Here is a 144179-nt window from a genome sequence, read left to right as displayed (position 1 = left end):
GGTATTCTTATAGTGATAGCAAGAAGTATAAGCTTTGCTGAAACTTGAGTTATTTCTATAGGAAAAATGATGGGCAGCCTTTATTTCCATACCAGATAAATACAAAAAATAGGAAGTGCAAATAAATAATTAAAAAGTAAGCTACGGCCACAGTATTTACTTGTCTTAGAAAGAACAGCGTGTCCATACTGATGAGTGAATGAGTTTGATTTTACGCCGCTTTAAGCAATATTCGAGCAATATTTTGGCGGGAACACCAACAATGGGCTTCACACATTGTACCCATGTCGGGTCCTCGGCATGACGAGCGAACGCTTTAACCACTAGGCTACCCGACTGCCCCTCCATACTAATGACGTCACATGTCCATCAGAGGCCATCTTCCCAAGTCAAGGGAGTAAACTGACTATTTAAGTCCAGTTTCCACCCTTGCCGAACTAGGTTGGAATTCCTGGGCTCGACAGTAGCATCTCCAGTGGTGATTTCTAGTTATGTCCATTGTAAGCCTCTCCTTTTGACCAATCAGATTCCACCTCTCGTATCACTTGTTTCAAACAAAATGGCGGCGCACAGTCAAGACGATCTGATCGATAATCAAGATCTCTTCAATCTCATTAAAATCAGATCTTAGTTTTAGCTACCGCTAAACAAACATCTGAGGACATCCCATTACGGGTCACGTCAGAACGACCTTTCGCGAATTTTGACCGACCAATAAAATGACTGACAAGAAATCGACATTAGCCAATCAGAAGGCAGCTTTCTCGAGCTTTACGACACTAGTTGGCAACTGGCAACTACGCTTCGAAACATATTTTGACGTTCTCGATTAAGAATTTTAAAACTGATAAGAACATTCTGGAATGTTTTATAGGTGGCCTGAATTGTATGGATATAATCATAAAACCCGTAACTGTCGTTCGGAATACCCCGTGTTAAATATTTCGTGGGTGCATGTTAGAAAACACATTCCGATTGTCACTTTCATGATCTGGTAAGCGACGCTCTGATTGGTTCGATGAGAGGTCGTTCTGACGTGACCCGTAATGGGATGTCTTCAGATCTTTGTTTAGTGATAGCGAGAACTAAGATCTGATTTGAATGAGATTGAGATCTCTTTTGTGATAAAACGGGTCTTACATCGCGAATAGCATTAAATCATATGAGCACCTTGATTCGAAACATGAAAAGACTTGGAAAATATCTTTTGACAACGAGTTGGCAGTACACTTGCTTTGCCAATCATGCAGCATTTTGGTAACCGGATTTCGATTTCGTTGCGCGATTTTGATTGGACTATGCATAGACTCGTTAGTCCAGCCAAAATATAACTCCATAATACCAGCCTAGTTCGGTGAGGGTGGAAACTGGACTTTTATTGTCAGTTAACTCTCTTGCCTTGGGAAGATGATAAAAGGCGATGACAGCATAATAATATAGCTTCACATGCCACGACAGACAAGAACAAAGACAATACTAAAAGCATATTAATAAATCTCAACATACTCAAACAGTGGACCTAACCCCCTTTTAAAAAAAAAAATAATCCTGAATCCGCCCCACATGACCTGGTTTATCAGCACAGAACTGGACCACCAAGGAACAAACTGTCCTCAACAAAGGTGACAAAGAGACTTCATGAAATACACACCACGCCCAGAACGTAAGTGCATCAGGTGACTTCGTCCTCGCAGAACAAAGGCTGCCGCAGCACGTGCAGATGAACGGAATGCACGAAATGCCGGAGCTGCTTTTACATGTCAATCGAACCTTGGACCACATGTCTCTGATCTGCTGTGAGAAGGTCAACAAAATAGTACCCTAACCTTCGATATGTCGCACTCCCACAATACACACCAGTTTTTCAAGTATGAACTTTGAAAGGGATTCATCAGCTGCTTTTCACAAAGAAGACTTGTTTCTCGGCAAAGGTGAGACTGATTGACACTAAGTTAAGAAACGTTTGAAAATGTTTTCTTTTCGAAGATTATGTTTCCAGGCGCGTTAAGCTGTTTAACGACAAGGTGATGATATGTGGGTGTGGTAAACAAAATACCAAAATAGAAAAATACTTCTTGGTAAATACGGCCGTAAGTGTGGAGAATCGGAGCCTCTTGCGTATGATGGCCTGTTGAAAGAGAATCTGGAGGCCTCGCTATGCATGTAAACTTGGTTTGTTATTGTATTGTTTTTATTAATTGTTTCATTTTTTGCAGGCCTCCGTGACAGATCCGACACATTTTGCTGACTGGCGTTAAACAACCTTCAATATGGGTACTGTAAATCTTAAAATTAACGCGAGTGTGAATTAAATGCGAAAAATGCAAGTGGTCTTTGAAATTTGAAATTCGCATTAAAGTCTCCAAAATGATTCGAAGGCCTCACTGCGCACATGATAACTATCACTGGATTGTCTGGTCCAGACTCCATTATTTACAGACCGCCGTCATATAGCTGGAATATTGCCGAGTGCGGCATTAAACAACAAACAAACAAACACAAAAATGGGACTGATCTCCCGCAGTCAACTACACACATTTGACATAGAATAGATGTCTTTGAATACAAGACGCTGCACGTATTCACATCTTATGGCTCCTCTCCACCAAATTGTTCGGTAAAGGGAAACACAATCTCATTAAAATCAGATCTTAGTTCTCGCTACCGCTAAACAAAGATCTGAGGACATCCCATTACGGGTCACGTCAGACCGACCTTGCGCGAACTTTGACCGACAAAAGGAATGACCAATCAGAAGGCAGCATACAGGACGAATTTCAAATTGGCGACTACGCTTCGAAACATATTTTGACAAATTCTCGATCACAAATTTGAACCTTGAACAAAATAACATTCTGGATTGGCTAATATATGGTCAAGATTGTAAGGATTCAGTCGTTAAACACGTTACTATCGTTCGGATTACCCCGTGTTAAAGTTTTAGAGATTGCATGATTAGAAATCACATACCGTCTGTCACTTTCATAATCTGGTAAGCGACGCACTGATTGGTCGGATGAAAGGTCGTTCTGACTTGACTCCTAATGGGATGTCCTCAGATCTTTGTTTAGCGGTAGCGAGAACTAAGGTCTCATTTTCATGAGATTGAGGGAAACATGACGTCGAGAAACTGGGAAAGTGTTTTCCCAGGTTTTCAGTTCATTGTACCATGTTTCTCCTCGTTCCATCTTTTCCAAACATCAAGCTTTAGGTGTATTGACATTGGTTTGTAATAGCTTTTAGGTAATTTGTCTTGTAGCTTCAAGCAAAAGTGTGGGGTTAGCAGAAAGAACTGAATCGAGTGAGCGGGGAAACCTTAGTATAGAACAAATAGCCAGGGAAAAAATAGAATGTGAAAAAATATCCACAAAGATGAATTTCTCCAGGAATATTTGACTAGGTGGAAAAAACATCATGGTACACTTGGACGTGGCTATATGTATATAGACTCAAATAACCTTGAACGCGACCTTGAACATCGTTTCACCTCGCCGACTGTCTTAGATTCACTGTGCAGAGTTGCGTCCATTGGGCACGCTAGAAATCTATGATTGTGGGTTCGAGTCCGGGTTCGCCCCGATTATGTTTCGAGGTTTGTCAGCACCAAATACGTGCTCGTGGTTTTCACCGAAGTGGTAAACGTCTGAGACCTGCATGGCTTCGGGTTTTCCTCCCACATTAAGCAGACACGCCGTGATATAACTGGAATACTGTTAAAAGTGGTGAATATACTACATGTTATGTAATATATTGTTACCTATGTTAAAGAACCGTGTTCATCATGAACATAGTTGTCGCCGAAGCCAAGCTGGTCTCAGACGTTAACCACTTCGGTGAAAACCACGAGCACGTATATGGGGACACCAGAAATGGGCTTCACACATTGAACACACGGGAATCGAACCCGGGTCTTCGGCGTGACGGGCGAACGCTTTAACCACTAGGCTACCCGACCGCCCCTGTGATCAGTTAAGAAACGGACCTTGCTTTCGGCGATAAACAACAAACAAAACAAAACAGTTTAGAAACGAACCTGGGTCATAATATCCTGAAACAGATGCATGGGATATTGTTCCTTTATGTGGATATCTGCGGATACATTCCTCGAACAAGGTAACGTCCTGATGTTGTACGTATACCTTTTGTCAGTTGTCATTAGGATACATGCATTTTGTTCTCATTCACTTGCTGTACCACAAACGTGGGGGGCCTCAACGGTGACTGGTCAAATTGTTCCAAAAGACAAACATATCCGGCGATAGCAATCAGATGTCCCAAAATGCTATGCTTATGCTTATGCAAAAGCTGCAACTAAAATGTTGGATGTTGGAATATGTTATGTGATAAAATAACAGGTTCAGATACTATTCATCAGATTATTGCATCAATTAATTTGTTCCAGGAAAGGGCCGGTGTGGTAGCATGTGGTTATAGTGTTCGCTCGTCATGCGAAAGACCCTGGTTCGATTCCCCACATGGGTAAAATGTGTGAAACCCATTTCTGGTATCCCCCGCCGTGATATTGGTAGAATATTGCTAAAAGCGGCGTACTCGCTCACACTGCCGTTAATGTATTTTTTGTTGTTTATCAAGGTTACGGCAACTATTGTTCTGCTGCCTTCCATCTTTGGAACCATCACCAACAATGATCTTGAGGGATTTAACAACCGAGAACTACCCCACGACCATCCGAACATAGAAGTTATCCCATATTAATTTTGGAGCAGCTCCACCCAAGCGCTAGAGAGTCTGGAAACCGTTAGGAGAGACTGAAAGATCAGCTACGCCAGGGATGCAGCATGCTAATAAAGATTTTTTTATATATTTATATCATGTTATGTCTGTGTGCATATACTTCTCAAGATTACTTTTCTTGGAATACTTCGTTCATGTGTGACAAATGGGAGTGTACCTAGCACGGCAAAATGTAACTTCGCATGCACAACTTTTACCCACGCATCAGTATGGTGGGAAAGTATGTACGGTAATGCGACTAACGGGATCGGGTGGTCAGGATTGCCGACTTGGGATACGATGACATGCATCAACGTCAATTCGATGCGCTTGATGTCAATCACTGTATTGTCTGGTCCAGATTCTATTATTTACAGACCGCCGTCATATAGCTGCAATATTGCGTTTGACGAAAAATATCGGATATAATTGGGTTCGCATGACATTCATAGCTGGAAATAATGCTGAGGTTGGCATTCCGGACGTGTGACGAAAGCCCGCAAAAGCAATTTCCAGCTAGCAATCACCATTCCGCAGTTGTTTTGTAATTCGGATTTCTTTTCACTTTGAAGTACTGGTATTTGGATGCATTTTCTTTCCAACGAAACTAATGAAATGAAACTTGTTCTTTTCGTGTGTCCTTCCCAAAATAACCCCCAAAAGTCACTGATTGCTAGCTGAAAATTGCTTTTGCGGGCTTTCGTCACACGTCTGGAATGCCAACCTCAGCCATATTCCAGCTATGACGGCGATCTGGATCAGACATGAGCATTGGGATACGATGACATGCATCAACCGAGCCTCTTGCCAGCATGGGCTGCTGAAGACCTCTTTCGACAAGTATCCCAGAGTATGGTAGTGTAATGGATAACAATAAGACTGGCGGTTGGTACACATTTATTTCTGCTCAAATACACAATTGGGATATTCTGCTCAATGTCTGTGTTGACCAAGTCAGGATGTTAGCGAGGTGCGTTTAAGGCTGCTTTGAATAGTATTCCAGTTCTGGCTTGCTCAAAGGACGCCCCTTGCCGCCATCAGCTGAAATTGAGAAACCAAGCAGAAGCTTATATGTCACGGTTACTAGCAATAATCCAGCAATACCCATGCAAACGTAATCTTAATGTGGTCTTCGACATTTACCACTTTGGTGAAACTCCCGAGCACGGGTATGATGCTGACAGACCACAAACCTAATCGGGACGAACCGGAATTCGAACTCGCGTTCAAAGGTTTCTGGCGTGTTCACTGTTCAAGGGACGCAACAATGTACAGGGAATTGTGGCGTCTTTGAGGACTGGGTCACCTGTGCCTCCACACACAATATACTGAACAAAAAATATATAAACTGAAAATGATTACATTTTGCCATAGCACACAATTTGAGTGCATTACATGAATATAAAGAATAAAATATAATAACTCACAGTGTGACACCGAGCCCATTGACGTCAGATACGCAATGGCTGGTTGGTTGTTTTACGCCGCACTCAGCAATATTCCAGGTCTATGACGGCGATCTATAAAAAAATCGAGTCTGGACCGGACAATCCAGTGATTGATATCATTGGCATCGATCCACGCAATTGGAATCGATAACATGCATCAACCAAGTCAGCGAGCCTGACCACCCGATCCCGTTAGTCGCCTTTTACGACAAGCACAGTCACCTTTTACGGCAAGCATGGGTTGCTGGAGACCTATTCTACCCCGGATCTTCACGGGTCTATTGAAAGTCCGTACAAATATAATGTCAGTACAAATCATAATTATTTGCACGATAAGACCTAAAATCAGCCATGATAAACTGGCATATGTAAAGCATTTAAGCAAACCTAGTTAGGGACCGACCGTTTGATGGCTTGGGTATTATTCGGGGGACAAGACGGGGGGGGGGGGGGGGGGGGGGGGGTGGTTCAAATATCAAAGACTGTTGAAAAAGATATTGTCGGCCACAAGGAATACATTGCAATGTTGCATCAACTTGCACTCAAGCTTGACTCAAATGACGAGTCACACGGTGCCCTTTTAGGAGCTGGGGCAAGGCAAGGGAAACAAGGAGCAAGCATGCGCAATGGTGACTGCTATTTAAACAGTGCAGCACGTGAGTAAGTTGAGTGCTTGAACTGAACTAAGACTCAGGAATTGAAATAGAAGCTGAATCTAAATACACTTGATAATATATATACGAAATGACACTACTGCATTTGTATTCATTGAGCAATGCTACCAAGGCTTTCGGGTGTAAATCATTCACGTGCCCTATCAAACTGGTTTTGTTGAACATACACATTCCTATTACTCGATCATCACCAACACAGATTCCCTGAACCAACGCACCTGGACCCACTTGCACGAAGCGATGTTAGCGCTAAGACTATCGTAAGCCTATGTTAAAGAATGGGAGTTACGATCATCTTAGCGGTAAGATAGCTTTGTGCAAGTGGGCCCTGGCAACAAAACCTGTACTGGTTTGAAAATACTCACTCCGTTCATCACAGAGGTTCCGCCAGACATTTTCTGAAATCTTGCTGGAACAGTGGCAACCCTGTCAACCGACTATTGGCAAGACTTCCGCCCATATCCCCCCCCCTCAAAAATACATAAGGCTATAGAACAATCACTCCTATGACAGATTCGTGCTACCACACTGGTATTTCTCCCATCGTGCACACCTCTACTGTAACTAGCCGCACCCATTTGACAAGCTAACGTACGTACCCCACTTTATGACCAAATTTCTTTTTCATATAAACATTTAATACGCAATAGAGCAGAATTATCTGCACGACCTGGGATTCATTCTCGTAGACATGACTCGTCGCCTGCAAGACACTGTCATATGAGGGCAGTTTTGCTTTTTGACAAATCAATAACTTGTATATGATCTTTAACGATGTGCAGAATCATCAAATGAGCAAAAGTATGGAAATCAGATGCTGCGTTTGTTGACGTACAGCAGTTCTGTCAGTTTCTTGTATCAAACATTTCTTGAAAGTTTCAAAGTCAGACTTTGGTTCACGGGGACAGACCAAAACACCCAACGCAATGATCTGGCGGAAAAACAGGCTTTAATTTCGTAATTTATGCAGAAAATTACATTTGCTTTGCGTAATTAACTGGCACTTTAAAACCTCCTCCCGAAAGTCCAAGCTGTTTGGGGTTCCCTGAGCCACTCGAATTCTCTCATGCTGGCCCGACTGTGTGACACACTCAACAAAAACATAAATTCAATACAAAGTCAATTTTCACTCACACAGTAGATTTTCATTTGTTGTATCTTCAAATTTTCTTCTCCGCTGCCACCAAATGTAAGTCTCAACAAGGAAGGCTGCTCGAAAACACAGCACTGAATGCACTCGCTGCACGGACGACCCATTCACCACAGTCGGTCCTGATTGGCTTGTCATGTCACGTGCCGTGGTCACAGGATATCGCCATTTTCAAAGTTATTCTGTCATAATGTCCACATCTCACAATAGATTGATACATAAATACAAGGTGAAATAATGGTTTGTGCAGCCTTCTGTCACGTCGTTATAGCAGTTTTATCATGACGTGTGGGGAAAGCCCGAAGTGATGTCGTTATCGATGAGCTGTACAGTTCACAGTAAACAGACCAAATCAGCGCCATATTCAATGACATGGAAATATACTGATGGAAATAAATAAGGGATCGCATTAGTGTGTTTGGTCAATGAGTCCGAATGCTGTTATTTTTTTGTGGCCGTTTTTCGGAAGTACATGGTCAACATCTCCAAAACGCAGGCTATCACCTATAGAAAGACATGCAGTGCACGTGTTTCAGTAGTTTTTCATGGCACAATGGGGTATAAAGTCTTCTACTTTTAAACCGATGTCATTGACATCAACTGCGTGAAACATTCCAAGTAAAGAACATGTGTTTGAAGGAGAAATGGTAGGCTATCGGGATGGTGAGGTCAGGCCAGTCACTGCGAGAAGTTGAAAGACACTTTCAGAAGTCCATCAGTGTCCTCTCACGACTGTGGAACCGCTACAGGCAGACCGGCGATGAGACGTGGGTGTGGGCGACCAAAGAAAACTACAGCTCGTCAAGATCGTCAGAGGGGCGGTCGGGTAGCCTAGTGGTTAAAGCGTTCGCTCGTCACGCCGAAGACCCGGGTTCGATTCCCGACATGGGTACAATGTGTGAAGCCCATTTCTGGTGTCCCCCGCCGTGATATTGCTGGAATATCGCTAAAAGCGGCGTAAAACCAAACTCACTCACACTCAAGATCGTCAGATTCGGCTGATTTGTTTGAGGGATCGCTTTAAACCTGCCCCAAAAGTGAATGCCGAGCTCAGAGCTGTCACACATCTACGGTTAAGTGATCGCACAGTACGTAACAGGCTGCGTTCAGCGGGTCTACAAAGTCGCCGTCCCGTGGTAGGAATCAGGATGACTCAAGAACACAAACGGCGAAGGTTACAGAGGGCAAGGCAGCATGGAGCCTGACAGCTGCGTCGTTGGCGATACACCATGTTCAGCGATGAGTCTCGTTTCAATATGGACAATGCAGATGGTCGGATACGTGTTTGGAGACGACGTAATGAACGATACCAAGCATGCACTGTCAAACAGCATGACAGATACGGAGGTGGATCAGTGATGGTCTGGGGGTGGAATCACCTACGACAACGGAACAGATTTGATTCGTGTGGATGGTCGTCTAACTGGTGTTCGTTGCCGTTACGTTGGGCGGTTGTTCGAGTTTCAGCAGGACAATGCAAGGTCACATACTGCTCGTGTTTCAGCCGATTTTTTTTTTAGGCAGAACCAGGTCGCTGTGCTTCCATGGCCGGCTAAAAGTCCAGACGTTAACCCGATAGAACATTAATTGGACGTTCTTGGTCGTCGGGTGCGAGATCGCATTAATCAACCTCGTAATCTGGACGAGATGTTTGACTGTTTAAGACAAGATCCGGGCATTAATTTGGAGTATGCCAAGACGTTGTCAGGCTGTTGTGAGAGCTCGTGGTGAGAGCTCGTGGCTTTCATTTGAAAGGGGGGTCAGCCCAACCATTTGTACAATTTTGAATCCCCCACCACCTGGGGATGTTTCTAGTCAAACTTTGTTAATTTCCAATCGGTGGTTCAGAAGATGACGTTTGAAAACAATTGTTGACGGACTGACACCATGGTGTTGCATAAGCTCACCTTGGTCCTTCGGACCCAGCGAGCTAAAAAAACAGCAAAAAAATACTTGTACAAATTCTAATGCATTCATTAAGCAGCTTTACAGCTGAATCTTTACAGAAAAGACAACTGAACTTGCACCAGTAGTTTGTAGGATAGATTGCATTGTGCAAGCAGATGTACCCATAATAAACAGTGTAATTCTTAGTAGAAAGCCTTAAATGAATTTTCAAACTGTGGAAACACAAATGTGTCGAGTTATGGCTCGGAACACAATTGGGAAACAAGCCAAAAGCAATGTCTACCCTCCCTTTGTAAACAAAGCCTAGACTAAGTCGAAATTGTATCCATGGAAACATTAGAAAATAAAATATATTTTATTCAGCGGTTTCATATAAAACTAGAAAGTGTTTTTACTTCACCTTAAACCCCATCTCTTCATTCCCACCCTCCATTACTAAATAACAGAGACAAAAATAGAACTCCTAGAAATTTCAAACAACTAATGGGCACCACTTCAGTGCTGGGTTAATGTGTATACAAAGTTTCGCGAAAAAATATTAAATGGTTTCTGAGTTATGGTCAGGAAACAAAGCTTACCCCAATTCAGAGCCTATGTTCAACTTATCTCCATGGAAACGAGAAAAAATAAAAATGTCAAAAATCTCTAAATAGCAAAAGGCACCACTTCAGTGCTGGGTTAATGTGTATACAAAGTTTCGCGAAAAAATATTAAACGGTTTCCGAGTTATGGTCCGGAAACAAAGCTTACCCCATTCAGAGTCTATGTTCAACTTATCTCCATGGAAACGAGAAAAAATAAAAATGTCAAAAATCTCTAAATAGCAAAAGGCACCACTTCAGTGCTGGGTTAATGTGTATACAAAGTTTCGCGAAAAAATATTAAACGGTTTCTGAGTTATGGTCCGGAAACGGTGGGAACGCCGACGCCGATGGGAACCGTGCCAAAAACAATATGTCTCCCTCCATTCTGGGGGAGACATAATTCCACAATGGGTATGTCAGCTATGCTACATATAGGATTATGCAAACTGGACTAAGTGAGTGAGTGAGTGAGTGAGTATGGTTTTAAACCGCTTTTAGCAATATTCCAGCAATATCATGGCGGGGGACACAAGAAATGGGCTTCACACATTGTACCCATGTCGGGAATCAAACCCGGGTCTTCGGCGTCACGAGCTAACGCTTTAACCATTGGGCTACCCGAATGCCCCCAAACTGGACTAACATCTTGGACAATAAATCATTGACATGACTCCATGTTAAGATCTGTTTAAAAGTCATTCCATTAAAGTCTTATCTCTAACATTTATTTCAATAAGGTCTCATCATGCCTATTTCAACATCTGGAGTTTAAAGATAAAAAATTAAGATATACCACAGTTATTATATTGGGTTAATGTGTACCCATAGTTGATTTGATTTATCAAACTATAAATAAACCGCTTTAAAATTATCACATGCTTGCAGTGAGAGGCGACTCTGAGTGTCATAAAAGGCAACTAAAGGTTTCGAGTGATCAGGCTCGCTGACTTGGTTAATACATGTCATTGTATTCCAGTGGTGTGGATCGATGCTCATGATGTCAATCACTGGACTGTCTGGTCCAGACTCTTACAGACTATTTACAGACCGCCATTATATAGCTGGAATATTGCAGCATGCACAGTTAAACAACAAACAAACACAACCTCAATCCTTCTCTGCACATTATCCCGAAAGAAATGATACACCCAGGTTTAAATATGGCTAAAAATAAAACAGAAAATGGTGATTTGATGGTGATGTATTTGATAACCTTTTAGAATTACAAAGTATTTACTTTATTTTGCCCAGCAGGTTTACATCTTGTCTCACAACTGACCCTCGGGACCTGTTCTTCCCTGGAATACCAATGAGAGTGAGTTGGGTTTTACGACGCTTTTAACAGTATTACAGTTATATCACGGCGTGTCAGCTTAATGTGGGAGGAAAGCCCCAAGTGATGTAGGTCTCGGACGTATACCACTTCGGTGAAACTCACGAGCACTGGTATGGTGCTGACAAACATAATCGGGGCGAACCGGGATTCGAACCCACAATCATAGGTTTCTGGCGTGCCCAAGGGACGCAACTCTGCACAGCGAATCACAGCGCCTTAGACGACCGGGCCACCTGTGCCCCCCTCATAAATAAAGAATGTGAAGAAAATAAACGCTGTTCTTCAGCTTCTTTTCAGTTGTATTTTGGTAGAAATGTTTCCTCACACTTGTTCTATCATTCAACAAGCAGTCTTTGGGTACAGCTGAGGCGCCCATCTGCCCACAATGAATCCACAAAAGAACAGTGAACCCTCACATATAATGTTTATTTCAATAACAAGCATTCTGACATGAAGACTTGATTGTCATGTCCAACCTCTTATTCTGTCTTGAGAGTTGTAAGGTTTAACAAGAAAACGCAGACATGAAGGCTGTCAGTCATTCAGCTCATAGTTTCGTCTGACATCAATGATTCTGAGTTTCACATACAACAGAATACAATACCAGATGGGCCATTCTAGGCTTAAAACAATATTTCAGTCTGGCAGATCGCTTACAAATCCATAAACAGCACAATATTGTTATAAAAAAAAAAAATCACATCCTTGCCCATTCAAAAACAATAGCCATCAACTCTGAAGACTTGTCTTTTATCTCGACTGTTTCCATGGCAACGAATGGTAGAGATCAGACTCCAAACCACATCCAGGGGCAGCTGGATGTTGACTGACTGAAGAGTTACAGCGGGGGAGATAACTCTACATTCAACCATCTGCTGACACCTCCTTGTACTGGAACAGACCTTTCTTCATGTGACACAGTGAAATCTGCTGGGGGTCAGAGGGCATGCTGTACACGCCATGGTCACCAAGGTACACGTGACTGAGAAAAGTCAAGGACATATTTGTGTATAATAAATCTTGGACAATTGGAACCCAGTTGTGTTGCTCACCATAAACGATTTGAACAGTGACTGTCCCACAGTCTTTTCCTAATAGATCGTGAGTGAGTGAGTGAGTGAGTGAGTATGGTTTTACGCCGCTTCTAGCAATATTCCAGCAATATCACGGCAGAGGACACCAGAAATGGGCTTCACACATTGTACCCATGTTGGGAATTGAACCCAGGTCTTCGGCGTGACGAGCGAACGCACCTAATAGATCCAGAATCTGCATCACACATTATTATGGCAAGGCTATTATAAGATTTCCGATAAGGAACATACAGTAAAGTGAGTAAACTATGTTTATAACGAACACGCTTATAACGAATTTACCGATATAGAAATTTTAGTTATTTTTTAGCCATTTGTTGTATATATGATGTATATATGCTTATAACAAACTACGGTTATTACGAACTAAAGTCAGTGGTCCCTTTGATTCGTTATAACTGTAGTTTACTGTATCATCATTATCAGGAAAACACTATGGAACAGCCCATAGCTAGGAACAGCAGCAAGTCTATAAGAAGCAGGACCCTAATAAGGGAAAGTCTGAGATACCGGTATATCAAATTGCCAACATGTGTCCTCTTAATTGACCAGTTTGTTTTCCCAATTATACAGTTGAGTCTACCCTAAATATTGTCCTGTGAGCCTGTAATACAATACAATACAATACAATACAATACAATACAATACAATACAATACAAACCTGTGTTTTATACAATTACTGAAAACGTCTGTAAAATCAAAATGAAGCCCACTTCTATGATACGTTGACCTGTACCACTGGCAAAGGTACTGTCCAACTTAAGTTGGTCTTGTTTATCAAAACGTCTTCTTTCATGAAGAAAACAAAATTATACATTTTCATAATAATTTTCTGAATATAGCTAATTAACATCCAGATAATTATGATCGCATTTGTCCTCTCATGTTTGGCATACTGATGCTACCCAAGAAATACAATTGATCTTGTTTATATTTAGAAAATAACAACATGATACACAAAACCTATACAAAGGATACGGCAAGCGTAGCACCCAGATCTGTCCAGGGGGTAAAGTCGTGGACTCATCATTGCCGGGGTAGAACAGGGGACTTGACCCTGGCGCTGGCTGGATTTGAGGCTTCAGCTGCACCCTGATTGGTCCGTCTGGCGTCACCACAAATATCCGCATCAGTTGGGCCATGTATCCCTTGGCACTCCTGGAGATCAAGGTACAAGATGTTGGTCTGCCAGTAAATTCTTCTATGGTCAGTGGTTAGTAGGGCTGTTACGATTCACTCGCGTTTCGTTGAATCGAACCGTAACCATTCATGAATTGATTTCGTTATTCATGGCGACTAGAATCGAATATTTATGAATATGCTATCAGGTATATTTACATACCCTGTACCTAAAAATATCCATAACAACATATTATATGCATAGATTTCTTTCAATGACAACACTCTGAAAATATTTAATTTGATAGTATTGTTTTCACTGGTCATTGTCGCATTTGAGCAGATACTAGTACCTGGATAAGTGCAGTATATAAATGTATAATTTATTAATAACTAACAAACCATGTCAAATAAATTATGATGTTATTGTTTCACTGAAAATAATAAATACTACATAAACTGCTGACTTGTTATTGTAATTGTGAATTAATATTCGTATTCATTACCCTATATTCGTGATATGAATCGTATTCGCCTCATAGTGTATTCGTTGCAGCCCTAGTGTTTAGATCATGCTGTGGAGGTTATTCTATACATTACCCACAATAAATGTTGATTTAACAACCAGCCCATGAATATCTGGATCAGAGTATGTCTTCAGCAACCCATGCTTGCCATAGAGTGACTAACGGGATCACGTGGTCGATGAATGTCATCGTATTCCAATGCTCATGATGTCAAACACTGAATTTTCTGGTCCAGACTTGATTATTTACAGACGGCCATTAAATTACAAATGTGTTCAGTAAAATACCATGCTTTGTGGCATGTATGACTGCCTACAGCAAGACAAAGGTTGACTCACCTGCAGTGACAGGGGCAGTACAGAGGCATGTCCATGGTCAGTAGCTTGTTGGCATTGTCCTGAAATGGTCAACATTATTCAGGGATGAGGATCGATATTTTCGCCATCAATTTCCACTAAAATTCTCACCCCTGATAATTATATCCTTTTCAAGATACAAGAATACATACACTGGCTTACAAGGAATCAGATATTTCATAACACTGATACGTTTTCTATTTACAACTGTACAAACATGGCACAAAAACATTTCCGTCGTAAACTTTGGTGTCCATATTCACCTTCACAGTGCTGGTGCTTGAAACTTTTATTATCTTCTCAGGACCGCTGCAGAAGAAACGGTGACCTCGAGGACACTCGTACTCATTACCCAGGAACACCCTCAGAGTGACCTCCCCTACCTCTGTAAGAAAACAGAATAACATCAACCAATTCCACTGCCACATGTTTTTGCAGGTTAAGTTTAATAACCGTGAAGGACTGCAGTCTGTTAAATATTCCACAAACAATCTGATAAATATAACTTGAAATTGACATATATTTATATACTTTCATTTCGCATGATGTTAATGTTTACATCCTGTTGATGTCCACATGATTTCTTGATAGTTTTGACCATAAAAAGACATTAGACTGAACCTAAAACATATGAAGGGCATCATAGTAGTCCAGCGGAATTGTGAAAAAGCATGTTTTTGCGTCATTATGAAGTTTTTTGGTTGATTCATCATCTCTGAGCTATCCTGAACCTGAATCAGCCAGGTGCCAGACTGGCACCATTGAGGAATTTTTTAGATGCGAAAAACAAGATGGCCACCACCGATTTTCGATTATCTTCACTTCTAATGCACTTACAAACACAATTTTGGTGTCTAATACTATGTTTCCATGGCCAAGGAAACCGATAATGATATAGTTTAAAGTGTACAAATAACACAGGTGTCATATTTTCAATATATGTGGTCGAAATCGTATTTCATCGTAACACTGGTGATTGTAGGCACAGGCTATTGGGGTGATGGTAGCCATTAAGATGGCTTGGATGTGTTGAGGTGCTTTCTTATTTTAAGCTGGAAACATGTACGATAGGATAAGAAATAAAAATTCTGTAGAGAAATGTTCATCTCCCTACCCTTGATAGGAAGCCGCCTCTGTCGAGCCTTCTTCCCTGCTGTCTCGCCGACTGTCGGCCATTTTTCCTTCTCGGTGCGGACCGTGATGTCCCAGGGCAGCAGGAAGTTGCTCCCTTGCAGGAAGCCCGGTAGATCCAGACCTAAGGGAAGCGCAGCAGACTTCTTAAAATGTTCAACAGCTTGGCAGTTTACACTATATTCAGCTGCCAAAGTAAATCTGACAGATAGCGCCTTGTCATGTCATCAACACTTGATACAACAGACTTATCTTGTTGGTTATTATTTATCACTGTACTCAGGCATATACCAGCATTATGTGTGTAACTGAGTTCGGACCAGACAAACTAGTGATATATATGATAATATTACCAATCCAGGCCGTTGGGGTAGGATGACAAAGTCCCGAACCTGACCACCTGATCCTCCACGTCGCCTTGTACATGAAGCATTGGCAGCTCAGACTAATTCCAATGCAAGGAGACTCTAAGTTCTACACTTGACCTGAACCAATATTGTCCCCCCCCCTCTCACACAATTCACAAGGATCTAGTTTGGTTGCTTCATGGTTTGTCTTCTTTATGTCGCAGTATGTCCTCGTATCCCAATTGCATGGATTGATGCTAATGATGTCAATCACTGGAGTTAGAATAGGTCTTCAGCAACCCATGCTTGCCATAACAGGCAACTATCAGCGACCCTGACCACCAGATCCTGATTTGATTGATGTATGTCATTGTATCCCAATTACACGGATCGATGCTAATGATATCAATCTGGTCGAGACTCGATTATTTACAGACCACCGTCACATAGCTGGAATATTGCAGAGTGCAGCGTTAAATAACAAAAACAGACGTACATACAAACTTGTTTACATTTGTTGTGACACCTATACCGTAAACAAGGACATATGATACTTGTATTTATCATATAATGGGTAGGTTTCTCGGCAGGATAAAGCCAACGGATAAAAACGATATCCGTTGGGGTCATATGCGGATAGAGATGCAAATATCAAAGGTCAAGTAGGGACTACTTTCAGTGTTTATAAACAAACATTGCTACGCCCTTGTCATTCGGCAATCAAGTCAGAATTAACCATCGGGAATCTGGATAAACTACAGAGATGATGGCTATCATTATCAAAAGAACAGTCTAATATACTGAAAATCAGTGTCTAACTGTGACGTCACTAAGGCATTTTGTAACTTTTAGAAACTTTGGAGATATAAATTTCGAAACAATTTTGCGAGGGCACGAGGCCTAGCCAAGCAGGATCAGTAGCCATATCTGTGCTTGTAGACCTCTGCTCCTTGAAACCTTTTCCACAAATTAAAATAGTTGGATTTGGCCAAAATATGTTTGAATTGATACCTTGTTTCGTTTTGTCGCTGTGTGTACATCTGATTGCACTTCTTAACGTTTTGACAGGACTATGTATTTAGGTCACCAAGGCTCGCTAAATACAATGTTTATTCCTAATACAGGATATTTACCATCCCCAAACACACTCGCATGATAACCTCTATATATCTGTCGCGACAGACGCTTGAATGGGGCCTCCTTGATCAGTTTGCCAGCTGCTGAAGTGAGTTTCCAACTTGCATGAGAGGATGTTGTGTCTTGACTCAGACCACAATATTCCTGACAGATCATCGTGACCTGTAATTAACTGAATCTGGACCAGGCAAACCAGACAGTCATCCAGGTCACACCCTTTCACTACAAGCTTGGGGGAAAGGGGATCCTGATATCCCAACAAGCTGGTTGCTTACTGAGACCAGCTGACCTTTGAAAGGTGAGTGAGTGAGTTGAGTTTAATGCCGCTTTTACCGGTAACAATATTCCAGTTATATCGCGCGTGTCAGCTTAATGTGGGAGGAAAGCCTGAAGTGATGCAGGTCTCAGACGTTTACCACTTCTGTGAAACCCAAGAGCACGGGTATGGTGCTGACAAACCTAGAAACATAATCGGGGCGAACCGGGATTCGAACCCACAATCATAGGTTTCTGGCGTGCCCAAGGGACGCAACTCTGCATGGTGAATCGCGGCGCCTTAGTGCCCCACCTGTGAAAGGAATATGTGCAAGTTACCTTGTGTGTGCATGTACATGCTGGATGGCCCGAGACTACACAGAGACCACGAACAGAACTTGGGCAGGAGTCCGGATGGGGAGTCGGAGTGAATCATCCCCGGCAGATACTCGGTCGTAGAGTGCTGTCTCGTGGCACTGTTACTGATTTTCAGCTCTGTGGCAGCTGCAAGATGTCAAAAATGTTTCAGTACAAAGTCATCACTTGGGAAAAGTATACAGCACTACAGACCTGGTGTAAAGTATACAGCACTACAGACCTGGTGTAAAGTATACAGCACTACAGACCAAGGTGTAAAGTATAAAGCACTACAGACCTAGGTGTAAAGTATACAGCGTTACAGACCAAGGTGTAAAGTATACAGCACTACAGACCAAGGTGTAAAGTATACAGCACTAGAGATCTTGTGTAAAGTATACAGCACTACAGACCAAGGTGTAAAGTATACAGCACTACAGACCAAGGTGTAAAGTATACAGTACAACAGACCAAGGTGTAAAGTATACAGCACAACAGACGAAGGTGTAAAGTATACAGCACTTCAGACCTTGTGTAAAGTACACTGCAATACAGACCAAGGTGTAAAGTATACAGCACTACAGACCAAGGTGTAAAGTATACAGCACTACAGACCTTCCTGTAAAGTATACAGCACTACAGACCTGGTGTAAAGTATACAGAACTACAGACCTTCCTGTAAAGTATACAGCACTACAGACCAAGATGTAAAGTATACAGCACTACAGACCAAGGTGTAAAGTATACAGCACTACAGACCAAGGTGTAAAGTATACAGTACAACAGACCAAGGTGTAAAGTATACAGCACTACAGACCAAGGTGTAAAGTATACAGCACTACAGACCAAGGTGTAAAGTATACAGCACTACAGACCTGGTGTAAAGTATACAGCACTTCAGACCTAGGTGTAAAGTATACAGCACTACAGACCTAGGTGTACAGTATACAGCACTACAGACCAAGGTGTAAAGTATACAGTACAACAGACCAAAGTGTAAAGTATACAGCACTTCAGACCTTGTGTAAAGTATACAGCACTACAGACCTTCCTGTAAAGTATAAAGCACTACAGACCAAGGTGTAAAGTATACAGTACAACAGACCAAGGTGTAAAGTATACAGCACTACAGACCTGGTGTAAAGTATACAGTACAACAGACCAAGGTGTAAAGTATACAGTACAACAGACCAAGGTGTAAAGTATACAGCACTACAGACAAAGGTGTAAAGTATACAGCACTACAGACCTGGTGTAAAGTATACAGCACTACAGACCAAGGTGTAAAGTATACAGCACTACAGACAAAGGTGTAAAGTATACAGCACTACAGACCAAGGTGTAAAGTATACAGCACTGCAGACCTGGTGTAAAGTATACAGCACTAGAGATCTTGTGTAAAGTATACAGCATTACAGACCTGGTGTAAAGTATACAGCACTACAGACCTGGTGTAAAGTATACAGCACTACAGACCTGGTGTAAAGTATACAGCACTACAGACCAAGGTGTAAAGTATACAGAACTAAAGACCAAGGTGTAAAGTATACAGCACTACAGACCAAGGTGTAAAGTATACAACACTACAGACCAAGGTGTAAAGTATACAACACTACAGACCAAGGTGTAAAGTATACAGCACTACAGACCTAAGTGTAAAGTATACAGCACTAGAGATCTTGTGTAAAGAAAACAGCACTAAAGACCTGGTGTAAAGTATACAACACTACAGACCAAGGTGTAAAGTATACAACACTACAGACCTGGTGTAAAGTATATAGCACTACAGACCTGGTGTAAAGTATACAGCACTAGAGATCTTGTGTAAAGAAAACAGCACTAAAGACCTGGTGTAAAGTTATCTCGCTACAAAACTATAGCTCACCTGGATGCACCTGTTCTGGTTCCGCAGTTTCAGTGTCATGGCCTAGGTGTAAAATATATCTTGCTACAGACCTAGGTGTAAAGTACATATCGCTACAGACCTAGGTGTAAATTTATATCTTGCTACAGACCTTGGTGTAAAGTATATATTCCTATGGACCTAGGTGTAAAATATATATTGCTTCAGATGTAAGAGTAAATTATATATCGCTACAGACCTAGGTGTAAAATATATATCGCTTCAGATGTAAGTGTAAATTATATATCGCTACAGACCTATGTGTATAATATATATCGCATCAAGTGTAAGTGTAAAGTATATATTGTCACAGACCTAGGTGTAAAGTTTATCTTGCTACAGAAGTATATTAGACCTGGATCCTGCACCTGCTCTGGTAGTCTGTGTGTGATGGCTTAGGTGTAAAATATATCTCGCTACAAACCTAGGTGTAAATATATCTCACTACAGATCTAGGCATCAAGTATATCTCGCTGCAGTATAGCTCACCTGGATGCTGCTGCACCTGCTCTGGCTCGGACGTCTCCGTTTGGTGGCCAGGGTCAGCCTGCTGACTGTTTTCTGGGTTCAGACTCGACTCACTCCGATGACCGTATGTGAGGTCACTTCCCCCAGACTGACCTGCACAGGACACAACTCATTGTTTACGTGTTTCTTTTAATTACTTTGTTTACAGATCTGCAAACGAAAAACTCATAAATTGTGGACAAAAATACATTATCTTTCAGTCAACTAATAAAAGTAATTTAACAAACATCAAAGTAGGTCAATAGAAGGGGAGTAATCCTATGATCTGTTTAAAAACAAATTATTTCATTCTGGCTCCTTTATCATTGTTTCTTGCAGCCAATAAACAATACTTGTGTAAGACTTTAGAATTATTTATTTCTTAAATTAGGCTTAAAAAAATACAAGAATTGGTTCTCAGGCAATGGTTTTTAAAAATATAGTGCGGGTGGGCGGTGTCTTTTTGGGGGGTTGGGGGTAGTAACTAATAAACAGTTGTGTAATCAATAAAACAGTTGTGTACAATCAACCTGGGAGAGGGCCTCCCTACATAAAAGAATCCCTTGATCAGTAAAATACTAGAATACAAGGTGGACTTTTTTATATATTTAAAATAAAAATTGAAATATAAACAAAATTGGCGAACTTTATGATGATGCGGGCGGTGCCTGAGAACCAAGACTTATTTTCTTTAGCCTTATATTCTTATTCTCCACTCCCTTTGTTGTCCAGTGTGGACTGTCTCATCACTGTGCTGTGGGGAAATGTAGACGCCATCTCGGTAAAGGTTGGTGCACTAGAGGCTCAATGGTCAACAGAACTACAAATACTGTGGTACCAAACATGACAAGTTAATACCAGATTGAAGCAGGCTAACAAGAATTCACAGACGTGGAAAGTGTTCTCAAGAAAACGGGTGTCACTTTTCAAAACATCTTGATGATGAAGACATTGAAACTAAAATAACAACTTCTCTCTTGTTTGTAACGGCATTTCAGGGCAACTTCTTGCCACTTCATCGCCTGATGAAGGAGCAACAAGTAGCCCTTTAACATTGCAAGAAACAAAAAGGAGGTTGATATCCAGATAAAAGATTCAAGTTCCATGTTCTTCCAACTCCTAAATGGCTACTAAAACTCCTTGATGATGATTACTTTTCGTCACTAATATTTCCCTAGTGGATCATATTGGATTTGTCTTCCATATGCCTCTTTTACTTGGTAAAATAACTTGTTTTGACGTTTTGGCTTGGCACTAATGTTACCTCGCCTGTGGGGTGAATTCTGAGTCAAAAGCCTCAATTAATGTTTGGAGGTAAGCTAAATTGACATAGGTCTAAGAATTTTTACCATCTTGGTGAAACCAACAAGCACAGGCATTATGATGATGGATCAAGGATTATTATCAGGGCAAATATGGAGTGAAAACATCAGGGTAACATGGTACAAAGCGATCTTAGCGCTAAGGTGATCATAACTCCCATACCTTAAACATAGACTTATGACAGTCGTAGGGGGCATGGGTGGCCCAGTCGTCTAAGGCGCTACGATTCGTTGTGCAGAGTTGCGTCCCTTAGGCACGCCAGAAACCTATGATTGAGGGTTCGAATCCCGGTTCACCCTGATTATGTGTCTAGGTATGTCAGCACCATACCCGTGCTTGTGGGTTTCACCGAAGTGGTAAATGCCTGAGACCTGCATCACTTCAGGCTTTTCTCCCACGATATAACTGGAATACTGTTAAAAGCGGCATTTAACCCAACTCACTGACAGTCATAGTGCTAAGGTTATTTTGCACAATGGCACCCTGGTCATATCAAGGCGCCCATATTTGAAATCACCTACCTAAACTGAGAGCGAGACTGAGGTTAGTGAGACCGGATCCTGTCCCCTCCGACTTGAGACTGTCCCTCAGCCCTGTCTTCAGGTGAGGTGCCTTGGCCACCACAGGGGTCACCTGACCTGCTCGGACCTCGCTCGTGCTGGGTTTGAACACTGGAAAGTCCATGTGCTCCAGTTTGCTGCAACATGTTTCCTCCAAGGCTTTGTAAAACTCATAGTTGGCGTACTGGAAACACAGAAATCAAAGCAGGGTGAGTGGTTGGTCGGTTGGTTTGTTGTTTAACGCCGCACTCAGCAATATTCAAGCTATATGACAGCGGTCTGTAAATAATCGAGTCTGGACCAGACAATCCAGTGATTAATATCATGAACATCGATCCATGCAATTGGGATCAATGACATGTCTCAACCAAGTCAGCGAGCCTGACCACCCGATCCCGTTAGTCGCCTTTTACGACAAGCATAGTCGCCTTTTTCGGCAAGTATTAGTTGCTGAAGACGTATTCTACCCCGGAATCTTCATGGGTCGCAGGGTGAGTGAGTGATATGTAGAGGTTTTCATGCGTTTTTCATGTGATTTTGGAGAATGCATCAGGAACAAACATTGTATTTTGCAAGCTTTAGCTTCCAAACACAGGATATCTTCCATGCCTAAACACTAAAGCATGATAGCCTCTCTATATTTTTAAACTTTCGTCAAAAAGCTTTTCTCACAAAACAGTGACATGGCAAGTTTTCCTGGAATCTGCACATCTCTATATTACTTTACATGGTCAGTGATGAGCTTGTTGGACAGTGACGCCAGTCAATATAGTTCCAACTGAAATCTGCTCTTAGACAGTCGCGTAAGTACATATAGACAAAACGACAATTGTTGACACAAATAAATTCTACTTTCTCGAACAGTGATTGACTTTCGTCACAATCCATCGGTCAGCTAGATTGTGGAATTTTCTTTATCAGAGGGAAGTAATTCTTGTCTGAGACGTCATCTTTCCTTAAGAGTCTGTTGCCTGGCCTTTCCTAATGTTACTGAATACATTACCCATACGGGACAAAATGTAACAAGGTGAGGCAAGATATAAAGTTATAATGTGTTTCAGGAAATCAAGTGAGGGTGTCCACAGCGGATTGCTTTTCCGGCTTAGTTTTAATCTATTCAATCCATTTGGTCGCTTCTTACAACTGGTAAAGGTTGCTTGGGACAATTCAGGAACAAAGATTCACTGTGATAAAATGTACCATCAGTGAAAACGAAACCTCTCCTGTTGAAATGTCAATATTAAGTTGTAAAGGACAATGTTACCATGTGATCAAACGGGTCGTCCTTGTCTGCCTGAGTCTGGCCACAGTTACAGGCTGCCTTGGACTTGAGCTGGCTGGAGTGACTGGACACAGGGAGGACATTGTTGGCATCAGTCTCCTCCTCTGTCAGCAGCCGGTGCAGCTACAACATGGAGGACTCAGCTACAACATGGAGGACTCATAGCTACAACATGGAGGACTCAGCTACAACATGGAGGACTCAGCTACAACATGGAGGACTCAGCTACAACATGGAGGACTCATAGCTACAACATGGAGAACTCAGCTACAACATGGAGGACTCATAGCTACAACATGGATGACTCATAGCTACAACATGGAGGACTCAGCTACAACATGGAGGACTCAGCTACAACATGGAGGACTCAGCTACATGGAGGACTCAGCTACAACATGGAGAACTCATAGCTACAACATGGAGGACTCAGCTACAACATGGAGGACTCATAGCTACAACATGGAGAACTCATAGCTACAACATGGAGAACTCATAGCTACAACATGGAGGACTCATAGCTACAACATGGAGAACTCATAGCTACAACATGGAGGACTCAGCTACAACATGGAGGACTCAGCTACAACATGGAGGACTCATAGCTACAACATGGAGAAATCATAGCTACAACATGGAGGACTCATAGCTACAACATGGAGGACTCAGCTACAACATGGAGAACTTATAGCTACAACATGGAGGACTCATAGCTACAACATGGAGGACTCAGCTACAACATGGAGGACTCAGCTACAACATGGAGGACTCATAGCTACAACATGGAGAACTCATAGCTACAACATGGATGACTCATAGCTACAACATGGAGGACTCATAGCTACAACATGGAGAACTCATAGCTACAACATGGAGGACTCATAGCTACAACATGGAGGACTCAGCTACAACATGGAGAACTTATAGCTACAACATGGAGGACTCATAGCTACAACATAGAGGATTTCATAGCTACAACATGGAGGACTCATAGCTACAACATGGAGGATTTCATAGCTACAACATGGAGGACTCATAGCTACAACATGGAGGACTCATAGCTACAACATGGAGGACTCATAGCTACAACATGGAGGACTCATAGCTACAGCATGGAGGACTCAGCTACGACATGGAGGACTCATAGCTACAGCATGGAGGACTCATAGCTACAGCATGGAGGACTCATAGCTACAACATGGAGGACTCATAGCTACAACATGGAGGACTCATAGCTACAACATGGAGGACTCATAGCTACAACATGGAGGACTCACAGCTACAACATGGAGGACTCATAGCTACAACATGGAGGACTCATAGCTAGAACATGGAGGACTCATGGCTACAATATGGAGGACTCGGCTACATCGTGGAGGACTCATAGCTACAACATGGAGGACTCCGCTACAACATGGAGGACTCATAGCTACAACATGGAGGACTCAGCTACAACATGGAGGCTTCTTAGCTACAACATGGAGAATTTCTTAGCTACAATATGGAGGACTCATAGCTACAACATGGAGGACTCATAGCTACAACATGGAGGACTCATTTCTACAACATGGAGGATTTCTTAGCTACAACATGGAGGACTCATAGCTACAACATGGAGGATCTCATAGCTACAACATGGAGGACTCATAGCTACAACATAGAGGACTCATAGCTACAACATGGAGGACTCATAGCTACAACATGGAGGACTCAGCTACAACATCGAGGATCTCATAGCTACAACACGAGAGTTCATACACAGGTTGCTGTTGAGACTGACTTACAGGATTCATACACAGGTTGCCGGTGAGACTGACTTGCAGGGTTCATACACAGGTTGCCGGTGAGACTGACTTACAGGGTTCATACACAGGTTGCCGGTGAGACTTACAGGGTTCATACACAGGTTGCCGGTGAGACTTACAGGGTTCATACACAGGTTGCCGGTGAGACTTACAGGGTTCATACACAGGTTGCCGGTGAGACTTACAGGGTTTATACACAGGTTGCCGGTGAGACTTACAGGGTTCATACACAGGTTGCCGGTGAGACTTACAGGGTTCATATACAGGTTGCCGGTGAGACTGACTTACAGGGTTCATACACAGGTTGCCGGTGAGACTTACAGGGTTCATACACAGGTTGCCGGTGAGACTGACTTACAGGGTTCATACACAGGTTGCCGGTGAGACTTACAGGGTTCATACACAGGTTGCTGGTGAGACTTACAGGGTTCATACACAGGTTGCTGGTGAGACTGACTTAGTAGGGTTCATACACAGTTTGCCGGTGAGACTGACTTACAGGGTTCATACACAGGTTGCCGGTGAGACTTACAGGGTTCATACACAGGTTGCCGGTGAGACTTACAGGGTTCATACACAGGTTGCCGGAGAGACTTACAGGGTTCACACACAGGTTGCTGGTGAGACTGACTTAGTAGGGTTCATACACAGGTTGCCGGTGAGACTGACTTACAGGGTTCATACACAGGTTGCCGGTGAGACTTACAGGGTTCATACACAGGTTGCCGGTGAGACTTACAGGGTTCATACACAGGTTGCCGGAGAGACTTACAGGGTTCACACACAGGTTGCTGGTGAGACTGACAGGGTTCATACACAGGTTGCTGGTGAGACTGACTTACAGGGTTCATACACAGGTTGCCGGTGAGACTGACAGCCTCACACTGCTGGTGTCCTGACTTCCACCAGGTCTCGCATGCCTCCTCCAGCTGCACCATGTACTTGTCAAACGCAGGACCTCGCGCAAACTGGGCGAACACGCGCTTCGCTTGAGCTAGCTGGAATAACAAGTTAAATGAAGACAAATTCAAATGGATTAATACAAACACACAGGTTTGTCCTTAGACACTGTCTTCAGCAGCCCATGCTTGCCGCAAAAGGCGACTATGCTTGTCGTAAGAGGCCACTAACTTGGTTGATGCATGTCATCAGTCTCAATTGCAAGGATTGATGCTCATGATGTCAATCACTGGATTGTCTGGTCCAGACTCGATTATTTACAGACTGCCGTCAAATAGCTGGAACATTGCTGCATTAAACAACATACAAACAAACCATGAACGAAGGGGCCATGTTACAAATTATGCAAAACAATTATCAACTACAGCTATGACTCAGTTTACTCACATGGTTGAGTTTCTAGGCGATCCTGGCAAACGTCTAATACAGTGTCAAATTCTCATGTATCGTATAGTGATCCATATTGTGTACTGTACAGAATGGTAGATGCAAGGTATCACTAACCAGACTATTATGTTTAGCTGATGACACTGTGATGATATTCTGATGACACTGTCATATTTAGATGTGATTGTGATAATATTCTGATAATGTTATCACCGCTTTGTAAAACAGTGAACTGTGCAAATTGGTAAAAAGCAACAGAAAAAAATTACATTGTTATGCTTTTCAGATGACATGGTGATATTCTGACAACATTTTGATGATATAAGTGATGACATTGTGACAATATTCTGTTATATTCTGCTGGCACGCTGATGACATTCTGATGAAATAGTGATGACATTATGATAGTTTGAAAATATTCTAATGGGTGATATTTTGAAGGTATTCTGATAACACTGTGATGGTATTCTGATGATATTGTAATGACATTGTGATATTTCGATGATATTCTGATCGTCACATTCTGATACTGTCATAATACTCTCATGATTTTGTCAAGAAAATTTTATGATATTCTCATGATGATTTTGCAGATAGTCTGATGGTTTCCGATTACATTCTCACACCATGATATTGGCCACTCACCTTAGACAGATGGTAGGTGGTGATGTAGTGTTGAGGCAAGTCTTGTTGGTAGGCACTCTCAGCTAGTGGCAAGATCTTGGAGCATCGGCTACAGGAGACAGAACAAAAATGGTTCACACTGTCAAAGTAAGCTCCCCTTATCATTTTTTCATAGAAACAGTATGGTAATACTTCATTTGAAAAAAATATTTCTTAAATAAAAATCTTAATCTTTGAGTGGCATTAAAAGATCTCAAACAAAGTATTGTTTATAACAGTGTTAGAATCAACACTAAAACACTGCTAGCACTGTAACAAAAAAGTTGAGCATTCATGCCATTTTGTGATTCATATATACTACTCAAAAGCAGTTAAAGAACACCCATTTGTATATGACTATAGTTAATCTGTCATGGCTGGTTGGTCTTGCAACACACAGCCTTCCAATTGTGGGTGTTCCTTAACTTGTTTTGAGTAGTATTATTTATCTGAAAGATCCCATTAACACTATAACCGTCTCCGTAGTTTAGTGGATAAAGTGTCTGCCCCGAGGGCGGACAGTCTGTGGTTTTGTCCTCTGGCCTCATCATACGAAAAGAGGTTAAAAGATAGTATATAATCTTGAATGCCATGTTAAACCCGATGTCACCTCACCATTAACACTGTATATTTCTTAGGATGAGCACATGATGTTGTCCCAGTGTGCGTGATTTGGTATTAAAACTCTATTAAAGATGTCTTACTTTTCTGAGAACCTGACGTCTGTCTCCAGCAGGGATCTGAGTGTGGTGAGGTGGGTTGACACCTTCCCTTCAGGGGAGTCCGAGAAGAAGAATTTGTATAGCCGAATAGCCACAGCAAACCATGTCTCACTGCTGGCCATCTGCAAGAAGAAACACAGTGTGCATCTCATGCTCGTGAACCTGATGCTATATCACTTTTCAGTCAGCAATGTTCCACCTGTATTACAATAGCCTGCTAATAATGTAGTTGGGACATGCCTGCCAGTGGTTGATAGCAACAGATGAGGTCTGGAATCCTCATGAGGGACAAGCATGGATACTGGGGACCTACTCCACCCTGGAATCACCATCAGTGACAAGCATGGGTACTGGGGACCGACTCTACCCTGGAATCACCATGAGAGACAAGCACAGGTACTGGGGACCTACTCTACCCTGGAATCACCATCAGTGACAAGCATGGGTACTGGGGACCTTCTCTACCCTGGAATCACCATCAGTGACAAGCATGGGTACTGGGGACCTACTCCACCCTGGAATCACCATCAGTGACAAGCACAGGTACTGGGGACCTACTCCACCCTGGAATCACCATCAGTGACAAGCATGGGTACTGGGGACCTACTCCACCCTGGAATCACCATCAGTGACAAGCACAGGTACTGGGGACCTACTCTACCCTGGAATCACCATCAGTGACAAGCATGGGTACTGGGGACCTACTCCACCCTGGAATCACCATCAGTGACAAGCACAGGTACTGGGGACCTACTCTACCCTGGAATCACCATCAGTGACAAGCATGGGTACTGGGGACCTTCTCTACCCTGGAATCACCATGACTGACAAGTACAGGTACTGGGGACCTACTCCACCCTGGAATCACCATCAGTGACAAGCATGGGTACTGGGGACCTACTCCACCCTGGAATCACCATGACTGACAAGCACAGGTACTGGGGACCTACTCTACCCTGGAATCACCATCAGTGACAAGCGTGGGTATTTAGGACTTATTCTACCCTGGAATCACCATGAGTGACAAGCATGGGTACTGGGGACCTACTCCAACCTGGAATCACCATGAGTGACAAGTATGGGTATTTAGGACTTATTCTACTCTGGAATCACCATGAGTGACAAGTATGGGTAGAATACTAAAAAAGACACATTCATTCACCTCAAACACGGCAGGGACTGGGTTTCTACCGACATTGTCATCAAAGCCCTTGGTGAAAGCCTGGTCTATGTGCTGCCAAAGGAACTCCTTGAAGCTGTTCTCTGGTCGACTGAACATTGTCACCGTGGTCCTCAGTGTGTCCCCAGATGCCTGGTTTGTGCGTCGATTGGTCGCATAGCTGCGACTACGTGGCGACTCTGTGATATGAACCAGATGTGTTATCATAGTAATATATAATCTGATCATCTGATCAGAAATAGATACAATCTAACATATTTTAATTATCTTCATCTTCGCCTCCAGGAACAATAAACAAGTCAAGCAAGTTTGCCTTGTAGGTTACAGGTATCATAATCAGGCTAGGTACAATTCTCATTTAAATCATGTGATAAACCCCCATATGATACCACTCTGAGAAGACCTCCAGAGGGGGTCACATTAGGTGAACCGAGAGCAAACTTTGACCGCAAAAATGAAAGTAGGGTGGATTCTCCAGCCAATTGGATGTTAGCTTTCTAAAATGATTCAGCTACAGAAATTTTTTAATTTCTTCATGCAGAGAGGTATCCTATCACAGTAAAATATTCTGATCTTAATGAGACTGTGCGTTGCTAAAGCAGACTTTCAAGAAGTCTATCATAACTGAATCCTGAAAATCATAATTTTCATTTCTGGTTTTAAGACAGAAACATAATCGGGGCTAACCGGGATTCGAACCCACAATCATAGGTTTCTGGCGTGCCCAAGGGACGCAACTCTGCACAGCGAATTGCGGTGCCTTAGATGACTAGGCCCATGACAGGAAAGAATATGAGGTAGTACAGGAGAGGTGGATAACTCCGGGGAATCGGGGCATGGGCGGTACTCTGTTTTAACCGTCTCTCTGTTCCAGTACTATCTGTTTGTTAAGGTAGGGAAGCTAAAGCACTGTGAAGCATCAGGTAAGGTAAAAAAAACAAGTATTTGTCACAAAGTGACGAAATGTATACACACCATAGTACCAAATATGAAGACAATCCAGCGATTAGTTATTGAGATATCGCGGCAACACCGTTTTCCAACTCCAAAAGCAGATTTGCCTGCTGTGACCTTGAAAATGGGGTCAAGGTCAACAAAAGTGACTGGTGTCTGCGGAGTCTGTATATACACCATAGTTCCAAATATGAAGGCAATCCAGTGTTTAGTTCTTGAGATATCGCGGCAACAAACAGGTGGGACGTACGGACAGATGTACGGACGTACGGACGGTCGTGAATACTATATCCCCCGCTTTGCACTTTCGCGTGGCGGGGGACAATTAAGATGTTATTTTTTAGTAAATTCTGAGAAATCGGGTGATGCAGGCTTTGGTCTGATAATCGGCCTCTGAGCAGATCTAGATAAAACCCCGTCATGTAACGTCCAAACACGTGTGTACAAGCTACTACAACTTATCATCATGTCTCAGTCTATTGGTAATACACGTAGTGGGAGTCAAATGGAGATCACAATATCTGAGACATGTTTCTACTTTCAAGTTTACGCCATTCACACATATGTGGAGTCAGCTATGAAACTGGTAAACCTGAGAATAAAATTAACATTCCTGATCTCCATCTTTACCTGAATCTTTGGCAACAGCCGAGTTGATGCGGAGGTTCTGTAGGAACACGGTGATGGGGTCAGTGGCTTCATTCGGTCGACTGTTGACGTACACAAACTCCTGGTTGGCGGGCACAGCAAACAGTGAGTTGTTGCTGCACAGACAATTCAACAGCAATACAACAGCAATATCAGGTGATACATTATGTGATTGTGTACCAATTTAAGTTCAGACATGACACCAGCAGACATGGCACCAGCAGACATGGCACCAGCAGACATAGTACTGGCAGACATAGTACCAGCAGACATGGCACCAGCAGACATGGCACCAGCAGACATGCCAGAAGATTTGGCACCGGCAGACATAGTACCAGCAGACACAGTACCAGCAGACATGGTACCAGCAGACATGGTACCAGCAGACATGGCACCAGCAGACATGGTACCAGCAGAAATGGCACCAGCAGACATGGTACCAGCAGACATGGCACCAGCAGACATGGTACCAGCAGACATGGCACCAGCAGACATGGCACCAGCAGACATGGTACCAGCAGACATGGCACCAGCAGACATGGTACCAGCAGACATGGTACCAGCAGACATGGCACCAGCAGACATGGTACCAGCAGACATGGCACCAGCAGATATGGTACCAGCAGAAATGGCACCAGCAGACATGGCACCAGCAGACATAGTACCAGCAGACATGGTACCAGCAGAAATGGCACCAGCAGACATGCCTGAAGATATGGCACTGGCAGACATGGCACCAGCAGACATGATGCCAACAGATGTGGCATCGGCAGACATGGCACCTGCAGATGTGGCACCGGCAGACATGGCACCAGCAGACATGATGCCAACAGATGTGGCATCTGCAGACATGGTACCAGCAGATGTAGCACCAGCAGACATGGCACCAGCAGACATGATGTAGGCAGACATAATAAAGCACCACACATAAGAGCACAAGAAAATGAAATGCAGAAATATTTGGTGCCTTTGCCTGCGGTAACATATTCTCAGATTAATCAATTTGTTGTATTTCAAAGGACATAATATTTACTGTTCCAAAGTCTTCCAAAATATTGATAAAAAGCATTTGGATGGGGCATAGGAATATCAGACAAATTAAGAATATACAGCACTCAGTTCTAAAGACAATACAAGCCACTATTCAAACTCGTAACCTTTCAAAACTGAAGCATCCCCAAGTATTTACCTGATATTTGTAATGATTCTCGACTTTCTCAATATTCTGTAGATCTGGTCTTCAATATTGTGCACAAGTCTCTTAAGTGGTGGATTTTTCTGTGAAATGAAAAACAAACAAATATTCCATTATCATTTAAACAATACATCTGCCTTAATCATGCTATGTAGTGACATGGGTTCATGTAATGAGGTTGTCCTGCATGACAAAGATGAAGACGTATAGCAAGTAAAGACTAATTTTGTCCAATGATAAACTTCTATCACTGAGTGACCTGAGACCACCGATATTTGCCCGCCTCCGTGGTCTAGTGGTAGAGCGTCCGCCCGGAGGGCGGAAGGTCCGGGGTTCGATCCCCGACCGCGTCATACCAAAAGACGTTAAAAGATACTTGTTGTTACCCTGTTACCCTGTCTGGCGCTCGGCATTAAGGGGATAAAACAAGGACTGGTCGGCTCGGAGTCAGTATACTGTGTCTGAGTGGGGTATTCATGTTAAACTGCAGCATGGTATCTCAGTGGGCTAGCACTATAAATCTGCATCAGTCCGGACAAGTACAAGCAGCCACACACATGTGCATGCACATCACTATATAAGTGCAATAATCTTGGACGCTGTGTTAAACCCCATTTCACCTCAGCTCACCACTGATATTAATGAATGTATATTCATTTGCTTTTTGTCAACTACCTAAAAGGAATAAATGTTAATAATGTCACTGTACCAAAGCCCTGGGTTTTCCTGTGTCGATGTCATCAGGGGCCATCTCAAAAGTCGGTGTGTCAAAATAAAACAGCAGGCGGGGCGAACAAGGTCGAGCTCCTAGCAACCAGTCCTTAGATATGGACAGTCCTTGAAGTGTTTCTGTCATGAAGGTCTGCAGCTTCATTCTGAACACAAAACATAACTGAAAGAGTGAGTGAGTTGGGTTTTACGCCGCTTTTAACAGTATTCCAGTTATATCACAGCGTGTCAGCTTTTTGTAGGAGAAAAGCTCGAAGTGATGCAGGCCTCAGACGTTTACCACTTCTGTGAAACTTACGAGCACGGGTATGGTGCTGACAAACCAAGAAACATAACTGGGGCGAACCGGGATTCGAACCCACAATCATAGGTTTCCTGCATGCCCAAGGGACGCAACTCTGCACAGCGAATCGTGGCGCCTTAGACAACTGGGCCACCCGTGCCCCCTAACTGATAGAAAACTCAATACATACTCGCTTGTGACTGAGTCAGTCAGTGAGTGTGGCCAACGACCCCCATGATCACGAATTATATGAATTATTTGTCAAGGACACAAGCCATAATCCTGATTATGAGTGCATTTGGCTCCGAAACTCACACCCGTTATGGTCGTAGCTCAATAGTTTCTGGATCGATGTTAAGTGCTTTAAGGATGTGAAACACTTACAAAGAAAAGAAAAGACATGGAGTTAATTCAAATCATTGAATTTTCTTATGATAATATTCAGGAAGGATTTCTTAAAACAAGAAATTCATTCAGGCGGGAAAATTGGTCGAATTTGATGCAATAATATTATTATAATATTTAGTAGGAAGGTAACTTTCTGCAAATCTCATTAAACTCAGATCTTAGTTCTCGCTATCGCTAAACAAAGATCTGATTACAGGCCAAATCAGAACGACCTTTCGCGAACTTTGACCGACCAATGAAATGACTGACATTTGCCAATCAGAAAGCTGCTTTCTCGAGCTTTACAGCACTACTTTCAATCTGGCTACTTCCATCCAGACTGCGCTTTGATAAATATCAACTAACTAAAACTGAAAACTGAACAAAAGAACATTCAGGAATGTCAGTAGATGGCCTAGATTGCATGGCAGTACTTCCCACTGGCTATGTAAAGTCACTTCCGTTCAAATGTTCATCCCACTGAGAGATAGACGATGATGTTGTCAGTCGTACAGACAGCAACTGTCATTTGAATTACCCCCCCAAAATTGAGGTTTCATGAGTGGAAAACACATTCCAACTGTCACTTTCCTAATCTGGTAAGTGACGATCTGATTGGTTGGATGAAATGTCGTTCTGACATGACCAATTATGTCCTTTGTTTAGTGGTAGCGAGAACTAAGATCTGATTTTAATGAGATTGACTTTGAACCTGCTGGAGATGAGACACACACTGAATACAGACTGCTGGGATTTACCTGAGTCCCCCATTCTAAATTTGTATTGTATTTAGGATGCAATTATTTTTGTCTGGTAAAACTCACTAGAGCCGTGTATTCCCCAATTTCTCTATACAATCTTTTTGTTTGTTTCAATCCAGTGACCAACATCATGAGCATCGATCTATGCAACTGGTATATGATGACATGCATCAATCAAATCAGAAAGTCTGACCAACTGAACCCGTTAGTTGGCTCTTACAGCATGCATGGGTTGCTGAAGACTTATTCTCTACCCGGACCTTCACCTATACAATCCTTTGACACACAGCGACAAACAACAACACGCAGCAACACTCAGCAAACACACAGCAAAACATAGCAACACACAGCAACACGCAGCAAACACACGGCAACACAGCAACATGCAGCAACACACAGCAAACACACAGCAACACATAGCAACACACAGCAACATGCAGCAACACACTGCAACACAGCAACATGCAGCAAACACACAGCAACACACAACACACAGCAACACACAGCAACACACAACAACACACAGCAACACACAGCAACACTCAACAACACACAGCAACACTCAGCAAACACACAGCAACACAGAGTAACACACAGCAACATGCAGCAACACACTGCAACACTCAGCAAAACACAGCAACACACAGCAAACACACAGCAAACACACAGCAACATGCAGCAAACACACAGCAAACACACAGCAACACTCAGCAAACACACAGCAACACGCAGCGACACACAGCAACACTCATCAAACACACATCAAACACACAGAAACACACAGCAACATGCAGCAACACACAGCAACACTCAGCAAACACACAGCAACACTCAGCAACACACAGCAAACACACAGCAACACGCAGCGACACACAGCAACACTCAGCAAACACACAGCAACACTCAGCAACACACAGCAAACACACAGCAACACGCAGCGACACACAGCAACACTCAGCAAACACACAGCGACACAGCAACACACAGCAACACACAGCAAACACACAGCAACACGCAGCGACACACAGCAACACACAGCAACACGCAGCAACACACAGCAAACACACAGCAACACTCAGCAACACACAGCAAACACACAGCAACACGCAGCAACACTCAGCAAACACACAGCAACACGCAGCGACACGCAGCGACACGCAGCAACACAGCAACACGCACAGCATCCAGACTCCTGAACAGCTTCACATAGCAACACACAGCAAACACACAGCAACACTCATCAAACACAGCAACACACAGCAACACGCACCTGACAGCATCCAGACTCCTGAACAGCTTCACATAGCTGATGTCAAACGTGTTGCCTGGGTGACACAGCTGAAAAAGACATTCCAATCGCTTGCAATGCACCTTCAAGCTTCAATTGAAGGAAAAAGGAAACGTGATGGACAAAATAACCTCACCTTTTAAACCAGTAACCAGTTTTAACATCATAAAAATGATAGTTCTTAAGTATTCTCCACTGTTTGTTACCATGGTAACAATCTTCGTTCTAGGTACAGAATTAGACAATAACTAACAAGCTCTACGAGGAATTACGGATTATCTGTATCAAGTGAATGAATGGTGTTAATCTCAAGCCTTCGCCTTAATAAACAAACAATGAGGTGCTGGAGACACATTTGTGGGAACTGTGACCTTAATACTTCTGGAATACTCACCAACACAATGTGGGAAATATTTAAGAGGAGTAGAATCGTCTTAGCATATTTAAAGTCCTCATCTTCCCACAAGGCCACAATATCCTGAAAACCAAAAGAAATAACGATAACAACAAAAATACCAGATTTACCTTAACTCAGAATACAAATGGTTCCATAACAAATTCCAGAAAATCTCGCCATGTCATGACACCATAGAGCATATTGTTATTCAACAATAGTCAAGTGATAGGACCGTTTCAGAGGTCATGTGGGAGGAGATGACCTTATGATCTGTGAGTGAGTGAGTCTGTTTTTATGCAATATCATGGTTGGTTGGTTGGTTGGTTGGTTGGTTGGTTTGTTGTTTAATGCCACACTCAGCAATATTACAGCTATATGACGGCGGTCTGTAAATAATCGAGTCTGGACCAGACAATCCAGTGATTGATATCATGAGCATCGATCCACGCAATTGGGATCGATGACATGCATCAACCAAGTCAGCGAGCCTGACCACCCGATCCCATTAGTCGCCTTTTACGACAAGCATAGTCGCCTTTTACGGCAAGCATGTGTTGCTGAAGACCCCCCTGATTCTACCCCGGAATCTTCACAGGGCGCAATATCAGGGAGGGGGAAATGAAAAATTGACTTCACACACTGAACACGTTTGGGTAAAGAACTCGGTTCTATGGCGTGACAAGCGAACATCAGTGAATGTCGCTGTTGAGTGAGTGAGTATGGTTTTACGCCGCTTTTAGCCATATTATTTTTTAGCCATTATCTCCACGTCGGGAATCAAACCCGGTTCTTCGGCATGAGGAGCAAAAGCTTCAACCACTAGGCTACCCAACCGCCCCTAATGTCGCTGTTGCTGACAGAATCCTGTCCATGGGGCCATGCAAACCAGTGGTGAAAATCATGAGCATCTGCCCACACAGTTCGGGTATAGAGACACAGCCTGGCCCCACACTGTGACCACCCAATACTCATGTTAGTCAGCTCGAATGATGAGCACCCCGTAAAGATCCAGGGTATAATAGGTCTTCAGCAACCCATGCTTGCCGTAACAGGCAACGATGCTTGTTGTAAGAGGCGACAAACAGGATCAGGTGGTCAGGCTCGCTGACTTGGTTGATGCATGTCATCGTATCCCAATTGCGTGGATCGATGCTCATGTTGTCAATCATTGGACTGTCTGGTCCAGACTCGATTATTTACAGACCGCAGTCATATAGCTGGAATATTGCTGAGTGCAGCGTTAAACAACAAACAATCACACAAAACAACAATCTCATGACGAGCATGGAAATTCAGCATCTGCCTCAGAATCTCCACAGGGATGATGCATTACAGAATATTTTCCTTTAATTTATGTTACCCCTGTCTTGTTGTTGAGGATCTTCTGACATCTCTCCACGAGGGTGTGTGTATCCCCGAGGGACTTGTGGTGGAGGTACACTACTTGGGTGTCGCTGTCGTAGAAACACTCAATGTCACCCTGAAATCCAACAGTTGTCAGGTCATGAACACAGAGAGAGAGAGAGTTGGGTTTAACGCCGCTTTTAACAGTATTCCAGTCATATCGCGGCGTGTCAGCTTAATGTGGGAGGAAAGCCCGAAGTGATGCAGGTCTTAGACGTTTACCACTTCGGTGAAACCCACGAGCACGGGTATGGTGCTGACAAACCTAGAAACATAATCGGGGCGAACCGGGATTCGAATCCACAATCATAGGTTTCTGGCGTGCCCAAGGGACGCAACTCTGCACAGCGAATCGTGGCACCTTAGACGACTGGGCCACCCGTGCCCCTACTTCAAAGATGAAGCGACATTTCAGACTCTGTGAATCCGTGTCACTTACTAACGTGTTACATTACACTGTACACATGGCAGAGTATGTAATGATACCTGGACTGGCTGCTGGCAAACATTATGTAACAATCTACTGCAGCTACATGTTGTTGTGAGATGAGTGACTGTAGGTGAGACAAATACCGTTCTGGTTAATTATCACCAATTGGCTACAAAGATCAATCGATGTCTATGTTCATGTCACAGATTGATGGGGTAGGGGTGTGAGGAACCTACACCCCGAAAATTGAAAAGGAGAATCTCTTACAATGCTAAACATGCTAAAATTACATATTACACAATAAATCAATGTTACTTGACATTTCCCTTGAAAAGAAGACAAAGAAATCTCCGGTAGTCATTCAAGACCATTTAATGGCAGTCTATTATTTCTTCATCATAGGAAAGACATGGCATTTTGTCAACACACGGACAGCATGTGGTGACATAAAAAGTATGAATCGGGTGCATATAATTGTTGAACCGGCAATGGAATGGCAGACAAACAAAATTACACCCCACGACAAGTACACAGCATCAGCAATAGGCCTTACTATTCTTATTATTATTGAACAGCATTCATTCAATTAATTTACTTTATGACACCCCTACTAGCCATAGTCGTGACATACATGGAATCAGTACCAGCATCATATACAGTGTTCCCTCGTTATTGCGCTCTTTAATATAGCGCTAACTCAGTTATAGCAGGGTAAAGCACAGCTCCCAAAATTTACTTACATTCTTAATAAACTCAAGTTTTCCAATGACACAATGTTTTCCCCTTCTCAAAAAACTGATCACTGCGATCACGTAACACCAGAAATACCAGTCAACAAATCCGAACTGAAGTACACATTTTAATCCTATTATGATATTTGGTTATAAAAAGGTGTTCATTGTTTATCTGGACTTATGTTTTGGTTTGTTGGTCATCTACCCCCGACGACTCCACCTGGGTTAAACCGCTCATCGTCAATAATGCTCATTAATGATTTGGTTGCTTGGTTGGTTTGTTGTTTTACGCCGCACTCAGCAATATTCCAGCTATATGACAGCGGTATGCAAATAATCGAGTCTGGACCAGACATCCAGTGATTAACATCATGCAACTGGGATTGATGATTATTTGGACCCCAAAGGTTGCATTGTAGTGAGGGATCACTGTGTACAACACAGGTCTCCCAACAACTAATGAAACGTAACTAATGTTATATTTGGGATAACACTTTGTTAGTAAAGTACAGATTCTAGTACTTTTTTGGGTTGAGTCCCGTCCGGGATTCGAACCCACACCTGCCAGGGTGAGGCACCTAATCGCCCTAAACAAAGTCAGCGATCTAACCCACTCAGCCACCGAGCCTTCCACAAAAAAGAAAGTCCGACAACTGGTAGTCTACATCACATACTTTGAGTCCACAAAAAAGAAAGTCCGACAACTGGTAGTCTAGATCACATACTTTGAGTCCACAAAAAAGAAAGTCCGACAACTGGTAGTCTAGATCACATACTTTGAGTACACCCCCAACAAGTGTAAATTGGCACGGCTCCCATGGCCGAAAGCTATGAATACACAATGCCATATAGAAAGTGGTCAAATGTAACTAATGTTATATTTGGGATAACACTTTCTTAGTAAAGTACAGATTCTAGAACTTTTTTTGGGTTGAGTTATGTACCTGGCTGGTGGTGATATTCAATCACCTTGCAGACAAATACAGACCTCCAAATATGTTCTTTTAATTAAGCGCAACAGCGCTAACTTCAAGTTTTCACACTTTCATTGTTGGCGATTGTATTGTACATGATAATGGCTTTGTAATGATGTAAGAAAAATCTGTTACTATTTTTCATGATACTTGCACTTTAACAATCTTATCATAAAATTCCTACTTGATTTCAAATATCTACTTGCCGCACTCTCATTTTTCAGTTTTTAAAAAAATCAACAAGAAACATCCAAATCAACAGCAGTCTGTGACTTTAGCCACAGGTCAAAGCGTGAGTCTAGTAACATTTGATAAGGTCTACTAAACTCACCTGACAAGAGTCGATATAATAACAATAACAGCCAGCAACAGGCTTTTTCACATTAAGATCTTTCCTCTCTTTAACCATCATTAAAATCTAAGGGACCGGTCATTTTTTAAAGGGTCGGATCAGAAGGAAACAGGGGAGGGTCACCAAACAATATGGCAGTTTCTAGTGGAGGGTCATGAAAAATGGGTTATGATAAAATATTAAGTACTTTTTCATTTTGTCTTTTCAAGGCCATGAGAAAATGTACAAGGACATGGGAAGGGTCAAATCTCTGACCTACCCACCCCTGTAATAAATGATCGATAGTTCGATACCTATGTTTATCTTTAATTTTTGGCCTATTTTCTGCACACTGACAAAGAAATCAGTAACAAATCGGACCGTGTGGTGAGGTGAGGTGAAATGGGGTTTAACATCGCATCCAAGATAATTGCACTTACATAGCGACGTGCATTTATGTGTGTGTGTTTGTGTGGCTACTTGTACTATTCCGGACTGATGCCGATTTATAGTGCTAGCTCACTGAGATACCATGCCGCAGATTAACATGAATACCCCACTCAGACACAGTATACCGACTCCGAGACGACCAGTCCTTGTTTAAGCCCCTTAATGCCGAGCACCAGACAGGGTAACAACAAGTACCATCTTTTAACGTCTTTTGGTATGACGTGGCCGGGGATCGGACCCCGGACCTTCCGCTCTATGGGCGGACGCTCTACCACTAGACCACGGTGGCGGTCCGTAATGTCTGGTCTATATCAATGTAGTATATGATGGTAATATTTACCTTGTCAATTTGGCCACCTATGTAGCTGTCTCCTCCCTGTGAAACAAACAACAAAATTAAGTACATATATATCTTTACTAAATCCAAATACCGTATTCGACGTAATAAGCGCCCCGCTCTAATAAGCGCCCACGGCGATATTTGCTAATATATTGGCTAGTGAACAATCCCAATTAGCCCCCCTTCCGATTGATCAATGTACACAACACTTATTTATTCGCGTATAATACATACTCGTGGGTAATATGCACACTTAATTATGGGCATATATATTCTGGAAAAATGTATCTGTCGTATATAAACAGTTCAGACTGTCAGCATAAACCATGAAATTTATCTTTCAACTCTGTTTTTTCCACCAAAGTAATATTCTAATAAGAGCCCCCTATTTCTTATTTTGAGAGTGCCCTGGGCGCTTATTACGTCGAATACGGTAAATGCTGAATGTTCCTTAATTTGTGGCACGTGGTCCTGTGCAGGGCGCACAGATCACAAATCAGGGGAAGTTAAGCAACGTTGGTCTCAGAGAGTAGTTGGATGGGTGACCACGTTCAGCAGCTTGACTCCTGAGAGTTTCTAGGCTTCGGTCCTGGCCCACACTGAAGCACATGTAGCACGTGCGGTGTCTCCGTAGGCAAGTGACTTTGTTCGAAATGCGCCTCTGTTCACCCAGCAGTGAGTGGGTATGAGATGGATGAGATGGATGAGATGGTCATGTGGCTGTTAACCTTCTAACGCCTCACAGGCAGCTTGGGTTGTATACTCCCCAGGGAGCTGAGAATGAAAATTGAGTGCTCACTGATCCATTGATCGGGGTAATAATAGTGTAGCGCTTTGAGCATCCACTTGGTGAATGTAATCTGGCCCATTATAAATGCACTTATTATTATTATTAATTTCTCACCTTTTGTACAACAATTGCAGCATAAGGAGTGACTTATGTATTACTGACCTTTTCTTATCTCGAATCACCATGGGGATCCATACCACGTCACACATTATAACCACTCGATTCTCATTGGTCAGTTCTTTTGTCAATAATGGTGACAGGAGTACCTATTCTGCTTCAGAATTCAAACAGGTAATATCAGCACAGAAATGTGTACAGATGTGATATTTTTCGGAAATCAGTGTGTGGGTCAATGTTGTCCATCAATGCTGTTAGCAATATTTCAGCCAGATCACAGTGTCCTGCAGATAATCGAGTTTGGACCTGGCGAATCAGTGACTGATATTATGAGCAACAATTCCTGCAATATGTGTATGATGACATTCATTTAACCACCGGATCCAAGAGACCCGTGAGGATTCCAGGATAGAATAGGTCTTCAGCAACCCATGCTGGCCGTAAAAGGCGACTATGCTTGTCGTAAGAGGCAACTAACGCGATCGGGTGGTCAGGCTCGCTGACTTGGTTGATGCATGTCATCGATCCCAATTGCGCGGATCAATGCTCATGATGTCAATCACTGGATTTTCTGGTCCAGACTCGATTATTTACAGACCGCCGTCATATAGCTGGAATATTGCTGAGTGCGGCGTTAAACAACAAACAAACAAACAAACAAACCGGATCCAAGAGCCCGATCACCCAATCCACTATCATAACATTAATATGCTGGGCCCTCATTCTACCCCAGATACCACACAAAGCGTTCATCAATGTAAGAATATTATTTCAAAATACAAACCATGAATACATCTCTCTCTAGGATTGGGTTTAATATTGAAGCTTTGGTTGCAAATCCATTCAGACGACTTTTTCCAATGATGGAGACAACACATACTTTTCTGTCTCTGTTTGGAAGAGTGCTGAAATGGCAAATACAAATAAGTTTAACACAGGTTTCTAGGAGAAACTTAAACAAAACTTCTTTTTTTGTAACGTTTACAAACAGTTTGAAAAGTATAGGTGGTAAGAAAAATAAATGTGTCTAGCTCAATTAGATTCTTTAATCCGGCATAAAAATGTTTGGGTTGGTTGGATGGTATGGAAAAATGAAATGTTAAATTTGTTTGAAGTTCATGATACCAAAATAATATGTCGCCCCAGTGATAGTATAATAATGGGATTGTGTATTTCAGTTTGGATTTGTTGACTGTATTTCCGGTGTTACGTGCTCGCGGTGATCAGCTGATAATGTTTTTTGAGAGGGGGAAAAACATATTGTCAGTGTAAACCTTGAATTTATTAAAAATGTAAGTAAATTTTGGGAGTCAATTGTTACCATGTGCTTTAACTGAGGTATTGAACGCGCAATAGTGAGGGAACACTATATATGTTATGAAAGTGACACTTGAGTTTATTCTTTTTGTTCACATACGTCTAGCAACTCAGATATGAGGTGGGCGTGACCAAAATGCAAATGTCTAATTGGCAAAAAAGATATTTCCGGATCCCTGTGTTGCCCTACTCTCTTTTAAAGTGACACGTTCAGCTATTTCATTCAGTCAGAAAACGTTTTATTTTTCTAAATAACGTGTTTGTAGTGTCCAGAGACTACATCATGTTGTATACATACAAAATTATTTGACTGAAAATCATAAAAATGTTAATAGCTACAAGTTGCTGCTTTTATCATTTTATATTTCTAATCCATCCAAAAAAATGCAGTCAAGCAAATGAAAATAAAGTTAAGGTTAAATAATTGATTCATTTCATTTTCTGATTGTGGCTTTTGGCTCCAGTCAGTCAATATTCCGTAAATATTGAAAAGTGTCCCCTTAGAAAACATTAAGATGACTTGGGGTTCAACTCTTTAACAGTATTTCAGTTATATCACGACATGTTCGCTTGATGTGGGAGGAAAACCTAATCAAATTGAAACAGGTCAAGTTCACTACTTGTAAGAAAACACATCACAATGTTACGTTATCAAGAATCAAAATTAAGGTGAATTTGTGGTTCAAACCCACGATCAGAGGATTCATTGCACATAACAGCACCCATTGATGACTGAGCCAGCCAGGTATCCCAAATATGAAATTAGAGTTACAGACTTGTGAACTATAATTCAACAATTTCCGTTTCAATTTCTCTGACCCCATCCGGCAAAAAGAGTGTTATTGTTTGTTTTTTGTGACACTGCAATGAGCAATATTTCAGGTATGTCACAGCATTCTGAAAATGATCAAATTTGGACCACATCAACCAGGGATTGATATCTCAGGCAACATCCAGCTGTTACTGTGTGAGAATTAGCAATCAACCAAGTCACTTAAACTTGTTTCATTTAGTCACCTCTTATGACAAGTATACATTGTTATTCTAAACAGAATCCCTACAGGCTCATTTAAAAAGACATGAATTGTACCATGGATATCAAATAACAACCTCTGTTTATCGATGGTAACAGCTGTCAAACTTTAAATGATGCATTTTGCAAAATGCAATAAAGAAAAAAAAAAACATTATATCCAGTACTTTTTACATTACAAGTTGCACTTTCATTGCCCTTCTGCAGTCATTGTGCAATCAAAAGAATACAAGAAAACGAGAAGTTTATGGCAACATTTACTTCAACTCTCAGTCGTCTCCTCAGCGCTTATTTAATTACGGCGTATTGTCACCAGATGCTAATTAGAGTCAACAATCTGACAACTAGTCATCGGACCAGTAGAGATTATAGTCCATAATGAGCACATTTTGAATCAATGTAAAAAGCCATCCATATTTTTATTATTTCAAAGTTGTGAGTAATAATCGAAAAATAATAAAAGCACATATGAGAAACTACTGGCAACTTGTTTTGTCATTGTCAGTGGAAATATGTTGACACCCTATAAAACTACCCACTAGCTAGTAACTACTGATTCCTTTTCTTAAAGCGTTCCGTTTCGTTTTTGACATAGGTCTAGTACTTTGACAACCAAACATATCTCGTGTAATGCTGGTCGTTCACATGTCACACTGGCAGTCTTGGAATAATTGTTCAGAGACGTAACTAGCAACAAGCCTACGCGTCTATACATCAAGCAAGTGAACTTTGAAAATAATTACAACTTACTGAATGTCAAAATTTGGTGGAAAAGAAAAGATATCCAAGAAAGCAGCCATTTTCAGTTTACTATCAAAGGGAAATAACTCTAATGCAGTTTGCCTAATACCGACCCACTAACAATAGAGAAGACGACAAAATAACATAAGATTAATTACACAAGAAGCTTGTTGGTTTTCTGTTTTAAGGGAATTAATGGCAACCAGTTTCTTTGAAACATTAATACATTGTATACGTGTACCAGGAAATTGTTGATATTTTATTCATTTATTAATCTTCCTATACGATTTCGTTTACTAATCTTCTATCAGTACAAATATAGCTGTTTCTCTCTTGCTGGTATCTTAACTTTATTGAAAGTCCATATAAATTGAGTGCATGGTAGGATTTATTAATTATTCCCTAATTTGTATATCAATAAGTGCCTTCAGATCGCACGGAGAAGGAAAAAACCTTGTCTTACTACCCACACCATACTGCAGTGTTAATGGTTAAGTGGGCGGTCGGGTAGCCTACTGGTTAAAGCGTTCGCTCGTCACGCCGAAGACCCGGGTTCGAATCCCAACATGGGTGCAATGTGTGAAGACCATTTCTAGTGTCCCCCGCCGTGATATTGCTGGAATATTGCTAAAAGCGGCATAAAACCAAACTCACTCACTAATGGTTAAGTATTGACATACAGTAGGGCTAGGACGGGTAACTCGGGTACTCGGGTCGGATGGGTACTGAGTATGACCCGGGTACCCACAGGACTACCCGGACCCGTGGTTAGTTACGTGATATCTTGTTTAATCATAAAAAAAATTATCTAGAACTCTATGGTTACACTACAAGTCACTAATGTTCGCATTTCTTTCAGCCTAAGCACCATTGCTTCTGACCTTTATAGGTTTAAAAAAAATAACACTTCAGTCAACTTCAGTGTATGTATGACCAGATCGTTTTATACATATATTTAAATACATTTTACCAGGGCTAACCTAAAACTATTTCCAATCGTACATTTTGTACCAAACTCTTGAGCCCTGTAACGGGTACCCTGGTAGGGTCGGGTAATAGCGATATGGGTACCCAGGTAGTCAATTTGGACTCGTCCCAGCCCTAACATACAGACTACCTTGTATTGATGTATACTTGACATTACATGACTGTACACAACGTTCGGTCCAAAAAATACATTTGGAACACATGTGCTGCGGTTAAGGAACTGTGTGTCACTGACGTAGTCAAGGTTAACTTCACCCAAAAAACCCGTGTCTTCCTTCCTGATGAATGCCTAGTGACGTCGAGGCATTGACATATACAAAGCTTATTTTTTTAAGACGGCTGGTGAAAGCAGTCTGAAACCTATGTCTCCCGTGATTACGTTATGCTCACTGAAGGGAAATCTTCAAAAGAGGTTGACTGAAATCGCTGAACTTAAGACTAAGTCGATAGTAGCTGTGGTAGCCTCTTCGTCACCACTCGCGTGTCTATATTCGGCTTGTCAGAATATGTCTTCAGCAACCAATGCTTGACGTAAAAGGCGACTATGCTGGTCGTATAAGGCGACTAACGGGATCGGGTGGTCAGGCTCGCTGACTTGGTTGATGCATGTCATCGATCCCAATTGCGTGGATCGATGCGCATGATACTAATCACTGGATTGTCTGGTCCAGACTCGATTATTTACAGACCGCCGTCATATAGCTGGCATATTGCTGAGTGCGGCGTAAAACAAAAAACCAACCGACCAACATTCGGCTTATCACGGAGCGGGACGATATGTAAACACAGGCTGATGGGTCGATCCATAGCCTCCCATTAGTGACATATTAATAAACTGATAGGAAACGATGAACTGATGCGGGGATTACAAAGCTGGTGTTAAACCCTAAACGGATATGAGGGGATACGATGGCCGCAGTTTGATCGAGGGGTGAACGTTAATACAGTTATGACATAGGTGACTATGCTTGTCGTAAAAGGCGACCAACGGGATCGGGTGGTCAGGCTGGATGACTTGGTTGATGCATGTCATCGATCCCAATTGCGTGTGTGTGTCCGTGTGTATGTGTAATTAATCGAGGTCTTAATATTATCAGGAATGATTCATGCCGTCATTGGTCGTTGACACACTATCGACGTCGTTGGCAACGGGTGATTTGTCCCTGAGTAATAATCACTCACTGTATACAGGCAATACCCGCAGTTCTGGGAAATAACAACACTTCTCGTGTACTGACGGGTACTGACGGGATGTCATAGTCTGGGTACGATGCTGCACTAAGACAACCAGGTCATAGTCCGGGTACGATGCTGCACTAAGACAACCAGGTCATAGTCTGGGTACGATGCTGCACTAAGACAACCAGGGCATAGTCCGGGTACGATGCTGCACTAAGACAACCAGGTCATAGTCTGGGTACGATGCTGCACTAAGACAACCAGGGCATAGTCCGGGTACGATGCTGCACTAAGACAACCAGGTCATAGTCTGGGTACGATGCTGCACTAAGACAACCAGGGCATAGTCCGGGTACGATGCTGCACTAAGACAACCAGGTCATAGTCTGGGTACGATGCTGCACTAAGACAACCAGGGCATAGTCCGGGCACGATGCTGCACTAAGACAACCAGGTCATAGTCTGGGTACGATGCTACACTAAGACAACCAGGGCATAGTCCGGGCACGATGCTGCACTAAGACAACCAGGTCATAGTCTGGGTACGATGCTACACTAAGACAACCAGGGCATAGTCCGGGCACGATGCTGCACTAAGACAACCAGGTCATAGTCTGGGTACGATGCTGCACTAAGACAACCAGGGCATTGTCCGGGTACGATGCTGCACTAAGACAACCAGGTCATAGTCTGGGTACGATGCTGCACTAAGACAACCAGGGCATAGTCCGGGTACGATGATGCACTAAGACAACCAGGTCATAGTCTGGGTACGATGCTACACTAAGACAACCATGACATACTCCGGGCACGATGCTGCACTAAGTCAACCAGGTCACAGTCCGGGTACGATGCTGCACTAAGACATTGTGACAAATTTTTGAGGTTTTGTTAAAATGAAACTGAGCAACTACCAACATAACAGTAATGTGTAAAACATATGGGATTGACAAAATTATAATGCCTGAATTCCCTATACAGTTACCATTACACCCCATGTCCCAGGATTGATGCATTTACCACGACCGCCGTGAAATTACAACAGTCGAAGGTAAGGCAGTGAATTCATTCGAGTGTAACCGTAAAAATATGGGGTAAATTACACAATGCGATCTTTACGCTGTGACAATCGTCTAGGAAAGGAGACTGACAGTCGCTTTTAGTCTCGCTGACTTGGTTGATACATGTAATCGTATCCCAATTGCGTGGATCGATGCTCATGATATTAATCACTAGATTGTCTGGTCCAGACTCGATTATTTAAAGACTGAGTTTATTGCTGAGTGTGGCGGTAAACAACAAACAAGAAATGGGGTCATATCTTATTTCGGGGGCGGTCGGGTAGCCTAGTGGTTAAAACGTTCGCTCGTCACGGTAAAATATGTGAAGCCCATTTCTGGTGTCCCCCGCCGTGATATTGCTGGAATATTGCTAAAAGCAGCGTAAAACCATACTCACTCACTCACTTATTTCTAGTTGTACGATTTTAAAGAGAATGGATGAAGGTTGAATCAGTACAGAGTTAATAATAACCCATTCTATGCCGTGTATGTAGCGAGGTAGCTCTGTTACGTTTAAGCTGCTCCGTGATCTGATACAAATGTTCACCGAGTTTTGCCAAATCAGCACAAATGACCATGCACTATGTCCATGCGTATAAGCCAGAAATACACAACAGGTCGTTGCTCATGTGTGGCACGCGGCGCAAATGACATACCTCGCCTCACGTTTCTCCTTCTTGTTGTCCTATTATATGTACGAATGACATGTTTACCAAGATCGTTCTGTGAACACACACACGCGCGCACACACACACACACACACACACACACATACACACAAACACACACACTTGTCAGATACCACCGTTAACAAAGGAATACGATCATTGCGTCTCATAAGAGCCTGCTCTTGTTTAACGCCGCACTCAGCAATATTTCAGCCGTTTCCTAGCGGTTTGTTATCAGTCGAGTCTGGACCAAACACACCGGTGATGGATATTGCAAGTCACAAGTCCGTTCTCCCAATTCAACAAGCATTGTGTGTTATTATAATTACTTACATGGCCATGTGGTGTGAGGGATCTATATATAAACATAACGGTAATGAGTTCCTCAGCTGTAACCAAGGTAATGCGGTATCTCACTTATGTCAGTTAATCAAGACGACTGACCGGTCTATACTCTGACAAGTTGCCTTTCCATTCATTCCAGTTGCCATAACAATTGCTAACACCAGAATTATTTAGGTCTGTGTTCCAAACGAAATCCTATGATATGTTGCAGATTTCTATGTACACACACGCGCTCGCCGACCAAGTCCGCACTTATCGTCATGTGCTAATTGGCAACTGTGCAGAGAACAGATGTTCCTCTAAAAGCCCTGGTTCTTGCCGATGTAGTCTGTCATACAGACCCTGAAACAAATATTTCCAATACAGCCCATGCAAGTGTATAATGCTGGGCAAGTCTAGATCACTGCAGTGTCAGGCGGGGACACAAGAAAATGGCAATCGACCCCGGGTTGTCGGAGTGACGAGTGAATGCGTTAACCACCTAGCCATACTACTGCCCCCTTATATTGATAAACCAGCGAATACAGATAGACTTATTAAGCAATGTATACCACTTGTACTCCCTACTTGCTATTCTCAATGTGTGCACGAAATGCTGTTCTATCTATATAGCAGTAAGAAAAGTTGTTAAATTCCACCACCCAACATATAATGAATGGCCAGTCCCTAGGGTGACTGTGTGTCAGCATGGTCCGGACTTGGCTATTTGATAGATTACCAGGCCGTCGCGATGTTGCTGGAATATTGCGGACTGCGACATCCGGCAATATTCATTCATTTCAAATCACTCCGTCGGTGTACGTGTATGCTTGAAAGTACATGAATGTACACTATCTTCGCATAGCCGAACCTACATGTTTTACTTATCTGCCGTTTCTGATAACTCCCACAATCGGCACACCTTCTCTCTGCAGTTGTACTAAATAACACCCACTCGTGTTTGCGAGAGATAAGTCACCAAGCAAGCAAGCAAGCAAGCAAGCACATGATGTATAAACTGTGTTGCTGTTGTCAATCAAGGAAACTGCGTCGGTTTCATTCAACTATTTTCGCACCCGAAGATGACCGGTAGAGTTAATTTTGTTTTGTGAAAAATCTGAAAAAAAAAATTAGCGTGAAATTAGGGATAGTAAAATCTAGCCAATACTATGAACAATACGTGCAGTAACGGCGCTTGGTATTTAGGAGAGTCGTGACATTGCAGGTTCAAACATGATGGTGCATATGTTAATGCACAGTTCCGCTTTATTAACACTCCTTCTGTATTATATATGGGTGACACAATACGAACAATAACTGATGGTACTAGAACAATGGACCTTTCTGTGTGTGAAACACACCCATTGTACTCAGTTAGTCTGAAGTAAATTGAGCCAGCACTTCGTGGCAGATTTCATATTTTTATGGAGGAGCTATTTTACTTCCCTCAATGTACCCCTGAAAATAAATGTTAAACACTACATTGTGTTATGGCGATGATACACAAATATGGTTGAATGAAAAAAGGGCACCCACTAGATTTAAAGAAATATGGGAGGGTGGGTTATTTTATAAAAGGATTAGTTTGTTCAGGAATATGCCCCAAATGAATAGTTTGTTGGCAGTTTGTTTTGTGTAAATAACGACAATGAACATATTGTTTGGAGCATTGGGTGTGGCCTGGGCCCATGATCTTAGCATGTTCATGTTGAAAAGTGGGAGATGTTTTATGACTAAAATTGTTTTGTGCAAGAAAGCCCTGGTTGATAGTGTGTCATTGTAGCCAGTGTGATTAGATGCTCATTCTATCAACCCCTGGTTTCCCTGGCGAAAATCAATTACAGGCCACTGCCAATGGAATCAGGCTCTAATTGAAGCTACGGCAGCAAATGGGTCCAGGGTATTTATCATGATACAATAGAAGAATAATACAACGGATAATGGGATGTTACAAGGGGTTTCATAAGGAACTGGTCCTGGTCAACCCATGTCGTCCTATCATGTCATTGGATTGGGTGGTTACAGTGTGTGACCTGAGCCCTTGATCTCAGCACTAACACCATCATAAGTTTATGTTTAAGTGTGGGAGTAGTCTTAGTGCTGAGATCATTTCATGGAAGGCCCTGGCTTATAGTGTGTCATTGTTGCCCAACAGTGTGGATAGTTGCTCATACTATCAACCACTGGTTTCCCATTGTGAAAATAAATTTTAGCCCACTGTACATGAAAGGTGATTAAGGCTTATCAGCCATATCCAACCAACCTGGAAACAATCAAGTGTGGGCCATGCAAATTCACTATGATAAAAAATGAACACTACAACCTAAAATATTCAATCTCATTGTACTATATACCATATAAAGCTGTCATCAGCAATATATTTTGAATACTTAATGTATCTACTCTATTCTGTCTGCATCAATATCCACACAAGGGCATCCTGACAACATGGCCAAACGTACACTGTCACAAAACCTGAGAAGTGATGTAGACACACAGCAGTTTCATCATCTGATCATAGCATTCATGTAAGTCAGTATGGCTGTGGGCATAATTTGTCATGTCATATCAATTCATCATCACAAAATGCTCTAGACACAGCAACAAATAATTGCATTTGAACATAGTTTATTTCAAGCTAAAACGATTAGAATGGTTTACAAGCAAGTTTTCATAACCCCATTATACAAATGTCTTGATTCATAACACAAAAATCACTCGAACTAAAAGTGTGTGTTTTTCTACAACAGACAGACACCTTTAATAAACTTAACTAAACTGTCCAAATCCAAATAACTTAGCCCAAAACCCTAGAACATACATAGAACTATGTACACAAATAAGACAATAAAATGACACATTAACAATAAAATACAATAAAAGCTACAGTGATGATAAAATCAACACAAAGGAAGGGGGGAGAAATCCTTCATTTTAACCGTTCTGTTTTCATTTTTTGTACAAACAGCTAATATCGGTATAGGTCTCACGCAATACCACTGCAGGGGGCAGGTTTGAAGTGTTCTGACCAACGTTTATCTTCATGATTGATGAGCTTGAGAATTTTTTTACTGGAACAAAGGTATCCATCATAATTGGGAAAGTTCTACTTTCATCCATTTCAGACAAGCTATCAACATGAAATGCTGTTACAAATACTCACAGAAAAGACAACACTACTGCCTGTACCATGTTTTGGGGGATTTATTTGAAATAAACGTATAATTTGAAACTATCCAAAAACTAATGTATCAATATATGACCCATTAATACAAGGTTTAAATATGTCCAAAATAAACAAAAATCCCATTCACCAGTATCATACTGGTCACACTTTTCTTGAAAGGGAAACAATTAAAGACAAATGGCAGAGTACTGTGAGTGGAAACAGAACACTAGCGGCTTGAAATGTTCCAATGTAACAACTTGCACACTGACATTTGCTGTGATATTAGATAGCTGAGAAATATTTACAAAAGTAGAGAATCAGTATCCCTATGCTCCATAGACGCTTTCATCACTGTAGGCAATGTACAAGAAAAAGTCCTCCTCATGGTGTTCCTGCAAACAGAAAATAACACCATTAACAGAAATAAACAAGAAACGGGGTAATCATTAGCATGTGAAAAAAAAGCACAAATGTTTTCTGATTTGTCTTGGTATCTATCACGATACTTTCACAATCTATAAAAACGCTTTTCACTCTACTCGCCCCACTTTGGCCCCCAGCAAAAGTTTATTCTATACTTTAGTGTTTTCATAAGACCTATTATTAGTTAAGTTTACTGGAACGAATTATACTAAAGTCAAAGACTGCTGTTACAACTCAGTTCCCAGGAAGCGAATCTATACAGCAAATGTAACTAAAACATCTTGAACAATCTTTATGATTCTGATAGCCATGTTGGAAGAGACAATCACCAAAATAAAAATCAGGGGAGATTTAAGCCTAATAATAATAATAATGATAATGATAATAATAATAATAATTGGAAAAGCGGTTTAGGTTAAAAACGCTTTAATATGAATCCAATATGGCTTTTGTGGTGGCCAATTGCACAAAACTCCAATCAGAATAGCCTGATGGTCTTAAAATCTTTACAATTTCAGCAGTTTACCACGTTTACCTGCAACTGTTTCTCATAAGAAGTGGACAAATGTGGAAAGTGTCAACAACTATTAACTCTTCACAAAATAAGTCAGGGACTTCCTGACCATCTGAGCTGAAAATGTTTGCATATATTTGTTTTCTCATAGTCTTCTCCTGCAACATGGTAGTTATCCTGACATTACCTGGTAGAGTGCTCCCATAGTTGCACTGGTTGGGGGAATCACATTGTTGACAAAGAAGAAGAGTGCATCTTCAGGGCGGAGATGGATACGTTTGCGGATGAGAAAGTAGAACTGTCCGACTGTTAAATCAGATGGCACCAGATACTTCTTCTTGTCCAAGTCACCTACTCTGGCTTTAGGGGCTTTCTCAACAATGACCTGCGCAAGAAAACAAATCTGTTTGGATATTTGGTTACCAACTACATTGGCAGCAAACTTGAATCTCATGACATAAATACGTAAACAAAAGAAATCCTGTAGTAGTAAATCTGTTGTCTGACAACATCAGAATTACAGTCATAACATTTGATATGTAATGTATATATTAACCTGTCAGGGCTCCAGATAACTTTTTGAGCAATTGAGTTTTTACTCGAAGGTTTCTATTCAAATTGGGTTTTTACATTTTTCATTGGGTAACCAATATTTTTCACTCATCTATTCATCACTCTATTGGGTTTTCCCAAAATTAGTGAACATTTTGAGATTTAATAAAAAAACAATGAAATAATGTTTTAGATGTATATAATGATCTTAAATATTGGCTTGACTCAGAAAGTAAATTAGCTTGTAATTGTGTTTCGGAAATTAGCTCCGTTGTATGCATGTTTAAAAGCTTTATTGGGTATTTACGTGTGCTGATTTCAAACAATTTAGTTTTTAATTTAATGCATGTATTTCTGTACGCAAGTTAATTGAAAGTAATTGGGTTTTCATTAGTTTTGGGGGGTATTTTACGCAAATACCCAGCTTATCTGTAGCTCTGACCTTTTCGAGGTTGCAAGGTTAGGAAACACATTCCGGCTGCCGCTTTCCTCATCTGGTATGCGATGTTCTCATTGGTCGGATGAAAGGTAATTCTTACATGACCCGTACTGGGATGTGCTCAGATCTTTGTTTAGCAGTAGCGAGAACCAAGATCTGACCTTACTGATACTGTCATGACATGAAAACATCCATGACTTATATATATTTTCTATGACAACTAAGGTTTATTTGTTTCAAACCTCCAAATAACACTAATCCAAACTGTGATTGTTGTAAACAATGGTAAACAATGGTGAATTGATGTGATCAACAAACCAGCTCACACAAGATTTAGACATCTTCCCGCGTCAAGAGAGTAAACTGACTATAAAAGTCCAGTTTCCACCCTTGCCGAACTAGGCTGGCATTATGGGGTTACATTTTGTCTGGACTAACGAGTCTATGCATAGTCCAATCAAAATCGCACAGCGAAATCAAAATCTGGTTCGTAAAGTGTCGTGCAGATTTCGATCTATTGCAGGATTTGCAAAGCATGTGCACCGCCAACTCGTTGTCAGCAGATATTTTCCAAATCTTTTCATGTTTTTAATCAAGGTGCTCACGTGATATGATGCATTTAGCGATGTAAGACCTGTTTTATCACAATATAGATCTTGATTATCGATCATATCGTCCCGACTGAGCGCCACCATTTTGTGTGAAGCAAACGCAAGTGATATGAGAGGTGGAATCTGATTGGTCCATAGGAGAGGCTTAGAGGTGACATAACTGGTAATAGCCACTGGTGGCGCTACAATCAAGCCCAGTAATTCCAGCCTAGTTCGGCAAGGGTTGAAACTGGACTTTTAAAGTCAGTTAACTCCCTTGACTCGGAAAGATGGATTTAGACAAAATTAAATTTATGTCATCACTGTTGAATGAAATGTGAAAAACATTAATGAAACAGACTGAAAACATTTTTTCAATTCTCATTTGAATCTTAGATGGCAGACAAATTTTGAAAGTAACAAACCACAGATGAACTGATCCTTGTCCTCCTTTCGAGTTTGCAATGTCCAAGTCTTATTGTATTTGTATCAACACATTACTTGATGATGACATGATGATTCACTGATTCAGACAACACACATGATGATATGCATGGCATAGTAATACGCCAAACTGTTTTTCCGTAGTCATGACAACAAAAGTAACACCAAAATCATGTTCTCAAATACTGTTACATAAGACATCCATTGTGTTGTTCTGCATGTACAGGCAATTACATACAATCCTATCCATGCCTAGAGTACCATCATCATTTGAGACCACTATCTACTATAGAAAATGATGCTGACATGTTCATGTTATCACTTACATAAAATGACAAATCACTTTCAATCTTCCCATGACACAAACCTGGAAATATAGTGTACCGAACCTGTTAACTAAATTTCATGTTAATCAACATCACTCTTCTAATTTATTTCATTCTGGTAGACCTGCTGGCAAATACAATATGCCACTGGACAGTTTTACTTCAATATCGTCTCAAGTTAAGATTGGTCTGTCATTAGTGTCAATCATACAATAAATTACAATAACAAACCATTCATAGAGCTCCAGATAAGCTGCGTATCTGCGTAAAATATGCATCAGAAATGCAGAAATATGCAGTAAAATAAAATCCAAGCGTATCAAATACGCAACGAACATTACAGATACGCTACAAAAATAAAACGTGTGCGTATCATCAAATTATTGTGAAGTAACCCTGCGTATTTGATTAGCAAATCAGCAACTTATTTTGAAATTATAAACAGACATTCCGTCAACCTTGGTAAACTCCACGATGACAGTTACATCATGATCATTTCCCACATGTGCAAAAACTAGTGGGTAACAGAAATTTGAATACCCAGATAGAGTAACTGATTCCCAACGATTTTAAAATGCATGGGTAAAATACCCACAACACCAAAAGCTATCTGGAACTCTGCATTCATCAACAATACATCCAGAGAAGAAGAGGACTTTGCTGTTGCTAGAATCAGGAACAGGTAATAAAACCTTGTCGTCATTTAATTCATCATATTTATCTCATCAGTAATGAGTGATTGATAAAGAGTATTTCTGTTGGTTGATTGATTGATTGGTATGCGTTTGCTTGGTGTATGGTTGTGACAATTTGATTGTGGAATGTCATGCAAATCAACTTTTAGCAAGTATAAATAGAAAATTTATATCATATTTGACTGTTTGATTTGATATCAATCATTAGTTGTAGTTGTGGTTGTGATTGCCTCATGTGTACATTTTACTTTTTCACCAAGCAAACTATTCATAGACATATAGCATGTTAAGATTATTGTTTCACATACACGATCATGATTGTTTCAATAAAAGTGTACTATATCTTGTTCAGTGTCTAAGACTTTGCAAATTAATTATTAACAGTTAAATAGTTAATAGTTAAATAGCTTAAAGAATTATTTTCACTGGTCGCATCATATAACCTTAACTGTTACCAACACAGTCCTCCACAAAATTAGATGGTAGATAACATATTATCTTGTGATGTTGACTGACTTCACTTCACTGACTTCTCACTTATTACATATCCTTACTTTCTGATTTACTGATTAGTTTCTGTCTCCATGTTCACATCTTGTTTTCTTTTAAGGGAGTTGTACACGTTTCAAACTTTGCATTGTTTAGGAGTTCAAGAAGTTCAGAACAAAACAGGTCGCAAATGTCACACTTCAGAGAGTATTGGCATGTAATAATCTCACTGTAAAAACAAAAGAGCCCTTTAAAGAGGTAGGGGGTAAAGGGTAATTTTCCAACTTGTCACAAACAATGCCCAGCTTGAAACATTCCTTTTTTCATTGTACAGGAATAAGATTTGAATCCACACACTACACAGTAACAATGTGAATATAACACTACACTGTCTACAGTATTGTAATCATCCCATTGTAATTGCAGTCATATTGCTTTGACTACTTTATTATCATTGGGACAAAAAATGCAGGTATGCTGGTCACCTAAGAAATGACAAACACAAAGCTAAGAAATATGAGTTACAAAGAATGCTACGGTTACTTTTCGTACCATTCATGAGTGTCAATGAAATGCAATGTCAATGGGTCACAGAATTCATAAGACAGTGTACTGACATTTATGACGTAATCAGTGCTTGAACACAAGAATTTGTTAACTTCACATGACTTAAGCAGTCGAATGGAAATCTGGCCATAGCTTTATTTTCTTTGGTGGGGAAAAGGGCCATCAAAGACGGTTGACATGGCTAATTTTCGCTTTCATTCAGAGAAGAAAAAGAAAAAAAAATGGCCGAATCGACTTTCGATATTGTACTGATTTAGCACACACCCATCAAAGTGAAATATATTCATCAGAGAATCCACACAACAAAAGATGAAACGGTTTAAACGAAAAATAACAATGACAGATTGGTTACCACACAACAGTGACTCCATTATTCCTGGTCAGCTGTTTGTTTTCATTATTTCAAAAGGGAAGTGGATCTAACCCCCATATTTTCGTCTCTGCTACTTACTGGGACACGGTCAGGATACTTCTTCCTGATTTTCTCCCCCTCGGCCCTCCTCTTCTCAAATGGATGCTCCTCTTTGTATTGCCACTTCATTGTGATCGTCGTAAATGTTGAAATATGACTGTTGCGATTATGCTTGTTTCCGACCTGACAAGATGGCGACTTTGCTGATGTAAACACAAAGCCTACTGCGCAGCGGCAAATAGGTCAGATATAAATTACGTTTTTCTGTATAATTCGATGATATATTCCTCTCACATTTACGTGCTTGTCTATACTTCGTATTTATAAAGTCGCCCAGATCCGATACGAATATATTCCAGCTTTCCTGTGAGTTTTCAATGTTGTATTTATGCACTATCACGAGGATTGTTACACAATCACGTGACCTGGCGTAGAGGAAAAACCAATGACGTTTGGTGTTATTTATAGTATCAAAACATATAACCACGTGGATATTTCACCAATCGCATGCAATGATTTCATAGAAGATCGTATATACACGTAAGCCTACGTGTCGTTTATTTTCACAGCCGAATTAAAGGGGATAGTAACAGCCCTGCACAGCGCTCAAATACATAGACCAAAAAACACACCTTATCCTTTCACACTCAATTACTGGGCCCCAGGCCATAAAAAAAACCAAAACACAAAAACGCCCAAAACTAATACAACAGATAATTTAAAGCGCCAACAATCTACGTAAACTATGTACGTAAATTAGAAGATGTAAGCATGAACCTACCAATATCAAAAAAACGAAATTAAAAGTGTCATAAAGGGGAAAATCTTCCAAAAGTGGCAAAATAACGTTCAGAAATCTGACTGCAAACTAAAACGCCTGCTACAAAAGCCACTCAAAGAAAAACAAAAATCCACCATAAAACCTAAAGAATTGACAGAATAATAACTAAACCTCAAACATGCCACACAAAGTTAAACTCCCACCTACACCAAATTAAAAAACACACCAAACCGGTAAATGACCCCACTGCAACTTAAAAGAAACTCCTGAACACGTAATACTGTATTCCACACAACAACAGGGAACAACACTCCAATCCATACTATACTGCAACAATCAAATGACACTAGCAACGCTACTAAACCCTCAAAATGACTTACAAACCCTTACAAACAAGACATCTATCTCATCAAAACAGGCCTACTCGGCCGCATCTAAAAAAAAGTACAACAAACAAGCTGTCCATAAACCATAAAAACCTATAAAAAAACACAATCTCACAAAAACTCCATTTTATTCAAAATTCCAAATTTCTTCTCCAGATTAAGTAAGCAACCATAAAAGCCCTTCCAGGGTGCCTAACCTTCTCCCCAAACTCTCCCCAAAAACACGCTAAATAGTGTTACTCTCCTTCTAGCTTACATGCTAAAACAAATAAATCCAGATGCTAGCACTAAAGCCCTGCATAAAGTAGCATTCAAACTCAAACTCACCACCCAAAACTATAAAGACTTCAATACAGGTTACCAACTAATTATCTCAGATATATAAAATAATCCCATAAAACAACCAATCTCCAAACACTAAAAACCCAAATAATGGCAGGACTAAATATTTTTCAGTGGAATGCTGGCGGGCTTAACTCGCACAGCCACGAACTAAAAGCAAAATTTAAACTAAACAAAGGACCGCATGCAGCATGCATCCAAGAAACTAAATTCTCAAATAAATCAAAATTTAACTTAGCCAACTATAACATAGTCAGAACAGATCGTCCTAAAACCAAAACAACTAGAGCATCAGGAGGCTTAGCCATACTAATTAGAGAAGACTTAAACTATGAAGAGATCAAAATAAACACCCCAAACCTAGAAACCAACGGTATTCAAATCACCCTAAACAAAAAAAAAATAAACATCATAAATATCTACCACTGGCATCAACAAAAAATCCAAGCAGAGGATCTAAACATACTTCAACAAATAGGCAAAAAGTCAACAATTTTCCTAGGAGACTTTAATGCCCACCACCCCTCCTGGGGCACGGGGGAAAAAATAGACAATCACGGTAAAATAATCTCTGAATGGATAGAGGCCAACGATTTCGTATTACTTAACAATAACCAACCAACCAGATATGATAAAAGCAATAGAGACATGTCGGCTATCGACCTAAGTATATGCACCTCAGACTTAGCCCAAAGCACTCAATGGGAAGTTCACGACGCCCCACTAGGAAGTGACCACTTCCCAATAAACATAACCATAGGAAATACCAACGTCCCCGACAAACCCGAAAACTCAGAACCCAAATTTAACTATAACCAGGCTAACTGGGATAAATTCCAAAATATCTGCAAACAAGCCAATCTAAACGAGATAGAACATAATGACCCAGAAACCTTCTGCAAAAACCTAACAGAATACATAATCACCTCAGCTAAAAATTCAATACCCTTTAGAAAAGCAAACAAATCAGGCAAACCCTCAGTACCCTGGTGGAACGAGGAAATAGAACAAACCAGACAAAAACGTAAAAAAGCCTTCAATAAAGCCAAACGCGACCATAACTACATACCTATAGCCCACAAACTAAACCATGAGGTCCAAAACCTAGTCAAAATAGCCAAAACCAGGGACTGGAAAAAATTTTGCGAGGGATTAAATAACCGCACAGATGCCAGGACGGTCTGGCGCAAAATTCATGCCATTAGAGGCCTAAAAAGACCCAAAAAAACTCCTAATATAAATAACTCAACCAACCCCAGCGAAAAAGCAAATAACCTAGCTAAACACTTTTCGACCATCAGCAGTAACAAAAACTTCAGTGATAAATTCCAAACAAAACTCAAAACAGAATCCAAACCTACCAAAGAATTAAACGATAACCTAGAAATAAACCAACCCTTCACAATAGAAGAACTAAACTATGTACTCCAAAACAGGAAAAAGGGAACAGCCCCAGGACTAGACCTAACATCCTACCAAATAATCAAAAAACTCCCTCCCAAGCTACTCCAGTCACTACTCAAACTCTATAATCTAATCTACCTAAACGGCCAGGTACCAACCTCTTGGAAACAGGCTCTAGTTATCCCTATCCCTAAACCCGACAAACCTACAAACCAAGCTAACTCTTACAGGCCAATATCTCTGACCTCAAACTTATGTAAAGTAATGGAATCTATGACCAAAAATAGATTACAACACTACCTAACTCTAAACAACACCATAAATACAGACCAAAGCGGGTTCACTCCTGGCCGCTCAACTCTAGACAATCTCGCCCGGTTAGAACAGGAGATCAAAACAGGACAACTCAACAAACAATATACTACAGGCATCTTCTTGGACTTCTCAAAAGCATTCGACATGGTTTGGCACAACGGGCTAATTCAAAAACTTAAAAAAATAGGACTAAAAGGACAAATCGTTAACTACATCCAGGACTTCCTAAATAACCGAAAAATCACAGTGGGTATAGACCAGGTTCTATCGGACCAGTGTCCCCTAGAAAACGGCACTCCCCAGGGCAGCATTCTTAGCCCAACACTCTTTAACATAATGATCAATGACCTCTTCGAGGGCCTATCCCCTAAAATTAAAACATCCAAATTCGCAGATGACGGAGCCCTCTGGATCCGCACAAAAAGTATGTCAACTTCCCAAAATCTACTCCAAAAATCCCTAAATAAAATACAGCAATGGGCAGACAAGTGGGGCTTCTCCCTAAACTCCGAAAAAACTACAGGAATAGTCTTCAAACACCGAAAAATGAAACACACCACCCCAAATCTTAAATTAAACAATAAACCAATTAAGTTCCAAAAACAAACCAAATTCCTAGGGCTAATCTTCGATCAACACCTAACATGGGAGGCCCACGTTAAAAACTTAACAACTAAATGCAGCAAAGATCTAAACGCACTAAGATGCCTCACCGGCTCCAACTGGGGGGCCTCCAAAGATACTCTACTCTCTCTCTACACATCACTAATTAGGTCTAAATTAGATTACGGATGTGCGATCTATGATACGCTTAGCAATAACCTAACCAAAAAACTAGACTCAATCCAATACCAAGCTCTTAAAATAGTCACACGTTCCCAACATGGCACCTCTCTCACTTCACTTCAGGCCTTAACAGGAGAAATGCCACTAAACCTACGTAGGCAACACTTAACCCTTAATTTCTGGGCCTCGTCCCAATCAAACCCTCTCATCCAAAACCTGATAAACGAAAATATCCGCCCTCGTAACCAGGCTCTAACTAGGAAGCACCCTTTACTTACTCCAATATCTCAACGAATTTTCAACTACCTAAACGAAAACCAAATAGATAACCTCCAACAAAACTGCAAACCATCAAATATATTTACCCCAAAACTAAAAATCCCCCAAATAGACACATCTCTGGCAAACTCAATAAACAAAGAAACCGATCCAAACATAGCTAAATCCACCACACTAGCTTACATACACGAAAACTGGCCAAATTGGTGCCACATCTACACAGACGGATCTTCCGATCCGATCACAAATCGCACTGGTTTCGGAGTCCACATAGCACAACCAAATAGGAACACTCAATCTTATCGACTCCCAAACAACCAATCCATCTTCACTGCAGAGTTAATGGGCATAGCATCCGCCCTCCATAACCAACATGCTAAAAAACATAAAAAAATCCTAATACTCACAGACTCAGTGGACTACAGGCCCTCCAAAATAAAAACACCAAAAACCGCCCTAAACTCATTAACCAAATACTCAAAAGCGCAAATAACTTAACAGAGGCAGGCAAACAAATAGCATTTATCTGGATCCCAGCCCACGTAGGAATATATGGAAACGAAAACGCCGATCAAGCCGCCAAAAAATCCCTCAAAATTCCTGAAATAAGCCTTAATCTACCAATATCTAAAGCAGAGATCAAAAGCATTAACAAACGTAAAATCACCCAAAAATGGCATAAGACATACCTAAAAACAAACACACAGATAATCAAAATCCTCAAAAAACCTCTAACCAAACCTAAAATCCTCCATCCATCCAAGAAAATTGATAGAATAATCACCAAACTCCAAACAGGTCACACTAAACTAAACAGTCAACTCCTAAAAATAAAAAAACACGCAACCGGAAAATGCCCACACTGCCCACACCTGGAAACAATAGAACATGCACTCTTACACTGCACGCACTACCAAACCCACCGAGCAACACTCCAAACAAATCTAAAAGTAGATAAAGCCATAACCCTAGAATCAATCCTAAATCCACATAACAATATAGAAAAATTTAAAGCACTAGGCGTATACTTAACTAAAACCAATCTAATGATCCGCATCTAAAAACACTCAACCACACCACATAAACAAACAAACACACACCAACACACTCCCTTAGTACACTACCACACCCCTAGGCATGCATTCCAAATTTCAAAATCTCCAAAACTTATATAAGCAACCACTAAAACCCCCCTCTGGTTGCAACACCTTTATTTTCCCTTCAAAACCACGCTAAATGGCCCGACCGGGCCCGTGTGCGAAATACGCTCCAGTCGGAAAGCGCACGTTAAATCTCCAAACGTAAGTAAGTAAGTAACCTAACCTTCTGGGACATACCCTTTTCCACCAATTACAAAATGGCCTGGCGGGCCCTGCGCGAAATACTTATATGTCGGAAAGCGCACGTTAAATTCCCGATTTAAGTTATTCGTTTATTTGCTGGGAGTTTTAAGGTGCTCGCCAGACAAGCACTGATAATTTCATGATGAGATGATGATAAGTTGTTTTGAAATATCGTAAGATTAAACGTATTTAGTCTCGTGATGATGACAGCCACACATACCCAACCGAATAAACATACACGCCTTCAATAATTTAGGGATAGGCGAGAAGGTTATGGAAGTTCTCAAATATCGCCTGACGTTGTATGGTGATTGGTACACACGTCGTCACCCAGTATCCCGACAACAGTCACATTTCCGAAATTTGAAAATTGTGCGTATTTAAGAGCCGAAGTTTTTTGGTATTTCAAGATTTATTTAACCCTTCCAGCTAGCTTCTGGACCCAGTTGTATCAAACATTATGATGCTTTAAGGATTTAATATAACTATGCTTGTCGTAAGAGGATACTATATGCTTGTCGTAGGAGGCGACTAACGGGATCGGGTGGTCAGGCTCGCTGACTTGCACGTCATCGTATTCCAATTGCGTGGATCGAGGCTCATGATGTCAATCACTGGATTGTCTGGTCCAGACTCGATTATTTACAGACCGCCGTCATATAGCTGGAATATTGCTGAGTGCTGCGTTAAACAACAAACAAACAAATCATAAGAGATTAATGTAGCCTTTAATTAACGAAGGTTTGTCCTGTTCATTAAGAAAGGTTTAGGCAAAAATAGTGTACATGTGCATTTCAAACAATATTTACTCGACTCGTAGTCCAATGTATGTACTATATTTCTACATATGATATAAACAACACAGAAGACAATTCAAGTCCTGATGTAATATTGTATAATACACGACCCACAACACACATATTTGTTTAATCACTCTGTCGATAACGATTGTGTAAACATGCGCCTTTGGCAGGGGCATGTTGAATAGCAGTAATGACGCGAAAAATAGTTACGTCAAAGCTTACAATACGGACAGCGTCTGCATTTATCACTTGGTTGCCAGTGTTGTTGGTCAGGGCAACCATTGTTCTGGGCCAAAACGTATATAGATAGTATAAACGTCTTTGTTCCGCGTTAAATCCTTCACACAAAGCATAACTCAACAGCTGATTGTCGCGCGCGTGTGTGTGTGTACATATCGTTTCAATGCTCAAACGTGTCACATCGCTGACATTGAGGAAGATATGTTCATGACACAGTCAGGACACCTGGTGCCCAGCTACCATTGCCCAGTTTCTGTTTCGTTCATGGCATGGGTAGCGCGTACCACGAAAAAGTTTCAACTCGATGAATTTTATACATACACTGTGAGAGAAACAAATAAACTTATTTATCTGAACATTCACCCTGTTACCTACCGTGGTCTAACGAATGTGGTACAAAGCATGGCTCCTGGTTATCTTTGCGTTGCGTTGCACCGATTTGGGGAACATTTCTGCGAGTTATTCAGGTGTCCTATATAAGGGAGTAACCATTTGACTATAACGAAGCGTATTTTATCCTGTTACCCATAATCCCAATATTACCACATAATCAAAACTAAACCACACGAAACGTCATAAAATCCCACACGTGAGAAGCATGTTGGTCGAGTGTGCGAATCGGCAAGACAAGGGGAATGAGCGATGCAGTCGTGTTTGGGCATGTATGTTTTGTTTGCTTGTTGTTTAACGCTACACTCAGCAATATTCCAGCTATATGACGGCGTAAATAATCGCGTCTGGACCAGACAATCCAGTGATTTACATCACGAGTATCGATCCACACAATCGCCAGTAGGATGACTCGTTCTTGTCTGTGTTTTTTTAAAATTTGTATCCTCTGTGAAGCTGATCTGAAATTGCGCATCAGCCATTATGACATTTGGATGAACTCCTTTACCATGTCCTTTATAGCTACACCTTTCGATTCCCGACATTATTTTACAGAGGGGCGTCATATAGCTTGAATATTGCCAAGTGCAGCATTAAACAACAAACAAACATGTAGGTTTTAAGTATTCTGTCACCCATTTTTAAAGTGCTGTAGCTCCCTTGCCTTGACACAGGAATCAATGGCTGTTCAACTTGACCAGTCAAGCATAACTAACCGGTATGGTGCTGACAAACCAAGAAACATAATTGGGGTGAACTGGGATTCGAACCCACAATCATAGGTTTCTGGCATGCCCAAATGACGCAACTCTGCACAGCGAATTGCGTCACCTTAGACGACTGGGCCACCCGTGCCCCCACCCTGATGAGAACATCAGATTTTTATTGGACCTGTTAAAGTCGTATGATTATTCAGATACTGGTTTTATTGTTTTCTAAAGCTAGAAATAATCTGGATATTCAGGGGCTTAAAATTCTGGTTAAGGAAATGAAAGGAGTATATTTTGCAGATAATACCAATTTGACTTTAAAGAATTTGAGCTCCGTAATTAAAGCAGTTTAATTCAATACTAAATCACCGAAAATAACAGACTTAAATATAGATGAGAAAAAGAGTAGAACTATGTCCATTCAGAATCACCCCTCAAACAGAGTATATGGAATTGAGGTGATATGCATTGGTGTGAAATGTTTGGGAATTCTACTAACAACTGAAAATCTTAGACATCTAATTTTAAAAATAAAAAAAAGATTAAAATTATGTAAAGAAATCAATTATGAATTTTTTAAATTTATCTGGAATTACAAACAACAATGATAAACTCAAAGAAATGTGGCGGAGCTTCGGCTTCAGAGGTCACTTTGTTGAGCATGGAGACCAAAATTCTTTTCTTCCAGTTGGAAGTTGATACCAGATTTGTGTTTGGATAAAGTAGGAGGACCGCCATTTCTTTTGAGATGCAATTATGATGTTAATGAGCTAAATATTTCTTAACCATCCTTTTATAAATACATGTTGTATTTATGGGTTGAAAATGCAGAAATAGAAAATGGTATTTTCAACCAAATAATATGGAATAATACATTGGTCACAATAAACAGAAAGTCTGTTTATAGTGATGTTGGGAAGAATCTAGAGCTCAAGGAAAGATCAGAAACGAACATATAAAGTCTAAACATTTTTATTCAATTTTGATTGAAAAGAAAATCACTGTGCCTTTTGAGTGTTGGCTCATCACAGATGGACAAGATATATGTTTTTATTGTTGATCTTAAACTACCCAAGAAGCTGAAGGAATTGCATTTTAAGAGGATACATAACATTGTTCCATGTAAAAAGTAAACAATGGATTGTGATGTTTGTAAAACAGATGATATTATCCATTGCTTTTTTCGCTGCAGTTTATGTTTGTTGTGTAACGCAGCACTAAGCAATTTTCCAGCTATATATGATGGCGGTCTGTAAATAATCGAGTCTGGACCACACAATCCAGTGATTGATATCAAGAGCATCGATCTATGCAATTGGGATACGATGACATGCATCCAACAAGTCAGCAAGCCTGACAACCCGATCCCGTTACGACTCTTACGACAAGCATAGTCGCCTTTTATGGCAAGCATGGGTTGCTGAAGACCTATTCTACCCCGGATCTTCACGGGTCTGGCTGCAGCAATGTTGCTGAAATGACGTAAGATTATGAAACATTCCTTAAAAAGTATACGAAACAACCCCTAACCATCAATTCATCATTGGATGGTTCATTACATAATACTGATCCTGTATTTGAATTTCTGGACCTTCATATAAACTATTTTATATATGTTTCATCATGCAAATATTAAGTTGTCTGTAAAACATTGTATTACTGATTTGAAACAGTCACTGATAATATATAAATATGCAAAGAAACAATATCACTACCTTGACAGGTTATTAATTGCTCATGTATAAGAACAAGGCATAAAATTACTAACATAAAACTCACAATTTGGAAAATACTTAAAATTACAGGATTAACTGATAATAATTCTTGTTCCTCTTAACGTTGGGAAATTCTTCGATGCGAGACAGACAACACTAAGTCGTTTTCACAAACATTTCGTTTGTTTTCAATGTGTAATATGTGATTCACGCAGGCAGTTTAAAAAATGTCTCAATATTTCAGTCATTTTACAAAAGATCTGTCCATTTATTTAACAGATTGCCTAAAAATCATAAAGACATTCAAAAGGGCTTAAAAACATCACAATAGATTAATTATTATTATTATCAATAGATTAAAAGCCCCCAAATACAGAGATGTATTCTTTTAATCATATCCTTTTTAGTCACTGCATGGGTGATGAAATAAAAGATAAAAATGTTAGAATTCGTTAACATGATAAAATAAATGGACAGATTTGTCAGAAAGAATATTAGTATTTTAACACTTAATAAATTACCTAAGTGAACAATTAAGTCATTTTACAAAATGACTGTAACATATACACACGATAAAAGAGGCAATGCTCAGGTAAAATATTTAGTTTGTTACAAGTCAAAACAGAGTAAACAAAAATTGCACAATACCAACCAAGTGATTTATCAAAACTTCGTCGTCATTACAAATACTACCCCCAAAGATACCTACATTTCCTTATTACTTCCAAGACAAAACTGTATTTCATTGTGTTGATCAATGCGATACTGATACGAACAATAAAAGCAACAAATGGTTGGGAAGTTGTCTGGGATATGATTTGGACATCAACGGGAAGAAAACAACAACAAAGGCAGCAACCAGTCCCAGTGAATCGTCAGAGATCAGTGCCCCTTTAAAAATGCTGAGAGACAGACATGGAAACAACAAGTACCATGTTTTAGCGTCTCTTGGAATGATGCGAACAGGATATTGAACCACAGGTCTTCAAACAATTCTAACAAGTCATAACGATGAACACACATAAAAATATAATGAACAAAAGACTTAAAAAATACACAAAAGAGTTACAAGTCATTGGTCCTTTGTAAAATCACCTTTGGTCTGACAAATAAGTGACCTTGTAATAATACTGGAACATTGAACTAGCTTTACAAAACTAATAATACCAATGACAATAATAATCCATTTAAACAGCACATACATTCTCTCTACTCTGTGTTATGCATGAAGTCAATGTCTAAGTACACAGATCATAGTGCAGGTTTTAGAGACCTCAGAGGAGATAGAGGTAACTGAAGGAGAAATTCCCTCTTTCTCAAAAGTTAAATTTTAAAACCCTAAATGTTTCAATTTTAACTTGACATGTCTTTCGTGTGTAAGGGTAATGCACCCTATTTGTAATCAATATTCTTCACAAGTAAAACAGAGGCTGGTCTTGTCAAATCTGTAAGGCACATCATGATGACCAGTCACATTGGAAGCACATATTTCATTATGGCATGAAAAATGACAAGCCATTCATTGTATTTGAAAATCTATATTTGAAAGTCTAAGGGACTATGAACACACAGTGACTTTTAGCAAATGCAAGTGGTATGAGAGGTGGAATCTGATTGGTCTATAGGAGATGCATAGAAGGGACATAACTCGTAACAGCCACTAGTGGCGCTACGATCCTGCCCAGGAATTCCAGCCTAGTTCGGCAAGGGTGGAAACTGGACTTTTACAGTCAGTTAACTCTGTTGCCTCGGGAAGATGTTCCGTGAAAGCAGGACCTGAACAATTTATCTTTTCCTAAAAAAATAATTCAGATCATCCAGAAGGTTCAGAGTACAATAACTTTGTGGGCAAACATGAGGACAAATTATAGTGTAACACAATTTATTCCTAATGAGGGAATGTGACAAGTACAAAACCTTTGGTTCAACATGACATTGATGAATATTACACTCTTGAGATAAACAATCTAGTTCAGTATCTGCTCCAAGACCATTGGATTCATAACAAACGAACACAGTACCGGGGTACACAGTAAGTCTCAACACAAGTGGCATGATTTTTATGATTTTCAACAGTAGAAATTATTAAAAACATAAATATAAAAAAGTATATAAATGCTGGAATATTGCTGAGTGTGGCGTTAAACAAACAAACAAACAACAACATAAATACATCCTGGAAAGACTTCAAGAAAATCACACACAGCGATAATCCAACAATCAATTATAAAAATAGTATGCATACATGTGTAAAATAGCACGAATCATTTGGGGTTCTTGCATCAATTACACATGTAACAAGACAGGATACTAAAACATCAACAGGAACTTGGTTGATGGCACAAGTTAGCATGGGACCAGCCAGCCAACTGGTGAAGCAATGGTACACATGTAGGGTTCTACAAGATCACCATGATTGACATCGAAATTATGCATTTTATTATTTGGAAACAATCATTCAAGCAATGGATTATTCTTTCACCAAAAGTTACAAGGTACCCTGAAAAAGGCTCAAACCAGCAGTAATCAAAACATAAGATCAATTGGAAAAAAAATCATCACTGAATTATGCAGGATGCCAGGAATTCGATATTCAAAAGCTCATACATAGGAATTGCAACAAAGAAATGTAGGAATAACATAAGCATAATAATAGAGGTTCATAAAAGTACAGGAATTTCTTTCATGCCTTTCTTGCTTATTTTTTTAGAAATAATACCTGAAGGTTTTGCCATATCCTTTTTTATGTTATTATTGTTGTAAGCCTGAGAATTATTGAACACATAAGGACTGAGTGAGTTGGGTTTAAGGCCACTTTTAACAGTATTGCAGTCATCTTGCGGCGTGTCAGCTTAATGTGGGAGGAAAGCCCGAAGTGATGCAGGTCTCCGATTATGTTTCTAGGTTTGTCAGCACCATACCCGTGCTCATGGGTTTCACCGAAGTGGTAAACGTCTTGAGCCCTGCACCACTTCAGGCTTTCCTCTCACATAAAGCTGACATGTGGCATGAAACCAAAAGGGGGAATAAAACCACCCACTGACTCAATCACAACAGATTACAACATTAATGTATTGATGAAGTAGAATTGCAAACTTCTGACATATGAAACAAAAACAAAACATGTTCTAGTGTGCACTACTGCCTCTCTTTCAGTGAAGAATATTCTCAAATGTTTCCTTTATCAAATACTAGAACATTTCACAACCAGTTGATTAAGTCTTCAAATCTTTAAATATTTTAAGTACAATCAATTTCAATCACATAACATGCATACTTTTAAATGGCAGGTGTTATAAATTCTTTAAGAAATTCACCAGTGTATATAGTGTGATATGAAAACAATCAATACATCAATAACATCAACAAAGCTCAATTTATGTCTACCAAAAGAATCTCATAAGATAATGACTTGACATTGGAAGGGGTAGGGAAAAGACCTGTTCTCAAAACTTTCACTTGAGTGACATTTGTATATTTGCAAGAACAAAAGCAGATCAATCAGCAAATCAAACTTCACAAATATGAAATGAGCATTTTGTCATGTGACCACACATCTTGTCATGTGACTTGCCATCTTGTCATGTGACTGGACATCTTGTCACATGATTGGCCATCTCGTTTTAATCTTCAGAAGTGCCCTCGTTTTTCACAATCATTTGGCAGTTGTTTCCTATTTGGACATTGTCTCCAAATACGTTGCAAATAACTTGAGGAGGTGATTGTGGAACTCCTGCAAGGTTAAAACAAAGGATACAAAGATGACATGAAACAGGCTGTATCAAAGCTTCGTTAACAAATGGGTTCTTTTAACCCTTATGCTTCATCAAATTCCAAATGTTTCATAAGTTAATGGCAGCATTAAAAAGGATGGTACCAGTACAAAGCCATCATTAAACTATAACTAACTGATGAAACTGATGAGTGTAGAATGCCCATTAAGTGCTTCTATGAGAGGGCATTCCCCTATACTTTTCCCATAATTAAGATACAGCCCAAAAGTAGTTTGGAAAGACATCATTGTCAAATGCATCACTTCTGATGTCCATCTTGTGATGTACTTTACGTGTTATGGAGGTTTCAGTGCAAAGCACAAAGATTTTAGAATTGAGCTTCACTTTGTGTGAGTTCATTGGAGTATGAACCTTCATAAAGTGAGGGCCAAACTGTATGAACGTCGGAATGTTCCAGAATGTTCGTTTGTTCAGGTCAATGTCAGCCTTGGCACGGATCGAGTCGACACTTCGATAGTTTAGATGTGCATTTCATCGTTTTGTTCATTAGGAAAGGCCGCAGTGAGGATATTCGTGAACAATCATGCAGTCACGCTCTCTGACATTTCTCAATGTATACTGAAACGCTTAGTCCAAGAATAAAGGTTCTAAATGATCAGAAAGAACGCTTATGTGTGTTTTCGTGCTAGGGAATTCCCAGGGGTTTCCCCAGGAATGTGGAAGTAGTCCGTCAGTGTTTATGTCATTTAAAGAACACGGTCTCATGAAAAACGTATGAACATCAAATTGTGTCGTTCATACACTTATGAACGTCAATTTCACGGTCATGTGATCAACCTCTCGTCCTATGGAAAAGCCGTATATCGTGTAAACTTCAAATTAAAAAATTATTTCTGATTAGACTTGGGCTGGAACAAGTTCAAATATACTTCCCGGGTACCCAACGCTCTATTACCTGACCCTACCTGGGTACCTGCTGTAGGTCTCAAGAGTTGGGAACAAAATGTCGCATTGGGAATTACCGCAGCCCTGGCAAAAACTATTCAGATACACATATCAAACGATCAGACCATGCGTACATTGAAGATGCATTTTATCAACATCTCATTTATTATTAGGCATGTTTGGTTTAACAATAGGTTATGGTACCCCCATGTGTGTGTGGGTGCATGGGTGATAGTGTGGAAGGTTGCATCAGGCGAACGCTGAGCAAACTTTGCTCACACAATATAGATGAAGAATGCATGTTCTGTTTAGCCATTAAGGCATCTGATTTCTAAAATGATTCAGTTAATTATTGTACACTTTGAGAAAAGAAAACCCACACATAACAGAAATACTGCAGATGACATGGCACTCATGCTGTAAGACATATCAACAATAATAGAATGGCCCTTGCTCTTTACATTCAGAACTGGATGTTTAAGTTCATTTTTAAGATACAAAAATCAGATTTGCTGGTCTGAATGCTTTGTCCTATTGAGGACTGAGAAGCCTTGTTACTGTTTACGACTACCCACTATGGAAGTGGCGTCAGATCTTCATGCTGAGATATCTGATTTTAATGATTTGGTAATATCACTCACCATTTTGTCTCTGCCCTGAGTTGCCAACTTGTCCATATTGAGTGTGATTTTTGTTCATAAGATATTCTGAAAAAAAATAAAAATAGTACGCATGTTTAGGAAACAACACATTTATTGGATTTCAGACGTTTAGCATGTTTTGTGAAGCGACATTAAATGTTATTTTTTTCTTCTGTTTATTTTGGGGGGGCTTGATAAAGAGGGTAAGCCCATAATAAGGTGATGCAGTTCGTCAGTCTTTTACCTTTTTTGTGAAACCCACCAGGACAGTGCTGACAAACTAAGAATTATAATCAGGGCTGCATTTAGAAAAATATACTGAACAGCATTGAAAACGCACCATCAATAAATCTTGAAATATTACAATAACAACTTGAACAATGACCGATTTTAATTATAACAGACATAGACGGATTATTAAGAAAGACTACAAAGGAAACAGGAATACCACACAGTAATTACATTTACGTCATCAGTGTAAGGAAGACACATAGGGTTAAAATGAAAAGTCAATATCTGGTATGTCCGCCATTGGCAGCAACACAGGCCATGCAACATCTTCTCATTGATCGAATAAGTCTGCGAATAGTGTTCTGGGGCATTCCACTCTTGACGTAATGTATCTTCAAGTTCTCTCAGGTTCTGTACTTGCAGACGACGTGAAAGGCGTTGACCCAGGTAATCCCATAGATGTTCAACTGGCGATAGATCGGGTGACAGAGCTGGCCATGGAAGCAGAGGCACATTATTGTTCGCAAGGTACTGTGTTGAAACACGTGCTGTGTGCGCTCTTGCATTATCTTGCTGGAAGGTGTGCATATCCTGGTGCTGATGACAGAATGGGATGACGTGATTTGCAGATATGTTATTCCTATAGTAAAGGGCATTAACTCTTCCACGACAAAGATGGAGCTCTGTTCGATGGTTATGACTGATGCCGCCCCACACCATGACACTCCCTCCGCCCCATCGATCTGTCTGTACAACGCAGTCATTGTGGTAACGTTCTCCACGTCGACGCCACACTCGCAGTCGACCATCAGCATTCTGTAAATGAAAACAGCACACCATGCCACTGCCGCAATCTCCAATGACGGTGTCTTTTGGCCCAACACAGACGTTCATTTCGATGTCGATCAGTGAGTAAGGGTTCAACATATGGACGTCGAGCACGTAGCCCTGCTGAGCAGATACGTCGACATACGGTGTCATCGCTGATCAAACCCCGTCTGCCTTGTACGGTTGCTGCAGTCCTGGTAGCTGGGAGTGTACGATCACAAAGATGCCGATGGACAATATGGCGATCCTGACGTGGTGTAGTTACACGACGTTGACCCGGACGTGGTCGATCTCTGGTGGTTCGTGTCTGCTGATATCTGCTCAGTAGCCTGAGGACTGTTGAATGATGGCATTGAAACCATTGTGCAACTACACTACTTGACGTACCAGCTTGAAGCATGCCCAAGGCACGTTCACATTCCTCTGCTGTTAATCTCGACATTTCTTGTGTCAGTTGCCTTTACGTCTGCAGCAACAAGTGATGTGGCTTTTATAGCCCTATTCTGCATGCTTCCCGTGAAACAAAACATGTTTTCCATGATGTGCACGCAATTTGTTACGTTTTGGCGAAGTCGCTCACAAAAAATTTAGGAATGTGTTTTGACAAGCTGTTCTTCTTCATGCTTTGTCCAGAACGTCGTATATTACTCATTCACTTACCGGTATATATTTAAGAATTGACCTTCACTTTGTGTGAGTTCATTGGAGTATGAACCTGCATAGAGTGAGGGCCAAACTGTATGAACGTCGGAGCTTGTGACGACGTTCATACAATGTTTGGCCCTCACTCTATGCAGGTTCATACTCCAATGAACTCACACAAAGTGAAAGTCAATTCTTATAATTTTTTATCACAATTTCTTTCCTCAAAGGACGTAGGCCAAGATCTACACACAATTTTATTTAGTACGTGTGACTTCATGTTTACACTGACAGCCAAACAACAACCAGCTATATCGCGGAATAAAATAGATCCCCCAAAAGAGAGGTGACATGAGCGTATGAATGCAGAACTTGCTCTTCAGAAACATCTTACGCAACACATGTCTTCATATAATATCCCCATTAGATGAGAAAGGTCTGTAATGAACTACCTCAGTAAGTCAGTCACAATGACAGCGCGTCGTAATACATAAATTACATCAAGTACAAGACGTCAAAATGGTCGACACGATAAACGTAACGGGAGGATTTCCGAAGTTGTTAATGAACCTGTGGCGGTTACATGTGTTAGTCATAATTGATCAAATGACCGATTATTGAAAGGTGATTAAAGATGCGTCAATCAAACACCAAGGTAAATTCGTAGATTGCTGGAAGCGGTCACTGTCAGCCTAGACACAGATCGAGTCGATACTGACGATAGTTTGGATGTGCATTTTTCCGTTTGCTCATTAGGATGGGCCGTAGCGAGGAAATTCGTGAACAATCATGCAGTCAAGCTCTCTTACGTTTCTCAATGTATACTGAAATGCTGTGACCAAGATAAAAGGTTCTAAATGATCAGAAATAATGCTAATGTATGTTTTCGTGGTAGGGAATTCCCAGGGGTTTCCCCAGGAATGTGGAAGTAGTCCGTCAGTGTTTACGTCATTTCAAGAACACGGTCTCGTGAAAAACGTATGAACGTCAAATTGTGTCGTTTATACACTTATGAACGTCAATTTCGCGGCCATGTGACCGACCTCTCGTCCAATGGAAAAGTCGCATATCGTGTAAACGTCAAATTAAAAAATTATTTTCATATGACTTAAGCCCGGATAAAAATACATCCATTTTCATGGTGGTGCGTTTTCAATGCTGTTCAGTATATTATCACAGAACTCTGGCACACCTAGGAGACAAAAACTGCAAAGCAAATTGCAGAACCTCGGACAACTAGGACATTCCCAGCATCCCATCAAGCACAACCTGTCACAATTTGAACAACCTCAAGTTGGTGTTAAGTGGGCAAATAACTAATAACTTAAAAAGAACCAACATCAGTTATCATTGTTAATAAAGAATACTACCACTATAACATCATTGTCATAAATCCCATATTTTGGCTGCAATCACACTGTAAATCAAATTCCAGATTTTCAACAGAAGTCCTCTTCACTGTCAACTACCTGTACACATGATTAGTTGTTCCCTAATAGCACGTTCAGCTGTGTCTGCAAAGGGCAGGAAAACAAATATAAATCTACTAGAGACAGATGATTGGGGATGAGGGAGGGAGAACATCTGATGTAATAGAGGCAGTATTCTTAGAATTATTGACAATAACTATTGTTTTGATAATTCTTACAAATCTTCTACCTTTATTACCTCATTGCTAGAATATACCAGAGAGAATAGACAGTGTTCTGCCTCTAGTTAACTCCCTGTATAGTTGACAGTGATCCTATATTCTTAGTACCGGTAATCCATAGCTTGGCGATTCAAAACCCGAAAGAAGATAATTCCAACTGGAATACTGAACCCACTGGACTTGAAAATCGGATGATACTCAGAATCAGTCAAATATGTGATGCCTTCACTCAAATTAGCCTTATATATGCTAATCTGTCAACAAAACTTTGAAGATATTTCTAAATCATCTCGCAAATAGAGATTTCCATTTTTGATGTCACTTCGGGTCTAAACAAACTTTTGGTTTTGACATCACTTCCGGTATTTTATTTATATATATCATTATACTGTTTGATGATATCACTTCCTGTTCTTAGAGGTTTGTGACATCACTTCAACCTTGTGATGACATTCATAATTCTTGCTGATGATGTCGCTTCCGGTCTACTTACATCCTGATGCTGTCGATGTCGGATTTTCCCACTCCCCCCACTCTTTTGGGGTGCAGAACAATAACCTTCTATTGTGCCATGCCAAAACTTATTATCCTGGCATAAATGTGAAAGGAAATCCGCCGCAATAGGGATGGTAACAGGATCATCCATTATTCCTCTTCCTCATCTCCAGTGGACAAACTGTGGACGGTCATTATATATGAGGGAGGAAGGGGGTCTCCATGACTTTGCCACGGCTGTAGAGGCAGATTGAGAGTATCCGGATGCCTGCATCTTCTGTGGGATAATTTCCAGGCGGTGAGATGAAAATTTTGCAGATTCGGGTAAAATGTTCGACCTGGGTTGTCATGGGAGATCACTGTGTAGAGGAAGTGGGAGTGGGAGTGGATTGTTCATCAACAGAGAAAGATGTATTTGAGGGAACTATGGTCGGCTTGGCTAGTGCGATCAGGATGATCATACAATCTGAGACTTCTATTTTCTGTAACACTTTGTCTGAGAGGGAAGAACATGAAGGCAAAAATACCTGTCTCAAAGAGATCAAGTTTCAGCATCGACATGAAGTGTTCTTGGGTCTGGTGGTTCAGGCATGAAAGGTTCAGAAAGGTCTAGATTGGACATGTCCCATGTTGACGTGATCCATGGGAAAACTTCCAGTGGACAGTCCATTTTGTTGTTACAAAAAAGCCCCTGCAGAATAGGCTGTTCGCAAGAATGTTGAACTTCCAGGGTATGTGTCTCACTTCCAACCAGCAAATAACTGAACAGTTTCCATCATCAGGGAGTAGGATTTGGTTCCCCCTTTTAAATCTGCATACAGGCCACCACTATGGTGCTGTCCACAGCTAGGAGGACTGATGAAGGGGACAGCAACATCTTCTAGTTCTTGAGAGCATAATAAATCCCTTTTATTTCCCTGCAATTGATGTGAAAATTTTGTTCCAACGCAGTCCATAAAGCCTGCTTTAGGTGTATCTGTGATCAGGTAATGTTCAGGGTTCAGAAACATCAAGGGAAAGCTTGTCATGAGGTGATTCCTGGAAGTCCACCAAAGAAGATCTTGTATTAAGGCAGGAGGGGCTGAGTGGGTGCATTTAGTGTCAAAGATTGTAGAGTGTTCATCCAGCTCTGGAGGGGGCAAAGCTGTAAATCTGTAAATTAACACGAGCGTGAATTAAATGCGAAAAATGCAAGTCATGTCTTGGAGAGACATTAGGGTGCCCAGGAGAGACATCCAAGAATGAATGGGACGAGTAGGTCGAGACAGGCACGTGTTGATAATCAAGAGAGTCTTGGTAAAACGATCTTCTGGAGGACAGAGGCGTCTGTCGCAGAGGAGGCAACGAGCTCAAATGTAAACAATGTCCTGGACTGGTATGATCTCTGACTTGGTCGGGTGGCCCATACAGCCTAGCTGCATCATAAGATGGATCTGGAAGATCATGCTCTGATGCAGCTGCAAGGAAATCATCCAGCTGACCATGGAGACGCATAAAGTGTAGTTGTGTGAAGCTGATGATGGGTGTTGTTATCCTGGGGAAGAGCCAAGGAGCTATCCATATTCCGAATGGTAGTATTTAGAATTTGTAGCGTCTCCCATTGATAGCAAACCAGAGGTATTTCCTTGAAGCATGCTGAATGTTTGTTTTTTTGTTTGTTGTTAAACGCCGCACTCAGCAATATTCAAGCTATATGATGGCGGTCTGTAAATAATCGAGTCTGGACCAGACAATCCAGTGATTAATATCATGAGCATTGATCTATGCAATTGGGATACAATGACATGCATCAACCAAGCCTGACCACCCGATCCAGCAGTCGCCTGTTATGGCAAGCATGGGTTGTTGAAGACTTATTCTAACCCACATCTTTACGGAGATGTCCCGTGCTTTCGGTTGGCGCTTGGAGGAGTAGGTGGAACCACAAGTCTTGGCCGCCAGATTAATTGTGGAAACTTGGAATCATTCTATGGCGTTTTGACAAATTTTGTCAATAACTTTTCACAACTTGTCATTGAAGAATCTGGGAGTAGTAAAAGGCTGGATCATGATCATTTTCTGGGTTCGATCCACAATGGCCTGACACCGAACTTGAGCATGGAGTTGTTGTCATTGAATCCCTAAAAATTGATCAATAAATCCTCTTGCATGCAGACAATGGTGTCTAAGAGGCTATGAATGAGAACGACTTGATCCAACCAAATCTGCTATCATATCACCAGATATGCAATCATAGGATGTCTTCAAGGGAGAAATGATGTTTCTGATTCCAGGAATGGACCCGTTAAGATATGCCCTGATATTCATGGAGTGTAGTGTGGGGCATCTGTTTAAGGAATTTGTCATCAAGCACTTGAGAGTGAAAATGGGCTGTTATGGGTAAACTGATTGTCATGTCTCATTTTCTGTAAGTTCTCCAAAGCATGCTTGATCACTGGAGGGCAAAGCTGGGCCAGGGTAAGGTCTGGTGTACATATTGTGACATACGCAGGACATGGAACCAGAGATCAGTCGGTTCTGTTTCCGGCTATAAGACAGGCATCAAATGGCAAAGTTCCTCAACGTGTTCCACAAAGGAGTGGTGGCACGGTCGGCCCAGTTGTCTAAGGCGCCGCAATTTGCTGTGCTGAGTTGCGTCACTTGGGCACGCCAGAAACCTATGATTGTGGGTTCGAATCCTGGTTCGCCCCGATTATGTTTCTAGGTTTGTCAGCACCTTACCCGTGCTCATGGCTTTCACCGAAGTGGTAAACGTCTGAGACCTGCATCACTTCGGGCATTCCTCCCACATTAAGCTGACACGCCGTGATATAACTGGAATACTGTTGAAAGCGGCGTTATACCCAACTCACTCACTTACTCACTCCACAAAGGAGTGTCCGGAAACAAATCATGGTGTCCTCAGATGAGGAGTAAACATCCTCTGGAGTGTCTGAATCAAAATCTGTGCAAGATTACCCAGGAAGCTCAATAGCATGGTGCATGGTATCCATAGCGTCAAAGGAATCAATGAGGTCCCTTTGTGGATTGTCTGACGAGTGTTTCAGCAGGAACCATACAAAAGATCTATTACATGGTCTCTGGTTTTAGAAAGAATGGAGGTTGTGGATTAGGTGTCATCTCATCAAATCGAATGGTGCCCATACAGGTGATCTGGTAGGGATATTTTTAGAAATAAAAGCTTCCTTGCTGGAGACTGTAAGGAATGCTGTTCTTGATCTTGAAGTCCGTGTGGCGGTGTCAATGCCTGACGAGGCATATGGGGTGTGAGAAGGTCCAGTAAGTCATGGAGCGATGAAGACTTCAGACTAACTTCAAGGGCATCCTGTGGAGTCCGTGCGGGAACCATGGGATTGTTAAGATGATCCCATGGACTTCGACTTTTCTTTAGTTAACATTACAGGCGCCTGCTGGTCTGTGGTAATGTGTGGTGTGCAGGACTGAAAGGTTTCCCAGTGGGGTATAAGAACTACTACCAAGCTGACTTGACGATTTTTTGGCGTGCTGTCCGGAGACCATCCAGTTGTGGAGCTGGCTGTAGCAGTCAGGCACAGCTTGTCAGGAGTCATGAGGCCTGTAAGCTGAGGGAGTCATCTGAACCAATTCCTTCTGCAACTTCATAAGTTGTTCTTCTTCTGAAGAAAGGGCACACAGGTGAAGAAGATATATCCATCAAACCTTCAATGGATTTCTAAGCAGCATCCTTCCTTTTGGCCTTCTTGATAGAACATAGAAGACTTGAGGACACTGACTTGGAGGGGGGAGGAACAATGCTCACGGCTTGATTCATCATCTCTACATGTCCAGCAAGAGGATTGAGGTTTCGCCACACTTCTTACAAGTGAGGGAGAGGCTGTCAACGCCATGGGAGACATGTTCTCATACACTCAACCAATAATACTCATATGAATAGCCCATAAATATAAATAATTGTAAACAACATCTTATAGTAAATATTACATAGGAATAGTTATCCTACAAAATATTGAAAACTAATAGCTAAAGTTTTAAAGAAACAGTGCTAGAGACAATCCTGAAAGGAGATGTGTCCTCCAGCACACACAGGAAAGAAGTGACGTTTTTCCCGCCTTGCACACGAAAGAGCTGAATGTGCTATCAGGGGAACAACTAATCAAGAGTAGTTGACAGTGAAAGGGACTTCTGTTGAAAATCTTAAATTTTAGTTACAGTGTGACAGTAGCCAAAATACAGGATTTATGGCAATGGTGAAAAAAGAGGTAGAGGATACATAAGAATTATTTCTTGAACACTATGGACCCATAAAAAATTTTAATGTCTGATTTCTGTGTTCTCAGATAAAGACAGGAGTTTTACAAATTATATAATCGAACTGTCCCTCAGTGGCTATTGTACGATATTGTTCGACCGTTTTCACTGTCGTAATTTATATTAAATATTATTGAGTGCAAGGTTGCCAATTTCAAAGAAAGGAAATACTTACAGTGAGAACTTGATTAAGGCTAAGGTGGTTTTGGAAGGGGGGTTGGACTTATTGTTAGACTTACGTGGTAGAGTTGATTTCTGTACATTAATTTCTGTACATACATTCTATGCTCTGGAAGATTTCTGCATACAGAATTTAAAAAAGTTTTATGTACTACCTTATATGACAAAGAGCCCTTCAGCCTTAGTAATACAGTGCTCATACTGTTGTGAGGTGAAAGTCAACTTACTTTTTGCTATACAAGCAGCACCTATAATGATTGCAATTCCTAGAACTACCGGAATTGCCACAGCGTACCTGAAATAATAAAATAATGAGAGATTATGGCAACAAAATTTTACCTAATATTGACTGCACTAGTCAGAATAAAATCTGCTTCGGCAGATTAAATTAATAAGCAGACTGTACTCAGTTAAATATCCCCCAAACAAACTAATAAATATTAAATTGATAGTTTCTATAGTACAATTGTACTTTATACCTTGACGACCACAGTGACTGGACATGTAGAAGGAGAGTATGTCATGTAGAAGGAGAGTATGTCATGTAGAAGGAGAGTATGTCATGTCATGTAGAAGGAGAATCATGTCATGTAGAAGGAGAATCATGTCATGTAGAAGGAGAATCATGTCATGTAGAAGGAGAATCATGTCATGTAGAAGGACATACATGTCATGTTGAAGGAGAATCATGTCATGTAGGAGGAGAATCATGTCATGTAGAAGGAGAATCATGTCATGTAGAAGGACATACATGTCATGTTGAAGGAGAATCATGTCATGTAGGAGGAGAATCATGTCATGTAGAAGGAGAATCATGTCATGTAGAAGGAGAATCATGTCATGTAGAAGGACATACATGTCATGTAGAAGGAGAATCATGTCATGTAGAAGGAGAATCATGTCATGTAGAAGGACATACATGTCATGTTGAAGGAGAATCATGTCATGTAGGAGGAGAATCATGTCATGTAGGAGGAGAATCATGTCATGTAGAAGGAGAATCATGTCATGTAGAAGGACATACATGTCATGTTGAAGGAGAATCATGTCATGTAGGAGGAGAATCATGTCATGTAGAAGGAGAATCATGTCATGTAGGAGGAGAATCATGTCATGTAGAAGGAGAATCATGTCATGTAGAAGGAGATACATGTCATGTAGAAGGAGAATCATGTCATGTAGGAGGAGAATCGTGTCATGTAGAAGGAGAATCATGTCATGTAGAAGGAGATATATGTCATGTTGAAGGAGAATCATGTCATGTAGGAGGAGAATCATATCATGTAGAAGGAGATATATGTCATGTTGAAGGAGAATCATGTCATGTAGAAGGAGAATCATGTCATGTAGAAGGAGAGTATGTCATGTAGGAGGAGAATCATGTCATGTAGAAGGAGATACATGTCATGTAGAAGGAGAATCATGTCATGTAGAAGGAGATACATGTCATGTTGAAGGAGAATCATGTCATGTAGGAGGAGATACATGTCATGTTGAAGGAGAATCATGTCATGTAGGAGGAGAATCATGTCATGTAGACCGAGAATCATGTCATGTAGGAGTATCATGTCATGTAGAAGGAGATACATGTCATGTTGAAGGAGAATCATGTCATGTAGAAGGAGAATCATGTCATGTAGAAGGAGAATCATGTCACGTAGGAAGAGAATCATGTCATGTAGGAGGAGAATCATGTCATGTAGGAGGAGAATCATGTCATGTAGAAGGAGATACATGTCATGTTGAAGGAGAATCATGTCATGTAGAAGGAGAATCATGTCATGTAGGAGGAGAATCATGTCATGTAGGAGTATCATGTCATGTAGAAGGAGATACATGTCATGTTGAAGGAGAATCATGTCATGTAGAAGGAGAATCATGTCACGTAGGAAGAGAATCATGTCATGTAGGAGGAGAATCATGTCATGTAGGAGGAGAATCATGTCATGTAGGAGGAGATACATGTCATGTAGAAGGAGAATCATGTCATGTAGGAGGAGAATCGTGTCATGTAGAAGGAGAATCATGTCATGTAGAAGGAGAATCATGTCATGTAGGAGGAGAATCATGTCATGTAGGAGGAGAATCATGTCATGTAGGAGGAGAATCATGTCATGTAGGAGGAGAATCATGTCATGTAGAAGGAGTATGTCATTTAGAAGGAGAGTGTGTCATGTAGGAGGAAAATCATGTCACGTAGGAGAAGAATCATGTCATGTAGAAGGAGAATTGTGTCATGTAGGAGGGGGATTCGTGTCATTTAGGAGGGGGATTCGTGTCATTTAGGAGGAGATTCATGTCATGTAGGAGGAGAATCATGTCATGTAGGAGGAGAATCATGTCATGTTGGAGGAAATTCATGTCATTTAGGAGGAGATTCGTGTCATCTAAGAGGAGTTTTGTCATGTAGAAGGAGAATTGTGTCATATAGGAGGGGGATTAGTGTCATTTAGGAGGGGGATTCGTGTCATTTAGGAGGAGATTCATGTCATGTAGGACGAGAATCATGTCATGTAGGAGGAGAATCATTTTACTGAGGAGGAGAATCATGTCATGTAGGAGGAGAATCATGTCATGTAGAAGGAGAGTATGTCATGTAGGAGGAGAATCATGTCACGTAGGAGGAGAATCATGTCATGTAGGAGGAGATTCATGTCATTTAGGAGGAGATTCATGTCATCTAAGATGAGTTTTGTCATGTAGAAGGAGAATTGTGTCATGTAGGAGGGGGATTCGTGTCATTTAGGAGGGGGATTTGTGTCATTTAGGAGGAGATTCATGTCATGTAGGAGGAGAATCATGTCATGTAGGAGGAGAATCATGTCATGTTGGAGGAAATTCATGTCATTTAGGAGGAGATTCGTGTCATCTAAGAGGAGTTTTGTCATGTAGAAGGAGAATCGTGTCATGCAGGAGGGGGATTTCTGTCATTTAGGAGGAGATTCGTGTCATGTAGGAGAATCATGTCATGTAGGAGGAGAATCATTTTATGTAGGAGGAGAATCATGTCATGTAGAAGGAGAATCATGTCATGTAGGAGGAGAATAATGTCATGTAGAAGGAGAATCATGTCACGTTGGAGGAGAATCATGTCATGTAGGAGGAGAATCATGTATGTCATGTGCAAGATCTAAACACAACTCACATAAAATTACTTTTATTTTGCCTATGTTGATTTTTCAACCCCATTAATGTACACTACAGATTGCTAATCTTCAATGTACACAAGTTAGCCAATTAAATCCCTTTTCATAAATAATGTACATAACATTAATTCATGTAAGGAAAACGGAATAAGATGAACAATAAAATTACTTGGTTTTACTGACAAAGCTAAAAAGAGAACCTGAATATAGTAAGGTTTCCAAGGGCTACAGAACAAAATGCATATGGCATGTGATGACAGTTTATGTCCTTGTGATGATTTCTAGTAAGTTTTGACCATAAACACAGACATTAGCCAGAACATTATACAGTGTAGAGTATGATAAAACTGCAATCTCATTAAAATCAGATCTTAGTTCTCGCTACCACTAAACAAAGATCTGAGGACATCCCATTACGGGTCACGTCAGACCGACCTTGCGCGAACTTTGACCGACCAAAGGAATGACCAATCAGAAGGCAGCTGACAGCACAAATTTCAAATTGGCGACTACACTTTGAAACGTATTTTGACAAATTCTCAATTACAAATTTGAAACCTCAACAAAAAAACATTCTGGAATGGCTAATATATGGTCTAGATTGTAAGGATTCAGTTGTTAAATCCGTAACTATTGTTCGGAATACCCTGCGTTCGGAGTTAAAGTCTCAGAGATTGCATGATTAGAAATCACATTCCGACTGTCACTTTCATAATCTGGTAAGCGACACACTGATAGGTCGGATGAAAGGGCGTTCTGATGTGACCCCTAATGGGATGTCCTCAGATCTTTGTTTAGCGGTAGCGAGAACTAAGATCTGATTTTAATGAGATTGGATAAAACTGTTGAAAGAAAACAATCGAAACTGTCTTCCCTTTTCCATAAAAAAATGACATCACATCAGACACGATTCCCATGGTGATCGAAATTGACAAATGTCAAAACAGGACAAAATCGGCTGATCATACTAAGATGCAGAGAGACAATTGAGATGTACAGCCGAGGCCTTGGTATGTGTTCAAGACAAGTTTGAATTTAGGTTAGAAACCAATGAAATCTTACAAAATGAGGAAGAAAGGGAAAACCTTTGAATGAAATTGTTGCTTTTTCTAAAATTGTCAAACATGCCAAAAAGTGCCTGTGTTTGAGACTGGGAGATCTCGATTTAGAACCAGAAAGAGATGCAGACACACATGTGTCTCCCGCGCCATACTGACAGTAGGCACATTGTACTGCAAACTATGAAGTATCACCAAGTTGTGTTTGTTTGGAGGTTTCTGACAGTTAATGCTTGTCAAGTTCCTAAATTCAACCTGCATGCTGTCATCTTGGCAATATTGCTATACTGCTTAAGGATACCAGGGACCTGGATCACTGACCACTGACATTTGTCACCAATATGGGTGCCATCTGTAAGTTCTAGTACATATAGTAGGTCGCTTGATCCAAATAAATTGATATTGTTCTGAAGCTCTTGATTAACTCACCAAGGAAGTTGATTTTGGCTCAGGTTACCTGGATTATCTAGAAATGAAAGTTACATCTCAGCTATTGCTGTTGGTGATGTAAGTATGCTTCTTGAATAAGCGGGGGCACCGATGGCCCAGTTGTCTAAGGCGCCGTGATTCACTGTACAGAGTTGTGACCCTTGGGCATGCCAGAAACCTATGATTGTGGCTTCGAATCCCAGTTCGCCCAGATTATGTTTCTAGGTTTGTCAGCACCATACCCGTGCTCATGGGTTTCACCGAAGTGGTAAACTTCTGAGACCTGCATCGCTTCGGGCTTTCCTCCCACATTAAGCTGACATGCTGCGATATAACTGGAATACTGTTAAAGGTGGTGTATAACCAAACTCACACTTAAAAAAGCAGTGTCCTCAAATTTCAGCAAAATGTCTGAAACATCCCTTAAAAATCTGTCATTGCTGTAACAAGTATGAAGGGGTAAGCAGATTTCATCCCTGCATTTCTACTGCAGACATCTGCCACAACTGGCATTTTGATAAATTGACAAACTTACATGAATTTGGATAGTTCAGGATATACTGACATACATTTTCATGATACTGTACTTATCCTGGTACATTACATTCAATTTCCTTCTCCTTTTCGATCACAAAACACAGAACCCAAAACATGCCTCTTCTACCTCCAGGGCACATGATGCCCTTGGTTACCAATCATGGTTATTTGTCTTTGATCACTCTGCCCTCTCATCAGCATGGACAGGCAGGTCGGAGAGATGCAAAGCTGAGCTTCATGGTTGGTTAGCTGTGGTTGGAGGATCAGAACTTCAAGTTGCAGCAGATAGCACCAAGAGCCAAGCAATCCCCCAGAATATTTATTGTAACGCCATTTGCTATATCTGGGAAACTCTCAGCGGTAGCTTGTAACAGTGGTAGGAGTGCTCAGTGCAAAGCATTGCCAAGTGATGTAGCTGTAGCCTCAAGTTATATCGGGCACGGGTGGCCCAGTCGTCTAAGGCGCCACGATTCGCTGTGCTGAGTTGCCCCCCTTGGGCACGCCAGAAACCTATGATTGTGGGTTCGAATCCCGATTCGACCCGATTATGTTTCTAGGTTTGTCAGTACCATACCCATGCTTGTGGGTTTCACCAAAGTGGTAAACTTCTGAGACCTGCATCACTTTGGGCTTTCCTTACACATTAAGCCGACATGCCATGATATAACTGGAATACTGTTAAAAGTGGTGTTAAACCAAACTCACTCACTCACTATATCATATATCAACACAAGCTTGACAATCCGACAGGATTTTCATGGTGACATTCTGATTCCCCCAAAGACATTTAGTCTAAGAATGAGAAGCACCCCTGCAGCTATTGAAATGCTATTCAAACTGCTACATCCTCCAGAGACAACCCTCAGATAATAGTTAGCAAAGGTCTGTCTGTTTGCCAAAAGCATCTTTTGATGACACTTCCCTCTGATCTGCCGAAAGTGGATCCCTAATCATGGCTGCCATGGTCATGACTCCATGTGGAGTATGTGTCTAAGGCTGATCTGATGCCTTGGTGTTCTTTGTGACCTTGACTTTGCTCCAAGATGTCAGTGGAAGGAACAGCATCTGATTCCTGGTAGTCCTTGTAAAGTAGGATCAAATAGGTGTGAAAGGAAACATATACCTCGTATAAGTAGCCATCTATTCATCAATAAATTGGATTTACAAAAAAAAACCTACAAATCAACAGGAATCAGATAGTCAAAAATGGCATCGGAATCAACATGAGCATGATTCAAACACTTTCTCCCTGTCCTCATCGCTTATTAAATATTGACTCAGTGCACAAGCTGGCAAGTCGGCTTGCCTCTGTGCTGATGACTGCAGTTACAGCACATGTATCCTTGTGTTTACTGAGAAGAAAAGTGAGGTATCAAGGACAGATAACTCTAATTGGTAACCAAGGGAAAGAAACTACCGAACAACGAACAAGAGGCACATTTTGTGAGTGAGTGAGTGAGTGAGTGAGTGAGTTGGGTTAACACTGCTTTGAACAGTTTTCCAGTTATATCACAGCAAATCAGCTTTTTGAGGGAGGAAAGCCTGAAGGTTGTACAATCGAAGAGAAGAAGGAAACATCCACGAGTTAAGCCAGGATAAAAAATATTTTACTTCACTGTTGAGGATACTTATCTCCATATCCTAGGATATTCAACTTTGTTGTTGTGGCAGCCGTTTTGACTTTTTCAAACACAAACTTTGCATCATGTGACATCATGTGACATGATACTGTGAAAAGTCATGTGTGAAGTAAAACTCAGGTCTTCAGTGTGACAAACCAACACTTTTCCAACAAGACTACTGTGCAGTCCCTGAACATGTGGAAGAAACTTGACAATGGGTGATTAGCATAGGTATGTACTTACCTGTAGTACCCATGGTACTGTCAGATCTATTTGCTTGAGGTATACACAAACCAGCAGGATTCTCAGCAAAGCCGTCTTGGCACACGCAAGTACCTTAAACACAGTGAAGTTGTAACATACATACTGCACATGCCATACTCAACATGTGAATATGAAGACAATCAATTACACTTCATAACAACCAACTTCTGAATTCTTCAACTTCAGATAGGATATGTTAGTGGGCAGTTACAAAAATCCCTGGTATGGCGGTAAATTAAAAGTTTCGACCAATCAAACCAGCAGTTGACAGCATATCACACATAGTAACCACCAAATCCACTTTGGTACAACAACAGTATCATCAACAAGTGAATCACAAGGCATATTTCAGCCAACAAGTTTTACATTTGCTGTTAACTTTCGACAGTGTTCGAATTACCTGCCTGCCCGACCGTCCGAGACGGAGGGATTTTCAAATCCCCCTGCCCGACGGTCGGGTTATATTTCATATGTAAAAATATCTAAATATTTCCAGATGATAAGCATTAATTCACATGTAAAGATAAATGATAAAATGTAACCAAAAAGAAACCCTGTTAGCTTTTAGACAACCTAACATTTAGCGTTGAGCTTATGCTCCAAGCAATCAGTTTTCATATTTTTAATTAAATTATCCTGAGAAACATATGATTATAGTGGGCAGGCAGGTTTTGGTCAGGGCTGGCAAGTATTTCAGCTAGCCAGTCCTGTGGTCTGGCTGAAATCTTTTGGGAGTTTCATGCCCTGATTTGGAGCTAACAATGGCCTTGATTTACTACAAGCACATGTTGGGCAGGGGCTCCACAAACATCTTTAGCATCCTTTCCCAAAATTACAGCCGATATTTGAACTATGAATTTGTGTACTTGATTTTATTACAAGCGTACCGTTCAGTGTTAATGTTCCGTTTGTAGAACATGGTTTATGTTTGATGCAGTTATGGTAGTCGCTTCCATAATACAATTGTGATGTGTCACATATACACTCCGGAACAGTCGTGGGGTCTTCGGTCCCATTTGTTTTAGGAATTGCTTCTGAAATTTGAAAAGGAATTTCAGTCAAAATATATACAACTGGAAAATATCCAAGGCCAAGGTTTTATTTCTGTTTATTCTTCACTCCCAGGCATGTGATGTGCACCATAATGTGTTTGGGGAAACAAATTTATTTATTTCATGATCACAGAGAGAGATTACATGCTTTGAATGACATTAAAAGTATCCTCTCTCTAACAAAATTCCAATCCAAGAATTATGTGTTTGAGCTATTGTGTTCGTGGTTTTAGGAACATGACATCCCGGAATTCCATGTAACATGGTTAAAGGGGCACTGATCTAACGCAATTCCCCAGACTGGTTGTTGCCTTTGTTATTGTTTTTTTCTCTGTGAGTACCCGCTGATACGCAACGCAACTGAGCGTGACCAGAGACTGGGCTACCGTCTGCAAGGACAGCTAAATAAACTTGGAGGCTGGAGACAATATTTTTTTTACACATTTTTGCATAAACACTGATTGGTTAATTGTGATCTATAAAGATTTCGACAAAGGGCGCATGAAATGTATGTTATGTAATATGCACGTGGCAGCCCAGCAAGAGATGAATGATCAGTTGATTTACTTTTTTTTGTAAATCAATGGATCGTTCCTAGTCATCAAAGGATTAGCAGAAAATACGTTGATTGATTAATCACTGTTATCTTGCACAGTGGATATGTCAAAAGTGAGTGTTTACATGTCTAGGTTTACTTAAACAAAGGGAATACACTCATATCATGGCGTGAAGTGCCGATGTAAAAACAACATACTTTGTTCAAAGGGTTAACTGTTAATACGTTGATTGATTGATCATTGTTATCCATCACTCAATGGATTTTTTAGGAACCGTGGACGTTATGAAAATAGTTGTCACGTGGGCTTTCTCAGCCGACCATTGAGACTTGACACCTATGTAAAACACCTGAAACAATCCAGGTGATCAGTTGAGAAACGAACGCGGGTTATAATATCCCGAAACGATATATATCTTTTAAAATATTTGATTGTTACTGAGACACGTGACATCGAATAAGTTTCTTTTTACAGCTGCAGACGAGTGGGATATTGTTCCTTTGTGTGGATATTCATGGATACATTCCTCGAACAAGGAAGCTGCCTAAAATTTATACACATAAATTTGGTAGGTTGTAATTATGATATTTGCATTTTGTTTTCCTTCATTTGAACCGATTCATTCTTGTTTCTCTACGTCTTGGTTGGGAAATTCTTCAATGAGCGATAGACGTTGTTTTCATCGGTCTTTTCCTTTGTAAGCATGTATATATTACCGTCAATTTGTAAAATATGATTCTCTCAGGCAATTTATAAAATGTGTAAATATTTCAGTAATTTTGACTAAAAAATCTGTCCAAATTGATTAAGACGATCAAAAGGGCCTACATACATCACAACAGATTATTAAGTAGAATTAGAAGCCAAACAACATAGAAATGTACTCTTCAACGTAACATTTTCAGTCTTTTGGTGATGGCATTAAACATCAAAATGTTTGGAATTCGTTATCATAATAATACAGATGGAAATGTTTTTCAGTCACTTTGTAAAATAACTGAATATTTAGACGTTTCATAAATTTGTTACACATTTGACAGTAAAAAAATATACACACTATAAAAAAAGCAATGCTCAGGTGAAATATTTACTTTGTGTTGCAAGTCAAAATAGTGTAAACGAAAATCACAAAATTACCAAGCAAGTGTCTTATCAAAACTTCGTCACTATTACCGATGCTACCCACAAAGATACCTACATTTCCTTATTATCTCGAAAACTGTATTTCATTTTGTTGATCAATGTGACCATACGCCCTTATTACTACCCATAAAAGTGACTAATGCGCTTACGAATGGCGCCGCAGAGGTCGCAAACTAGTCTAGATTTCTGCTATACATCCGAGTACTCACTGGGAAAAAACAATAACAAATAACAACCAGTCCCGGGGAATTGCGTTAGATCAGTGCCCCTTTCAGGTTGAAGGTAAAATATCAAAACATTTGATAACAAACATCAGATCAGAAATCGGTCACAAATTATAAAGACAAAATAGTCAGGTTATAGTGGGAACAGTGGCAAAATTTATGACAAAAAAACCTAAATGGATATTAAATTTGTGGAGTAATTGTAAAAATGATATTTCCAATATGGCTACCAACATTACTGGCCAAAGTGTGTCAATGTGGAAAGGGATTATGTTGAAAAAACCCAAACATTTTAAAGTCTTTCCGTGTGAACAAGAATACACGCGTGCTAAAAATCAACTAAAGTTTTTGTTGAGTGAAAGAATAGATTTTTTTCAAAGTCACTGCATAGAATAGCACTAATTTTGATTTCAGTCTGGAGCAAAAGTCAGGTACCGGTATGTTTGTAAAATACAAGTATTCAGTCAGGAAGATAACCTTTAACCACATTTTCAAATAAATAACCTTACAACACAGATATGCATGAATGAACACACACGTTTGTTGTTTAATGCAGCACTCAGCAAGATTCCAGCAATGTGACAGCGATCTGTAAATAATCGAGACTGGACAATCCAATGATTGACATCATGAACATCGAACCATTCAATTGGGATATGATGACACGCATCAACCAAGTCACCGAGTCTGACCACCTGATCACACCCGTAGACAGGATTGTCATACAAAGAGATTACCTGCTGAGAGGCTCTGTATCAAGGGAGAAGAACGTTTTTTAAAAAGAATCACTGAAGTTAGCCAGGGGTCTGGGGTACTTTACAATATATCTGTATGTTGTAATGGCATTTATCATAAATTTGGCCCTGAAATCCATGGATCCGTCGAAAGTTCTCATCTTTGTGTATGTCCTAATATTATCAAATTTAAGATGTATTTTCACTCACAACAGAAACCGAGTAGGAATACAATGCTGGAGCTTGTAGAAGTCAACACAACCGTCTAACTCCCTTTATAATATTGCGCAAAATGATCGAGAAGCCCGATCTAAATATATTGTCATCATAAGGTAATAGTGCACATTTATCATGATACTAAGTTTATCTGATTGGTTTCTAGGGATTTACCTGGGTCTATCTATTTTAGAGGCCAAGGGACTCACAGTTATACATTTTGGCGATCCAAGGCTTTAGCGGTATGCATGTGCACTCTTCTGTGCGGAGTTTGGTTTCTGGTGTTCATGTGCAAAATGGTCCACAAGCAGGTCAAGTGTCTGGGTTCTCACTCGGTTTTGATAAGTGATAAACCTCTTAACCCGTAGGCAATCATAGTGTGAGTAATCTAATTACTGTATATATGTGCTCTTGTCAAATCTGACTTCATAAATGCCTGGGCCCACTTGCACAAAGCAATCTTAGCGCTAAAACTATCGTAAGCCTATGTTAAAGTATGGGAGTTACGATCATCTTAGCGCTAAAATCGCTTTGTACGAGTGGGCCCTGGTGTATTATCATCATGTCTTCGGTAATCTATGTATAGCCGCTCACGTCTCGACATTCCGTTTCACTTTCATTCTCAATATTGAATGGAGACATCTGAGTTACTGGCTGTTTTGTTTGTTTCAGCCATTTACCGTATACAAGAGTCAGATACATTAATACAACGAAAGTTTAGCTGCCTTGAGTATATTGTTCAGTGAGGCTCCTGACCCGGGTTATCTAAACCGCCAGATTTCCCTCAAGGGGTGAGACGGAACATTGAAGAAGGTCCCCAACTGACACCATCAACAGAAATGTCAGTTGTATGTGACATGCAATCTACAAGTACAATGTTGTTAGGTTTGATTCAACAAGACTTGCAGTTTTAACTACAAGCGTTCATTCTCAATTTGCATGCATGTACATGCAATATTTTGCATCTGGTTAAACCCTGTACCGTATTCGACGTAATAAGCGCCCCGCTCTAATAAGCGCCCACGGCAATATTTGCTAATATATTGGCTAGTGAACAATCCCAATTAGCACCCCTTCTGATTGATCAATGAACACATATTTATTCGTGTATAATATGCACTCGTGTGTTATATGCACCCTTAATTATGGGCAATTAAAATCTGGAAAATATATCTGTCGTGTATAATACGCACAGACTTTTCTTTTGTATCTTTTCAGGCTCTCACCATAAATCACGAAATTTACGATCTTTCAACTGTGTATTTTTCTCTCACCAAAATTATATTCTAATAAGAGCCCTCTATTTCTAATTTTGAGAGCGCCCTGGGCGCTTATTACGTCGAATACGGTATTTCTAGTCTCAATAACTACGTGATAATTCAATGTATCTACCAGGTGGGCATATTTTCTTGAAGCACTTGACATTATCTGCCAGTGTTGTGTTGGGTATTGGTTGGTACATCCTTGGCGGACATGTCCTGCATTCATTGGTCTTCACCGCTTCTTCTCCTGTTTGAAACAATGGTTTCATATGATTCTCAAAAATGGGAAACTAAGATTTATGCACTTTTTGACATTTAACACAGATAAACCTAATGGATAAGAATATGCATAGATTGTTGTCTAACGCTGCTCTCAGCAATATTCCAACTATATGACGGTGTTCTGTAAAGATTTGGGCCAGACAATCCAGTGTTTGATAAAATGAGCATCAATCCACGCAATTGGGATACGATGACATGCATCAACCAAGTCAGAGAGTCTGACAACCCGATCCCATCAGTCGCCTTTTACAGCAAGCATGGATCGCTGAAGACCTATTCTAATGGAAGAATATGTAAAACACCAATAGAAAATACAACATATATAAATGATAGAGAGAACTGCATCCAAGTGTTGTGGATGTTTGTAACTTTTATCAACTCATCTTGATATATTTGATCTCGGAAGACACTTGGGAGAGATTGTCTAAGTGTCTTGAGTGAAAATACACAGAAGGCTGGGACAAGTCCAAATTTACTACCCAGGTACCCGACCCCCTATTATTCGACCCTACCTGGTACTGTAGGTCTCATGTGTTAGCTACAAAAAGTCAAATTAGGATTTGTTTTACCCGAGCCCTGGTGACAAGTATTTAGATACACATATAAAACGATCTGATCATTCATACACTGAAGTTGAATGACACTTTATCTGTACTCAAACATATCAAAGTCAAGAGGAATGTGTGCATAGACAGAAAAAAATGTGAATAAGGGAGATTTGTGTATTCATGGAGTTACTGTGAGTTTTTGTCATCAATTATAAACCTCCGGTGACGTCATCCTATTGTTCTCCAGTCGGTTTAAATCTCATATCCCGACTGGATCCCGACATGTCCCTGGGATTTTATATAACATCCCCAGGATCTTATAGGATATTCAAGTCATATTTGCTATATAATGTGTTATAATATCCCAGGGATTTTATATAATGTCCTGGGTATTTTATTAATATAACGTCTGTTCAGATTGTAACATGTAATGAAATGTAAAATCAAATGACAAATGTTTTCTTTATATTCCCCAAGGACCGAACTCGCAACCTTCATATCTGTAGCCCAGTGAGTGTACCACAAGGCTACAGAGGTGTTGACAAGCCGCACTGCTTTTTAGAATGTCCTTTTCAAGATCCGTACGCCAGCAACAGATATTTTACGCGCGTTTCCTAAGGTTCATGGAAAGTATGTTCGAAACATAAAAATGTTGATAAATGTTGTTGTAAGATAAAACACTTCCCCTCGGGTTGTTATGACATTTGAAACCCTTTCCCTCAGGATGCGGGTTTTAAATATCATAACAACCCTTGGGCATGTTTTATCATATACACAAAATATCACGCAACTAACCTCGGGTCAATGAAGTCATGTGGGTACTCGGGTCCTACTCAGTACCCACTAGACCCGAGTTTCCCATCCCAGCTCTAATAGTGATGTCATTTGATTGTGATGTCATGGTAACCAATGAGCATTGTGCTGCAATTTCATTGTTGCGATATCACCTATGAGGGATTAACACAAACTCTGCAAAGGGAAGTTTGTGATCATCAATAATAGCATTCATAAAGAAGTGAGGTGAAAAGGGATTTAGTGTTCTTAGCATTCTGATGACTCAAGATTTTTGCATTAATATGGTGACATGCATGTGTGTCTGCTTCAAATGTCCGGACGATTGCCAGACTTATAGTTTTGTTTTGTTTGTTGCTTAACGCCGCACTCAGCAATATTCCAGCTATATGACGGCGGTCTGTAAATAATCAAGCCTGGACCAGACAATCCAGTGATTAATATCATGAGCATCGATCCACGCAATTGGAATCGATGACATGCATCAACCAAGTCAGCGAGCCTGACCACCCGATCCCGTTGGTCTCCTCTTCCGACAAGAACAGTCGCCTTTAACAGCAAGCATGGGTTGCTGAAGACCTTTTCTACCCCGGATGCCAGACTTATAGAGTTGACCCATTGAGATACCATGCCACAGTTTAGCATGGATGCCGCTCAGACGTACTTACTACTGGCTGACCAGTCCTTGTTTTAACTCCTTTATGCCAACAGATGGTCTCTGATACCAAACACCAGGCAGGGTAACAACAAGTACCATACTTTAATGTCTTTTGGTATCATAGGTCTGGAGATTTAACCTTCCACTGTCCAAGGCAAACGCTTGATCAACCAGCATTCATAACAAACATTAGTAGGTGTTCTGTTTTAAAATATTGAAGGGACAGAAAATTAACGGACAGTTATTGCAGATTATTTTGAGTTAGAAACTCTGATCTGATCAAGAGCACTAATAAAGTTTGCAGAAAAATGTGTCAAAACACTTTGCAATCCAATACTTCAGTGACAAAAACACACTCCCAGATCTCATCTGTTGTTATGGTAACAGTATAGTGATTTCTGACTTTACATACCAGCATTGCAAACCAAAGCAAAACAGGGACAGGCAAATGTCTGCAATGAAATGAACACAAACAAATAAATAAAATATTAATGCATGTTAAAATGAAAAATGAAGCATACAACATGTACAAGGTTGGTTGGTTGGTTGTTGGTTGTTTCCTGTTTAAAGCCGCACTTGGCAACATTCCAGCAATATGACGGCAGTCTGTAAATAATCAAGTCTGGACCAGGCAATCCAGTGATAAACATCATGAGCATCGATCCACGCAATTGGGATACGAGGACACAAGGACAAATACATAAGCATAATGATAAGCATACATGATAAGTATTAATATACTACTCAACACAAAAAAACTTCACTTATATTATTCTAAAAAATCATTGTTTTGTCAAGATTATAACCAGTACAGTCACAATACACAACATATATAAATTGTACATTATACATCGTCTTTATCATGATCAATGTGCCATGTTCCTAGACATAATATTCGATGGAAAAAGGTCATAGTTTTTGTGGTTCCACGAACATGAATATGTCCTATAAATACATGTCTGAAAGCTCACCAGCAACATCATCACACCTGACAGCAGCATTATAGATGGTACTCCCATATTGTTATGATAATAGGGTGGCTGAAATGAAAGAAAAGATGATGGTTTGATGGCCACAAACATTTTGCCTGGAGACTATTTCAGTGACAAAATACATACATACAATATCAATATACAGTATTTGGAATAAAAATGTGTATATATATGCACTCTAATTTTGAGGAAAGCTGACATATTTTTTTTTACTTTAGTCAATAAAACTTCTCAATAACAGAAGTATGACCAAATAACAAGCACTGTTTTGGCTCTATGATGGCATCCGCTCATCCTCAGTTCCCACTTGCACAGGGGACGTATAAAGTTTTATAATAGCTGTTTTATTAGTTGTTTTACTGTAAAATTTGCAGATGACACTGCACTTGTAGGTCTGAAATTTCTGATTCCTGATTTGTTTGTTTGCCACACTCAGCAATATTCCAGCTATATGACGGTGATCTGCAAGTAACTGATTCTGGACCAGACAATACAGTGGGCATCAATCCATGCAATCCAGCATACCCGGTAGTCGCCTTTTACAACAAGCATGGGTTGCTGAAGACCTATTCTACCCCAGATCTTCGCAGGTCCTGAAATTTCTAATACCGTATTCGACGTAATAAGCGCCCAGGGCACTCTCAAAATTAGAAATAGGGAGCTCTTATTAGAATATTATTTTGGTGAAAAACAACAGAGTTTAAAGATAAATTTCGTGGTTTATGCTGACAGCCTGAAATGTTTATATACGACATATATATTTTTCCAGAATTTAATTGCCTATAATTAAGGGTGCATGTAACACACGAGTGCATATTATACGCGAATAAATAAGTCTTGTGTACATTGATCAATCCGAAGGGGTGCTAATATGGGATTGTACACTAGCCTAGTCAATATATTAGTAACTATTGCCATGGGCGCTTATTACGTCGAATACGGTAGGTCTGTTTTTAAAAGTCAAGAAAGCAAAGTAAATGGTCATAGATTTTAGGAAAGGTAACTCATTTTTTAATCCAACTGTTATCGATAACAAGCGTATAGTAGACGAAGTCATCTATATCCCCCGCCATTTTAACACGTTATGGTCCCAAACCAGGTAACTGACCCACGATTTCTCTTAGGTCATGTCAAAATAGCTGCAATGGAAATTCTAAAATAAACAATTATAAAACTCCTTAATAGCAAAAGGCACCAGTTCAGTATGTGCCTAGTAGACATGCAAAGTTTTGTAAGAAAGTATTTAATGGTTTTTGAGTTACGCTCCGGAAACGAACAGCACCCTTATAGAACCTAAGTCAAACTTGTTGCTATGGAAACGTAAAAAATAAAAATTTATAAAATTCCTAAATAGCAAAAGGCACCAGTTCAGTATGTGCCTAGTAGACATGCAAAGTTTTGTAAGAAAGTATTTAATGGTTTTTGAGTTACGCTCCGGAAACGAACAGCACCCTTATAGAACCTAAGTCAAACTTGTTGCTATGGAAACGTAAAAAATAAAAATTTATAAAATTCCTAAATAGCAAAAGGCACCAGTTCAGTATGTGCCTAGTAGACATGCAAAGTTTTGTAAGAAAGTATTTAATGGTTTTTGAGTTACGCTCCGGAAACGAACAGCACCCTTATAGAACCTAAGTCAAACTTGTTGCTATGGAAACGTAAAAAATAAAAATTTATAAAATTCCTAAATAGCAAAAGGCACCAGTTCAGCATGAGTCTGATAGATATGCCAAGTTTCGTAGAGAAATATTTAACGGTTTCTGAGTTATGCTCCGGAAACGATTTCGGGACGCACACACGCACACACGCACACACACACACGGACGGAACCCATTTCTATATCCCCCGCCAACTTCGTTGGGGCGGGGGATAATGAGGTAATAAAAGTTGTAGACAAGCAGACACCTGGGCACCATCACTGGCCACCCGTCAGATACAAGAGACTGCCTCTAACCTGCATGAGTGTAGTATTCTCAATATACTTTACTTGACACGCAGACTCCAAGAAAAGAGAATTCAAAATGTCACTCTCAGATTATTTGTTTGTAAACCATCATGAATAGGAATAAGAAAAACTTACGACATGTGTGAGCCTCAGTGAGGCTATCTTAGATTTACGTGAATCTTACTATACCTAAGTAAGATACAAATTGGGTTCAGATTTAAGGAAAAGAACAGCTCTGACATGATTGTCTGAGTCAGTAAACAACGCCTGACAAGACAAGAATTACAATTACATTTGTATCAACGAAGAAATAATTGAAATATACCATACCGAGCAATCGAATGTTCGAGGTCGAACTTGGGTGTCTGCCATTCACAACTCATAAAAGGGGAAACACCGTAAAAGTTGGTTACGGAAAGGGGCGAGTAACTCTCTGTCACACTCCGGCATAGACTTGCATCATAGTCTGGTCATTCTGTAATTTAACCTCAAGAAAATTGCAACAGAATATTTTACGACTGTTTCCATTTAATTGAATGTATTTGAGTTTGTATTTGTTTGTAAAGTCTACCAAAATCAACCTTCGGGAAAACGAGGAGAATATGGCACCTACGGCCGCCGTACATCAAGAAGAGCTCGCAAAGGGAGATAATTCGTAGTGATCCCGCTAGTGCCTTGGAAAATATTCAGAACAAAACAACGATAACGGAGCCTTATTATTTCATGGTAAGTTGACAAATACACATTTATTTAAAAATGTAATTAATAATGATGAAAATATTAGCAGTTGGCTTCCAATATACTTCTAACACGCCCATCAACCATAAATTGTGTAGCGTCGTCTGCTATGTAACTACGGCCGCACCAGCAGAGAACATGTGTGTAAACACGACCGATAACCATATTCCTGTCTTTTATAAATTCATCCAACATTGTTACAATTATTAGAAACATAATTATGTGAAAGATTATATCGAAAAGCGGAAAATCAATAAAAACCTTGGATCATCCTTGATAAAAACAAAATAATTATGGAAGCCCATGAGTGACATCACGGACCTATATAACCAATACAAGTCCGTGGTGACATGATGTATAATCATTTGCGTAATGCGTACGTAATTTGCAATTCATTAAATTCATTACGTTTTACAACCAATCTTGACAATATTGATATCGGAACAAGTTACCTATTTCCCATAACTCCCGATATTGACATTTGTCGTCTTGGGTGCATTTGTTTTACTGTTTAAAGTCACAAAATTAACTCTTTTAACCGGCTTGTAACGGAACCAGGAAAGTTCAGCAAATGCAGATGTAATTACTTGAAATATATAGGAATTTAAACAACTTTACTCTATTTTGGCACGATGTTGTAAGACATTTTTCTTCTTTCAGAATTACGGCTACCATTCTGGAACAGCATGATCTCAGACAACAGCGCCAATGGATTCTGTCTCCGTTTCTTGACTTGAAACTAAATTTATAGCAGGAGTAGACCAAATACTGTTCCCAAAGATTGTTTGGAATACAGCGAGGCACTTGTGTGTTTATTCGCCGAAGGCCCGGGTTCGATTCCCCACATGGGTGCAATGCGTGAAGCCCATTTCTGGTGTCCCTCGGGGTAATCTCATTAAACTCAAATCTTTGTACTCACTACCCCCAAACGAGAACTAAGATCTGATTTTAATGAGATTGCTCTCGGGGGCACGGGTGGCCCAATCGTCTAAGGCGCCACGATTCGCTGTGCAGAGTTGCGTCCCTTGGGCACCCCAGAAACCTATGATTGTGGGTTCGCCCCGATTACGTTTCTAGGTTTGTCAGCACCATACCCGTGCTCGTGGGTTTCACCGAAGAGGTAAACGTCTAAGACCTGCTTCACTTCGGGCTTTCCTTCCACATTAAGCTGACACACCGTGATATAACTGGAATAATGTCAAAAGCGGCGTTAAAACCAACTCACTCACTCAGGTGTCCCCCGCCTTGATATAACTGGAATATTGTCATATTGCTATGCTATGCAATAGTCTATGATTATCTTGTACTTATACTCAAATTGAATAGATTCGCTCACTAAAATAAATGAATCTATAGTCAGTATAGCCTGTGTTCATTCAGCGTATCAGCGACAGTAATAGATAACCGGCTGACATGAGTTTCGCCGGGGCCCCTTTGACCAGAATAGATTATAGTCGGCCAACTACCCATGCGTTACCAAGTTCCAGTTCTTTATGATATTAACATATATATTTCCATAAAGTGGAGGGATTGGCCAACAAGCAAATTTTGCTTATCTGAATGCATCTCCCAAACATGATACACATACAAATTACAATGTATTAAAGTGATATGAGAAATAGCATACATGATATAATTGACATTAAAGATGATTATTGTTTTGTAAGTGTTTTTTTACTGGATTATCTTTCGAAACTACAGCTACGTTATATTATTTACATCTAGCACAACAACATCACAGTATCATATATACTTGCCGTAAAAGGCGACTGTGCTTGTCGTTAAAGGCGACTACTAACGGGATCGGGTGGTCAGACTCGCTGACTTGGTTGATGCATGTCATCGATCCCAATCACGTGGATCGCTGCTCATGATGTCAATCACTGGATTGTCTGGTCCAGACTCGATTATTTACTGGCCGCCGTCATATAGCTGCAATATTGCTGAGTGCGGCATTATACAACAACAAAAAATTTAACTTCTGAAATATGCAACCAATATACTTTCTTAAACGAATGAGTGTTCAACTATCAGTAGTTGTGAATAAGCATCGGAGTTTATAAAAGTTGGGATTTATACGACAATAGTTTGGTAATAATTTTCTTTCAAATCTAAAGCATGTATACTGGAACATATGATATTCATTTCCCCTTGTACGCGAGTCACAATTCGGGCAGAGTCTCAATCAAAGGAACATTCTGCCACGACCCGTTTCTACGGACAAAATAGTGTTACTTGTACGAAATTGTAAAACTTGTATTGAAGGGCACTTGACTTATCAAAATCATCTATTGTCTTTGGAATTATATAAACGTCAAAACTTGCATCCAAATAACATAAAATAAGAAATATTTCAGTCGGAGGCTTGGAGGCTTGCTCACATTAAGTTCTTAAAATTATATATGAAGTGTGATTATCTTACATTTGAATATAATATGTATGACTTCATTCTAATATTTGAAAATCTATGGCAACATTTAACTTCTCGGCCACTCTTCATATATGTCCTCTATTTGACCTTCAACTATTATAATGAATTAAATTGTCCCTGTGAAATTTTTATAAAGTAAATAAAAGTTGTATACCCAGATTGTTCTTTAATTTAGTTATATTAGAAAGAAAACTATAATAAATTTGAATCTCTTCCTTCCTGCAAATATCCAAGAATACGAAAATACGAATTATATAGGCCTATATCTTGTGACCTTGAGAAAGGTCATTCCCATGAGTTGATTTTGGTAGACTTTTTTTTCCTGAAAGCTGACATGCTACCAAATAATATAAAGTATGAATTAATTCTGTTGCAATTTTCTTGAGGTAGGCCATTTATTTCGACCAAAATGACCAGACTATCAGTCAAAAGGCAATTATTATTAGTTTCAAACAGGCTGAGTACTGTTCACATATCTAGATCTAGACTTATTCTTTTCATGATATGCTGGGGCGGTACTCACAAAACTTCTTAGCATTTCCAGGTACGGCAGACCATAAAGATAGTTAGTGCCACTTTTTGGTATTGAAATATATTTAAGATTTAAATAATGTTCAAAAGTCTATTGTTATTCCAGATTTTAGTATTTTGGCAAATTTTCACAGCAGCAACGCATATAAAATCGGAAGGATTTTTTTTTATAATAAACTAGATTTTATTGTATTACGTATAGTTTATTTAACATAAATTTATGTTCAGGGAAAGAAAGAATAAATGTTTTTGTACAAGTTTTCAGTTATATTACAGTGCCACATCCAGTACCTATTCGTTTATTTCTGAAATTTACAGTACACAGTTGAGAATTGAATATTTTTATGTAAATCATAGGATGCATCAGAGCCCCAGAGGAGGTGGAAAAGAAATGGCATAACATCCAAAGTAAAGCCAGGGGAGAAATTGCAAGGTACAACCAAGGTGTTATCAGCACAGGTAATTATTGTAGTTCACATTTTGCAACACTGAACTGTAATAGTAGTTTTATAGTGCATAAATCACCAGATCTGAGATACATGAAATCTTAATGTGATACAATTATTGTCTAAGCTAGCTTTCAAGTAAAAATAATTATATTTGGTGTCATTAAGTACATTTTGGTGTCCCATTCAGTGTATAATCGGGCGGTCGGGTAGCCTAGTGATTAAAGCGTTCGCTCTTCATGCCGAAGACCCAGGTTCGATTCCCGACATGGGTACAATGTGTGAAGCCCATTTCTGGTGTCCCCCGCCGTGATATTGCTGGAATATTGCTAAAAGCGGCATAAAACCATACTCACTCACTCACTCACCAGTGTATAATCAATTCTTAAAAGTTTGAATTTACATATGTTAACAATTCTTAGGTTAGTCATGATGAATGTGCATATTTATAAAGATTCCTAAATTTGAAACAAATTGTAAGGTTGTCTTCAATTGTTACTTTAGTATTATTTAACACTTTGATTCGGAATAAAACATTCTCAATTTTTTAAATGTAAGTAACAATAATTTTTTACTTAGACAGATGGTGATCCATCACCATGCCCTACTTTGACTGCCACATCAGAGGTAGTGTGGGATATTCTGGGGCAGAATAATGTATCCATATCTGGAATACCATCAGCTATGGACACATCCCTCCTACAGGTGGTCAGCCTTTCTGACACAGTTAATGCAAGGTAATTCTACTGATGTATTCCCTTGCCCTTGTATTGAGTATAATCATTCATATAGCATAACTCTACTTAAATGATTTGCTATGAAAAACTATTATGTTAACAAAGTACCTCCTGTGTATAATTGGTCATATATTTGCTACTATTGCCTGGCGAAAACAGCACCTTATTTTTTTTTTACCTTGGTCAAATAAGTGCTATTAGTGCTAATTAGACCCCTACTCCAATTTACTCGCCGACTGATTGGGAGGCGCAGTTAACTTAATGTGAAAACACTATACGCTTTCAAGTTTTAAGTACCTTTACTCAATTTAAACTGAAACTGTATTTAAGAGGCCTAACATGGTGCTATCAGATCACAATTATTCACAATGGCCTTTTGATGTGTTGCATGAGAGAAGAATGTCAGAAAACAACAACATGCTGTGATAACTGTGACCATGTAAATAAACCATATATATTACTACAAAAATCGTTCTTATCCTTATTAAAAATAGAGGTGCCGTTTTCGTCAAATGCGGTGCCGTTTTCGCCAGATTTCAATCGGTGACGTTTTGCTGGGGTGCCGTTTTAGCCTGCACCCGTGCAAGATTGTGGTGAAAAGTATTTGAAGGGATCACTTAAAATCAGTGATGACTCCATGTGTTTGAGACTGAAGATATTCCCTCATACTTTTACCCTATTCAGATACATAGATACTCAAAAATAACAATGACTAAAACATTTTCTTTCCATTTATATACAGTGACATGGCAGCACTTGACATGCAGACACGCATCCTCAGCCGGAACCACCAGTGCCAGGAACCGCATCCTCAGCACTGGGATCCATGAAGAGACCAGCAGCATGGAGCATTGTCCAGGAGCCAAAGTCCTCGAGACAAACATTCCTGTTGGGGGAAAGTTATGATTAGCTACCCAAAAAAAACTTAAACTTGAAACTGAATGTATAAGTCTTAAGAAGAAAATTATATAATAACAATATTAATTTCATTAATCAGTTGTAATAAATTGTTTGTGAATTATTTTTGAAAAAAGGGAAACCTTATCAACTGATTCTTATATATTACTCTTATTTGTTAAAATAAACTGTTTTTTTACTGAAATATTTTGTTGTTGAATATAATTAATTAAATAGTGGTTTTACTCAGTTAAAAGAAGAATAATCACTCACACTGAAAGTGAGTGTTTGCAAAGTGATTCCGGAAGGTCAAGTTGTTGCCAGGAATATCTCTCTCTCTCTCTCTCTGTAGAAGGCTGTCATGTCGTCATCCGGAACATTGGACTCACTGTCAGGTAATGGGATATTCCTTATCTTGCAGATGTTATGCAGAATTCCACAACTTGTAATGATTTTAAAAGCCTTAATAATTTTGAAGGGGGATAACTCTCATTATGATTGCGTGTTCACGATTGTAGGAGAATATTACCGATTGTAGGATGTCTGTGAGCCAGGATTTGGTCTCAGGTACGGAGTAAGCAGCCAGTTTCTGCAGGGGTAGCCACTATCTCCAAGTAGGTGACATCCGTTTGGCACGATGTGTCGTTCAAATAAAATATGAAGTCCGCTTCAGGTGAGTATTCTCGAGTCGTGTGTGGAGCCTGGCCACTTCGCAACAAGGTCAATTATCATGTTGTTTGGATCAAATACAAGCTGTGTGTTAATACTGTGGTACTGTTTACGATTTACATATGAGGGTTCGTTGACAGATGGTGCTATAATCTGCACATGGGATCCTATGGGCGGCCATTCGGTCGAAAAATACAAAGTTGAAAAAAAGGACAAATGTACGCAATAAAGGTCAATTATTACGAAAAGAGAACTAAATGTTACTGCTAAAGGTCAAAATACAAACCAAACAGACGAGGGTTAAACATACTAAGTTGAAATAGCTGTCAAAAGTACGCAATATACAATATAAATATACGTCAAAAGACGTCATAAGAAAAGAAAGAACAATGTGTACGAAAGAACGTCAGTGAGCAGGAAAGGGGTCCATCAGTAAAATGTCGCTTGATTACAACTAATGCAACCCTGCGTTGTCGGAAAGTGAATAAACTGGGATGCTTTATCGGCGTCAGACAAAGCTGACACTGTCTGCTATATCGCTCGACTGACCGACGATTGGGAAAGACCCAAGTGATCCCCGTTGCATAACTGCATTTTGTCTGTAGCAAAATAATGTAGCATTGCTACAACCTTTTCAGTTCCTGTCATGGCATGAGAACGAGAGGTGCTAGGACATATTTTATCAGTAATTAACCCAGTCACATATTTAATACCACTTTTGTTTAACCAGTATCTCCTGATTAGTTCTTTGTCAGAATACATTTGCAGTACATCTTGCTAGCGGTGGTTTGTACAATACCTATGGCAGCCATATTGGATGTCTTAAGAAAATTCTTAAGGTCTTAAGTAAGCTCATGAGGTATCTTAAACTTAAGCAAAGAACTAAGCACTGAGAAGCTCTGTGAATATGACTTAAGAAATTACTTAAAACTTAAGTTGGTTGCTAGGGAAACTAAGATTTCTTTGTGGATTTAAGAATTCTAAGAAGCTTTGTAAATACCGCCCTGCCCATGATTTCCAATATGGCCAGCTATTTTTCCAGACCCCTCCTCCATAGAACACATCTGGGATGAGATGAAATGACGCCTACAATAGGACCAGAACCAGCCGGTAATGCACCAGGTGTCTTCAATGCACCACTGCTGCCTCGCCTGTGTCAACGCAAATGGTGGTCATTCCCAATATTGACATTGTTAACTGAGTTGTTACACCACCCCTTTGACGTGTGTCGCTGTGTCTCCTGTTACCAGGTATGGGTTTTGTCAATGAATTTGTTATGATAAAACATTGATCACTTGAATGAACAAATATTGTTATTTTCTATATAACATGGACGCAACTTTTCATGAAGCTGTTACTATTTTAATATGTATACTAAAATCTACTGAAATGAATTCCAGATACAGGAGAGGTGAAGGTGATTGCACTTATATAGCAACGTGCATGAGTGTGTGTGGCTCCTTGTACTAGTCCATGCTGAAGCCGATTTATAGTGCTAGCCCACTGAGATACCATGCCGCAGTTTAACATGAATACTCCACTCAGATACAGTATACTGACTCCGAGCCGACCAGTCCTTGTTTTTAGGTCCTTAATGCCAAGCGCCAGACAGGGTAACACCAAGTACCATCTTTTAACGTCTTTTGGTATGAAGCGACCAGGGATCGAACCCATGACATCTGCTCTCCGGGCAGACGCTCTACCACAAGACCACGGAGACAGTCAATTTCAAATACAAGTTTACACTGTCCAATTACTGAGCACAGACTGATGGCGCACAGTAACTTGCAGTTCAGAGAAGTACTCAGCTCCCAGGAGCTGCTGATGTCCAACCCCAGATTGGCCTTGTGATCACAGATGGGTCAGCACAAAGTTGCTTACATCACATTCTAAATACTCACCACCATGATATGCATGGATTGTCTCAAAAGTGGCATCTTTCCACTCCTACACATACATCAATGAATGCAAAAGTCAAGAACTGAAATCAAACATTGCTTTTATTAACAAAGTCAGCCCAAGAGGTCCAAGAAAATAAATTGGTAATGAATGATTTACACTATGAAAAATATACCCCCTTGATCATTTCTACTGGACGATGAAAACAAAAAAAATAATGTTTCTGTGGGGTGGGGGCAACTGGGATTTTGTATGGAGACTGGAAGACTGCATATATTTTCAGCTAAACATGCAAAATAGAACCCACATATTTTTTTAATTGAAACTATTAGCCTTAATGCTTTTGTTTAAATCATCTTGCAGCAATCTTGTAATTCTTTTATTATTTCAAGCATTTATAATTTTTTATAAAATCCCAGCACCCTTCTCCCCCTCGAAAATGAAATGGTCCTTTGTGTCTTAAAAGGTGTTCTATTCCAATGGAATAGATCTGTAAATGCTAAAAATAATGATAGATATACCAACAATAAGAACAACACTAAATCCAAACAACTATCAGATCTTGCCACTGTTTTAGGATTCCACCAATAATACTGTTACAGGTATGTTAATTACTCAAATAAGTATGTGAGTGAATTGGTTTTATCACTCAACTGACCAACATTTTTCATATTTAGAGGAGGCCCCAAGGGAGCCTACCCGGGGACCTGTCAAAATGGCCACATGTTGGAAAGTGACCATGAATGTAATTAAGGAGGCTAAAGACGCCACAGTGACCAGTCACCAGGCATCCTTAGTCTGAATTAGCCCAAATCCAATACAAGGGGACTTGGAACTTAGGTCCACCATAACTCACATGCAGACTTTGATAATATTATAATAGAAATAAACCAAGAGGTCCAGATAAGCTGCGTATCTGCGTAAAATACGCATCAGAAATGCTGAAATACGCAGTAAAATAAAATCCAAGCATATCAAATACGCAACGAACATTACAGATACACTACAAAAATAAAACTTGTGCGTATCATCAAAATATTGTGAAGTAACCCTGCGTATTCGATTAGCAAATCAGCAACTTATTTTGAAATTATAAACGGGCGTCCTGTCAACCTTGCCAAACTCCACGATGACAGTTACATCATGATCATTTGCCATAACACTTTCTTGTGGAAGTATCGTGGTATTTTTGAGTATAAAGCTCTCGAACCCACAACACACCAGTTTGCAGGGACTAGATATATAGTGTTTTTAAATATTTAACTTAAATACCCACATGTGTAAAAACTAGTGGGTAACAGAAATTTGAACACCCAGATAGAATGACGGATACCCAATTATTTTAAAATGCATGGATAAAATACCCACAATGCCAAAAGCTTATCTGGAAATACAATTTGTCTTCAAAGAGGTCAACAGAAGGTGGATGGTTCTACTGGTCAAAAGACTATCTCTGTTCATCAGCTTGATATTCACTAACATGCTGTCACATTACTACTCTCACGACAGTTCCCTTCGTCATTCCTTAGTGTGAGAGCTGGGTTTAATGCTGCTTAGAACAGTATTTCAGTTACATCATGGCGTGTCAGCTTCATGTGGGAACGAAGCCCCAAGTGATGTAGGTCTCACAAGTTTACCACTGTGGTAAAAACTCAGAGGACGGGTATAGTGCTGACAAACCTACAAACATAATCGGGCGTGCCAAAGGGATGTAACTCCGCAGAGCAAGTTGCGGCTCATAAGACGACTGACCCAAGTTATTCCGATCATGAAAGGTAAAACAACAATGTCTAAAGAGTCTAGGGGCCCATTTCACAAAGCAATCATATACAGTCAAACACTCTTGTGTCAAACTTTGATAAATCAAAGGTTGTTGGGTTGGGTTGCCCCCAAGTAAAAGCTTGGTCTCTGTGTATTCCTCCTTTATTCATCATTATTTAACCTCTCATGTGTCGAAGTTACTGTTGTTATTTTCCAGTCCCAGCACAAATTTAATCTCCACTGCATTGTCAAAGGCCTCTTGTCTTCTAGTCACACACAGTGACACCTTACTCAAAAGGAACCTTTAATTGATGAGTCTACCAGCGATTAACATGTCATTTGATCAACACCACACACAGGAGTGAATGGAGTCATGTGATTGTCACATGTTTATCTTGTGACTACAAATTATGGAATGTGTTACGAATTAGGATTTACGTTGATAGTCTCTTTGTTTCACTAGTGTTATAAAATGACGGATAGATACCAAAATCAATCAATATGGTTAGCAACATCATTGATGACTCTTGTGAAGGGCCTGGTGTTATCAGGAGGATAACTGGATCAGTTGTTCCTTCACCTAAAAAACGTATATTTACAGTAACATCGATTGAGACTAATATTCGTCAGACATTTGACTGTTTACTCAGAAATGATTCCTATTTCGTTTTATCATGTGTTCAGTTTCATATAAGCTCGTGATGCAGATGGTGAATGTGAGCTTTGATTCAATTACTATGCCATTATTGCCAATAATGATGAATAACATAAGTATTGTTGGGAATTTTTTTCATTTTGTTGTTCTTCATGTCAAGTTATTTTTCGGTAATGTCGAGTGAGTGAGTGAGTATGGTTTTACGCCGCTTTTAGCAATATTCCAGCAATATCATGGCGGGGGACACCAGAAATGGGCTTCACACATTGTACCCATGTCGGGAATCGAACCCGGGTCTTCAGCGTGACGACCGAACGCTTTAACCACTAGGTAATTTTTCGGTAATGTCGAACCTTGGATAACTCGAAGTACTTATGTAGGTCCCTTCAACTTCGACACAAAGGTGTTTGACTGAACTTTAACATAGACATCCATCCATGACAGACCATCCTAGTGCGCACATACTCGCTTTGTGAAATGAGTTCCTGTACATTGTTCCAATCAACAGAATGATCTTCATCAAAGTCTTGAGAACAACAAATACATCATGTTGTCTTCTTCTTCCTCTTCTCCCGTCTCTTCACCACCTGGTTCAGCTGGCGGATCTGGTCATTGAACTCTTCCTCTACTTTCTCAGCCTCGGCCCGGATCTGAGCCAGCATGGTCTGCTTCCGCACTTTCAGGATTTGTTCACTTCTTGTCTGAAAACAAGGACTCAAAGATTACCACTGCCCAGGATTTGTTCACTTCTTGTCTGAAAACAAGGACAAATTTTTAACAATAGCACCTTGGCCCTGTAGCTCACCTGGAAACATAGTCAACAGTTGATAGCCACTTCACAAAATTTGCTGTCAGTGGCCATGTAGGAAATTGGATTTGAACCTCTTGAACAAATTGGGATGTAATAATAGGTATTAACAAGCATGTGAAGTTTCAGCTTCATTGGTTCAGTGGTTTCTGAAGAGATGATGTTTACAGTGGAAGACATTTTGACTTTTGCATTTTGAGAGGATTTCGCAGCATGGTCAAAGTCAAAATTTGTAAATTGGCATGTGTGTTGAGCCCCACTAATAACTACACATATACCAAATTTTATTATGCAGTATATTTTGCACAAACATGGCTGAGTAATATCAATAAATAGCTTTTTCAATATGGCCGACATGGAGGCCATTTTGAAAATCGGATTTGAGCCACTTGAACAAATTTGTTTGTCAAGTGGGAACAAGAATGTGAAGTTTCAGCTTCATTGGTCCAATGGTTCCTGAGAAGATGTTTATGACAGACCATGACATAAGCTCACTTGACTTTCAGTCAGAAGAGCTTAAAGTTAGCATCATCATACATCAATTTGAGATTCTTTCTGCATCAAGAGAGAGAGAGAGAGAGAGAGAGAGAGAGAGAGAGAGAGAGAGAGAGAGATTTAATATACTGTTACGTATGACCATCCTTAGCTGTGTTAATTTACTAAACAAAATAATTTGCTAGATTCATTACCAGTGCCAGACAGAAGGGGTGGAGAATAGTTTATACTTAAATATGCATAATGTTGCATCCTCTGAATGACTCTTTAGCTCACCAATAATTCCAGGGCTTCTTCATTTTCTTTAGCTCTTTCAACCCTTCTCTTCAAATTTTCTGATGCTTTCACCTGATAAAAAGAAATGAGTGTCACCATTTGTGCTTAATTGGAGTACCCAGGTATCATACATTCTTTTGACCTGTAAACCATTACCGTATTCGACGTAATAAGCCCCCGCTCTAATAAGCACCCACGGTTTGCTAATGTATTGGCTAGTGAACAATCCCAATTAGCACCCCTTCCGATTGATCAATGTACACATGACTTAATGATTCGCGTATAATACACACTTATGTGTTATATGCACCCTTAATTATGGGCAATTAAATTCTGGAAAAATATATCTGTCTTATTTAAACATTTCAGACTGTCAGCATAAACCATGAAAATTTATCTTTCTACTCTGTTTTTTTTTCAACAAAATAATATTCTAATAAGAGCCCCCCCTATTTCTAATTTTGAGAGGGCCCTGGGCGCTCATTACATCGAATACGGTATGTTTGTAATAGTTGTACCAGTTGTGACCATCATGATTTTCTGATCAATTTGTCCTACACTATCAATGACCAGTTGACCTTACAAATACAGAAAGGTATAGAAGCATCACAGATTATCATTACAAATACAAACCCAACTTCAAGGTAAATATGTGCTAGCAGACACAAAACTAATGTTACCTTCCATTACTATTTCTTCAGTAACACTTTACAATGATGAGATTATTATTCATTCAACAGTATAAGCTGCAAGGCAACCTCTATCTCTGACAGACAGCAGTGGGGCTCTTACAGTACCTCCTAAGCACCCACAAAGCCATGGCCCCTCCCACTGCCAGTCTCCACTCAACTCTCTCTGCTCCAGATTGTCTGAAGTAGGAACACCCACAGGAACCCACCCATGCCCCACCAAACACTAGCCTCTAACTGCCAGTCTCCACCTCAGACTGTCTGAAGTAGTAGGAACTCCCACAGGCACCACCTATACCCTACCAAACACTGGCCTCCAACTGCCAGTCTCCACCAATGACTGTCTGAAGTAGTAGGAACTCCCACAGGCACCACCTATACCCTACCAAACACTGGCCTCCAACTGCCAGTCTCCACCTCACACTGTCTGAAGTAGTAGGAACTCCCACAGGCACCACCTATACCCTACCAAACACTGGCCTCCAACTGCCAGTCTCCACCAATGACTGTCTGAAGTAGTAGGAACTCCCACAGGCACCACCTATACCCTACCAAACACTGGCCTCCAACTGCCAGTCTCCACCTCACACTGTCTGAAGTAGTAGGAACTCCCACAGGCACCCACCCATGCCCTACCAAACACTGGCCTCCCACTGCCAGTCTCCACCTCAGACTGTCTGAAGTAGGAACACCCACAGGCACCACCCATGCCCTACCAAACACTGGCCTCTAACTGCCAGTCTCCACCTCAGACTGTCTGTAGTAGCAGGAACACCCACAGGCACCACCCATGCCCTACCAAACACTGGCCTCCCACTGCCAGTCTCCACCTCAGACTGTCTGAAGTAGCAGGAACACCCACAGGCACCCACCCATGCCCTACCAAACACTGGCCTCCCACTGCCAGTCTCCACCTCAGACTGTCTGAAGTAGCAGGAACACCCACAGGCACCAACCCATGCCCTACCCCCTCCCATAAACCGGCCTCCTCCACCACCTCTCTCCGCTCCACCTCAGACTGTCCGAAGTAGCGGGAACATCCCACATTCCTCTTCCCCCTCCCATAAACCAGCCTCCCACTGCCAGTCTCCACCCACCTCTCTTCGCTCCACCTCAGACTGTTTGTAGTAATGGGGACACCCACTGTGTGTCCGTGGATGCCCAAGCTGCTTACAGTTCCCACATCGGACATTTTTCACAACTGGTGACTTGGACGGACTTTCCACTGCCTGCTTGTCCTCATCACCAGCCTCTGTAACTGACACAACATCCAAGCTGACTGATGTGTTTAGACACTGGGAACAGAGCTGATTCAGTCCCTTATTCATTCAATCTCTTTAAATTCAGATCATTTACTCCAAGAAAATACCTCTCTGCATCTGAGGTCACTTCAGGTGTAATCAGCCAATCAGCATTGATTCTTCTAAATTTTCAGTACGAGTGTGAGTAGCCTTCAGACCCCCGTATCTGTTTTTCTGTACCTCAAAAATGATTATGGTCACAAGTTTCAAATGGCAAAAAAATTCAGAATATTGTGGATATTTTATACATCCTGTCAATACTGAGCGCCATGGCACCTACACCCGAAGGATGTATTTTCAATGTATATTTATATTCTGTGGCACTTTTCTGTTGGTAAGGTCAACATTTCCGATTAAAGGAGGTAAATTAAAGAAAGAAAATAGTTTTAGAATGTTGTGATCTGATTGGCTGAAGAACCCATGCATCCATCATTTAGACTGGGAGGTCAATGTTGACTCGGGGTTCACTTGACGGAACCTCAGATCTTGACTCAGAGAGGTATCGTATCTGAGTAAAAGATTATATTGTAGTCAGAACGTTTTTTATCATAAATAGTAAGGCGATGAGGCTTCTAAGTTAAAAATAAATAAATCTCATTAAAATCAGACCTTTATTTTTCGCTTCCGCTTAGTCATCCCATTACGGGTCACATCAGAACGAACTTTTGCGAATTTTGACCGACCTGTGAAATGACTGACATGAAATCGACATTTGCCAATCAGAAGGCAGCTTTCTCGAGCTTTACGACACTAGTATCAAACTGGCGACTACGCCTCAAAACATATTTTGACGTGTTCTCGATTAAAAAAATTAAAACTGATAAGAAGAACACTCTGGAATGGCTTACAGAAGGCCTAGATTGTATGGGTATAATCATAAAACCCGTAGCTGTTGTTCAGAATACCCTCTGTTAAATATTTCATGGTTGCATGGTTAGAAAACACATTCCTACTGTCACTTTCATGATCTGGTAAGCGACGCTCTGATTGGTTGGATGAAAGGTCGTTCTGACGTGACCCTTAATGTGATTGAAAATAAATACAACTCATGATTGAGAAAGCCTCGACATAACCAATGGGACTTGGTCATTAAGCAATATTCCAGCTATCTGAAGGTGGTCTGAAACTCTGGAGTCTGGACCAGTCTATCAAGTGAGCTACTTTATGAGGCTTAAAAAAAATAAAAGAATTGGTTCTCTGGCAATGACTTTTCAAAAAATAGTGCGGGCAGGCAGTGTTTTTTTTGGGGGGGTGCTTGTTCAAACTAGTATGTGACCAAATAAACAGTTGTGTATGGTTTTACACCGCTTTTAGAGATATTCCAGCAATATTACGGCAGGGGACACAGAAATGGGCTTCACACATTGTACCTATGTCGGGAATCGAGCCGGGGTCTTCGGCGTGACAAGCAAACACTATAACCGCTAGGCTACCTGACCGCCCCGACCTTAACACGAGATGAGCAGTAAAGAAGTGCGCATGTAAAGGGAAGTAACTGCATGCTATATTGGATCACATTGTTTTCAAGTATAAGGATTTTAATATTTTTTTATAAAATGGAAATAAAAACAAAACGTGCAGCAGACTTTTGATGATGCGGGCAGTGCCTGTGAACCAAGACCATTATTTTTTTTTAGAATAATGTACAACTTTTAACATTAAGGTCATAAAAGGATCGCATTTCTTTCAGGTGTAATTTAGGACACCATAAATTGTTATCACTTCACAATTTCAATACACAGTCCTTCCATTGCTTACTATGCTTGACAATACTTCAGTCTGAATAGTGTTAGTACAAGCCAACATGTTGTGAAGCATGACAAGAAATGAAATTGCAATCCACATTTTACCACCAAAAGACAATGTTTTCTAAGGTCATAGTGAGTGAGTGAGTTTGGTTTAACGCCGCTTTTAACAGTATTCCAGTTACATCACGGCGTTGTCAGCTTAATGTGGGAGGAAAGCCCGAAGTGATGCAGGTCTCAGACATTTGCCACTTCAGTGAAACCCACGAGCACGGGTATGGTGCTGACAAACCTAGAAACATAATCGGGGCGAACCGGGATTCGAACCCACAATCACAGGTTTCTTGTGTGCCCAAGGGACGCAACTCTGCACAGCGAATCGCGGCTCCTTTGACGACTGGGCCCCCCGTGCCCCCCGTGCCCCCCAGAGGTCATAGCTCATGTAGACTGGTGGCACATGCTGTTTCCTGACAAAAGACATATTTTGAGTAAGTATTTGATGTCACCATGTTGCATTTTAATCATTTTTGTGTCCTTACTGTCAATGACGTCATTGCCATCTTCAGTCTTCAACCCAGGAACAACATCTGATGGGGACAAACCGTCACTTGTTTTGTCACCAAAGCTCTTGAACGTTGATGAGGCTACAAATTGGAGAAAAAAAAGAGTATATAATTCATTATCGTTTTCTGGTCTGCATTGAGAGTATGTAATATGTTTGTGAGATACATAATGTCAAAAAAGAAACTAGAAAGTGTTTTTACTCGTAAAAACATATGTCTCCCCCCCCACTCCCCTAACCCCCATTCATTCGTTTACTTCACGTTCAACCCATCTCTTCATTCCCACCCTCCATTACTAAATAACAGAGACAAAAATAGAACTCCTAGAAATTTAAAAAAACTAATGGGCACCACTTCAGTGCTGGGTTAATGTGTATACAAAGTTTTGCGAAAAAATATTAAACGGTTTCTGAGTTATGGTCAGGAAACAAAGCTTACCCCCATTCAGAGTCTATGTTCAAGTTATCTCCATGGAAACGAGAAAAAATAAAAATGTCAAAAATCTCTAAATAGCAAAAGGCACCACTTCAGTGCTGGGTTAATGTGTATACAAAGTTTTGCGAAAAAATATTAAACTGATTCTGAGTTATGGTCCGGAAACGGTGGGAACGCCGACGCCGACGGGAACCGTGCCAAAAACAATATGTCTCCCTCCATTCTGGGGGAGACATAATTACTTAATGCATTGGTTTTCATGAAAAATGGTGAATTCGTTTAGCTTCTGATCATCTTCCTGAGACAAGGGCGTTACCTGACTATAAAGGTTTCTTGCCGAACTAGGCTGGAATTCCAGAGTTACATTTTGGCTGGACCAACGAGTGTGCGAAGTCCAATCAAATTTGCGTTAAGAACAAGACATCCACTTCATACGCATACTCAAGTGATTTGCTGCACTTTGCGGGGTAAGACTGTTTTATAACAATACAGATCTTGATTGTCGAGCAGATTGTCTTGACTGGGCACCGCCATTTTGTTTGAAGCAAATGTAAGTGATATGAGAGGTGGCATCTGATTGGTCAATAGGAGGGACAGAGAAGGGACATAACTCATAATAGCCACTGGTGGCCCTGCGATAGAGCCTGGAGATTCCAGCCAAGTTCGGCAAGGGTGGAAAGTGAACTTTTATAGTCAGTTAATTCCCTTGCCTTCTAGTATGCCAATCCCTCAAGCGTGACAGAAGCCTATGATCATCGGTTCGAATCCTGGTTAGCTATGATTATGTTTCAAAGTTTGTTGGCACCAAACCCAGCTCTGCAGCTGATTACTGTGTAATGAGTAAAGTTTGACTTAATGATTCAGTAGTAACTGATATACATCAATAAGTGTTCTACAAGTAGATTCTGATTGCCTTATTTGAGGTGAGGTGAGGTGAAATGGGGTTTAACGTCGCGTCCAAGATTATTGCACTTATATAGCGACGTGCATGCACGTGTGTGTGTGTGTGTGGCTGCTTGTCCGGACTGATGCCGATTTATAGTGCTAGCCCACTGAGATACCATGCCGCAGTTTAACATGAATACCCTACTCAGACACAGTTTACTGACTCCGAGCCGACCAGTCCTTGTTTTAGCCCCTTAATGTTGAGCGCTAGACAGGGTAACAACAAGTACCATCTTTTAACGTCTTTTGGTATGACGCAGCCGGGGATCGAACCCTGGACCTTCCGCTCTCCGGGCGGACGCTCTACCTCTCGCCTTATTTGAGAATTACCATAGCAACAGCCACTTTCACCAACCTCACATATTTTGTGAGTGACAAATGACAAGTTAGGGCAATTTGGATGACAACCATCCAAAAAATGTAGAAAATAGAAAATATACTGATCAGAACCCAGAAACCAAAGCTGGAAACATTGAATGTCATTTACTAAAACAAAATTACTTTGATGTGTGACTGACACTCTTCGCACTGGAGTTACACAAGCTTTGGGTGGTGTTCTTGCAGTAGCTGAAATTTTTGTAGCTGACGGCTGTTGCCATGGTGATGTGGCAGAAGGGTCTTGCCATGGTGATGTGACAGTGGCAGATGGCACCCTTCTTGTTGTGGGGGATCTGCTGTAGATTGATGGTGTCACTCCAGGGGTGGATCTGGATGACCTGTGTGAGCCTGTATCTTCAACACCACAGAACTTTTGTCTCTGCAACTCTCTGTACAACGCCAGCTAAAAGATTGAATACATCTATGCACAGTAAATTTTATCTCTGATGGAATGCCAATAATTTAAACTCTACTAATCAGGGTGGCATATGATGCATAAATTCTGCATATTCGGACAGTCTTTTATCCAAAATACTCATCATATTTTGAATGATTCATAATTAACGCAACTTTTTTATCAGTCAGTGCAGTTCTTTCAAAAACATCTAAGGAACTTTCACAGAATTGGTTTTACGCCGCTTTTAGCAATATTACAGCAATATCATGGCGAGGGACACCAGAAATGGGCTTCACACATTGTACCCATGTCGGGAATCGAACCTGGGTCTTGGGCGTGACGAGCGAAAGCTTTAACCAATAGGCTACCCAACCGCCCCTCATTTTTTCATGATGTTAACTGTGACCTGCATTTCTAAACTATTGCAAGGCTGGAATAAAAACAATGTTTCAGTTATAGCTTGTAGTTGCCAGCTACAACTTAAACAGTGAAAGCTGGAAACTTGGTGCAGGGTTGTTTCTACACAAGGATTGAAAGAGAAGGAGAAATGCACACTGTGAGATAGGATAAGTTTTAAAAATGTAAAACCATGCACGACTCAATAAATTGTCTTTAGTTTGTACCTTCATAGATACCAAAAGATTCATGGACTTGACGAAACATTTCACAAGAAGAAATTACAAGAAAGAATATGAGAGGATTGACATTTTCAAAATTTTCTGAAACTAATCAGCCCTGGAATGTTTCAGTTCATGGGAAGTACTGCACTATAAGATCAAGAGAACTGTCCATTTATCTGCAATTGAAGGAAATGAGTTTTATCATGCTAGAGAATTGATAATACTTCCTCTAAAAGCATACAAAAGTAATTTTGATCACTGTATGGCTAACCCTTCTGAAAAGGTTAGGTGCCATGCCGGATAGAATTCTGCCATATCCGCACGTTTGCATCCCATGAAAAGTCATGTCCACTTCTATCTATAAATAGTTTAAAATGAGCATTTCGGATTAAATGCAATGTTTTTATACTTACCTGATGCTACACAGTGCTACAGGTGTGGCGTCAGGTAAGGTAAAACATGATTATTTCTAATTAAATGCAAAGTTTTTATACTTACTTACCTGACGATACACCTACAGCCCTGTGTAGCGTCAGGTAAGGTAAAACCTTTGTTTTCAAATCACTTACCTGATTAGCAATAAATTTTTCAGTTTTATTTCTTCCAATGGGTTTCCTTGGAAGTCGGTCAAACTTTACATCTGTCTCACTTCTGTCAGCACTGGATCCAACACCAAACACAGAACCGTCACACACACGTTCAGGAACAGGAACTAATGGATTCACATTTGCCTGCTTCATCTGAAACAGATCCTCTTCACTGGACACAGTCCTCTGCTCTTCATACAGGAGACTCCTGGCGTACTCTGCATCTGAAGTCACACAAGCTGATCCTCCACTACCACCAGCCATATTTTTCTGAAGCTCCTCCTCCTGAAGGATCCTGGCCAGCTCAGCATCAGTGTCAACAGTGTAGGAGTCATGTCCTGGGACCACCCCTGCTGAAGGCTGATGATGGTCAAACAGAGCTTTCCTTGAAGTTTTGGCTTTGGAGATATTGTTTTGTGTTGCACGAACATCATGAGAATTAAGATTTGAGATATGAGCACGGAAACTGGACCTGGAAGCACTGGAAATGGAAGTCTGAGCACTGGGATCTAACCTGTGAGAATCACAATTTGAAGTGTGAGCACTACCATGTGAGCAGGGGGTTCTAACGTAAGCTCTTTGCTCTCTATTTGCCATTTCCTCCTTATCAGAACTTGTACAACTGCCAAAAGCAGCTTTAGGTACCTTGCAATCTAGAGGCCAACCAACAGCCTTGGTGTCAACCAATCTTTTGCGTCTCAGTGACATTGCCTCGGCTGTTGGGACACGCTTTATCCCACTTTCCTTGTCAAACTGTTCCTGCAGCTGCCTGGCAAATTCCTCATCTGTCATCGCTTCAGTCTTAACCTCATCCAATGATGTTTCCATTGGAGTTCTTTCAGTCCTGATCTCATTTTCTGGTAATTTGTGAGTACTGTGGTGAGTAAGTGACTTTGCCTCACTGTGGGTGACAGATATAGCCTTGTGTGTATAAGTGGGGTCCTTGGGGAGATGTGGTAGCACTGACTGAGAAATCTCACTTGATGCACATTCACCATAATCTTCAACTAATTGTGCACTATATGTACCCCTCGAACCTTCATCGCGAGGTACCACACATTTACCACTGTAGTCAGACATGTTCTTTTCTTCATGACCCTCACACTGATCAGAAGTCTCCATGACCTCTGAGTTTGAACTCTCTGTGTGAGACATGTCTTTGACACTTGGCTTAACAATATCCTGACTGACACTTTCTGTAGTCTCAGTGCATTCCTTCCTTTCCATCTCTCCTGAAAATATTGCATCCTCATCTGTAGGAACGATTTTCTCGGAGGATACAGAAGATGTCTCATGGCCAATGGGACTCCTAGTGTCAGGATCAACATGGCTTGAAACAGTCCTGCTGTTGCCTTCAGCATGAAGAAAACTTTCAGGTTCTTTTAAATTTATTGAAGAATGTCCATGAAGATCACTGCCAAATGAAACACCTGATTCTGACAAAAGTCCAATGTCTTCTCTAAAACTGTCAGACATGTGATCATTTGAATCATTGCACATGTCAGTGTCATATGTTCCACTAGTGTTAGCACTGGTCGGTGGGACTGAAGTAGAACACCTCACAGCACTATCTGATGCACTTGATACAGTCTCAGAAACCACACCATCTCCTGAAGGACCAAAACTAGGCAACCTTGATGGCTCCTCAACTTCCTGTTTACCCGTCAGTGAAGACAAGGCCACATCCTTTCCTTCACTTCTTCCATTAAGCAGCTGTTCCTCTGAACTGACACCAAATGATGTGGCACAAGTCTCAGAAGATCCTTTTGCCCCAACACGTTGATCAGCAACACATGACACAAGCTTCTTTGGGTGTGGTTCAGATCCCAGCTTGCTTCTCAACAGTCTAGGAGTTTCATTATTTCCAACTTTTGATTTGCTGTATTCATCATCAAACTCTTGCTGAAGGCGTCTTGCAAGTTCCTCATCTTTCAAAGTCTCTGCTCCATTGTCAATCCCAAGGACATCAGGAGCATCACTGATGTTGGCTGCACTGTCAGATTTATCTGAAGTTTGACCTTGGGTGGAAGCAGCATCACTGTTGATAGATCTATGCGATACCGTGTCTGAAAATGTCCTGCCCACAGAACTGTTCGTACTCTGTACAAGACCTGGGGCATTATCACATCTCTCACCCAGGTCAAATCGTGGGATCTTTGATTCTGGTGATCCATGACCTGATGCATACCGTCTCTTTGTTGGGGTCTTGTGGAGTACACTTCTCTGGTCAATGGTGCGGTCTGACTGCCTTGTCAACACTTTGTTGGCATTCATATTGGAGTGTTGTTTCATGCAGGTAATGCTAACATTTTGAGAATCTCTATCCTGTTCTTGAAGACTCCAAGTCAAGGCAAGTTTAAGTTGTTCTTCTTCACTCAAGATAGCAACAGCATTGCAATGTTTTGTTGATACTGGTGGCAGATTAAACAATGAATCTGGCAGATCTATTTTGTTCTGCTCAGGATAATTGCCTGTGAAGGATTTTATGTGTTCTTTATTGGTGTTTGAGGCTGATTGAACATGTGGAGGAGTATTTGTTGGAAATGTATTCTGGCTGTTAGTTGAATCCAGTTCAGGCTGTGATACTGAAGATTGGTCTGTTCTGTTTGGGGAACAAAGAGGTGTTGATTCTTTTTTCAGGTTGGTAATTGAATCCACTTTACTCCTATCAATATCATGACAGCAATGTTTCTGTAGCACTGGCGATGGTTCGGTTTGGTTCTGGAAACTATCAGGAAGAGATTCTGATCCTTGAGGCAGGTTGGTAATAGACTCATGACAATGACTATTTTTCTGTAATACTGAAGATGGATCAGTGAAGGTTTTGGAACAAGGAAACTCTGATCCTTTTGTCGGCAAGGTAATAGAATCAGGACTATGACTGCAGTGTTTCTGTAAAAGTGGACATGGGTCAGGGCTGTTCTGGAGCTCTCTGTCTTCAGACAGGAAGTCACACACAGGAAGCTGGCTCTCCTCTTGAGAGTCTATAAGTACTACACAAGAGCTCTGATACCCTTCGTTGGCACATGGTCCTGATGGAATCTGGTCATCCTCTTGGGAGTCATCCAATACAACCGGGTCACAGACTGACCCTCCACACACAGGCAGAGACACAGACCTGCTCTTTGGCACATCAACACTCTCATCTTGAGAGTCAACAAGTTCAATGACATCTGGAGAGGTTAGAGCAGAGTTTGTCATTTTTCCACTTTTAGTTTGAGTGGTCTGTCTGTGGTGATCTGTTCCTTGAGAATCAACCAAAGTTATTGGACTGATTGTGGCCACCAGCTTCATTTTCGGTTCATTGCTGAAAGAGGAATCAAATGAAATCCATGGAAATAATCAAGTTAGGACCAGGCAATCCAGTGATTACGCATGAGCATGATTATAACTATTGAGGCACATGAACACGCTAACAGCAATGTCTGACATCTACTTCCATATCAGTCAACTCTTTCAACAAACGACCGCCTCCGTGGTCTAGTGGTAGAGCATCTGCCCGGAGAGTGGAAGGTCCGGGGTTTGATCCCCGACCGCGTCATACCAAAAGACGTTAAAAGATGGTACTTGTTGTTACCCTGTCTGGCGCTCGGCATCAAGGGGCTAAAACAAGGACTGGTCGGCTCGGAGTCAGTATACTGTGTCTGAGTGGGTTATTCATGTTAAACTGCGGCATGGTATCTCAGTGAACTAGCACTATAAATCGGCATCAGTCCTGACTAGTACAAGCAGACACACAAACACACACACGTACATGCACGTCGCAAAGTAAGAGCAATAATCTTGGACGCGACGTTAAACCCCATTTCACCCCACCTCACCTTTCAACAAACACAGGTTACAAGGGATCTGTTCCTCCCCTATCATCTCCACAAGGCAGTGTGTGAAGAAAGGAGGACAATGGTGTTCATTACATGTTAGAAGGCTTAAACTATCTAAAATATTTATAAGCAACCACATAAAACATGTATACATCATATCAAATATAGAAAAGGTTGATATTATTTACAATGAAAGTTTTTAATTAAACAATACAAAGGAATTGTGATAAATATTATATAGTTTGAGAGTTATATACTGTAATAATGCTGATGCAATTTTTATATGAGTGAGTGAGTGAGTTGGGTTTAACGCCACTTTTAACAATATTACAGTTATATCGCGGCGTGTCAGCTTAATGTGGGAGGAAAGCCCGAAGTGATGCAGGTCTCAGACGTTTACCACTTCGGTGAAACCCACGAGCACGGGTATGGTGCTGACAAACCTAGAAACATAATCGGGGCGAACCGGAATTCGAACTCACAATCATAGGTTTCTGGCGTGCCCAAGGGACGCAACTCTGCACAGCGAATTGCAATTTTTATATGAATGTATTTCGGGCAAGTGGTCTTTTACAGAATATACTGTATCGGGTATGTAATATAATGTGAAATTTGGAATTTTGGGAGAGGAGTGGGGGGTTGGTTGCAAAGTTAACAAAAAGGGATCTATTGGGCCTTGTGAAGTTACCTTTTGTGGCCATGGTTGTTGGTCATGCTTTCTTTCATACTTTCTGCTATGGCCTGAAAAGAGTATATGCATCAACCAACAGGATTACCATGAGATGAATCGGCCATTATTGACATGTTTGAAATATAAACTTAAAATATATTCATAAATTAAAAGGTCTGGCTTTTAAGACATTTCCTAAAAAAGAATTACATTGATAATCTCACTATGTCTCTTATTTCCTGCTAGTTCTACCAACACTTCACCTGAAGTGAAAGAACAGCATCTTCCTTTTGAAAACATTTACCACCAAACAGGTGGGTGCATTGTATGTATTAAACACAAAAGAAAATAAGGTAAGAGGCACAATTACTGTGGTAATAAATGAAGTCATTGACATTTTTAGTATTAGTTTTACCTGCCTTCAGATATTTTTGGAATAAAAATCTGTAATCCAAGTTACTATATTGATCTGGCTTAAAATATAAATTATTTTGTTTCCAGATGTGTTACTCACCATCTGGACCATGTACTCTTCTGTCTGGAGGTCAGCAGCAAAGTCCCTCCTCACCAGGCTGACCCCAGTACTGACCCCTGCAGAGCTGACCCCAGTACTGACCCCTGCAGAGCTGACCCCAGTGTCTGCTAGGGAGACAGGAAGAGAAAGATCCTGATGGGCACAGCCCACACCTGCATGTCCACTGACAGACCTCACTCTGGACGTGTTTGTCTCTGAAGTTGAACAATTTGAGATCATAGAGGCTCCCTGTGCTACTTCCAGTTCATCTCCACGAGGCAAGTGAGTTAACTGACTATGAAAGTACAGTTTCCACCCTCGCCAAACTAGGCTGGAATTCCTGGGCTAGATCGTAGCGCCACAAGTGGCTATTACAAGTTATGTCCTTTCTATGCCTCTCCCATGGACCAATCAGATTCCACCTCTGGTATCACTTGCATTTGCTTCAAACAAAACGGGGCGCCCAGTCAAGACGATCTGATGATAATCAAGATCTCTATATTGTGATAAAACGAGTCTTAAATCGCGAAGTGCATCAAATCACGTGAGCACCTTCATTAAAAACATGAAAAGATTTAGAAAATATCTGTTGACAATGAGTTGGCGGTGCACATGCTTTGCAAATCCTTCAATCGACCAAAATCTGCATGACAGTTTACGAACCGGATTTCGATTTCGCGCGATTTTGATTGGACTAATCATAGACTCGTTAGTCCAGCCAAAATGTAACTCCATAATACCAGCCTAGTTCGGCAAGCATGGAAACTGGACTTTTAAAGTCAGTTAACTCTCTTGCCTCGAGAAGATGCTTCCAGTCTCACTGAAGATACTGTCCTTCAACCTGATGTAAAAACAAGACAGTGTCTCGCCATCACTAACAGGCTAAAAAAAAAAATAGGCACCACCTACATCATCATAAAGTCTGCCATAACATTTTGTTTTTATTTCCACTTTCAAAAAAATGTAAAAATCCTTATAAAAACACAATGCACAATGAAAAATGGAAACAAAAACGAAACGGTCACTGAACTTTATAATGATGTGGGCAGTGGAACTCATCTATCCAATCAGTAAGAGACTTTTTTCAACAGCTGCAATGTCTGGGGCAAGGTCAGAATTTTTTAACAAATACACTTGAATTAGAAGTGGTACATTTCAAGAAAAAACAAGCACCTATAGTTACACAAAATCTATTGATACGTTCAGTTGAATGAATTGTCTCCCCTGAACCACACCACTCTTCTTACCAAGCGTGCCACTTCTGCCAGGGGTCTGTAGGAATGCAGCCTGCATGTGACCTGTGTCTTCCGTAACCTCCGACCTCACAACATACACACCAAAGAAGACCTATGGAAATGAATAAAAAAATACTTCAATTTCAGAGTGCTGTATGAAAATGTTTTGTTTGTTTGTTTGTTTCATGTTTAACGCCACACTCAGCAATATTCCATCTATATGTGGGTGGCCTGTACATAATCGAGTCTGGACCAGATAATCCAGTGATTGATATCCTGAGTATTGATCCACACAATTGGGATATGATGACATGCATCAACCAAGTCAGCCAGCCTGACCACCCAATCCCGTTAGTCGCCTCTTACGGCAAGCATGGGATGCTGAAGACCTGGTCTATCCCAGATCTGTACTAAACTGTGTGCAGCACTGTTGGAAGCAGTGAGTGCCCACCAGCACTAAACTTGTAATGTCCTAGCAGCACTGAAAACATTTTCTGAAAATGACAATTTTACCACTGATGCCATTCAAAATTGTAACTTTTCCACAGCAAATATCAATGTAAAACAATGACATGGCAGGGTAAACTCACAAGTATCAATATGAACACAGAAAATTACAGACTTGTAAGCATTGTCTCCCTACCTGAATATACAGCTGCCAGTAGCTGAACACGTCATAGTGGAGCATTGTCTCCCTACCTGTATATACAGCTGCCAGTAGCTGAACACATCACAGTGGAGCATTGTCTCCCTACCTGAATGTACAGCTGCCAGTAGCTGAACACGTCACAGTGGAGCATTGTCTCCCTACCTGAATATACAGCTGCCAGTAGCTGAACATGTCACAGTGGAGCATTGTCTCCCTACCTGAATATACAGCTGCCAGTAGCTGAACACATCATAGTGGAGCATTGTCTCCCTACCTGAATATACAGCTGCCAGTAGCTGAACACATCATAGTGGAGCATTGTCTCCCTACCTGAGTATACAGCTGCCAGTAGCTGAACACATCCCAGTGGAGCATTGTCTCCCTACCTGAATATACAGCTGCCAGTAGCTGAATACGTCACAGTGGAGCATTGTCTCCCTACCTGAATATACAGCTGCCAGTAGCTGAACACATCATAGTGGAGCATTGTCTCCCTACCTGAATATACAGCTGCCAGTAGCTGAACACATCACAGTGGAGCATTGTCTCCCTACCTGAATATACAGCAGCCAGTAGCTGAACACATCACAGTGGAGCATTGTCTCCCTACCTGTATATACAGCTGCCAGTAGCTGAACACGTCACAGTGGAGCATTGTCTTCCTACCTGTATATACAGCTGAACACGTCATAGTGGATCATTGTCTCCCTACCTGAATATACAGCTGCCAGTAGCTGAACATGTCACAGTGGAGCATTGTCTCCCTACCTGTATATACAGCTGCCAGTAGCTGAACACGTCACAGTGGAGCATTGTCTCCCTACCTGTATATACAGCTGCCAGTAGCTGAACACATCATAATGGAGCATTGTCTCCCTACCTGTATATACAGCTGCCAGTAGCTGAACATGTCACAGTGGAGCATTGTCTCCCTACCTGTATATACAGCTGCCAGTAGCTGAACATGTCATAGTGGATCATTGTCTCCCTACCTGTATATACAGCTGCCAGAAGCTGAACACAACATAGTGGAGCATTGTCTCCCTACCTGTATATACAGCTGCCAGTAGCTGAACATGTCATAGTGGATCATTGTCTCCCTACCTGTATATACAGCTGCCAATAGCTGAACATGTCACAGTGGGGCATTGTCCTCCTATACAGCTGAATACATCAAAGTGGAGCATTGTCTCCCTACCTGTATATACAGCTGCCAGTAGCTGAACACGTCACAGTGGAGCATTGTCCTCCTATACAGCTGAATACATCAAAGTGGAGCATTGTCTCCCTACCTGTATATACAGCTGCCAATAGCTGAACATGTCACAGTGGAGCATTGTCCTCCTATACAGCTGAATACATCAAAGTGGAGCATTGTCTCCCTACCTGTATATACAGCTGCCAATAGCTGAACATGTCACAGTGGAGCATTGTCCTCCTATACAGCTGAATACATCAAAGTGGAGCATTGTCTCCCTACCTGTATATACAGCTGCCAATAGCTGAACATGTCACAGTGGAGCATTGTCCTCCTATACAGCTGAATACATCAAAGTGGAGCATTGTCTCCCTACCTGTATATACAGCTGCCAGTAGCTGAACATGTCATAGTGGATCATTGTCTCCCTACCTGTATATACAGCTGCCAATAGCTGAACACGTCACAGTGGAGCATTGTCCTCCTATACAGCTGAATACATCAAAGTGGAGCATTGTCTCCCTACCTGTATATACAGCTGCCAGTAGCTGAACATGTCATAGTGGATCATTGTCTCCCTACCTGTATATACAGCTGCCAATAGCTGAACACGTCACAGTGGAGCATTGTCCTCCTATACAGCTGAATACATCAAAGTGGAGCATTGTCTCCCTACCTGTATATACAGCTGCCAGTAGCTGAACATGTCATAGTGGATCATTGTCTCCCTACCTGTATATACAGCTGCCAATAGCTGAACACGTCACAGTGGAGCATTGTCCTCCTATACAGCTGAATACATCAAAGTGGATCATTGTCTCCCTACCTGTATATACAGCTGCCAGTAACTGAACACGTCATAGTGGAGCATCTTGTCTTTCTGTGGCAAGAGGTACAAGCTCACTTCATCTTAAACAGGTTAAACAGGAATAAGTTTGACAAAATACAAACACATGTCCATCAAATGTGGAACATTCTCAACATAAAACTGAAACAATATTCTATATCAATGTACTTTTAACCTAAAGCTTGAAACATTTTAGTTTCTAATTGATGATTTTCTATTTATTATTTTGACATAAAACTTCACCACGTACATCAGAGGATATGACAGAGAACTCACCATTTAGTGTATCATGCGGTGTATTAGCTACAGACTCACAACACTTGATCAGCAACCCACTCCGTTGCTGAAAACAAACATGACAGAATCAGATATATTGAGTGAGTGAGTGAGTTGGGATTAACGCCGCTTTTAACATTATTCCAGTTATATCACGGCGTATCAGCTTAATGTGGGAGGAAAGCCCAAAGTGATGCGAGTCTCAGACGTTTACCACTTCGGTGAAGCCCACGAGCACGGGCATGGTGCTGACAAACCTAGAAACATAATCGTGGCGATTCAGGATTCGAAACCCACAATCATAGGTTTCTGACGTGCCCAAGGGACGCAACTCTGCACAGCGAATCGCGGCGCCTTAGACGACTGGGCCACCCGTGCCCCCCAGTTACATTGAAGTCAGTTTAGGCTATACAACTATCACAGACTAAAATGTCCTCTACTAGCACCACTGGCAAAAGCAGGTAACTGAGTGAGGTCACCATGTTTTTAAAAGCAGCTCACGGCTTATAAATGTAAGAATGGGCTGCATATATTGAACATATCTACATCAACCTGGGTCTATCGTGTGACAGGCAAACACTTCAACCACCAGGTTACAAACTCAAGTCTAAGGTTATCTCAGCAGTATGGTTTGACAACAAAAATAATTACATGAATCTTCTCCAAGTCAAACTCTCCCAAAAACATAACTATACTGCATGCTACAGCGTAACAAAAAAGTAAGTCAACTTGTTGCAGTTTCGACTGACATACACATCCCTAGGATATGACGCTAAATCTAAAATGTTCTCGAATGAAAAGTGTCATGATCATCAGCAAAAGTTCTACAGAAGAGAGATGGGTACAATGTGTATCTGACAAGCCTACCTTATTATACATCTCCAGTCCTTCTATGATGAGAAGCTGGCATGGATCACGACTGCCTGCTGCTGGACCAAAGTTAGCCTCACAGGTCTTCTTCAATGAATCGTTCCCTGTACTGCTGCTGATAAAATCAATTGTGATCCAACAAGAGAAAAGGGGCCTTATGGATGCAAGGAAACAATTGTGCTTTGACGTCATAAAGATTGATGTAAAGAACAGCCATGTGTGTGGGCTGTACAAACAAAATCGTATTCTCTCTCGTAAGTTCGTAATGTAATGAAAACATTATTTCAAAACATTTCAGCATACATGACTATGTTTAATTAGTCAGACATTATATCGAAAACGCAAACGTTACATAAACACTTAAAGGCATGGAAAGACTGAAAATTGGTCTTTGAAGAAATCAAAATGGTTTGCTGCCATGTATCTCTCTAATAAATAGAAATTGAAGCTTATGATTTGTATTTATGGTCCTAAGATACCGTAGTTTTAAAATAAATTAAGAAGGCAAAATGTGATTTTGAAAATTTATAAAAATATGTAGTGTGGTTCTCAGCATAAACAGGACTTTATGGCTATGATGTAATTGGTTATGTAAAAGTAAACAATTGGTTACAATTAGTGGGAACACACAAAACATTCACCCTCAAGTGATGCTGAATGTCAGTCATACATAAAACAGTGCCACAACACTGTAGCTCACCTTAAAATATCATCAACAGCTAATTATATCAACAAAAAGACAAACACTTAACCAGAATTGCTGTCAGAATTGATTGCCAAAGAATTCTTTTAATAAATACTAAAGACTGTAATCTAACACAAAAATTTCATCATTTCTAGGGATGTATGACTTAAACAATATCTTATTCAGGAAAAAGAAGTTACATAAATGAGATTTGGGAACAGACAACTAAATATCTATATAAACACCTCTCCTTTTAAAACAATACGTGTTTTGACACACAAAAATGTTACACAAACAAGTTGATACTTTCCTTGAACGAGATGTTCTTGAATTTAAATTTTAGTCATATTAAATATAACTATTATAGTTTTATTAAATCACAGATCTCTCAGGCAAATAATATGAGATACTGGAGTCAAATTCTACCCTAGCATCCCTATACCTTGATAGTTCAGATGGCTGACATATTTGTGTCACCTTGAGATGCACTGTATGAGGTCCTGAGAGAGCCACACATGTGATTTGCCTCGCCTTATCCCAGGTCTCACCGACGGGTTGCGGTTGCTCTCCGTAATGTTTTTTTGGAGATCAGAGAAGGTCATCTGCTTCTTAAACACTCCTGAACAAAGCACCATTAACATGTGACCACTGTCTCACTGACATATCAGACAATAATGTACTGAGGATTGAGTAAAAGAGTGAGTGAGGGGATGAGTGAGTGAGTGGGTGAGCAGAGTGACTGAGTGAGAGGATGGATGAATGTATGAGAGTGAGCAAGAGAGGATGAGTGAGTGAGAGAGGATGAGTGAGTGAGTAAGCAAGAGAGGATGAGTGAGCGAGAGAGGATGAGTGAGTGAGTAAGCAAGAGAGGATATGTGAGGATGAGTGAGTGGGAGAGAGGATGAGTGAGTGAATGAGAGGATGAGTGAGTGAGTAAGCAAGAGAGGATGAGTGAGCGAGTAAGCAAGAGAGGATGAGTGAGCGAGAGAGGATGAGTGAGTGAGTAAGCAAGAGAGGATATGTGAGGATGAGTGAGTGGGAGAGAGGATGAGTGAGTGAATGAGAGGATGAGTGAGTGAGTGAGAGGATGAGTGAGTAAGAGGATGAGTGAGTGAGAGGATGAGTGAGTGAGAGGATGAGTGAGTGAGAGGATGAGTGAGTGAGTGAGAGGATGAGTGAGTGAGTGAGAGGATGAGTGAGTAAGAGGATGAGTGAGTTAGAGGATGAATGAGTGAGTAAGAGGATGAGAGTAAGAGGATGAGTGAGTGAGAGGATAAGTGAGTGAGAGGATGAGTGAGTGAGTGAGAGGATGAGTGAGTGAGAGGATGAGTGAGTGAGAGGATGAGTGAGTGAGTGAGAGGATGAGTGAGTGAGAGGATGAGTGAGTGAGTGAGAGGATGAGTGAGTAAGAGGATGAGTGAGTTAGAGGATGAATGAGTGAGTGAGAGGATGAGTGAGTAAGAGGATGAGTGAGTGAGAGGATGAGTGAGTGAGAGGATGAGTGAGTGAGTGAGAGGATGAGTGAGTAAGAGAATGAGTGAGTGAGTAAGAGGATGAGTGAGTAAGAGGATGAGTGAGTGAGAGGATGAGTGAGTAAGAGGATGAGTGAGTAAGAGGATGAGTGAGTGAGAGGATGAGTGAGTGAGAGGATGAGTGAGTGAGAGGATGAGTGAGTGAGTGAGAGGATGAGTGAGTAAGAGGATGAGTGAGTTAGAGGATGAATGAGTGAGTAAGAGGATGAGTGAGTAAGAGGATGAGTGAGTGAGAGGATGAGTGAGTGAGAGGATGAGTGAGTGAGTGAGAGGATGAGTGAGTAAGAGGATGAGTGAGTTAGAGGATGAATGAGTGAGTAGGAGGATGAGTGAGTAAGAGGATGAGTGAGTGAGAGGATGAGTGAGTGAGAGGATGAGTGAGTGAGTGAGAGGATGAGTGAGTAAGAGGATGAGTGAGTTAGAGGATGAATGAGTGAGTAAGAGGATGAGTGAGTGAGAGGGTGAGTGAGTGAGTGAGAGGATGAGTGAGTAAGAGGATGAGTGAGTTAGAGGATGAGTGAGTGAGTAAGAGGATGAGTGAGTAAGAGGATGAGTGAGTAAGAGGATGAGTGAGTGAGAGGATGAGTGAGTAAGAGGATGAGTGAGTGAGAGGATGAGTGAGTAAGAGGATGAGTGAGTGAGAGGATGAGTGAGTGAGAGGATGAGTGAGTAAGAGAATGAGTGAGTGAGTAAGAGGATGAGTGAGTAAGAGGATGAGTGAGTGAGAGGATGTGTGAGTAAGAGGATGAGTGAGTGAGGGGATGAGTGAGTGAGAGGATGAGTGAGTGAGAGGATGAGTGAGTGAGTGAGAGGATGAGTGAGTAAGAGGATGAGTGAGTAAGAGGATGAGTGAGTGAGTAAGAGGATGAGTGAGTGAGAGGATGAGTGAGTAAGAGGATGAGTGAGTGAGTGAGAGGATGAGTGAGTAAGAGGATGAGTGAGTTAGAGGATGAATGAGTGAGTAAGAGGATGAGTGAGTGAGAGGGTGAGTGAGTGAGTGAGAGGATGAGTGAGTAGGAGGATGAGTGAGTGAGTAAGAGGATGAGTGAGTAAGAGGATGAGTGAGTAAGAGGATGAGTGAGTGAGAGGATGAGTGAGTGAGAGGATGAGTGAATGAGTGAGAGGATGAGTGAGTAAGAGGATGAGTGAGTGAGAGGATGAGTGAGTGAGAGGATGAGTGAGTAAGAGGATGAGTGAGTTAGAGGATGAATGAGTGAGTAAGAGGATGAGTGAGAGGGTGAGTGAGTGAGTGAGAGGATGAGTGAGTAGGAGGATGAGTGAGTGAGTAAGAGGATGAGTGAGTAAGAGGATGAGTGAGTAAGAGGATGAGTGAGTGAGAGGATGAGTGAGTAAGAGGATGAGTGAGTAAGAGGATGAGTGAGTGAGAGGATGAGTGAGTGAGAGGATGAGTGAGTGAGAGGATGAGTGAGTAAGAGGATGAGTGAGTTAGAGGATGAATGAGTGAGTAAGAGGATGAGTGAGTTAGAGAATGAGTGAGTGAGAGGATGAGTGAGTAAGAGGATGAGTGAGTGAGAGGGTGAGTGAGTGAGTGAGTGAGTAGGAGGATGAGTGAGTGAGTAAGAGGATGAGTGAGTGAGAGGGTGAGTGAGAGGATGAGTGAGTGAGTAAGAGGATGAGTGAGTGAGTGAGAGGATGAGTGAGTGAGTGAGTGAGTAAGAGGATGAGTGAGTAAGAGGATGAGTGAGTGAGAGGATGAGTGAGTGAGAGGATGAGTGAGTGAGAGGATGAGTGAGTGAGAGGATGAGTGAGTAAGAGGATGAGTGAGTAAGAGGATGAGTGAGTGAGAGGATGAGTGAGTAAGAGGATGAGTGAGTAAGAGGATGAGTGAGTGAGAGGATGAGTGAGTGAGAGGATGAGTGAGTGAGAGGATGAGTGAGTAAGAGGATGAGTGAGTTAGAGGATGAATGAGTGAGTAAGAGGATGAGTGAGTTAGAGAATGAGTGAGTGAGAGGATGAGTGAGTAAGAGGATGAGTGAGTGAGAGGGTGAGTGAGTGAGTGAGTGAGTAGGAGGATGAGTGAGTGAGTAAGAGGATGAGTGAGTGAGAGGGTGAGTGAGAGGATGAGTGAGTGAGTAAGAGGATGAGTGAGTGAGTGAGAGGATGAGTGAGTGAGTGAGTGAGTAAGAGGATGAGTGAGTAAGAGGATGAGTGAGTGAGAGGATGAGTGAGTGAGCGAGAGAGGATGAGTGAGTGAAAGGATGAGTGAGCTAATGAGAGGATGAGTGAATGAATGAGAGGATGAGTGAGTGAGTAAGAGGATGAGTGAGTGAGTGAGAGGATGAGAGTGAGCGAGAGAGGATGAGTGAGTGAGTGAGAGGATGAGTGAGTGAATGAGAGGATGAGTGAATGAATGAGAGGATGAGTGAGTAAGTGAGAGGATGAGTGAGTAAGTGAGAGGATGAGTGAGTGAGAGGATGAGTGAGTAAGAGGATGAGTGAGTGAGAGGGTGAGTGAGTGAGTGAGTGAGTAGGAGGATGAGTGAGTGAGTAAGAGGATGAGTGAGTGAGAGGGTGAGTGAGTTAGAGAATGAGTGAGTGAGAGGATGAGTGAGTAAGAGGATGAGTGAGTGAGAGGGTGAGTGAGTGAGTGAGTAGGAGGATGAGTGAGTGAGTAAGAGGATGAGTGAGTGAGAGGGTGAGTGAGAGGATGAGTGAGTGAGTAAGAGGATGAGTGAGTGAGTGAGAGGATGAGTGAGTGAGTGAGTGAGTAAGAGGATGAGTGAGTAAGAGGATGAGTGAGTGAGAGGATGAGTGAGTGAGCGAGAGAGGATGAGTGAGTGAAAGGATGAGTGAGCTAATGAGAGGATGAGTGAATGAATGAGAGGATGAGTGAGTGAGTAAGAGGATGAGTGAGTGAGTGAGAGGATGAGAGTGAGCGAGAGAGGATGAGTGAGTGAGTGAGAGGATGAGTGAGTGAATGAGAGGATGAGTGAATGAATGAGAGGATGAGTGAGTAAGTGAGAGGATGAGTGAGTAAGTGAGAGGATGAGTGAGTGAGAGGATGAGTGAGTAAGGGGATGAGTAAGAGGATGAGTGAGTGAGTAAGAGGATGAGTGTGTGAGTGAAAGGATCAATGAGTGAGTGAAGCATAAAACCTCAGTCAGCTCCATTCAAGTTTTTTCACTGTGGCAATAAAAAAACAGCTATTTGCCAGGCATCTAGCAATTGATATAATGAGCAACATCCCTCACCGTGGGGGTACAATGACACACAATCAGCCATATCACAGAGCCTGACAATCCGATCCAATTTAGTCGCCTCTGGTAATAAGCATGGATTGATGTGGACCTGTTCTAACCCTGGTACCCACAGGTTGGGAAAATATAGGACCCAGCAGTGTTAATGTGTTCCTACTTACCCTCCTTGTAAGCTTGGGCAATGAGAGAAGTCATCCAGCACAGCCACTGGGCAGACTTGGACCATGAGGACGTGTAGTTCACACAAAACCCATCCTCTACCATCAGGGGCACCAGCTGATCCTGCAAATAAACATAGTCAATTCAGCCTGGGAACAAAAAATGGAAGTTTTTGAAAAAAGTACTTTTGACTTAATTTGTTTCATGTTATATTGTTTGTGTGTATTTTTTTTTCTTTCTATAGAGTTTTCTGTTTGAAGAGAGTGAGTGAGTGAGGTTTTATGCCGCTTTTAGCAATACTCCATCAATATCATGGCGGGGGACACCAGAAATCGGCTTCGCACATTGTACCCATGTCAGGAATCAAACCTGGTCTTCGGTGTGACGAGCAAACTTTTAACCACTAGGCTACTTGACAGCCCCCTGATATTATGGGTAACAATCAACCTTGTTGGGGTATGATGACACACAAGGAACCATGTCCCCAAGCCTGACTACCCGATCCATTAAACCGTCCCTTACGACCAGCAATAGGTTGGTAGGGATCAAATGTGACCAAGAATCCCCGCAATTTGTCATGACTACTCCTACCTTCAGTCTCTGCTGCAGATCGGCCGACACAAATCTCAGATTTTTCACAGAGCCTTCGACCAGGTAGAAACAGTTCTCTACTCCGCTAGCCTGGGAACAATGATACATAGATGATACACCTAGCCATAGACATCAGCCATAACTTTTACCAGCAAACAGTCATCCCTGTCCGACATGGCAAACACAAAGTTTCACTATTTACAATAGAATAATTAACAACAGATATAAATCATTGACTTTGTCTGTCACCACCTGATGTGTTGAAAAATGTAAAATAAGATTTGAAGCTCAGAAAAAAATCTTCTGAATACCTTATTTCCTTGGGCATTCTGTGCACTTTAGAATAATGGGTACCCATCACTTTGGGTGAAACACTTCTCCACCCACCAACCCCCAATACAGACACCCCAGCTGCACCTTCATATTGTTGACCTGTCTCTGAAAGCGTGACCCCCGCCAGCTGTTGTAGTAGTCGTCCCATGACTTCCTCTCTACGATGAAGGGCAGCAGCTGAAACACGTCCACACATTATGTTGCAGTTATGTTGCAGCGGTACAATGATGTAGCTGGTCAATCTCACAAGTTACAGTTATATCATGCTGCATGTTGCAGTTGTTCATTGTTGCTGTGGTACAAGGTTGTAACAGGTCAATGTTACATGTTGCAGTCATATCATGCTGCATGTTGCAGTTGTTCACTGTTGCTGTAGTACAAGGTTGTAGCTGGGCAATGTTACATGTTGCTGTTGTTCATTGTTGCTGTGGTACAAGGTTGTAACAGGTCAATGTTACATGTAGCAGTCATATCATGCTGCATGTTGCAGTTGTTCACTGTTGCTGTAGTACAAGGTTGTAGCTGGGCAATGTTACATGTTGCAGTTGTTCATTGTTGCTGTGGTACAAGGTTGTAACAGTTTAATGTTACATGTAGCAGTCATATCATGTTGCATGTTGCAGTTGTTCATTGTTTCTGTGGTACAAGGTTTTAACTGGGCAATGTTACATGTTGCAGTCATATCATGCTGTATGTTGCTGTGGTACAAGGTTGTAGCTGGGCAATGTTACATGTTGCAGTTTTACCATGCTGCATGTTGCTGTCATATCATGCTGCATGTTGCAGTTGTTCATTGTTGCTGTGGTACAAGGTTGTAGCTGGGCAATGTTACATGTTGCAGTCATATCATGCTGCATGTTGCAGTTGTTCATTGTTGCTGTGGTACAAGGTTGTAGTTGGGCAATGGTACATGTTGCAGTTATACCATGCTGCATGTTGCAGTTGTTCATTGTTGCTGTGGTACAAGGTTGTAGCTGGTCAATCTCACAAGTTACAGTTATATCATGCTGCATGTTGCAGTTGTTCATTGTTGCTGTGGTACAAGGTTGTAACAGGTCAATGTTACATGTTGCAGTCATATCATGCTATATGTTGCTGTTGTTCATTGTTGCTGTGGTACAAGGTTGTAGCTGGGCAATGTTACATGTTGCAGTTATACCATGCTGCATGTTGCTGTTGTTCATTGTTGCTGTGGTACAAGGTTGTAACAGGTCAATGTTACATGTTACAGTTATATCATGCTGCATGTTGCAGTTGTTCATTGTTGCTGTGGTACAAGGTTGTAGCTGGGCAATGTTACATGTTGCAGTCATATCATGCTATATGTTGCTGTTGTTCATTGTTGCTGTGGTAGAAGGTTGTAGCTGGGCAATGTTACATGTTGCAGTTATACCATACTGCATGTTGCTGTTGTTCATTGTTGCTGTGGTACAAGGTTGAGTGAGTGAGTGAGTGAGTAAGGTTTTACGTCGCTTTTAGCAATATTCCATCAATATCATGGCGGGGGACACCAGAAATGGGCTTCACATATGGTACCCATGTCGGGAAACGAACCCGGGTCTTCGGCGTTGCATTGTTGGAAGCAATGATAACAAAGATATCACATATGAGGCAATTCCTGCAAGGTAGGTAACTCTAACCGTTTCTGCTGATCTGTTGTTGCCATTGTACTCCGTGTGTGGACTCGGGAGAGGAGGGGACAGGATCCAGACATAGTCCCCTGCAGGAAGACTGCGGATCAGAGTTGGTATCCCATGATCCCTTGCAAGCTTTGACAAGCGTTGTACATCACGTTCCTTATCATCAATAACCAAATAGAGACGCCTTGTACCACACTGTGAGCTGAAACAATTGGAAACCAGAAAGCATGGTAAAAAATATTACAGATATGTGACAATGTCCTCCAAGCCCAAGACTACAGGATCTTGTACTGCATCTCTAGAGAGCAAACTGAACCACATTTACTTTTGGGAGTACTATTAGGGATAGAGCTGGACTGAATATAGTAGTTAGCAACTTATCTATTGTTCCTTCTGCATGAACTATAATACTTAAAGAGACTGAAATGTACAACCTTTGAGAGACAAATCCCTAATGTGGCCTGTTAAATCATATGAACCAAATTCAAGTAGTACAGTTCCCAAATAATAGGAATATACATTCAAATTAGTTTCACAAAAAATAGACTTGCTGAAGAGGTGATATCTTCAACAACTTACTTAATGTGTTGCACCGGTACAGTGGGAACATTGTTGCCAGCCATAAATTTGGCCACAGCTGTGTGGAACAGATACAGCTGCTCTCCAAGTCTCTGTCCACTCTCTGTCAAGGCAAAGCTACAACACAACAATATTACAAGTCTCTGTCCACTCTCAGTCAAGGCAAAGCTACAACACAACAATATTACAAGTCTCTGTCCACTCTCAGACAAGGCAAAGCTACAACACAACAATATTACAAGCCTCTGTCCACTCTCAGTCAAGGCAAAGCTACAACACAACAATATTACAAGTCTCTGTCCACTCTCAGTCAAGGCAAAGCTACAACACAACAATATTTCAAGTCTCTGTCCACTCTCTGTCAAGGCAAAGCTACAACACAACAATATTACAAGTCTCTGTCCACTCTCTGTCAAGGCAAAGCTACAACACAACAATATGACAAGTCTCTGTCCACTTTCTGCCAAGGCAAAGCTACTACACAACAATATTACAAGTCTCTGTCCACTTTCTGTCAAGGCAAAGCTACAACACAACAATATTACAAGTCTCTGTCCACTCTCTGTCAAGGCAAAGCTACAACACAACAATATTACAAGTCTCTGTCCACTCTCAGTCAAGGCAAAACTACAACACAACAATATTGCAAGTCTCTGTCCACTCTCTGTCAAGGCAAAGCTACTACACAACAATATTACAAGTCTCTGTCCACTTTCTGTCAAGGCAAAGCTACAACACAACAATATTGCAAGTCTCTGTCCACTCTCTGTCAAGGCAAAGCTACAACACAACAATATTACAAGTCTCTGTCCACTCTCAGTCAAGGCAAAGCTACAACACAACAATATTACAAGCCTCTGTCCACTCTCGGTCAATGCAAAGCTACAACACAACAATATTCATCCATTGCACTCAGCACAGCTCAGGCCAAAATGTATTTGAGAAAGACATTTAAGACAAATATGTAACACAAATGTAAACAGTCAGACATAGAGGAATATAGTAAACAATAACAAAGACACAAATGTGCTGCTTACGTGTGTCTGTCGGCAGCCTCCTTCTGGACAAGACCTTTGTTCATGAGTGTATTCTCCATGCAGTCAAACCCCCCGACATAGCGACCTGTCACCAACACAACATGGCAAACTGAAGTACTCTGTCCCAAATATGTCTCAAAGAAATCCTCTCAAAAAGCTTTTGAACTAATTGTCATAAGCATGTATGAGACAAAAATACAAGTTATGAAAAAAATGCAAAATATGTGAGTGTCCCACGCTTGCATCACATTGCGAAGTTCCGGAAATAATGACATCAATCGCATAACAAAAGACCAACTCAACACTGTCATTTACCCAAAGGTGTTTCTCACTGGGTTCCATGTCAAGTCTGGTCACTGTTTGTTCACACAACTTCATCATGCAGTTATGGCTGGGTCATGTCTGGTCACTGTTTGTTCACACAACTTCATCAAGCAGTTATGACTGGGTCATGTCTGCTCACTGTTTGTTCACACAACTTCATCAAGCAGTTATGACTGGGTCATGTCTGGTCACTGTTTGTTCACACAACTTCATCAAGCAGTTATGACTGGGTCATGTCTGGTCACTGTTTGTTCACACAACTTCATCAAGCAGTTATGACTGGGTCATGTCTGGTCACTGTTTGTGTACACAACTTCATCAAGCAGTTATGACTGGGTCATGTCTGGTCACTGTTTGTTCACACAACTTCATCAAGCAGTTATGACTGGGTCATGTCTGGTCACTGTTTGTTCACACAACTTCATCAAGCAGTTATGACTGGGTCATGTCTGGTCACTGTTTGTTCACACAACTTCATCAAGCAGTTATGACTGGGTCATGTCTGGTCACTGTTTGTTCACACGACTTCATCAAGCAGTTATGACTGGGTCATGTCTGGTCACTGTTTGTTCACACAACTTCATCAAGCAGTTATGACTGGGTCAAGTCTGGTCACTGTTTGTTCACACAACTTCATCGAACAGTTATGACTGGGTCAAGTCTGGTCACTGTTTGTTCACACAACTTCATCGAGCAGTTATGACTGGGTCATGTCTGGTCACTGTTTGTTCACACAACTTCATCGAGCAGTTATGACTGGGTCATGTCTGGTCACTGTTTGTTCACACAACTTCATCAAGCAGTTATGACTGGGTCATGTCTGGTCACTGTTTGTTCACACAACTACATCAAGCAGTTATGACTGGGTCAAGTCTGGTCACTGTTTGTTCACACAACTTCATCAAGCAGTTATGACTGGGTCATGTCTGGTCACTGTTTGTTCACACAACTTCATCAAGCAGTTATGACTGGGTCAAGTCTGGTCACTGTTTGTTCACACAACTTCATCAAGCAGTTATGACTGGGTCAAGTCTGGTCACTGTTTGTTCACACAACTTCATCAAGCAGTTATGACTGGGTCATGTCTGGTCACTGTTTGTTCACAAAACTACATCAAGCAGTTATGACTGGGTCAAGTCTGGTCACTGTTTGTTCACACAACTTCATCAAGCAGTTATGACTGGGTCAAGTCTGGTCACTGTTTGTTCACACAACTTCATCAAGCAGTTATGACTGGGTCATGTCTGGTCACTGTTTGTTCACACAACTACATCAAGCAGTTATGACAGTTCCAATCGTTTATGATGGCATTTACATTCTTGGTATCCTTGTCAAATAATCATATAATTACTGGAAAAACAGTTCTCCCCTATATTGTGTGAGAATGGTCAGAACTATCATCAAACTGTAAATACACCATCCTGTACCATAGTATTCATTTTTGGAGAGAATTTTTGTTTAAATTTCAAAAGTGAGACTACTCACATTAATTTCAGGACACTCTAAAGGCTGGACGTCAACACTCTCATTAGTTTGGTGATGCATCAATTTCATGATTTTCTAGAAATAAGAACAATGTTTCATGGTTATTGACTAGTGCTATTTGGTCTGGAGCTGGCACAGAAGTGTGTCAATCTTCTTTCAAAGGTTCAAGGACACATCGAAACTGAAAGTGTCTGTGGAGACGACTTATTCAAGTAACCTGACTCAGCCATTGTGGTCCCCCACCCTCCCCTGGTAGGATGTGGAGACCCCACCTGTCTGCTTGTCTTGCAAGTCTGTGTCTGTGAAGGGCTGAGCTTGGATCTTGATTTCCCCCTCGTTCATGCTCAACATAGGGGGCATGTCCAGGAGCCCTCTGTAACATGGAGACGTGTATGTTCATGGTTTTTCCAATAATGCATCTTGTGTGCTCACAAATGAGGTGAGGTGAGGTGAAATGGGGTTTAACGTCACATCCAAGATTATTGCACTTATATAGCGATGTGTGTGTGCTTGTACTAGTCTGGACTGATGCCGATTTATAGTGCTAGCACACTGAGATACCATGCCGCAGTTTAACATGAATACCCCACTCAGACACAGTATACTGACTCCGAGCCAACCAGTCCTTGTTTTAGCCCCTTAATGCCGAGCACCAGACAGGGTAACTTTTGACATCTTTTGGTATGACGCGGCTGGTGATCAAACCCCGGACCTTCCACTCTCTGGACTGACGTTCTACCTCTAGACCACGGAGGCGGTCTACAAATTGAGAATGGAAAGGTTTTTTGGCTTGAATTAAATAAATCTAATAAATAGTATAGGTATATGTTATTATAACTGACATTTCTATTGTGTTAAGAAATGGTTGATTTTCTCAATCTAACATTAAAATTCTCATCTGCAATAGAATCAAAGATTCTGAGCATGTGCAAGGATTTGACATCAGTAAAATTAATGTAAGTCAAGTAAAGCTTGAGACATGTCACCAGCTTCGAAGCCCCATGTTGGTTCCTTGGACCAACTGTTTTTAAACTAAGAGCCCTGGATTCTAACATACATAAACCCAAATAACCCCCTGAAATTGCAATAGAATCTGTCTTTTCTCTTAAGTAAGTAAGTATTGTTCTGCTACTGAATAGTAATAGACAGGCTTATTCTCTTCAAGTGTGTCAGTGCTCTGCAGCCTGGTGCCATTTTCTTGCCTAGTCCTTGACATTGTAGGTAATACTGTGTGTGAAAGTGAGACCTGTCACTGTGTCATTGGGATAATCATTAACTGTCATAATGTGAGCTAGCAGGCAAAGGTGAGGTGAGGTGAAAATAGGTTTAACAATCCTTTGTTTATTTGTTTGTTGTTTAACGCCATACTCAGCAATATTCCAGCTACATGACAGCGGGATGTAAATAATCGAGTCTGGACCAGACAATCCAGTGATTGATATCATGAGCATCGATCCACGAAGTTGGGATATGCTGACATGCATCAACCAAGTCACCGTGCCTGACCACCTGATCCCGTTAGTCGCCTCTTACGACAAGCAAAGTCACCTTTTACGGTAAGTATGGGTTGCTGAAGACCTATTCAACCCGGATCTTCACGGGTCCTTCTCAAAATGCGAGCACAATCTTTTAACATCTGTTTTTAACACCTGAGGATCGAGCCAAACAGACAAAGTGGTATGTAAGGGTATTTGCTGAGACTGCCTAATAGCCTCAGACTGCCTCATAGAGTGAGACTGCCTCAGAGCCTTAATCAAGTCCAAAGGCTCGAGATTAAAGGGTGCCCTATGGACCAGACAATCCAGGATTGACATCATGAGAATCGATCTTCGCAATTGGGATACGATGACATGCATCAACCAAGTCAGCTAGCCTGACCACCCGATCCCGTTAGTCGCCTCTTACGACAAGCAAAGTCACTGGCAAGTATGGGTTGCTGAAGACCTATTCTACCCCGGATCTTCACAGGTCCTTCTATTATCCCATTATGCAAGCACGATCTTTTAACATCTTTTGGGATGATGCACCGAGGATTGAGCCAAGCAGACAAAGTGGCATTTAAGGGTATTTGCTGAGACTGCCTCATATCAGGTCCCAAGGCTCGAAATCAAAGGGTGTCCTATGGACCTTGAGGATTCCTGCCATAGTACATTGTAGTTGTATCTAGGGACTCATAAAATTTGTAACTTTTTACATTGGGTTCTGACAAGTACCCCGTTCATCAGAATGCAGGAATTTCCATAGGCTTTGTGCACATTTAAACAGCCTTGGCCACACATGCCACTGTACCTGTACATTCCTATCAGGACAGCAAACGGTGCACGATAGGGCTGAAAAACAGAACAACAGTCTGATAACTGAATCATGACAAACATTATGAGCGAGTGAAGATAGTGTGGTTTAACAACACTGAAATATACTTCAGTTATTTCCTGGCATGTCAGTTTTGTTGTGTGAGGAAAGCCCGAAGTGATGCAGAGAATGACAGTATGAGAAAAATCATATTACATATTCTGAGTTACGGCACTGATAATTATTGATCATAATATGTAATTATTAATAACGTGCACTGCATTTCATGGAGAAGAACTGTTGAATTTAGCTAAGAGTACAATTATCAATACAATTCAGAAGGCAAGTACATGATATGAACTTACGTGAGGTATGTACTGTTTTGGGGTCCGGGGTGCAGCGCTGACATCTGAGAGAAATAGAAATAGCTTTGAAGTTTGTGTATTTGTGAGCAATTGGCGAGTATGTGAATGTCTGGCCCAGGCAAGCTTGTATTTCAAAGCAAGGAGTGAGTCAGGGTACAGGGGCATTGCCCCAGAGTCATCTGCTGCAACCAAAACACCATCAGTATCACCTTCATTATCATATACCGTATTTGACGTAATAAGCGCCCCGCTCTAATAAGCGCCCACGGCGATATTTGCTGATATATTGGCTAGTGAACAATTCCAATTTCTTCCGATTGATCAATGTACACATGACTTATTTATTCGTGTATAATACGCACTCGTGTGTTATATGCACCCTTAATTATGGACAATTAAAATCTGGAAAAATATATCTGTCGTGTATAAAACACACAGACTTTTCTTTTGTATCATTTCAGGCTCTCAGCATAAACCACAAAATTTACGATCTTTCAACTCTGATTTTTTTTCACCAAAATTATATTCTAATCAGAGGCCCCTATTTTTAATTTTGAGAGCGCCCTGGGCGCTTATTATGTCGAATACGGTATAACAACATGATACAATCAGAGAGGATGAACATTGTAACCACTTAATCTCAGCTCCCTTCTTCCCCTCAAGTTTGTTTGTTTGTTGTTAAATGCTGCACTCAGCAATATTCAATTCCCCTCAAGTTGCCCACCAGTGGTGGGAGTGTTTACAACAATACCATTATACATAAAACGTTACAAATTCTACTGATCTTTTTCAAAAGTCATCAGTTGTACTTGGAACCATTCCCTTTTTCACCCATTGTGTACAAGGAACCTATGCTGTCTAAGAATCACAAAGGGGTCTGCCGTGATCAAAGCCACATCTATCATTTCAGCCATCGAGTTATCTTACCTTTGACACCATGGTTTCTCTTGAGAGCTCCAGAATGCAGCTTGTCAGCACAAGTCAGACACAGGCACACCCCAGCTCTCTCACCCACACCCTGACAGTCCGGGCAGTACAGCTCGGCCACCATAGCCTCACAGTCTTCACACATCAGGTCCTGAAGCCATGATAGGAATACAGCTGTCAGTCACACACAGATACACCCCAGCTCTCTCACCCACACCCTGACAGTACGGGCAGTACAGCTCGGTCGCCATAGTCTCACAGTCTTCACACATCAGGTCCTGAAGCCATGATAGGAATACAGCTATCAGTCAGATAGACACACCCCAGCTCTCTCACCCACGCCCTGACAGTCCGGGCAGTACAGCTCGGCCGCCATAGCCTCACAGTCTTCACAAATCAGGTCCTGAAGCCATGATAGGAATACAGCTGTCAGTCAGACACAGACACACCCCAGCTCTCTCACCCACACCGAAAGTCAGGGCAGTACATCTCGGCCGTCATTGCCTCACAGTCTTCACACATCATAGATGTTGTAATGAGAGCCACCATGGTCTAGATGTTGTAATGAGAGCCACCATGGTCTAGATGTTGTACTGAGTCATGGTCTAGATGTTGTAATGAGTGCCACCATGGTCTAGATGGTATAATGAGAGCCACCATGGTCTAGATGGTATAATGAGAGCCACCATGGTCTAGATGTTGAAATGAGTGCAATCATGGTCTGGATGTTGAAATGAGTGCCATCATGGTCT

General features: G+C 40.9%; 4 protein-coding genes and 2 pseudogenes across 4 annotated transcripts; 1 reads left to right on the top strand and 5 right to left on the bottom strand.

Annotated features, from left to right (window-relative positions):
• Positions 1-12142: 12142 nt before the first annotated feature.
• On the bottom strand, positions 12143-44815 carry LOC139471609 (nonsense-mediated mRNA decay factor SMG8-like). The gene is made up of 23 exons (XM_071253989.1): positions 44760-44815; positions 42444-42564; positions 40753-40788; positions 37450-37569; positions 36087-36170; positions 35675-35742; positions 32954-33119; positions 32239-32327; positions 31032-31165; positions 29430-29626; positions 28250-28389; positions 27528-27615; positions 26378-26533; positions 23716-23856; positions 22413-22635; positions 20551-20682; positions 20044-20085; positions 18141-18305; positions 16046-16186; positions 15195-15316; positions 14914-14972; positions 13908-14087; positions 12143-12816 (listed from the first exon to the last, which is right to left on the bottom strand). The coding sequence occupies exons 1-23, from the start codon at positions 44807-44809 to the stop codon at positions 12699-12701; spliced, it is 2772 nt and encodes a 923-aa protein (XP_071110090.1). The 5' UTR covers positions 44810-44815; the 3' UTR covers positions 12143-12698.
• Positions 44816-51580: 6765 nt separating this feature from the next.
• On the bottom strand, positions 51581-58009 carry LOC139471729 (gamma-aminobutyric acid receptor-associated protein). The gene is made up of 3 exons (XM_071254210.1): positions 57629-58009; positions 53263-53460; positions 51581-52530 (listed from the first exon to the last, which is right to left on the bottom strand). The coding sequence occupies exons 1-3, from the start codon at positions 57716-57718 to the stop codon at positions 52465-52467; spliced, it is 354 nt and encodes a 117-aa protein (XP_071110311.1). The 5' UTR covers positions 57719-58009; the 3' UTR covers positions 51581-52464.
• Positions 58010-70460: 12451 nt separating this feature from the next.
• On the bottom strand, positions 70461-98572 carry LOC139471840 (uncharacterized). The gene is made up of 10 exons (XM_071254338.1): positions 98509-98572; positions 96213-96281; positions 95654-95693; positions 93092-93208; positions 88661-88807; positions 87753-87845; positions 85351-85387; positions 80945-81012; positions 72404-72469; positions 70461-70816 (listed from the first exon to the last, which is right to left on the bottom strand). The coding sequence occupies exons 1-10, from the start codon at positions 98548-98550 to the stop codon at positions 70707-70709; spliced, it is 789 nt and encodes a 262-aa protein (XP_071110439.1). The 5' UTR covers positions 98551-98572; the 3' UTR covers positions 70461-70706.
• Positions 98573-101851: 3279 nt separating this feature from the next.
• LOC139471841 (uncharacterized) lies at positions 101852-103967 on the top strand (annotated as a pseudogene).
• A 256-nt stretch (positions 103968-104223) lies between these two features.
• On the bottom strand, positions 104224-105439 carry LOC139471740 (putative nuclease HARBI1; annotated as a pseudogene).
• Positions 105440-109487: 4048 nt separating this feature from the next.
• LOC139471824 (serine-rich adhesin for platelets-like) lies at positions 109488-143572 on the bottom strand. The gene is made up of 23 exons (XM_071254326.1): positions 143428-143572; positions 142501-142544; positions 142133-142173; positions 140116-140216; positions 138035-138119; positions 136998-137114; positions 136419-136620; positions 134863-134955; positions 134446-134535; positions 133857-133977; positions 129424-129565; positions 128259-128373; positions 127392-127458; positions 127095-127177; positions 124434-124533; positions 123187-123401; positions 122691-122743; positions 118164-121488; positions 116701-116980; positions 114796-114900; positions 112308-112468; positions 110522-110593; positions 109488-109643 (listed from the first exon to the last, which is right to left on the bottom strand). The coding sequence occupies exons 1-23, from the start codon at positions 143570-143572 to the stop codon at positions 109488-109490; spliced, it is 5913 nt and encodes a 1970-aa protein (XP_071110427.1).
• Between the last annotated feature and the right edge of the window lie 607 nt (positions 143573-144179).

The sequence above is a fragment of the Haliotis cracherodii genome, unplaced genomic scaffold (genome assembly GCF_022045235.1).
Source record: "Haliotis cracherodii isolate W230 unplaced genomic scaffold, xgHalCrac1.p SCAF_23, whole genome shotgun sequence".
NCBI classification, from domain to species: domain Eukaryota; kingdom Metazoa; phylum Mollusca; class Gastropoda; order Lepetellida; family Haliotidae; genus Haliotis; species Haliotis cracherodii.
The sequence above is the reverse complement of the archived record's forward strand: the minus strand, read 5'-3'. Positions and strand labels throughout refer to the sequence as shown.

Excerpts from the sequence above, each read along its gene's own strand:
- LOC139471609 (XM_071253989.1), bottom strand. The coding sequence starts at position 44,809 with ATGGCTGCTTTCTTGGATATCTTTTCTTTTCCACCAAATTTTGACATT. Across the intron at positions 42,565-44,759 it reads CCACCAAATTTTGACATTCA|CACTCTTCCAAACAGAGACA; the intron begins GTAAGTTGTAAT and ends TTGCCATTTCAG. Across the intron at positions 23,857-26,377 it reads GCAACCTGTGTATGAACCCT|CTGCACCGGCTGCTGACAGA; the intron begins GTAAGTCAGTCT and ends TCCATGTTGTAG.
- LOC139471729 (XM_071254210.1), bottom strand. The coding sequence starts at position 57,718 with ATGAAGTGGCAATACAAAGAGGAGCATCCATTTGAGAAGAGGAGGGCC. Across the intron at positions 53,461-57,628 it reads AGTATCCTGACCGTGTCCCA|GTCATTGTTGAGAAAGCCCC; the intron begins GTAAGTAGCAGA and ends TTTCTTGCGCAG. Across the intron at positions 52,531-53,262 it reads CTATGGGAGCACTCTACCAG|GAACACCATGAGGAGGACTT; the intron begins GTAATGTCAGGA and ends TTCTGTTTGCAG.
- LOC139471840 (XM_071254338.1), bottom strand. The coding sequence starts at position 98,550 with ATGGCAGACACCCAAGTTCGACCTCGAACATTCGATTGCTCG. Across the intron at positions 96,282-98,508 it reads CTCGAACATTCGATTGCTCG|CCACCCTATTATCATAACAA; the intron begins GTATGGTATATT and ends CTTTCATTTCAG. Across the intron at positions 70,817-72,403 it reads CTCAGGGCAGAGACAAAATG|GAGTTCCACAATCACCTCCT; the intron begins GTGAGTGATATT and ends TTAACCTTGCAG.
- LOC139471824 (XM_071254326.1), bottom strand. The coding sequence starts at position 143,572 with ATGTGTGAAGACTGTGAGGCTATGGTGGCCGAGCTGTACTGCCCGGAC. Across the intron at positions 127,178-127,391 it reads ACCGCATGATACACTAAATG|ATGAAGTGAGCTTGTACCTC; the intron begins GTGAGTTCTCTG and ends AACCTGTTTAAG. Across the intron at positions 122,744-123,186 it reads AAGAGTACATGGTCCAGATG|GCCATAGCAGAAAGTATGAA; the intron begins GTGAGTAACACA and ends TACTCTTTTCAG.